This window comes from Simochromis diagramma, unplaced genomic scaffold (genome assembly GCF_900408965.1).
Source record: "Simochromis diagramma unplaced genomic scaffold, fSimDia1.1 OVJJ01000798.1, whole genome shotgun sequence".
Lineage (NCBI taxonomy): Eukaryota > Metazoa > Chordata > Actinopteri > Cichliformes > Cichlidae > Simochromis > Simochromis diagramma.
In genome coordinates, this window is record NW_024386736.1 from 1,375,118 (window position 1) to 1,516,065 (window position 140,948).

Consider the following 140,948-nt stretch of genomic DNA (forward strand, 5'->3'; position numbering starts at 1 on the left):
CACAGTTCATTTGGAATATCTGTAAACTGTAAATTATTAGCTATTGCTAGGGGAGACGTATTACCATTTTAAGCTGTCTTTGGCAAGTGTGACAGATCCACCCTCTCTTTCTGTTATTTGGAAGCATGCACTGTTCTGAATGGTGGCATTCATTATGGCAAACTAATAAACTTTCTCATAAGGCAAAAGTTTGTCCTAAGGGTTAGGGCTGGTAAGCCCACTTTTTATTTGTGATCGAAACTGTCATTTTGGTGTCTATTTTGCATCTTCCTCTGTATACTTTTGGCTAATGTCTATTGCAGTCTGCATGGTGTTACTCAGTCGTTTGCATTTGTTACACATTGTTTGTCTTATTCTTAGCCGTTGTTTAAATGTAAATGCTGCATCCCTTGCATAACGAGTGGTGATATAAGCCTTTTAAGACTCTTCAAACTAACCTCTGCTTTTGCTTAAAGCCGATGTCCTGTTGGTATCGGTTTGTGATGTATGACGTTTGTTTTTGCTGGAAACGTCTGTCTTGATGATAATGAGCTTGTTGATATGAATTTTAAACTCTCGCAAATCTCACAGCCGTATCTCTTTCTCTGTTGTGATTTTTTCTTAGCATATGATAATTCTCAATTTTGTTTCCAATGTCAAAGTTCTTAAGTTTTTCCTTAGAAATCTTTGTTTCTGTTTTTTGGTTATTTAGTTATGAGAAGCTACCTCTAGCAGACTGTCATGCTGAAGTTTATCTGCACTTAAACCTGAGATGTGTCCCTTTTGACAGGAGAAATACAACCCTGGGCACTGACTGCTTAGGCAGGAGAATTTACATGTGGCAGAGTGCTTTGCTTAAGCTCATCTAAATGCTGAAAAAGCACAGGCGTCAGTTCAAAGTGAGCATCTCGACTGGTGCCTAACTTTAGTGAACATTTTGTTAAGTTTTGTTATAAGATCATCCAAATGTGTGAAAAGAAACCCAACAGCTGTACCAGTACCATCTGGGCCCAGGGTAGTCCATCTGGTTGCCTGGAGTGTGGATCACAAAAGCCAAACCTTCCATCCTGGGCCGAAAATAATGTCAAAGATTTCTTCTGTGTTCAAGAATCTTTGGACTTTTTGTAAAGTGTAAACACAAGGGCAGAGATTTCCAGGTGTTGAGAAAGCAGATAAGAAGCAGCAGGGGCCATACTCAGACAATCTTCCTCTTCTGCAAATAGAACTACTGAAAAAAATATTTTTTTTTATTCTTTGTAAAAGTATTTTTCACGTTATTTATATTAACTGTTACATAAATCTGCTTTGAGACATGTGCTTGTTGGCATGCACAAACCAAATAACTAAAAACTCTTGTGGAACAGCATGAATACATTACCTACATTTTTTATTAGAATGGTCACCCCCTCAGAAAATTTGCTGCCCTCCCTAATGGCCCATCCTGGTAAAACTGTCTTATGTTGGTAATAATTCAAATAAACGTGAGCACAAGAGAGAGAAAGACACCCTACAATGAGTTGAAACATTAACATTAACTTATAATTATTTATTCCTGTTTAGAACACATTATTGTGGATTTCAAAATCTTATTTGCTTTTCATATGTACCTATTGTCAGTGATATCAACTTTAATAGCAACGTCTCTCTTTTTTTGCAATATTTTTCAAGCAACCAATATTTGACAACAGCATAATAAAACTGGAAATTCTGTTTTTTGTGCGCAATCCCCAGTATTTTTAGTGGTGCCTATATTGGCCACCCCTATGAAAAAAATCTGGAGGCGCCACTGATAGATAAGCGGAAGAAAATGGATGGATACTTAGGATAATACAGAGCCAGTACTTGGCACTCCCAAAGCTTTACGGACGTTTTTCCAGAATCCTGTTTCTCTTTCAACACGTTCTTCTTCCACCTGGTTCTGAGAGAGTTTTATGCGTGAGAAACGAAGAAGACGGACCATCTTTAAAGAAATAAACCTCGTTTTAAACAAACCGGATTGGTTACCAAGGTAACACAGTTGGGCACGTGCGCGCACACCTGCCGCAGTTTGAGTTTAATTAAACTCTCTTTGCCCGTCTCCTCAGTTCAAACCAAACCACTGACTCCGGTGTGCTGTCGCTGGGATGGCTGAACCCCGGAGAGTTCAGCTGTTTACTCTCAGCAGTGATGCGCCCTCTTCTAACTCGCCTTCGACCCACAGGTGTCCGTCAGGGGTTCCGCAGATGGAAGAATCCCGCTCAGATCGACCCGCTGACACTGAAACAGTCCGGCTCGTCCTCACATTATTTGAGCCCGACGAGCGGAGCTTCCCGGAGTTCAGCTACAGGCAGCTTGTTGATGACAAGGTGGGATTAAGTCACGACCTCCACCCTCCTAACCTGTAACCAGTTAAGATACAAACAGACCCGTGACTGTAGTTAGTCTGGGTTAAGTAGGCTAAATATTTTTTAGGCTTTTGGCTAACCACATGAAATTGTAAACCATTCAAGGTATTACACACATAAAAAGCAGTTCAGTTTTAATTCAGTTTGAACTGCATTGCTAATTCAGTAGCAGCCTTTGCTTAGTTTCAAAAGTGGGTTAAAAAACTAACTTTTTAAAGCCAGAGCTGGGTTTAAAAGTTAGATAATAGTCAAAGTGGGACAAAGATCTGCTTTAACACTCAGTGGGAGTAAATTGCTATTCTGAATGACTTGATTTGTTAATCTCATGAAAAACTAATAAACATGCTGGTTGCATTGGAGCCAGACATGTGTTCAGTTTCCTGTAAAACAATGGCTGGCATGGCATTTGATGGGTTTCAGATAAGTCAGTCAAAAATTGAAGGACCACTGAGCAGACTAGAGGAGGAAGAAAAGAGGGAGAACGATGAAGTCGCTGCCATTGCAAGGAAGTTGGAAGAAAAATATGTGAGTAGCCTTTTACTCTTGTAAACATGTAAACAGATTTTGTTTGGGGGGGGGTTTGGTGTTTTTTGTGAGGGTTGATGGGTGCTTGTCTACGGCTGGGTGGCCCAGAGGTCAGCCTGGACGTGATAACCTGAGAATCTCTTTTGATTAAGTTTTCTGAAACTCTTGTGAACACAAGGTTTGTTTAAATAGGCACTTGACAAATAACAGGCAATAATGACTGTTTGGTCATCTATACTGTTCAGAAACTGCAGGTAAGAATACAATGTGATAAAGAGAACGTTCATATATTAAGGCTTAATAAATTATGTTCACTTGTGGTGACACAGGTTGTGCCTCCGAAAGCAGCCTGTTACTCCTTTTGTTTTTTTTTTTAAAAACAATTACCTTATTAACCTATAAGATTAAACTGATGTGTGAACAGAAGGTGGCGATCACTATGATAAATATTTGTAAATGGTGCAGTAATGTTATGCTTCCTCTCAATACAGGGTGCCAAACCTAAGAAAAAAAAGGACCGCATCCAGGACTTGATCGACATCGGATTTGGTTATGATGACGAGGATTCTTTCATTGACAACTCTGAGGCTGTGAGTCGGTCTTAGAACACCTTTTGAAATTTCTCACAGCTGGTATAAACTCGTACTTGCCTGCTGTGCTGCACAAAAAGACGATTTGATTTATAGATTATGACAATGACCTCACTCACCACTGAGTAAATGTTCTTTCTGCTTAAGCATTAGCTCGCTGCTGCACGTGAAAGCTCTCAACAGCCATCATGTGTACTGCTTGTGGTTATACAGTCCCTCAGTAGTTTCTGTAATTGTATTACATACTGCTTTTAGTATGACGAGTTTGTGCCATGCTCCATCACCACCAAATTTGGTGGGTTCTATGTGAATTCGGGCGTGCTGCAGTTCCGCCAGGCCTCTGACACCGAAGAAGATGACCTCACAGCCGAAGAGGAAACGATTGAGATGACAAAAGCAGTAAGAGTACATGACTGGCTGCGCTGAATATTTTGGCAAATCTGCTAAATAGATTTAAAAGGAAATTTTGCACCAACATTTTGGTTCTTTATAACGTTTTTGAGTTGTTTAACATGCCTTCGAACAATTTCCCAGAAACGTAAACTGAATAATGATCAGGAGAAGCCAGGGAAGAAGCTGTGCAGAGCAGATGGAGAGATAAAAAGCAACATGGATCATAAGTTAAGGTGAGGCTGACCAAAGTTAGATACTGATGTTGTAAAGCTGACTTAACAACACTAAATTATTCCCTTGTAATTTTCTTGTTTTGTAGCTCTATGTCTGAAATTAGGCAGACTGATGAGATGGAGATCAAAAAGAAGAAAAAGGCTGTTAGGACTCTGAGCGTCACCAGCATGCTGAAAAAGTTTCAAAAAGAAAAGGAGAGAGAGAGACAGAAGAGAGCGAGGGACAAGGCAGCTGCAAATCTGGGTGCAACAGCAACCCCTCTGTTTCCTGCAGATGCAGGTGGGGGTGGAGGCATGGGGCTAACTGACCCTCTTCTCAGTTTAATTGGTTCAACCAATGACCACGCTCTGATTCAAGCAGCCAGCACAGTAGATTTTGATATTGATCTGGACTCTCTGTTAGAAGTCAGTGAAGAGATCTCATCGCCTAAATCACTTCCTCAACCAGCATTAGAGATGCAGCTGATCCAAAGCAAAACGGATGATCCCGTGCAGCTCGACACCTTTTCTGATCCCAAAACCCGAACTTCAACTTCAAAGAATAATTTTCTGGAGAAATGTGAACCAGAGCAAACCCAGCTTGTGTCAGATTCCAGTTCTACACCGCAGAGCGCCCCGCTGCCAGAGGGACTTCCCCCAGCGCTGAAAGACAGCATTAGAAACCTCACAGTGGTGAGATGTTATGTATTTTTGCTGAAAGGAAATGCCCGTGCACACTGTATAGGATGACAAACTGATTGCAGTTTAATGAGCAATGTTTACACTGATTTTTAGGCAGCCAAGATATCAGAGGGAGAGTCAAAACTCAAGTTCTTCAGTCCAGATATCAACTCAATCCTGCTAGAGTGAGTTCTCCCAAGTGAACATATTCAAATGTAAAACCATTAACAGTGAACAGAACATATTTCTCTTTGCAAGTTTAAGCGAAAGTCCTTCAGCACAGGCATGCACAGCATACAAACTGCTGCTATTATTATTATTATTATTATTATTATTATTATTATTATCATTATTTTAAAGAATGATGCTGAATTTAAGGGCAAAGAATTAAAAACAAAAAGAAATGAGGAATAAAAAATCTTGTCATGGAGATGGTGCGTCTATATAAGGCCAGGCTGAGTGTGTGTATGTATGTAGATATAGTGATAGATATACCTCAATGACTCATTCTTTCAGAAACTACTAGGAAGTGGTATTTATTTATATTAGGTGATCACGTTTTGTGGAACTTGAATGCTCGTGTAAGAAAAAGTTGGACAGTGCCTGCTTCAAGTTCAGGTATTGACCTGCAAACCTTGATCTTGACCTTAAATTTGCTACACACATGATTATCTGATCAAAAATCTTGTTATACCTATACTCATGCCTACGATTTCAAATAATCTCCTTCGCAAATTTTAACCGGTTTACACACTAAACTAATATTGTGAACACACAGATTAGCATGGCATACAAAGATAGTAGCTATGTAGGTGCAGCGTCACAAAGCCGCTTTTATGGCTGCATGCTCAAAGGTATACAAAGCAGTATATAACTCACTAACCCTTTAACTAAATGTGTACCTGTTCCACCTGAGATATTGAGTGTGGTGTTTAAATGCATGTTTCTGCTCTTGGTGTTTCGGCACAGCATTGAGTTACAGTGTCGGGAGCAGAGTGGGTCACTGCGCTCCAAGGTGTACACACACCTGTCGTCTTTCCTGCCCTGTAGCAGAGATACGCTTCTCAAACGTGTAAAGAAACTGCTAATCGCACAAGTGGTGAGTGTGCTCATGTGTTCAGCTGCATTTCTATTACAGAGTTGTAAATTATTTATACTTGTGTGACCTGCTTTTTATGTGCTCTTGATAAGGGGGAGCCTCCTGGGGTGGAAAATCCCATGCAGAAACTTAAAGATGCCATTGGAAGATCTATGCCTGAGCAGATTTCATGTTTCAATGAAGAATGTCAGGCATATGAACAAGTCAAAACTTCAAAGTAAGTTCATTTATTCTTGGAAAATGGAGGTGAGACTATCAGCTACTAGTGTCTATAATTTTATTTAACAAAATAAAATCTCCTTTCCTACTTACCACGTTGTCTCATCTCCCATTCTTTGCCACAGTTGTGGCTGTATTTAAATATTACAATCTTTTCTTATGGCTGACACAACCAAATTGTACAATTTCAAAAAGGCAGATGTGACATGAGCATTACTCTACAGCATGTACATGCAACTGCTAGGCTGGGATCAGCATTTACTCAGCTTTAACAGCACTCTGGCTTCTAGGCTAGCTTAGCATTAGCATGTTGGCTGTGCAGGTGCTTGCAAAGAGAATTGGACTACTGGGAACCATCCCTAGCCCTCTGTGACAATGGCATTTTCTGTTTATCTAAAGAGCAACAGAGGACAATGATGAGGAGAAAACTGGGAGAAAAGCAGGTCCTAAGAAAGTGTTCAAGTGGAATGAGGAGATCAGGTAAGCTGTAAAGATCAATCACGTGTTAACATGTTTTATTTCAGTAAGATCTTTTAAAACTGTGCTTTAGTCCATGAAAACGGACACTTTGACCTGTTCTGTCATTTAGAGAGTGTTTGGGCCAAGTGCTGAAAGCAAAAGCAGACAATTATAAAAAGGAAAGGAAGGGGGAACAGGAGGTTGAAGAGCATCTCAAGATCTTTCTTGACAATGAGGTCAAACCGCTTTGGCCAAAAGGGTGGATGCAATCGAGGTAAACTATAATGGTGCAGTTTCAGTCCTGAAACTTTATTTTCATACTTTTAACTATACACATGTTACGACTTAAATGTCTTTTTTCTCTCTCAGGGTTCTGATGAAGGAGAGCAGGAAATTGTTACATCTCTCGTCATTACTGTGAGTGCAGTGATGGGCGGAATTAAATGCTGTTACTTGTATGAATTTCTACATAAAATGTTTAAAGTTATTTACCAAAAATGCAAGCATTGTTTCACATGTTTAGAACGAAGAAGGCCAAGTGTGAGAAGAAGCAGTCATGTTCATTCTCAGATGACTGTAATGACGATCGGGGAAATTCACCACTGACAGAAATGTCCAGAGGAGCAGCTTCTGCCTTCACCGAAGGCTCCGATAGACTCAGTTCTGTTGTTCACGAGGGTGCTGCCACGAAGAAGGGCGAGGTCAAAAAAGTGGAAATGAATGTCAGAGCCACCTCAAATGCAGAGTCGGAGAAATCTCAAGTTGATGAGACACCCACTCCCACTCATTCCCTCCTGGATCTCCTTGCTGAACAAGCCCTGGCTCAGGAGCAACACCTCCCAGGGCTCCAGGAGCTCCTAGCAGAAGTTGCAAAAACCAAGTGTTTTGTTCATCACTGGAGTAGGGGAGAACTCTCGGAGACACAGAGTTCTCCTCTACTCCCTCCTCCTCCTCAGTCCAGCCCAGTTGGTTTCCCAGCACAGAGTACATGTGGTGACATTTTGCCTCAGATGCTTCAGGTTGGAGGCACCAAACATGCAGATGCTGTTCAGGTGCACAGAGTCTCTGAAGGTGATGGTGCTACAAAATGACAACCTTCAACAAAGACATGCAGTAAGTTGTATATTTTCTTTTTACTCTAACATTACAACAACTCTGAATTTAGAGTAGTGCTCCTCATGTTCAGTTTTCTTTCTGTCTTAATAAAAGGGGACGAAAAGGGGACACTCCAATGATTTAGGGAATTAATTGGATAGCGGTTTTATAGAACTGAACTAAAATGATCAGAAATGCTCAAAAGGACAAAAATCAACAACCGAAGGGACATGTTTGTACTTGAAACAAAATTAATTTCAAATTCAAAAATTCAAATCTCATATTTAGACAAAATAAAAGATGGCTGTAGCTCCAAGGTTCAAAATTGGCTCCAAAATCCTGAAACCTGCATTCTGTCTTCTAAGAGTGAGAGGATTATCCAGGATGTGTGTTAGCTAATGGTTTCTAAACGACAATGGCAGCAAAAACTTTATTGTGGGACCAAACCAGTGTGTGACATCATGGTTTAGTAGTTTAAGTTTTTATCAAACGCAACACATCAATTGCTACAAGATGCTTTATGTATTCCAATAAGTTTCAATGTCAAAATAAAAGCTTTATAATCAACATTTTGTCAAGTAGATAAAATGTTTTTCTTTTTAGATGGAGCAGAATCGTTGAAGATGAACTGGGCACATGATGAGGTTCTAATGGAGTAGTTCTTATACTAAAATCAACAAAGTTAATGTCTTAAACTACACACTTTCACTTAATACATAATAAAGAGAGCATGTCATAGCTGTTTATTTGGTGCTTTATTTTCTTAACATTTTGTACAGCAACTGAAGGTTTTAGTAATGATTCATGTTACCAACTTGACTGAGGCTAGTAACAAATGACTCAAAACAAAGTTCAACTGCCTAGTCAGCTTATTTAAGCTGAAATTCATTGTGCAATGAAAGTATTGCAAGGAGTAATGCAGGAGCTGTGAATAAGGATGTAAAAATAAAATGTCTCAATGAGCCTAAAGGACGATGAGGAAGTCTAAAGTTACCCAACTAAAGAGCAGGCTGTTAGCCTCTTGTACCATTTGGGTGCAGCTTTTGCTTTGACAGCTAACCCAGACAGTTTCCAAAAGGGGGTGGAGCAGGACACTTGGACAGTGGGTTGACACATACATTATGCCCAATGATTTATTTGAATTTTTTTTACCCTCACCCACTTCAACACATTGATCCAGTTTTCCAAATCCAAAGAAAATCCTTCCAAAAACTCTTGGATTCTTTACATGGCAGGATGGGGGCGTAACTCAGCATTTCTTCAGATATCAAATAGTAATGAAACACCATTGTGATGTTCAAAAGAAAATAAGACAACAAGATATCTTTCCGGATGCCTTTGCTGGACTGTCTCGCCTTATTTCCAGTCTCAGCTCTTTAAAAGTAAATTGTTTTTAACTAAATCATACTGCTTTCACATACCCATGAACACTGAGTGATTAAGGACTAAAATGTGAATTTCTTTCTAGAGAAGCTTTCAGTCTGGAAGATGTGAACTTTGCCTTTTGGGCAGATAACAAAGACAGCTTAGTTACATAAGAACATGTACCTGGACAGAAGTTCAGCAACAAAACGATTAAAAAGAACAACTAGAGAGCATCATCTGCTTTTAGTGAGACTCCACTGTCTTTGAAATGCACATAAAGACATTCAAAGCTGAGCCTTGAGGACACAAGGAATGACACAGCAATGAACATTTCTCTGCATTTTCTACAGCAGGAGCACTTTTATCCAAGTAACATGGAAAGAGGAACTTTTAAGGTTTTACACGTGAGTTATCATCTGGTTAAGAAGAACAAGCAGCAAGAAATGTCCACAACAGCTGTTTGCAGTTCCTGGAAAGCAGAAGAAACAGTTTTCAGCACAAGATTACTCCAAACCTTCAGTTTAGGATTCTTCTCATGAATTTACATGATCATATATCAGAACAAAAGCTTTCTCAAACTCCAGGAAAGGTGATTTGGAACAATGAAAGTAGAAATGTTAACAGGGAGCATTAATTGTGTTCAGTAGTAATGCAGACAACCCTACCTCTGGCAGGAAGGATTTTCACTTCCACTGTGAAGTTTTTTGAAAATAATCCTTTAGCTTGGATTGTGTAATTTCCAGCATCCTTTTTATTTAAATGAGAGGGTGGGGCAACTATCTGCCCATTTCTGAACCAGGTCACTGATGGCTGAGGGTTTCCTGTCACCTCACATGGGAATCTCTCGCCCTCTGTCACCTTAAGTTTTACAGGACAGCTAAGCTGTGGTGCAACTGAAACAAGAAGGAAAAACAATCAGTGGAAGAAAAGACACCTAATACATTTTATCTAACGAAGGAAGCTCTGTTTCTTCACTTTTCTAGTAAGAAGAAAAATATGGTTTAAGCAGTTCTATGTAACAGTTTACAGCTGACAGGTATATGACTGGAGAACAAAGAGTGCAGTTTCATTTGAAGTAGTTTGAATATGTGATTCTTGAAATTGCAGAAGGAAACATTACACAACAGCTTTATATTGCCTCATTAAAATGCCTCTTGAGTGATAAACCGGTTCGTAGAGCAGAAAGTCTTCAGTCATATGTTATTAACAGTGCATATATTGTGACTATGGCAGAAGCTCTGGTGGTCATTTTCCACAGTCAATAAGTAAATAAATATTAGGATTATCCACACCTGAACTGTGATATGTTCTTTGCTGTGTTTTCTGCAAGGTTGTCACTCCCATGTAAAAAAAAGCAATTTTGGAAATGCTGTTGTGGCTTTACCATAATATTGCATCCTGCGCACTGAGCAGATCAGGTTATACTTACAGAGCTGTTATGCTGTTTTAAGCTTTGATAACCATATGCACATTAAATGTAGCCTGGGTAAGTAGTTGTTCAGTGATGCTGGGAAAGCTCCAAGTGGCACAACTGGAGCTCAAAATGTACGTGTTTTAAATGGATGCTGCAGTGTTTGAAGCAAATAGCTTGCATCTACCCTTTTGGCCTTACAGAAAAAGCAAAGAGGGATCCTAAAGATGTGGAGAGGGGGGAAAAGAACTAAAGGGGAAATTAAAAAACAGAATCCACATAAATTCCAAAAACTCGTAGCGCAGATCACTGGTTTCACTTACAGAGTCTTTGTGACGCCATCACTGGAAGGTGCTGTGGTCCTTCAGGTCCCAGCTCAAGTTTGGCTTCACACCAGTACTGAGCTTCAGTGTCTTCTTTACTGGATATGATGTTCAGAGTGAAGCTCTGAGTCACTGGTTTCTTCTCACTGGATGTATTAGAGTGCATCTGAGCCAGCATTTTCTCCCCTCTGTAGAAGGTCACGAGGACGTTTTCAGCAGGCGCAACCTCTGTAACGTGGCACTGTAGAGTATACTGATCACCCTCAAACAGTGACTCACTGTGATTTAGAAATGTGATGGATACTCTGTCTGGAGGCTCTGTGGAGAGAGGTTGGCATATCAGCCATGTAAAGTGCTTCATGCATGTCAGAAGGATAATGCTGTTGACTTACTGTAGACTATTAGGGTGAGTTTACTGTAACACTGTCCTCTGTGATCAGATAGGGCAAAACACACAGGCTTGATGGTCCAGTCAGTCATCTTCTCAACACTCCAGACCAGAAAACCTTGTGATGTAAAGTTAGGACGGTTCTGGAGTGGCAAAGGGTAACAAATCACAAAGCTATTCAGATTTTTCTTTTCTTTTTTCCTCAAGTGAAGGCAATGAACAATAAAAAGTGTGTGTGTGTGTGTGTGTGTGTGTGTGTGTGTGTGTGTGTGTGTGTGTGTGTTCATCACACTCAAATGTGTCAGCCCATTAAACTAATTTTAATATTAACAAGTAAACAAAATGCTGTTTCTAAATGGTGTTTATTATTAAGGGGAAATTAACTGTGGTGTATCACGTCTTTGAAAAGCGGAGTTCAAAGTCTGTAGCCATACACAGGTCTGATTACTGCCACACCTGTGCTCAATCAAATCTCTTAAATAGGACCTGCCTGACAAAGTAGAGTAGACCAAAAAGTCCTCAAAAACTAGAAATCATGCTGCGATCGAAGGAAATTCGGGTACAAGTGAGAAACGATGTAACTCAGATCTCAGTCTGGATAAGGTTATAAAGCCATTTCTAAAGCTATGGGACTCCAGCGAGCCACAGTGAAAGACATTATCCACAAATGGCGAAAACATGGAACAGTGGTGAACTTTCACTGGCTGAACAAAGTTACCCCAGGACCTCAGCAACGACTCATCCACCCCGGAACAAAGAACGGTAGGCCTCTCTTGCTTCAGTTCAGTGTTCATGACTTCACCATAAGGTAGAGACTGGGCAAAAATGTCCCCAAATGTTTCCAAGATGAAAACCACTGCTGAGCAAAAGGAACATAAAGGCTTAGTTCAGTTTTCCAGAAAACATCGTGATGATCCCCAAGCCTTGAAAAATGGTCAGACTGGGTGTGTCCCATTACTTGTGGCATAAAAGTAACTCAGCATTTCAGAAAAGGAACGACATACCAACAGTAAAACATGGCAGTAATGTGATGGTCCAGTGCTGCTTTGTTGCCTAGGGATCTGGGAGACTTGCTCTGGTAAATGGAACCATGGATCTACCAAAACATCTTGAAGGAGAATATCCAGCCATCTGTTTGTGCCCTCAAGCTGAAGAGCACTTGGGTTTTTGCAGAAAGACAGTGATCCAAAACACTCCAAGTCCACCTCTAACTTAAGAAAAAGAGCAGGACTGCTTTGGAGTCCTGACCTGAATCAGATTAAGATGCTGTGGCATGACCTTAAAAAGGTAATTCATGCTTGAAAACCCTCGATTTTGGCTGAATTACAACAATGCAAAGACAAGTGGTCCAAAATTCCTCCACAGTGCTGTAAAAGACTCATTGCCAGTGATCACAAATGTTTGATTGCAGTTGTTGCTGCTTAGGGTTGCCCAACCAGTTATTAGGTTTAGGGGGCAATCACTTTTTTACAAAGAACAATGTAGGTGGACCTCCAAAACTAGTTCATGCATTTATTACATCTAGGCTCGATGACGGTAATTCATTATTATAAGGATGCCTTAAAAACTCCCTGAAATGCCTTTACTTGAGGTGAAATGCTGCAGCAAGAATACTGACATAGATTAGTAAGAGAGTACATATTTCTTGAATATTGTCTTCTCTTCATTGGCTCCCTGTTAAATCCAGAATCAGATTCAAAATCATCATTCCAAAATACGTCTTTTAAGAATTTCTAGTACTGTATCACCCCATCCGATCACTTCACAGTCAGACTGAGTTCACTTGTGGTTCCTAGAGTATTAAAAAGTAGAATGGGAGACAGTCTCCAGCTTTCGGGCTCCTCTTTGGTGGAACCAGTTCCTAGTTTGAATTTAGGAGACAGTTTCCCGCTTTACTTTTAAGTTTACTCTTAAGACTTTCCTTATTGACAATTATGCTGAAATTATGCTCTCTTCCACAGTGTCTTTTTTTCCTGTGTCCTTCTCTTCACCCCCAACCAATCTCAACAATTGCCTGCCCCTCCCTGGGCACGGTTCTTCCACGGGTTTCTTCTCGTTAAAAAGTTTTTCCTATATAAATAATATTGAATTGAATTTACCTTCACCACTTCTGCTGCTTCCATGGTAACCTTTTCATCTGTCTTCCTCTGATTTACACATCTATCCTGTTTTGGTTGTACTTTCATTCCTCTTCTCCTCTGAGCATACCTCCACGTCTCCAGGTTCTTTTCCACCTACTCCATACTCTCACTACTGATCACAATTTCATTAGTGAGCATCATAGTCCATGCAGACTCCAGCCTCGCCTCATCTGTCAGACTGTCGATCACTACTGTCAACAAGAAGTGGCTCACAGCCGATCCCTGATGTACTCACACCTCACCAATGTCTCGCTGTCCTCAGACATGTCTGGCACCATCCTTGCATCTTCTGCCATTCCTGACTTCTTCAGGCAGTACCCCAGTTCCTATCTTGGCACCCTATCATGTCCTTTAGATCCACAAACACAGTGCAACTCCTGACCTCCTCAATACTTCTCAGTCAACGCCCTCAAAGCAAATACTGCATCTGCAGTGCTCTTTATTTCCCAGTACACTTCACACTTATCATAACTCACTTTGCATTGGATATGAAGTTGTGAAGACTGTGTGATGAAAATATACAGCTCTCTTATATAAAACTACAAAGTGAGGATATAAGCCTTATATTTAGTTTAGTTAGTGGGTGTTGTTTGGTTCTCAACATATAAAACACTGTGTATAATCAAACACTGATTAACCTACCAGTGGGACTTCCCAACCAATGCCAAAATACCCCATTCTTTGTAAGGAGCAGTTAGCTTTGACTGGATCTCCAAACCTGTAAAAGGAGATACACAATTAATTCCCTCAGACACACAGATGATTCTGTTAATTTGGTGACATTTTCTTGACGTTGCCTCTTACATTTCAATACAAGTCATGACAGCAACTGAAATATTTAATAGTTGGAAATTGATCCAAGATAAAAATCAGAGTGCTGATCTTTGCACCATAGATTTCAGAAGCTCAACATAACAGGACTGCAAGGTCAAAACCTCGTGAACCTTTCTGAACAATGAAATACCACAAGGTCACCATGTCTGAGTGACACCAAGCTATCGTTTTACTGTCCAAAAAGGCTTTAAACTGCACAGATGAGTGAACAGCAAGTTAGTGCACACAGACTCTTATCACTGACCACCTACGTCAGCCTGAAATAATCACTCACTCTTTTTGCCATACCTGACCACCACAGTGGAGGGTGATATCTTTAGAGGGCAGAGGACACTTTGTGTTGATTCTCCAGGTGTGATGGGAGAAGCGACAAGGCTGACATTTGAAAAGGGAAGTGCGATTTCTGGTGGAAGAGATGGTGTGTTAGTGAAAACAGGGTATGAAGTACCTGAGGTTAAGGGAGTGGGAGAAAGAGCAAGATATAATAAGTCATGAAAGTAAACACTGTGTACTGTATCTTTAAGGTCTGTGCAAAATCATTTTGCACTTTTATTTTTATCAGAAATCCACACAACATGTTTTAACTAAGAAATAAAAAATATCTAATTTTCCTCGCTTTACTATAATAATCCAAGTCTTTAGTTGCTAAAGCTTTCCTTACGAATGTCAGCTTATGCAACTTTAGACTGCATGTTGTACCTTTCTGTCTAAGTTCAATCTGTGGGGCAGCAATACTGTAAAACCTTGTGTTACGTGTACTTTTTTTTTTAATAAACTGGAAGAAAACCTCAAAATACTATAAAATGTTTCATGCAGGCTCAATCATCCAGGTAAGGAAATCCCAAAATGTTGATTCTGTTCATCTGGATGTAGAGTTTTCAGTGGGAGAAACACTAGCAACTTCTTCAGTTGAGACTGAATGAGGGACAAACATTTCTCCCACTGAAAACGCTACATCCAGATGAACAGAATCAACTTTTTGGGGTTCATCCATTGTGCTTGTTTAAAAAAAAAAAAAAAAAAAAAAAACCTGTTAAAAATTCATTGTGAGCTTTCTGAAAATGAAAGTAGCTACAAAAACACTGCAGACAGTGACTTTTTAAATGTACTTTAAAAAAAAAAAAGTTTATTTATTTATTATTTTGCCTCTGTACACCACCACAATGGATTTTTAAATGTATTTAAATAAACTGTTCTTAATACTTGGAGGAAAATCCTTTAATCACTCCCTGGATTTTCGAACCCATGGACAATTACTGTGTTCCCTCCCTTGAGATGCTTTGCCAGGCCGTTTCTGCAACCACTCGCACCCCATTTGTGCGTCTCTCTGCATTCAGTTTTATCTTCAGTCACTGAAAAGCTGCTCTGCTGGGAGTTGCGGTATGCTTTGGGTCATTATCTATTTACGCTGTGAAGCACTGTCTTATAAAATTTGGCTGAACTTGGGCAGAGAGCCCTTTACGCTTCAGGATTCATCCTGCTGCTTTTATCAGCAGTCACTTAGCGGTATGGATCCTTATACTGGATCCATACTGTGCCATAACAGTAAACGGCTTATGAAATGAAACACATTACATCATCTGTAAAACATGGTGGAGAGAATGCCATAAGATGGAAAAACAGAACATTAAGGAGGATACTGTACATGTAGACCTAACACACTGAATACCTGTGATGTTAAACCCAATACTATAAATAAAAACATGAATAAAAGGATGGGTCTCCTCCTATGTTTGTCCTGGCACTGTAACTCACATGATCTCATGAGTATTTTTTTTTTCTCAGTCTTAACACAATACATGCAAGGGTCAATTAAATTTTGCCATGTCATGAAATAATACTCATTTTAGCTGATCTATTGTGAACTATTGTTTCATAGCATGCTGAATACACCCAGTGTGTTCCTCTGAGGAAGGAAGGACACCCTTCCCAAATCATAAGAACTCGCTCCTCTTTTCAATTGACCATTGTTCCATCGAGTCCTGGGGTTGTTCTCCTGCCTATCAGATGATCTCACTGGCAGTAGGCGTGCCGGCTGTCAAAATTTATAGTTGTGTTTCCCATGTGCCACTCTGCAACGTGAACAATGCAGTACAACTGCCAGCTGGGTCAGCTTACAGAGAGCGTAGTCTCCAGACCAAACCAGGATCACAAGTCTCAAAACCTGAAGGATCAATGACGTCTTTTTTTTCCTGATTTGCAGATCTTTGGGGATGGAAGCATCCCCAAAGATGGGATGGAAATCTTTAAGGAAAAGCCTGCGTTCAAAATGTGAATGGGAAGTACTGTCAGCTAAGTCTGTCTAAGAATCACAAATTCAAATTTCTTCTGATGCAGAATGGAGCTTTACATGTGTAGATAATGTTTTGTGTTATGTTTTCAAATGTCTCATGTTTGATATGATCATGTGTAACCGCTTTGAATCCTCTCTAACAACATATTACGTTTTTTTAAAGTTAAATAGTTTCCTACAATTTTGGAAAAACCTGAGCTGAAACGCTTGGATTAGGTTAGTAGAGTAAAAAAAAAGTAACTTTACCCTCAGAAAAGTGATCACATGTCATTTTTAACTACAAATCAATTTGCCTCAGGGGTTCTTACAAGCGCAGCCACCACACTCTGCCCAGTCATCTTCAGTCCCAGTTATCTCTCTTGTCACACTCTTTAACCTTACTTTTTAACCTTATCTGCTTCTATTGCCCTTCTAATTGGCTTCTACACTGAACAGGTTCTTCTCATCAGAGCTGCCCACTGCACCCACTCAGCCATCAGTTCACTCACCTGAGTGGAAGAGCTGAAACAGCATGAGCGCGACGGCCCATCCAGGAGAAGCCATCCTTCTTCTATGTCACGTTAACAGCTGATCGATGCTGACGGTGCCACAGCCTGAGACTTATGAGGTAGCAGTGGGTTCTTTTAGTTTATGTGGAACTGTGGGGTGTGTGAGTGTGTGTGTGTGTGTGTGTGTGTGTGTGTGTGTGTGAGTGAGTGAGTGCACATGTGGGTGTGGGGTGTGTGTATTTGCTTTGCTTCTGTGTGTCTGAAGTTGATGACGAGGGAGTTCCTTTGCTCTGGCCTCTGAAACCCACCATGGGCGTTCTCTGTTGGTATATGAAGAGAGGAAGGAAGGGAGGGTCAAGAAAAATGAAGTGTAGTGTTGCAACGTGGAGGGCAAGAATGTGTGTGTGTGTCTGTGTGTGTGTGTGTGCGTGTGTGTGTCTATGAGAGAGAAAGAGAGAGTAGTTACATAGCAATACACTGATACAGAGCTTTTGAGAATAAAAATAATCATCCCATTGGTGTGTTATACTGGGGGGAAAAGCAGTAAAAACTCAGCTTCAATCAGCTAACAACATCTGATTGGTTTTTTCTCTTTTTTTTTTCCTTCCACCATATAATCTATATATGACTCCTATTTATGTCTTAATGTCAATAATAGCGCCTCTCTTTCACTCATAAGCACAGCTTTTATGCTGAAGCATATCGTTAGTATAGGAAATTCCACAAAACTTGTCACTGACTCAACAGTTTTTTGTTTTGGGGTCTTTGAGCTCGTTGTTTTTGTTTTTATAGTCTGCATTACAGGCTTCATTGTCTCGGTTCCACTGATTCATACACTGACCAGAATTACACACGGCTCTAAACATGCAGGGTGAAACCGGGGCAGAGCCAATTATGCACTCCTTCTGATAACATTTCCCCCACTGATTACAGCTAAACCGACGCAAGATTATCAAACCCGCATCAGTTACAAAACAAAGCATTCTTTCACAGCGTTAAATTTAGTATAATTTGCAGGAAATTGCATGCCGGTAAATCAAGTTTGTGTGGTTCATTTAAATATGCTCCTCCCAGGAGCGTGTTTGAGAGAGAAACCGTGGGGTAGACCGGGGTTGGGTATCACACTTTTTACTCTTTGATGAACTGCTGTTCATTCATTCATCTATGACACTCTGAAATTTTGACCCCATAGCTGGGTTAGCTGTCAGAAGGAATGGGGTTGATTGTCCCTATAGCTAACAATGGAGTTTTAGTAGAAAACAGTGATTTTAAAGTGGGGGACAAGTTAACTGGAAACACTAAATTGCCCATAGGTGTGAATGTGGGAGTGAATGTGAGTGTGATTGGATGTCTCTGTCTATGTTAGCCCTGTGACAGACTGGCGACCTGTCCAGGGTGTACTCTGCCTCTCGCCCTAAGACAGCTGGGATAGGCTCCATCAACCCCTGCAACCCTGAAAAGGAGAAGAGGAAGTGGATGGATGGATGGATGGATGGATGGATGGACAGTGATTTTAAAAAGTATAACATTTAATTTTTTTCAAGATAAAGACACAAACATACAACATACAACACAAACAACTGAGAACATTTCCACGTTCCATGACTGTGACCAGATGCTCCCTACATCTTTTAAAAGGCAAACACTCCCTTTGTGCAAGATTTTCCAACAGGTAACCTGGGCAATAGTAAGCAAGTCAGTGTAAACATGTGATAACAGAAACGAACTCCATTAATATTGAACTGACTCTGAACTGCTCTCCATTTTAAGTCTTATTGCATTCTGGATCATCTGGGTTCAGGGCTGGACTGACACTGGCATATTTTGGTAATGGTGGCCCACTGTGTTTATTTATATGATATGTGAAAGTGCATAACATACTAGAGGATATATGTTCATGTGGTGTGATTTCAAAAATTAAAATAAAACACAGCAGCCTACAAGGAAGAGAGTAACATGTTAAACAACTGATATGCTCTTTCACTGCTCAGGGATTCATCCTGGGAGAGATGGCAACAGTATCACAAAAAGAGCTCCTCATCAAAGTGGCAGTTTTATTTTTATTCTATTTTTTTACTACTTTGGGGGAAAATTTTAGACATTACTTATACATTTTCATAAGTTCTGTTAAAACCTGTTGTAATCCTGTGTTGATTTCTTTTAAAAGGCTTAACATCACTAAAGTACTTTTAAGCCACACAACTGTGTTCGTCTGGCTTCTCTGCCATTCATGTACCAGAGCTCCAAGAGTCGTTCTTAATCTTCTGATACTAGCCCAAATTACTCATTACCTTGGTAATTATCCATCGGCACTGTATATATACCTCCACGTAAGTGCTACAAGAGGTAGTAGTAAGCTTTATGATCATTCAGGTGGATGTCAGCAACAACACAAAATAACAGTAAACACAAATCACAAATGTGAAGAATGCCTGTTAAATCCACACCAATGAAAGGTACATCCCTGGAACATCAATGGGGGAAAAGGTACCTTAAGGAGAGAGAGTCTGGCAGACACAACACTTGTATTATAACAGATTTAATGACTAAAATAAATAGAGGTTTTTACACAAATAACACATAACGCTATAGGCTAATATTATTATGCATGTTTTAAGTCTGACTGAAGAAAAAAAAGTCTTGTGATAATTTCTTATGTAGAGTATTTGCACACTTTGACCCAGATACAGTTTATTGAAGATGTGTCTCTAATCATATTTTGTCATTCTTTTATATTTTCTGTTTTAATTCATTATTATTATTATAATTATTATAATTATTATTATTGTGTGATCTTTTTATGCAACAACAACACGCCCGATCCATGAAAATGATAAAATACTTTGTGCGTGTTCCACAAACTGACCACTGCAAAATGAGCAGACTGTGACGTGACCTGCCCTCTGTGGCAGTGACAGACAATGTACTAGTGATGGGATTTCCGGCTCTTTTTAGAGAACCGGCTCTTTCGGCTCGGCTCACTAAAAAAGAGCCGGCTCTTTTGGCTCCGAACCGGCTCTTCAGGTTGTTTTGTTGCTTTAATTAATTTATTATTAACAATAATATAAAATTATGCACAAAAGGAATTACTAATGTAAAAAAAAAAGTGGTTTTATTTATATATGTTTATATATAAATATATGCGGTGGCCCCTAGAGACAAAGCATGTACAAACTCCAAAACACATTTCTAGCGTTAACTGAACTTCCAAAACACAGCTACCTACAGTAGCGGTTTTTGATACGGGCGACACAGGCGGTTGCCTGGGGCGGCATTGTGGTGGGGGGCGGCATCACGGGCATTGGCAAAAAAAAATAAAAATAAAAATTGCTCGTACTCATGCTGCCCCGACATCAGCCAGCGCATATTGGGAATGGCATAAGCACCGATCGGTTTTCTATCGCCCATTTGCTGGGAGTAAGAGCGCCCTCCGTTTGCCAGGTGCGCCTGCTGCTTGCGGCACAGGGAGGAGAGGGCGGGGCGACGGGGGATTCACTGACTGGCTGGAGCAGCATCTAATAACCAACTCGCAAAATAAAACAAAATAAAAACAAAACAACAAACACGAAAACACCAGACGTTATGATACAGACTTATAATTTGCATCGATGTTTTTTCGAAATTCTACACGCGAAAAATGAGCGCGAGAGCCCTCGGTGCGCCTTCTTGCTGCTGAAGTCAAAGTAAACTTTATTGTCATCTCCGCTACATACAGTCCAGCATATAGAGAGACGAGACGACGAGGCTCCAGTTACAGCAGTGCAAGTAAACAAACAATAGAGTAAGAAAATAAATATACACTTTAGGACTCGGGGTAAAGGGATCAATAACAATTTACAATTTATAATTTACAGTTTGATGATTTAAAGTCTCACACACAACCCATCGCCAAACAGGCTAGGACTGCCACTGGTTACCTAGATCACTTAAATTACACAATTGAAAGCATATGTGTATTGTTTGTGCACTCCTATATATATATTCAAATAATTTAAAACAATGTTCATTTACCTGTTATTACCACACACCAAATCCGGTTGTTGGTACTTGCTGGCTTGTGTAGCCACTAGGTAACAAAAGCTCAACACTGCGCCCAGCATCCTGGAGCACTTCTGTTGTGTTTTGTACGTGTTTTGAGTGTTTACGTGTTTTGGAGTTTTTACGTGTTTTGGAGTTTTTACATGCTTTGTCTGTAGGGGCCACCATAAATATACTTTTATTTATTCACGCCACATAAAATATAATAAATAAATCATATAATACAAAAATCAACTATTCACATTTCAACTTTTAACTATTTAAATTTTCAGCTTTTTCCTTTTACAAATTTAAAGTGAAAACAACACAAAACACTGCAAACCACAACACAATTAAATGTAAATTATAATATGAAAACAAAAAGAAGATGCATATTCTCTGTCATATGGGCCTGCATGAATAAACTTTCTGAATCCTTTATCATCTGCAACTGAAAATAGTTGTGGATGATTACTATACCTTTCTAATGTGACCTTGTTGTCCCTGGCTGTCTTTCTGTGTCTGTTCCTGTGCCACTGAGTGTGTAACTACCGCCCCTCCCCCCTCTTCCCAGCGCAAAGCACAAGGCTCATGCGGAGTGAAGCGGGAAAAAAGTGGGAGAGAGAGGGCGAGAGAAAGAAAAAAAGAACCCAGGGCTTGTGATAAGAGCCGGCTCGCGATAAGGAGCCGGCTCGCGTCGTTCACATCAAAGACCCGGCTCTAAGAGCCATTTCGTTCGCGACCGACACATCACTACAATGTACCAGCCAACCCCTCAGTCGCTCAGGCACATCTGTACAGCAGCTGTTTTTTACCGGCAGAATCACAAGGAGGACAAAATGTTCCGTTTATGTGACTATAGACATAAGACGTATAAACACAACGGGATTATATATAAACTAGTTGTATCTTGACCAAGTACGGCTATGCACACATTATCTCATAAGTCATAATACGTTCACTACGTGTTGAGTAGTCACTCCTGACGTAGTCCTGTAGGTTTCGCAGAACTTTCCCGGTAGAGGGTTTGAAACCGAAAGCACTCGTTTGCGCCATTTTCTTTACATCCTTTGCTTGGTGCTATATCGGCGGGTCAGTGACGAGGTGAGTTCTTTGATTCATAAAGTTCCCCAAAGTTAAAATGCACATCTTTGGAGGTTTAATAACGTCTGTGCGCTGCGATACAAAAGGAAACAGGAGGAGCTAGAAAGGATGACGGAGACTTGAACTTGACTTTCTTGTTGTTTACTTTCGCTCTGTCTGTGTGCAGCTTTACATCGGATGTGAACGAACGTAGACATTGAGAGCATATGTGACCGATGTATGATCCAGATCCAGATGTAGTTCATTAGCAGGTTTTAGAAGTTGTATTAGCACTGCTATTAATTCACTGACGTGGTGACGCTGATTTACTTCCTCGTTGTCTGCGATCCCACTAAACACAGCGACGAAAAATGAAACTACTGCACGACTAGCTTCAGTGTTTTAAACTAGTCCTTCAGGTTTATTACATTCATTTGAGCCCATGTTCAGGGAGGGGAAGTCACTGATGCAACTGGTTGGCGGGAGGAAGAGAGGACAGGAGACACTGGAAGAGAGCCAGAGGGTTTGGGGCTAGCATATAGCATACATATAAAAATGTGATCACACTGTTGAGTACAAATTTGGTTCCTCGTAGACTTTTTCAAAACATCCTTTGAATAAAAGCAGAAAGTAAAAACCATATTTAAAAACAACAACATAATAAATAAATGTTTTATTCCATGCACACATCAGATTTGCAAAGGATTTTCTTGGTGGACTTATTGTAGTAGTCTCTGTTGTGTTCACAGAACCTTAAAAATACAGAAGATTTACACCAGAAAAGTTACACTCACATGTTTTTTCTTTATAATATTTAAAAGTTCAATATTCTAAGCTAAGCAAGCATTAACCGAGGAGTTAACTGCACAACACTTTTAAGTATTCCTATTATTTTTATGATAATGGGGGCAGTGACACTTAAATGCCTTATTGTTGTTTTATAGATCATCTTGAGCAAACTGAATGTGGTGTAATATACTTTAAAATAGACAGATAGTTACAGACATGAATTTTCTGATCAACTAAGCCCATAAAGGAATGAAAGAAGTATTTATTTAAAAGAAACAGAGCTCATTTTCTCTCTCTCTCGTTTGTTCAGTGAGCAGACATGCTGGTCCCAGAGCTGCTCTTAGAAAAACTGCAAGACCTGACTAATGATGAGTATAAACATTTTAAGTGGTACCTCGCCATGAAGATCGTGGACAGCTGCAAACCAATTCCAAAGAGCAAACTCGAGGGCCAAGACCGTATGGACACTGTGAGTTGTATGATAGACAGCTACGGTGAAGCGACGGCTGTGAAAGTCTCTGTCGCGATCCTGAGGAAAATGAATGTCAACAACATCGCAGACGACTTAGAGGGCAAGTTTGAAGGTGCGGTGAATGCAGAGTTTCTTAAACTCACCTGTAACTGACAATCTGTTTGTGGTCTGCCTCTGTGCAGATATTACCACTGATTCTCTGCTTCTTTGTCCTTTCAGCTGTAGAGGGCAGAGCAGCTGCATCCTCTGGATACTCTACTTTAAATCCTACCGCTGGAGCCACGATGTTGGCTCAGCAGGGAGGAGTGGTTTTCGCCCCCACGGTCACCGGTAGCAGCACCGCACCTATGAATATAAACTTCTACCAAAAATAATCTCAATGGAGATTAAAGCGGAGGGCACAATATAGTTTGTAATTATTTCTTTCCTTTACATGAAATGAAATTAATGTTAACTGGTGATTCTGAATAAGGCCGAGTTATGAGCTGTGTCAGCCCTGTGATAGATGGGGATCTTCTCATGCAGTCCATCTGCTGGATGTTTTCATGTGGCTTACACGGTGCAATCACATGTTCCTTTCAACACAGAAATGCCCGGCATATCTAAGGTCTTCTAATGATGCCAGTAATTGTTACAACTACATATGATGCCATGTAAAGAATATACTCCAGAACCACGAATGTACTCTGTTTACAATTTGCAGTCATTAAAGTCTTATTAAAAAAAGAAAAAAAAGTAAATCCCGGGAGGGAGTAACAAAGAGAGACACTTACACTTACGGGCATATTCATGTTTTTTTGCTACCAACAGGCTACTTTTACAGCAGACATATTGCTTGACATAATTGTTCGGGCAACAGTAACAACTAATTACCGATGGTAATACAGTCGACCCCCGTCAGGTATTCGTGAACACTCTTACAGTTGTAGGAGTGTTCACGCGTAGCTGTAAGCCAAATATTTTAAGGGCAATATTGTAAGATGACTTTGAAATCATATAAAGTGTTTTAGCTTAAGATATATTTGGTGTTTGAACTATTAAAATAGGCAGTTATAAGCGTTTTTAGAGGGGTTCTCAAGTATTCGCGGCAGTTGTGGTCCCAAATCACCACGACTACCGGGAGTCGACTGTATAACAAACACACAGGGTCATTTAGGGTTCTTTATCCTCCTTTATCATGAAACAGCATGAGTTATATCCCAGAACCCTGAAAATAAAGCCTGAATGGTATTGAGCCACTATTCATTTTAATCTTTATTCCTGTGATTTATCTGTTGTAACACGTACAAATGTCCACCTGTGCTTTGCTGTTTCAACAAACTCTGAAATGTTCAGATTAAATCAGGCCTGTTAAGCTGTTTATGTAAACGTGTCAGGAGTTGCTCGTACTTTCATCTGAGGTCAGCGGGTGAAGCTGTGTTTTTGATGTTTCTGTGTCATCCACTTCTTGATATTGTACTCATAAACATACATAGTGGTTACATCTTCCAACAAACTGATGCACTCACATGAACTTACAATCAATCTATTAAAAATACATAAGTTTGTGCGCCGGTTTGTGGAAGCCGGGATGTTTCCTTTGTATATGGTGGCCGAGACGGACATCTTCCTTCTGACTAGTCGGATTTCATCTGTAGCTGAAGACCGGATACATATGTTGCACCCCAAAGGTGGAGAAGAAGAGAAGTTGTGCCATTTAAATTCATGTCTGTGCCATTGGACTCAAGATATGAAGGATCATACCTTTGTTTTATTGCAAGACGAGGAGTTCCCCAAGGAAATAAAAAGCGACAACACCACCGGCGTCATAATAAAATATCATCCTCTTCCTCCTCACCTCAAACCTTGGTTGCCATGGGTTACAGTGTAAATGTAATGTTTTTAATTACTCTTGGCTGACTAAGACATGTTTGTCCTATATAATCACTAAGGCTACGATTAGGTACTTGAATTGAAAATAAATCTGTTGACCACAATCCCCAATCTACTGACATCAATTGAATCAATAGAAAATCCCATGCATCATTCTTGTGGGAAGTTTCACTCTGTGGTCAGCACATGTGCTTTATCGTAATTTTGTGTATTTTCATAAGTGTGATTGTTACAGAAATAGGAATATCAAATATTACCCTTACTTCTCCCAGAGGAATTAAGACTGTGATAATCAGCAAGTCTCTATCGAGCATCTCTATAAATTTGCTGATCTCTCCTGTTCACATATCACCATCCAGGAAATGGTTTTCTTTCTCTTTGGCCTCCACACACTTCATCAAGCTGTCTGACTGCAGCAAACCTCTCACCACAGACTGCTGACTGGTGTGTGTGTGCACATGTTGCTGTGTGCAGAGCAGCACTTGGACAAGACATAAACAGTAGATCAAGAAAAACTGGTGTAAATGGCTGTAAAAAAATGTATTTTTAATTAAAGTTGGTCAAATTATTTTAAAAGATAATCAAATTACAATGTAAAAAGAATTGAATAATATGCAATCAGTTATCTATATTACTGAACCATTATACCTGCTCAGGCCCAAGCACCAGAATGACACGGATAGCAAAGAGCCAATGAGCACCGAGCTGCTAAAGAGCCAGATGTGTACCTCAGGAGTTGGTGTAGACCAGGGGTGGGGAACTCAAGGCCCAGTGTCCTGCAGGTTTTAGATATCACTCTGGGTTAACACATCTGAATCAAATGATTAGTTCATTACCAGGCCTCTGGAGAACTTCAAGATATATTGAGGAGGTAATTTAGCCATTTAAATCAGCTGTTTGGATCAAGGACACATCTAAAACCTGCAGGACACCGGCTCTCAAGGCCTGGAGTCCCCCCACCAGGGGGGAGTCTACACCAGGGGTGTAGACTCCAGCCAAACAACAGCAACAACTAAAAGCAAGAGTCACATACAAGTTCAGCTATAATGGTGATAATACATCAGTTGTTTAGTCAGTTGTTGTAGATTTACTGTTGTGTGAAAAAGAAATTACACCCGCATTCATTTTCACAATTTTAAATATCAGGATATATTAAAAATACATCTGGACATCTTAGCAGCCTCTATCCATCAATCTTTAAAGGGTTATTAGTTATTTCCAAATAATTTGAAACTCATCATATTACAGTGAGAAAGTTTATTCCAAGGTGAAAAAAATATTCAAGACAGCTGCAAAGCTTCTCATGACTGGAAGTCCCAGAAAATCCCCCAACAGTCAGACTAAGACAGAGGGTATACTTTCTTTCCACAATAACTTGTTGCCAACTTGTTCTTTGTCGCTATATTTAGCGAGTTTTAAGACCCCCTTAGTGACCTTTTTTTTCTCGTGGCCACAAATAAGTATTTCGTGGGCACGTTATACTATTTCGACGGCACGAAGTAGTATTTTGTGGCCACAATTTATTTATTTTTTGGACCATGTCATCAGAGGGGCTATAAAAGTGATCTTGTTTGAACAATAATCGCTATTTGTGGACAATACAAATAACGTGTACAGAGAATATAGAGCATTTGTTGAGTGAGACAACAAAACGTAAACTCGTAGTTTGAATGTCTGAAACAATAAAAGCTCCACGTGTCAAAAGTTCATCTCCGCAACGTAACAACACAGAGAGACTGTATCCGACGTGGAGGGTCATTCTAATCACGTGAACTCCTTTTAGCCGGAAGCTTAGTGTCAGGGCTGAACCACGTGATCAAAATCTAGGACAACTCATATAAGGTGTAGTCAGATCCTTGAATAACATTTAACGTTTTCTGACACAAAATTAGTACAGAAAAGCGGGTTGTACGGGTGGGCAGTTTTAAAGCCTACATTGCTCCGGTTGCTTGCGCAGAGTGTTGTCTATATCTCGGCTGTGGCACTGTAGCGGGTGTTAGTCCGCAGCAGCTGACGCTCTTGTCCGCACCTTAATCAACGTTTTGTTCTTGACACCAGACCAGGAAGTCAGATCGTGACGCCTACAAGCTAGCTGTTACCTTAAGCGATGACAGCAGAAAGGAATTCGAAAACAAGATACATGGTTGTAGTTTGATAGTAAACGACGCCGTTTAAGAGCCGGAAAGCTAAGCTGAAAGATTCAAACTCTCGCATTTGACCTGGTTTACATTCAAGTCTGCTATCTAGCCTGTTATTTAGCCACCTGGAAGGATTGACGCTCCCTAGTATTAGCAGCTAGTTACCGCTAGCGAGTCAGTGATGGCGGTGGCGCACAGAGTCTGCTTTGTGGCTGGATTTTTATTCATATTACTTCTGCCTGGGTGCGAAGCAAGAATACACAAGCTTACATTGACGGTAAGGCGACAAATTATGACAGCGCTAGCTCGGGAGCTAATGGTGTGTTGTTTTCCTCTGCTCCCGTCGAGCGTCTTACTACTCAATTCGTATGTTGTAATTAATTCTAATGGCAGAGGACGGTCCAAACATAATGTCGCGTTGGGTTTTGTTATGGGCGCACGAGAAAAGCTACCAAAGCTTCTTAAATCTGAGTCTTAGGAGACATGTTTACTGACTGAACCACAACAGCTGAGCTCTACTTGTTTGTTCTTACAACCAGAATGAAATTCGCCACACCATCGACCTCAACGACTTTGGCTTCTACGCTAACGGAACTCTGGATGTCCACCTGCATTCACTGCGAGTCCCGGAGACTCAAGTGGACTTCAGCAAGTACCCAGTAAGTCCGGTGTGTGTGTTTGGTTATATGCGGTGGTTCATTTACCTTTCTTTTCAACAGGTGGCATTGTGTTCTTCAAAACGATAGAATTGAATTACAAAAAGAAAGAAACTAATAATAATAATAATAATAATAATAATAATAATAATAATAATAATAAAGCAGGAACAAATTCAAGCTAGAGGTAATGTTGTACCAGGCAGTACCGTTAGATGTACGGTTTTATATATTAATATGAAATGGCACATCTATTACAGATGTGCCATTCCATTTCTATTCATCATTTGTTTGCATAAAACCTTTAAATCTGAGGCTACATTTGAATACAACTATGTCAAAATGTTCTCCAGCCTCTCCATAAATGTAAATCCACATCTGTAATTCCGGACAGGTGCATCAACAGTTGTTTGACTTTGAATATGAAAAAAATAATAAAAACAACTAGCAGTCCTGTAAAGACCCATGAAACTTATCATATACGGTCAAACTAAAACAAAAGTTGAATGAAAAGAACATTTTCTTCATCTTTGTTACTAAGAATTTCACTCAAAATATGCCTTTTGGACAGAGACTCAAAATTAATGCGTGATTGGAAATGAAGGCTCTGAGTTTGCATTACTTTATCTGTGGAATTTTTCAGTTTTTGTTAATAATTGTACAGCCTCTTGGGTTTTAATAAACAGGTTCACTGTAGCAGATCTATAATCAAACCCACAGTCGCTGTCCATTTTGTGTAAATGGACAGCAAATTATAATCATCAACAGATTTAATTAATTAATTTTTTTTTTTAACACTGAGGCTTTGAAGGGAAAAAATGTAACTATATGTTTGTTAACTGCTTGTTAAAGAATTAATATCTTGACTCGATTAGGCTGCAGACAGAGTTAATGAAGTATTTTTGGCCCAGCTAACATATTTGTGTTGTTATTTTGTGGATTCTCTATGTAATGTGGCAATATTTTCTTCTATTTTTGTATATTTTATACAGTGTGTAAAGTGTTTTTTAGGTTTACCTAAAAGATTAATTCTGTTCATCTGGATGTAGCGTTTTCACTGAGAAAACTGTTTCGTCACTCATCCAAGTGACTTCTTCAGTGTCAGCTGACTCCAGGTTTCCCAACTTTATAAACAGTACATTTGCACAATGACTGAAACTAGCACCACTCATGAAGGCCAAAGATCAGTGGTTATGAGAATTTGCATATTCATTATCAGGAGACTGACCTCACAGCCCAGAACATCTTTTTAGCAAAGATTTCTATTTATCTTGGTACAGAAGCAAAAATTACGGAGCCCCCCAGGGGACATGGGAGAAAAAAAAATTACGGAGGAAAAAAAAAAAAATTAGGGAGGAAAAAAAAAATTGAGACGGACTTTTGCGAGATCTCGCAAAAGTATTGCGAGATCTCGCAAAAGTATTGCGAGCGCTCGCAAAAGTATTGCGAGCGCTTGCAAAAGTTTTAGCCGCATTCTTCGGAGGCTGCCAGCTCGAAGCCAACCGGGAGGTCGAGGCACGATGTGCCGGGAAAGCGGTGTTCCTCCCGGCTGTAGTAGGTCTCGACCTCCCGTTAGCTTCGAGCTAGTGGGTGTCAGATCTCCAAAAACGTCGGAGCACTTTTGCAAATATGTGATGTCTTGTAAACCGAGCAGGTATCTGACGTTTACACAACTACATTCACGCCTCAAAATATCTTAAAAGTGTATTTTGTGACCCAGAAAGAGTAATATTACAACTAAGTAGCTGCCGCCATTGTTGGAGTTTTGCGAGATCTCGCAATACTTTTGCGAGATCTCGCAATACTTTTGCGAGCGCTCGCAATACTTTTGCGAGATCTCGCAATACTTTTGCGAGCGCTCGCAATACTTTTGCGAGCGCTCGCAATACTTTTGCGAGCGCTCGCAAATACTTTGCGAGCGCTCGCAATACTTTTGCGAGCGCTCGCAATACTTTTGCGAGCGCTCGCAATACTTTTGCGAGCGCTCGCAATACTTTTGCGATCTCGCAATACTTTTGCGAGCGCTCGCAAAAGTCCGTCTTAATTTTTTTTTTCCTCCCTAATTTTTTTTTTTTCCTCCCTAATTTTTTTTTCTCCCATGTCCCCTGGGGGGCTCCGTAAAAAATAATGAATAGAAACAAAATAAACAGACAACAAAATTGGTCTCAGAACCAGTTATCAGGCTAATAGTTCATTTAAAACAAAAGGATTCAATCTGACCTTTTTTCAAATTTTATTTATTTATTTTGCAAGTGGAACATTATCAGGAAAATCTGCAGATTTTACCTAATAGTATGAACAAGGTGTTTGCTTTTATTTGTTTGTTTTTTTAAGTTCTTTCTTCCCCAATAATTCATCAGACTGAAGGACTAATGAGCTAAAACATAAATGAAATCCATCCAGTTATTCACATTTCATTAGAACGGCCACTTCTCCTACAGTACTAATCAGGATTTAATCAAACCATCACGCAACGATCATCTAATGGGTCTTCACCTGAATTACTCAGCTGCAAGGTCTCAACAAAATGTGCTGTTTTGTGGGGAACAGCCTGTTAATTGTGACTATTCATGGGTCAGATGAGCTACTACGTCACTGACATTTTTTGTTGTTTTTGTTTTTGTTGTTTTGTTTGTTTTGGGTTGTTTTTTTTTTTTTAAATATAGGGAAAAAACATCCAATGAAAGTATGCATGAACATTGCCTTTAATAAGCCTCTCTTCCTAGACAGTTGTTGTTAAACATTCGAGTGCACTGTAAGCAGTGTGACCGCTGAAGTAATGTAGTGGAGTGCTCGAAACAACAGTGAGTCGGGCTAACCTGACACAAAAGTCATGAAGCAGCAGCAGTGAGCTCATCAACCTTTGGTCTTGTGTTTGCGATGGTGTCAAGTGTCATGTTTTAAGAGCTGATTTGACAGTAAAAACTTGCAGATTGAGTTAGTGTGATAAAATATGTGTTATAAAATAAATAGAGATTTGAATCAGCTGCTTTTAACCCTACTGATTAACGTAATCCCACTTTCTTAAGGTTGGGTTCAGCCTGTCCAGATCGCGTGTTAATGGAGTCTTGTCCTACACAGTAAGTACATCATCATAAATATTTCTGTCAGCATTGTACATCATTATTTTCAGACCTTTCAAAATCAGTTGTGCAATCATGTAGGACAAGGACGGCCTTTTGTTGAAATGCACTTATGAAACTTTTGTTATTATGAATACAGGTGTTGAGTGAGTGTTTGTGTGACGTTTCCCCCCTCTAGGCAGAGGATTTGAAGACATGTCTGCTCGCTCCAAATGAGAAAACTAATGAGAGTAACGATCCTCTCATTAGTTTTCTCATTAATATCAAGAACCAAAGGTGTGGATGTTTCAGCACTAATATTCAGAAATGTTTGTTACAGTGCCGTCGGCAGCTCAGTGTGTGGAGGCTAACTGTATAATTTGTGTTTGTGTAGCGTCAGTGTGAATGCTGTGGGTAAACAAGACAACATACTGATTGCGAAGGAAAAGGTTGAAGCAGATAAAGGTTAGTGTTGGCCACACAAATACCAAAATTTGGATTTTGCTTCCTTCAGTGGCATCATTTAAACAAAGTACACTTTGAATTTCTATCCCACCCCAAAAACAATTCTATTTAAAGTGTTCTATTAAAGGCTTGTCTTTATTTATTTATTTTGATAAAGAGAAGAGTAACTCAGATGTATTCATCAAGGTTCTTCTGTTTTTGTGATAAAGGAGCAGGTCTTAAGAAGTGTTTGTTTATGGTATTTACATAATATGTCAAATGTAAGATAATTTCATAGTCTCTGATATATTTTACACAGTGTAAGGATTTTCATCAAATGCACTTGTAGCTCTTTCCCACTAGTACTTACTCTGCTCGACTCGACTCTGTTTTGGTCATTTGCCATCACAGTCGAGTGTCAACCAATGTGCGTGGGATCTTCATAACAACATGGCTGAAAGTGCTGTTACGTCATTTATATGTGGAACAAACGGCACAACAATGGCGGGCGTCGAAGCGATTTGTATAGCTGCTGTTCAGCGTGTGGCTTTTTGTCACAGTCTGGGACCACAGTGTTGATTTTTGTGAACAAGACGCTCTCACGACTCAAACACTGACATCACTGACTAACCAATCGGTGTTATGCAGTCTGTTAACATCATTTTTGAATCACCTCTGATTTGTGTGGAACTCCGGCTGAGTAGGCACTAAAAAAAGTACCTGGTACTACAAGCCTAAGCCGAGTCAAGTAGGTACTAGTGGAAAGAGGCTTTGCTATTATACTGTCCTTTGTTTTCATTCGACTTTGCCTTTGTTTTTGTTTTCTTGATATGAAAGCATCCACCTGTGTATAGAATGCTCGGAATAAACTAAATTTCTATCTTTGTGCCTGGCATCTGCACTTGTGCTCTGTAGATCAGGAGAAAGTCAAACGTGATTCAGAACAACAATCAAAAAATCAGGATAAGTCAGCGGAGCACCAAGAAAAAGCGGTCAAACGGAGCGATGACAAGAAACCAGAGCAGGCTGTGCAGAACCCAAAAGCTGAAGCTGTTAACGTGACAGGGACATTCAATGTAGGTTTTTCTTGTTTTTTGTTATTTTGGTCTATTTTTAGTTTGATTTTAATCCCAAAATTAATTTCTACGCTGTATTTCATTTTAGCTAAGCAGTCGCCACCATGTGACTTTAGATTTGGAAAAAAACGGCAGCATCTACAGCTTCAGTGTAAGAAAATCCTCCTTATCCAGTATGCTCAGGCATGTTTAAGGGCAGGATTGTCTCTGACAGGAAGTGTTTTCTCTTTCTCTCAACAGTTCCGCATACGGTTTGGCTCAGAGGCGGAGGGCCTGTACAGCTTGAAGTTCCACTACTGTCGAAACAGCGAGCCGGGATTTAACGAGCCCTACTCGTTTGCAGTGAGTTGAGTATTTTTGAGTTTATAAAATGCACACTCACGTGCGTGTGTCTGCTTACCATGTTGCGTGCATCACAGGTTGAAGTGACGGAGAAGAATCCCCATGGCTACCTCTCTGCAGCGGAAATCCCTCTGCCTCGCCTTTATCTTTATATGGCTGGAGTTTTCTTCATTGCTGCTCTGGTCTGGGTGTACAATCTCATGAAGCACAGGTACACGGGCACAATGAAGTAATAGTGAACCACACTGTTTTGCAGGATTGGAAATTTAAAAAAAAAAAAAAAAATCACTTGCATTAATCTGGGAAGCTCTTGCTACAAAGTGTATGATGGAAGAATACGGTTAGGGCCACTGGCTCATATGACCCCATACTAAAGTGAACACAGTTTGTAGTGTTTATTGTTATAATCACTCTAACATGAAGCATGACAATATTTGCTAATTGACACTAATTAGATCATTAAGCATAGGATCCTGTTCACACCTCAGCGGAAGACTGTGGCACAGTCACTGTTTTACAGTGGGTGTTGAGTAACTTCAAGTACTTCACACTCACTACAAGGAACTTTTAGTTTATAAAGTTTAAAAAAAAAAAGACTTTGGCTTCTTTGACACATCATACTTGACAACGCAGCCCAAATACATTTTTAAGAAGATATCTGAAGTATTTGCTCCAATCATGACAGTGAAAGAGCACTAGCTACCACTGGCCTTCCTCTAGATCCCACTAGTGCCCCGCAGGACTCTACAGATATGCCCATAGATGCTGCAGCCTTCCCACTAAAGGAACATAAAGCAGGTTTACAGTGAGTGATTTACTAAAACGTGTTGTCCTTTAGCCAACTTGGCAGCTATAGCTCTGACACAGTGTTCTGCTGTGGCTTACTGTTGCTCTGGAAGTGCTCATAGCCCAGAAAATACGGAAGAAAGAAGGAAAATTGAGTTACAGAATAAAAATATGCGATCCCATGAACTGCTGGATTTATTAAAGATGGCTGAAACGCTTTCTGTGCTGACATGGCTCGAGCTTAGCTAACAGGTTTGCATTCCCAAAAAAAAAAGACAGACTAACAAAACTGAGCTGCAGAGGTCACACCCCAAAGCATTTGCCCAACATTTTCAATTGCTTGACTAAAATTTACATCATAACTAATTATTTGGATGAACCTTAAGCAGTAGGAATAAAAGCATTTCCTGCAGTGTTTAAACATCTCTCTTCTGTGCTTGTTTGCAGTTACAGTGTGTTCAAGATCCACTGGCTGATGGCAGCGCTAGCCTTCACAAAGTCCATGTCACTGGTTTTCCACAGTGTAAGTGCATCACCACCACAGCACAGTCTGAGTTTGAATCCTCTCATAAAAAGAGACTCACTGAATTCTGCCTCTGTCCCCGTCTCTCTCAGATCAACTATTACTTCATCAACACTGAGGGGCATCCTATTGAGGGCTGGGCCATCATGTATTATATAACACACCTGTAAGCAGAACTTCAGCAGAATCGGCGTCTTAGCCTAGGTTGTATTTGATTTGTATTACACACAAAAAATGTTTGTATCCTTCCCAGGCTAAAGGGGGCGCTCCTGTTCATCACACTGGCGCTGATTGGTACCGGCTGGGCTTTCGTGAAATACATCCTGTCCGACAAGGAGAAGAAGATCTTCATGATCGTCATTCCTCTGCAGGTGAGCAGCAAATCAAATGGTGTTTGAGTGATTTTTATGTGTATTTGCTTTGATGGCTCACCGGTCGTGCTGCAGGTCCTGGCGAACGTCGCATACATCATCATCGAGTCTACAGAGGAGGGCTCCAGCGAGTACTACGTGTGGAAGGAGATCCTCTTTCTGGTGGACCTTATCTGCTGTGGAGCCATCCTTTTCCCTGTTGTGTGGTCAGTGTGATATCTGTTATTGAATTACATTTTAGTCCCAAATTAGTTTTGGGGGCTAGTGTTTAAAGTTACTAAGATTTCTGGGATAAGAGGATCAGTATGGGAAAGTGGAGCATGTTTGATAGAGTAGAACGCCCAGAATAATTCAACTTCATGAAAAAAATGAGAGGGGACCAAAAGCATTGCCGTCCAGCCCTGCCTACTTGATGAAACAGTCATGAAAATTTTCAGTTTGAAGTTATGAAACAAGAGATAAGTAGTTTCTTGTAATTCAAAATGAACTTTGTGTTACGTGGTGTATGCATGCAAGTTTGCCCCAAATAGCAGATTCATTGTATAACACGTCTCTGTCTTTAAAGGTCAATCCGTCACTTACAAGAGGCTTCTAGCACCGATGGCAAAGGTGAGTCCTGCTGCAACTACAGGGCTTTAATAGGTGGAGAGGTTTTGTTCTGTGTTTAACTTGGTGCATGTTTCTTTCAGCTGCCATGAATTTGGAGAAGCTCAAGCTCTTCCGCCATTATTATGTGATGGTAAGAAGGCCAGTATTTTGCTGTTGTTCTGTGACCCTCCATTCATCTGAACAATCGGACCAGTAATAGATTTACCAGTTACACTGAAAACTTGCCTCTGACAATGTTTTTTAGCAAAGCAAAATTAATCCTGAGGAAAAGGAAGATTTTAGTGTGATTGATATATATATATATTTTTTTTTTTTTTTGTTTAACCGTGCAAATTTAAAGAGTTCTTACTGAAATGTTTTCTGTCATTTTAGATCGTGTGTTACATCTACTTTACAAGGATCATAGCCATTCTGCTCAAATTCACTATGCCTTTCCAGTGGCAGTGGTGCTATGAGGTAAGACGATGACGGTGCAGCTACAGCAGTTGTTTGTAAAAAGTCGAGGACGGTCTGTGCTCTCTGAATCAACAATGACTGGCAATACTTGCCTGATGTGAGCTGGTATAAATCTGCCAGCACATTACTTATTTAAAGCCCTTTATTAAAGAGCACTGTATTCCCCTCTGAGGCCTGATGGGATATTAGTGTTGCTTGAAGAATGTGAAACAGCGCATATGTTAAAAAGGCTCTGTGCTACTTATTTGTTTGCAAAGAGATTTTCCGGATGTTGTGGACAGTGTTAAGACACTTTCTCCTGTCTGTTATTAAACGCACGGTTTCTTCTTCAGTTTCTGGTGGAGGTGTCGACTCTCATCTTCTTTGTGTTGACGGGCTACAAGTTTCGCCCAGCATCCAATAACCCCTATCTCCAGCTTCCCCAGGACGAGGACGACGTCGAGAATGATGAAGTGTAAGCGTGACACGTCTGTATGAGCCCACACCTGGCATTTAAATAACTTATCCTGTTACTGAGTTCTTACTCTACCTGATTAATTTATACTTGGAGAAGTTATAGAAAGTAGCATGTCTTCAAAGTATGGTTGAAGTAGCCAAATCTCAGTATGAGTCTTTTATTGAGATTTGGTTTTTTGTCCTCATTAACACAAAGTGAAAACACTATGATATAGCATAGCATGTGTGTGGTGTGATCATAAATGAATATTGAAGGAAATAGGTAAAAGAAAACATTACTTTATGAGTGATAGTAGTTGATTTGTTGAGCTGAAACTATTCTAGTGGTGCTGACTGTCTATTTAGTCCCATCACATAAGGAGGAGGCTTGTGTGGGTAATGTGTGGCTAAGCGTTTGTTTTTCTGTGATTTCCATAAGATTTAATAATTCCGACTGAACTAAGATGAAGGTTGAGAAAGTGTTTGCCATTAAAAGTGCTGCTGCTCTTCTGTTTGTGTCCAGAGTGACTGAGTCAGGTGCACTCGAGGGCATTTCCAAAGTCAAGAAGACGTCCAACGGACGCGATCGCCAGAAAGAGTCCACCTTGTGAGCAGGAAGCTGCATCTTTGGGAGCGGCCAACTAAACATCCCGAGGCCAGCTGACAGAAAGGGGTACACACACACACACGGACCAAGGCTCCCCCACTTCCAGTGACAGCTCTCCTATTGAAACTCTTTCTGTGGTTGCAGTGGTTGTGCCCACTGTCTGGCTATGCAAAAGAAAAGAAAAAAGAAACGGACTAACTTATTGGACGCTCTCTGTTTCCCTTAAATGCTCCACCTAAAAACTGAGAGGTTTCGGGGAGATATAACCACATGGACGGGTGGAGATATGGAAAGGAGCTCTGATGTTCTGTATGTTTCATTTCTCTCTCCCCCTCCAAAGATAATTTTTTAGACACTTGCTTTTGAGTGTGTTTATAGCAGCTATTTAAAACGGTACTTCTGCGAGCCTCTTAGCTGTAACTATTCCTGTGCAGAGTTTGTTTTGTGTGTGAGTGAAAGTGAGACGACACAGGACCCCCGCCTCCCCACCCCAGTGACAATAGCCCATACTCAGGTGAAAGGCTAATCAGTATATTTCAAATTTAAGCATCCGTCTCGTGTTTGATTCCCATTGTTCACGGGTCAGAAAAATCCCACTTTATCACCACACAGTACCGTATGTTGTTTTTTTTTTTTTTTCCTCTTACATGTATGATTTGTATATTGAAATATATGGTTAACAAGAAGTTGTATATTTCAATATAGATTGACTTATTACATATTGAAATGTTATATTTCAGTATTATTGTTGATGTTGGAGACTTAAGCGTTCCTCCCAGCCCGTCACTCGGACTGCTGCTGTAATTTAGTGCTTTAGTGGTTTGAGGACAACTCCAGTACACCTCTGTGAATACAGCCAATATGGTGACATGTGAAGATTTAGGCAGATGAACAGTTTTTTTTTTTTTCTCTAAAATAAGCAGAGAAGTTTGCCCTCTGCGTTTTCAATGACGGCCTTGTTCTTTACAACCCCTCCCCCCATCTCTCGTTTGGCATTGCTGTGCCAACTGGGCAGAGAAGTGACCTAACTGATCATTTTTGAATTTGCCTGCTTTTGGTTTTACCTTTTTGCTCTTGATGTGAAGCTTATTTTATGAATTATTGGTTTGATATTAGGTTTTGAAAAGATCAGCAATGTGTGTGCAGCCAAACCGGGTGGATGGCCATTTGTAAATAAGACTGCTGACACAAAAGGAGGCACATAACACTTTGCTGAGCAGTGCAGAGAGGCTTTGTGGAGGGCTTTAGACAGTTCGGGTTCAATCAGATTTTTTTTTTTTCCTCTTTTTGGATAGACAAACAGGTGTGGCGATGAGGAAAGACTACTGACATTTTACACCAATCACTTGGTGCAGGGATGACCCCAGTACCTTGGAGGGAAGGATTTAGCAGTGGGTGAAGTTCACTTTAGTTTCAGTGAAAACATTTTTTTAATTGTTACAGAGAGCTGTTTGGTGTCTGTATCAGCTGTCACAATAAAGTTCTGCAAAGTTCTCCGATTACACTGTTATGTATATGTCATTTTTGTGGTTTTAAACTGCATAGCTTGCACTAAAATAATCAAGATGGGAAAAGAATTGTGCTCCAGGCATGAAGAAAAGTGGGGAACCTGCAGAAGGAGTCACATTTGCCCCGAGCTTTGGCTCCTCCTGTGCCTGGTAAAGGGGCACAGACTTGACGGAGCTCCTTCAGAGGCCCACACATTCAGCTGCTGTCTGCACACACACAGTAGTACTCTGCATGAGTCAGCTGATTGTGATGCTTACAACATGTTGAGGGTCTGACCTGCTGTTTCTTCATTTACATGATATGTAAAGTAACTACTGAGCAGGTTTTGCATGACAGCCGCCAAACCTTTCCTGCCCATCTGTTTATTTAAATTACATCTGCCTCAACTTTAAAGGTGATTTATGGTACTCTCGTGCTTCACATCATGTAGTTCTTTAAATACAGTGACTTCATGTTCAAGAAAAAAGTTTGAGATTATCTGAGCTTTGTGACGTTTTGTATTATCCTGCTGGAAACAGCAATCAGAAGATGCATACCATCTGGTCAGAAAGGTATTGACCTGGTCAGCAACAGTACTCAGGTAGGCTGTGGTGTTTAACTGATGCTCAGTTGCCACCAAGGGGTCCAAAGAGTTCAATGCTTTGTTGGACTTTCAGCAGGTCATCTTGACGATGCTTTCATGCCTAAATGCACCTAAATGCTTGAAAATGTAAGGGAACACTTTGAAAACACATTAGATCTCAATGAAGGCGAAAAATCAATGCAAGTTAGGAATACCTTCTTTTTCTTAACTTAGTAACATTTTTGCCCTTAAGAGCAAAATTAGATAGAACTAAACACTTGTTAAACACCAGACCCTGCTCTCTGACTTCCTCCTGAGGTTCATTCGAAGAGTTCCTGCAGTGGGAAATTACCTAAGTTAAGCAGATTTCTTGGGCAAAGTTGCAAAAATGAACCCATCCATGTAAAACAAACTAGTTAATAATGTAAATGTAAACTAGTACGCTATTTTATAAATGAAGCAACCCAAGGAATTATATCACCTTCAGCTTAGTATGCACACACAATTACATTTTTTTTTTTTTTTTTTTTTTTTTTTTTTCTTAGCAGCAACATTTTGTGCAGCAAGAATGGCAGTCATTTAATGTGGAGCACACTGGGAGCAGTGGGCCGGACCAGTCAAACACACTTTCTGTCAGTGTAAAGATGTCCTGTTTATTTATTTATTTTTTTGTTACTGTTGGCCTAATGTTTAAAAATATATAGTGTAAATTGAAAAAAACAAACACTATAAGCACTGTTTCCTGTCATTGTCAATGGGGGATGTGTCCATCTGTAGGCAAAGCTGTAAAGCTAATGTGAATAAAGTTAAAAGTACAAAATCTAGCATGCCAGTGTGTATATATTTTCCAAAAGCCGAGTGGGCCGGATTGGAGTCTTTGCCGGAAGATTCTGGGCCCCGGGCCTTAAGTTTGTCACCCTTGCTGTAGAGCAGTATACATGTGGGATCTCCATCCTCACTTTAACCCTTGCTTGCACAGCAGGCAGTGATTCATTACTAATGGAAAATTTCGAAGCGGAAAAAAAAACCAGAAACGGGAGGGGCGGGGTTTCCTCTGTCCGGTATTGGATACAGTTGGCAGTCTCGAGGCTGCTCCGCCCCTCCGTTCTGCTCACTGCAGGCAGACGCCGGTGCTCACTGCAGTCACTCCGCAGTGCATCCAGCAGCAGACTGCAGTCTCCTCACACCGCGCCTCCCTGCGCTCCCCTGGCAGGTGGACACTTATAGAAGCACGCGGGGTCGCGACCATGTAAGTATCATCTCGAGTATCTTCTAGTTTAAGAAACCGTTCGGTGATGGTGATGTTTGTGATAGTAGTTGACTGTTATTTTGCAGGAGTTTTTGCGGCGTTGCGCACAGGTGAAGTTGATTTGTTTGCGTCATCGTTTATCGGCTGCAGGAAAATGCATTTTCAAGCTGCTCTAAAGATCAGTGTTAATAATAATAATAATAATAATAATAAAAAACAACAATGAAGATCACCGATGAGCTCATTTGGACACAGTCCGCCCCGTTACTACATCACCTGTATCTGTGAAACGCCCTTCCTCTTTAACGCCTTTTTTGTAAAGTTGGAATAAAATTAGGATCTGAACAGGTTGTGATCACAGCGGGATGCGATGAGCTGCCGATCCCGGTTCTTCCTTGACCTCGAAATGCCTTTGGATTGTTTTAGAAAAGACCCAGCCTGATGATGCAGCAGATTCCTTCGCTCTCTCCCTGTTTGCGTCGCACTGAGGCAGGAAAACGTGTCCTGTTTCACCTCCGCAGTGCAAACACGCCGGGATGCAGCACAGCAGGCAAACTCCGATTTCTGCAGTCTAGCACCTTTAAAAAAAAAAAAAAAAAAAAAAAAAAAAAAAAATCTGTCGTTATCATTGTCTTTCATTTTAGAACAGCAGTCCTTTGATTATTTAGAGAAACTGTAGAGTTATTCTACCCACACAACATCCTTTCACTACAAAATCATTAATGCTGTTTGTCTTTCTTCATCACTCTTTTAACTTGTACACAGACAGTTCTCTTAGTTGTTTCCCATCAAATGATTCTTTGATACTCATGAGACTTTTTCCTCTTTGTTATGTAAATCATTTGCAAACATCATTGCCTTGTGTGTCCTCCCACAGGGCTTTCATCTCAATCTTTGCTATCCTGGCCCTTGTGGTCTCAGCTGAAGGCAGTGTTGGGTAGGTGGAACGCTTCATGCAGATGGCATTACAAACCTATGATGGCACTGAAATGTTCCGGTTTCAGTTCCACGCTATGGTTTTCAAACATGGCTTTAAAGTGGAGGTTTGTGTCCTCTCAAGGAGGAAACTTTATTCTTTTATCAGTTATTTACAAGTTTCTGACCACTTATAAAATGTGTTCAATGTGCTGCCCATTGTGTTGGATTGTCAATGCAACCCTCTTCTCCCACTCTTCACACACTGATAGCAACACCGCAGGAGAAATGCCAGCACAGGCATCCAGTATCTGTAGTTTCAGGTGCTGCACATCTCGTATCTTCACACCATAGACAATTGCCTTCAGATGACCCCAAATATAAAAGTCTAAGGGGGTCCATCCAATGTGGGTTAGTGTCAGACCAATAGCGGTGGTTTTGTTTGTTAACTTCACCATTCACATAAAAGTTTGCCTCATCACTGAACAAAATCTTCTGCATGAACTGAGGGTCCTGCTCCAATTTTTGTTTTGCCCATTCTGCAAATTCTGTGCGCCGATCTGGGTCATCCTCGTTGAGATGCTGCAGTAGCTGGAGTTTGTAAGGGTGCCATTTGTGAGTAGCTAATATCCGCCGAAGGGATGTTCAACTAATGCCACTCTCCAGTGACATGCGGCGAGTGCTATGCTGTGGGCTCTTGCTGAATGACGCTAGGACAGCCACTGATGTTTCTTCATTAGTGACAGTTTTCTTGCGTCCACATTTTGGCAAATGCGACACTGAACCAGTTTCATGAAACTTAGCAAGCAGTTTGCTAACTGTAGCATGGGAGATGGGTGGTCTCGTAGGGTGTCTTGCATTGAAATCTGCTGCAATGACCCGGTTACTGCGTTCACCAGATATCAACACAATTTCGATCCGCTCCTCACGTGTTAACCTCTTCGACATGTCAATGGCTGTGAACAAAGAGAAACTTGTAAATAACTCATGAAAGAATAAAGTTACGTTGAAACCAAACACACCATTGTTTTTCTTGTGACATTACCAATAAGTTTGATGTGACACATGGCCCTCTTCCTATTGAAAAAACAAAAGTTGTATCCAAGGTGGCCGACTTCCAAATGGCAACCATGGTCACCACCCATCCTGAGGAGTTTGCCCCCTCACATATACTAATGTGCCACAAACAGGGCTTTAATATCACCAACCATTCCAATGTTATTATGGTGTATCCATATAAATGGCCCACCCTGTACATTGAATGTTTATGGAGCTTCATAGTAGGCACAAGGCAGCTGAATTCATCCCCAGTTTCTTTATGAACCTGACTTTTTCTGACCACGTAGCGCTGCTGGACAATTAATGTAATTTATCAGTCTTCTTGTTGCAGACCCAGTACCAACAGCAGCTACTGCACAGAGTCAAAGGAATGTCTGGAATATGAGCTGATCTGCAAAACGGATGAATATGAAGTGAGTGAAAGCTCTCGTCAGCCAGCAGTGCAACACGCGTTTCCGACTCGTCAAGCTCGTATTTCTCACATACCGTGTGCTTGTGCGCGTTCGTGTCCAGGTGCGGCACTACAGCCCCACTCGCTGGGTGTCAACAGATGCTGAAGCCTATTTCATGGGAGTGGGTGCGGCCATGGCTTTCAGGAGACTCTTCCAGTATATTACCGGAAGCAACGAAGGAGGTAAGAAGTCGATATACAGGAGGTCAAATTGAGCTTTGATGAAGTGCATCAGTGTTTGGAATGATGATGACGGTGGTCATTCAGGTGTCCAGATGGACATGACCGCTCCTGTCCTGGTCAAGATCCCAGAGAAGACCAAGATGTGGGAGCCTGCTATCTACACGCTCAACTTCCCACTGCCGTCAGCCTATCAGGACAACCCTCCAGCACCCACTAATGACAAGGTGAGCCCTCGAATTGCCCTTGCCTCTACTGAGGTCAAACGCTGTTCATCCTGCCGGTAACTGTGTAATTCAATCAGTGATTTTCAGCTTTCAGATCAATAGAGATCATTGACGAGTGCGCGGTACTTAGTGCGGCTGGCCCTGCTGCTGCTCTCGCTCAGCAGAATAGAAATGCATAGTGCTGAGTCAGCAAGGCGCCAGTGCTCTCTGTGTTTTCTGATTCTTAACAGACGAATCAGCCAATCACATGGCAGGAACTCATGCGTGTAAGCATGTAGAGATGGCATCCGAATTTAAGTGAGCCAGACTACTTCAAGCTGACAGGAAGGCAACAGTAACTTAAATAACCGCTTGTTACAATCAAGGTTTTCAGAAGAGCATCTCTGAATGTACGTCACACTGAATCTTGAAGCAGATGCGCTATAGCAACACAAGACCACACCTGAAGTGCCATTCCTGTCAGCTAACAAATGGACACTGATCTGATCTCTGATCTGATGAGTCTCCATTTCTGCTGTAACATTCAGATGTTTGTTGTAAAAAACACGAACACATGGATCCATCCCCCCCTGTGTCAGTGGTTTAGGGTGGTGGTTATGTGTGGGGGATACTTCTGTGCCGGACAGAATTGGGGCGCAGTATAAGCAAGGTGTACCTACTAAGGCTTCCAGGTAGTGTGTGTGTATAACGTTACAATGATCAACACACTTGTTTCAAGCAGTTTATTTTTAAACTATCGACTCTGTGTGCTGTCAGTGACAGCAGATGGTCGTCTTAGTTCCACAGCTCTTGAGGACACGGGAGGCTTTTTAAGGCCCAGTGTAACAATTATTTTGAACAGTGTATCATGCAAAATTTCTCTAGTTGATCCCACAAATAAAAAGATCAAATTGTATATAAGTGTAAGAGTTTCTATTATATATCTATATCTAAAGCTACTCTGCTGCCCTTCCACTTTGTTTTCCACATGTATTTCACTGGATTCTTCTCTGCATCCATCGCACAGCTGTATTTCACTGAGATGCCAGAGATGGACGTGTACGTGAGGAGTTACGGAGGCTGGATGCTGTCGGTCACCTCCAGGCTTCACGCCCACCTGCTGACCAAAGAGCTAACCAGAGTTCGAGCTTCGTACAACCACAGCTATCACTACGGAGTCGGCTACGACAGGTGCTACGCATGTCTCATTTCTAATTTTCTTTGAGGGAATCACTCATGACTGTGTCATCATGACTGTTCTTTTTGCTCTAGTCCATGTTGTGCACTCATTAAACAGTATTATCTGGACTTGTACTGCTGCACAAGGCATCGTCGCCTACTTCCAACTCTTATGTTCATGTCTTTTCTTCGTTTCTTGTGCGTAGCCCCTTGAAGCTGTTGAACAGGCACAACGAGGTGTGGTACGTGGCCGAGGGCGAGCCAGTTTGCTCAGATCCACACGAGCCGACACCTGCGCACACACCCCGTCCGACTCCCACCAACTCGCCCACAGACTTCCCCTTCGAGCCTCTCCCAGACAGCCTCTCTGATTCCCCCTCACTCACTCCCTCCGACCTGTCCTCAAACACCACGTCCAACTCCACCTCACAGATGCCCTCTGACACACCCACTCTGTCCCCATCAAACACTCCACCCAGTTCTCCATCTGATCTGCCTGCTCAAGCTGCATTCAGCAATCCCCAAACGTCCACCCAGATCCTGCTGGAACCGACATCCAACTCCTCCGATCCCACCTCTGTGAGCCCGTCGCTGGAGCCCCAGTCTGGCACCACTCTGTCGAACAGCGTGGCTACCAGCCCCGAGGAGACACCGGCCGACACTGAGCCTGTGGTCGAGCCAAACGATGCTCATTAGCAGCAGTCAGATGTGATTCAAGCAGCTTTTCCAGATATATTTCTATGTAATCTAAACAGAAAGCAAACAGTGGAGGTGCTTGAGTCTGCGTGTGACAGACGGACCTGCTGTTTCTCTCCTTTTCCTCCTTTTCTCACTATACCCCTACTTATGGCACCGAGTGTTTAACTGTGTGTTCTATCGCAGCTTTGCACCTGCAGCTTCTCGAATCACTGATCACGTGCACTTCCACTTTGTCATTCCGATCTTATCCCACCGCTCCAGCGTAGATTTAAGTGAAATCTATGTATTAGTTAGAAGGTTAGTAATCTGAGTTATTGTGCTGGTTGATAGATGAAATGCTGGAACGAATTAATAGGCCAGACTTAATTATCTCAATGCTCAGTTTCACACTGAAGTTCTTAATATTTACTGCCTGGGTGCAACTTTCTAAAAGTTCATGCGTTCAACTTCTTCATCACTTTCGTGATGTATGTGGCAACATATTCATTTTGCATTTTCATTGGGATCTTTCTTGCAATCTTAGACACTAACTAATAATACAAACAGCTCCCAGATTATGACTTTGTATTTCACTTTTCTTTCCAGTATGTTGGCCCAGAAGAACCCCCAAAACTGCAGCCATATGATTTGTCAGCTCCAAACTTAGATATGTGCAATTAAATATTTACCAAAAATACCTTTCCTTTGCAATACATTTAACCAGTATGTTATGGGAATTAATAGAGTAATCAAATTTCAACATTTATACCAGAACAGTATGATTGTTGAAAGTAAAACTGGACTCCTTGGCTCTGGCCTTTAGTTTTTCGATTAATGTTTCAAAACCTTTAAAATTACTTTCCCTGCTAAACTTGACCAAAAATAAAAAATGTTTTGTATGTTCTGTTACTTTAAAGTGGTCAGAAGTGTTTCTCACCACTAGGGGTTGCTGTAGAGCAGTGCTACGGCTCAAACTCTCTGAGCAATCTTGGTTCTGACAAGGTGGAACTACTGAAGTGGCCAGTTAGTGTATTTCTGGTAGTCTCTATACATGTCCATATAGTACATGGTACTGTAAGCAAGGGTGATACAACAAGAGTGGTAATGGCTAATAATAATAATATGCCACATCTTTATCAGTAAAGAAGAAAGTCACTATCATTATGTTAACGTAAGCAGCTATTTAGCTTTGTGTGTGTTTTAGGGAGTAGGAGATCAGTGTTTCAGCCATCAAGGATGTAAACGTCTTGGTAAGAAATACTGAAAGTTAAAACTGTGTTTATCTGTAAAGGAAATTGTTATATTTAATGTAATTTAGCACTGTGTAGAAATTAAGAAGTTCAGTCTGCCCTCATGTAAAATCTTGATTAGTCATATTTTCTCTAGAAAATCACTCCACAACCACGTTTGCTGTAGCCATGTCTGTGTGGGTTCTCGCCGTTTAGCTTTTAGCCCAGCAGTGGCACTGCTTTGCAAACCGTCTGCTTATGTGTGACCTACAGTTTCAACCAACTGCAGTAAGACTGCTCCAAAGATCTCAAAGAATCCCAGTTGATCAAGCCAACGCAATAAAATTGACATGTTAATGAATTACATCCTCTATTGATGCATCTCCGAGCTACATGCTGTATATATACACAATATATATACATTCTGTTTCTGATGAAGATGCAATAAAATAAACATGAACTCATGTTGGACTCATTTTGTTCCTGATGGTCTGGACTCCACTGACTAAAATGTTCAATTTTCCTTTTATTCATTTGTCAGTGAGCACAACTGAAGGGGAATCGACCCAAATGGTCTCCCACGTGTATTCTGGTTCTATTCACATGGAACGGCATCTCCCTTGCAACCAGGAGAAATGGATCAAAACCTATATAAAAGCAAGGCTGGAGCGCACCTGCAGCCCTGTAGCAACTTTGTCAATATTTGTGGAGGAAAATAAGCAGTGAATGAGAATTTTGTGAATGAATGAGAATAGTATTATATCGTTAGCAATGTATTGTGATAATATCATATCATGGGGTGTTTGGTGATTCCCACGTCAAAGCCTAGCACTGAGGTTGGCAACCTGCAGCTCACGAGCCACTGTACCGTAACCATAAACCTATTTATACATTTACTATATGTCATTAATACATGTACATTAATCTATCCTGTCCTAATTACATGTAACATCCTTGTTACCCGAGATTGCTGCTCTTTTTCTCCCTTCATTTGGAAGGAGCCACAACAGCGCTTTTGAAGCTGAAGGTTGCTAATGCCTGGCCTAGCCAATAGCGAGGCTCTACAAGAGCCAATAAGAGACTTTAGGTCAGTTATATAAAATGATCTTGTCTTCTCAGTAAGATGAGGTCACATGCTGTAAGTGTGAGAAACGACAACAATGAAAAGTTTGATCAGTGGAGTTTAATCCAGTTTGTTATTTCATACATGTATGCTGGTTTGAAAGAGACCAGTTTCACTGTGTGCACTCAACCAAGAGCAGAGAACCGTTTCAGTAACATTCAGTCCAATCTGACTTCACCTTAACAAATGCTTTTGAATCCCTAATGAATCTTTTTAGGTGTTTTGGTGCTTAAACATACTGCCTTGTAACATTCATCAACTGTATAGAGATTTTCCTTTTTTGCTGCAATGGGAAGTTTCTACTGCAGAAGGTGTGTCATTATAATGAAATGACTGCTGGCCATCTTTGAATATGACAGACCACGTGTGGTGTAAAACCAGCAAAAGGTAATTCACTTTCCTTCTCAGGTCATAAAACAAGACACGAGTTCCTTCTTTAATATTATGAACAGCAGGTAAATATTTAAAGCAACGGTGTCATCTTGCAAATAGTGCGTTTCACTGTTGTTTCTTTGCTATGTAGCAAAATTGGTCTGCTATGTTCATTCTCGCAGTGTTCAATCGTTTCCCTGAGTCACTGACCAGGTTTCTGTCTTCTAATGTCCATGTAATTGTGTTAACTATGGAGGGACAAGGAAAATGAAGTGTGGTGTGGTCTGGCCACTGGCCTTACACTTGTTTTTAATTGGTGATTTACTTGTAACTCCCCATATACAATATCTCTATCCGGTGTACATACGTGTGTATATATGTATATATATATATATATATATATATATATATATATATATACACACACACACACACACACACACACACACACACACACACACACACGGTTTTTCCAAAAACTTAAAACGTTCCATGCAATGATCCAAATTAAAATTATTTAAACCTTATATTTTATTAAACATCAAATATTTAAAATGGGGTTTAAAAAAATGTTTATTTTTAAATTGATACTGGGAAATTTTTGTTGTGTCCCATTTCTTTTGTTAAAAAAAAACATCTGTGTGGGCTCCATTAAAGCTGAATGATATATACAGACCTTTTCCCCATTTTCAAGAAAGACCTTAGAGTTTCTCAGTCAAAGAGTGGTCCGATTGCATTAATAAAGCATGGCTCCACGGTAGAAGTTCAGGTGGCTTAGCTGGCCTGCCTGCAGTCCTGGCCTGCCACATTATGAAACAAAAAATAAAGAAAGAATAGAATAGAATAGAAAAGAACAGAAAATATGACAGAGGCTCTGAACTGTTGAGAAGTTCAAGGTCTCCATCAACCTAGAAAATATTTTGCTTCCAACACAGTTCAAAGAGCATAATTTATAGATGAGCTTATGCAATGCAACCCACGATTTGTAAGCAATTTCATTTTTTTGTTATTTAGGCTTTATGCATTTCTTTATGCATTGGGTGTCGGAATGTGTGGCAGCTGATGTGATCTAGTTGCAAAATGGTCTCCAGTTTATTGTTAGTTTCACAAATGTGAAAGACTTTCTTTTTTTTAACGAAAGATTCATTAGGGAATACAAAGATGGCAACGCTTGGAACTCCAGTCTGTATCAATCTCTTCCCAAGAGCACAACAATTCAGGTAATTCTAGACATAAGCTTGTTTATGACACATCATTCTCAAGATTTGATAAGTCCAAGTATACAAAAGTTGTTTAAATTGGCATCTAATGCTCACATACCATCAATATAGTTTCATCAAAACCACAAGTTTCCACTGTGATCTTATTTTGAAATAAGCTTATACCACATACAGTAAATAACCATTCATGCTGTGGTAATCATCTCTGAGAACCGCTACACATTTACAGATGTCCAAAAGAAAAAGCTCGCCTCTGCTATATGTATCACATGGTTATGGCTATCTTTCATCTTGCAAAACAAATGTGCTTTATCCACCCACTAAGAGTTACTGGTAGAATTAACGTCATACACAACGAAGGACCCGTCAGACACTCTGACGTGAAGGCATTTTCTCTGTCGTTTGGCTTTGTGTAAAAAACTGGTGTTTTACTTAAGGGGAGGACTGGCTAGCAATCGGTAATTTCATGAAGTTTTTCAGGAAACAACTATTTTCTTTCAAAAGAAAAAAACATGTTTGTATTTTCAAACAATGAAAGTGTACGTAAGGAGACTTTTTAAAAGTAACTAATCCTTGAGTAATTACAAAACCTTCCTCTGTGTCAGTGTGCTGCTCCTGTCTCAAAGTTGTGCTGTTGACACTTTCGTGCACATGAAGGGGAGTACAAATCGCTCCAATTTCTTTTTTTCAATTTCTTGTAAAATCTGAGGCCAACAGAGGTAAGGTGTTTTTTACAGGCCTGTCAGTGTGCACGTATGTTTTTCGTGTTTCACTTCAGTTTGACTGTAATTACAGTGTATTTAGAGTGTTTTCATCATCCATGTGCCACTGTGTGTACTGGATCTCACTTGGAAGTGACAGCCTTCTTAGTAACACTTGCTCTCCTGCTTCCTCCACCTCCCGCTCCTCCTCCTTGCCAGAGATGGCTGGGGATGGTGAAGGCGTCCACGCTCATGCCCATCGTTTTAGAGGGGATGGCACTAAACTGCTTCCTGTCTGAGCTGTATTTGTAGATGGACTCCACCTGAATGGAGCTAACCGTCCGTGGGCCCACCCCAGCCAATCGCGCAAGCTCCTGGGTGTCAGGGTTCATGGTGTAAACGCCTCGAAACTGGCAGCTGGAATCGCGGAAGAGGATGAGGAAGTGGTTGGCAGGACTCTTCTCCATTTCCTGAAGTTGGAAAAACATGAATAAAAGATGCAGTAAGCATATGTTGCATCTGTGAGTATGGTCTACACCAGGCATGTCTAAAGTCTGGCCTGGGGGCTGATCACAGACATCGGTCAGATTTTACATGGCCCTCGCTCCTACCTTTAAAATGCATTATTTATGGCCTGCCACCAATAACAGAATTAATAAAGTGTCATTTATTCTCACCTCAGTGTAGCAACACCAGTAAGTCACTGAGCTACTGATATTCAGCTTCAGGAGATAATTCTGTTATTCTACTCTCTATATGTGAATGAAAAGCAGATTTATTTTGTTAAGGCTTCAAAACCAGATCACCATAATGAAAATGTTTGTGTTAGTAAAGTAAAATGTAAAAAACAGCACAATGTTTATGCTTCAAAAAAGGACGTGAAGGATTATTGGTCCCTGGGTGATTTTAATAAATATGGTGCCTACAGTTACAGAAATAGCAGAATTCACAATGAGCTTGATTAAAAGTGAAGTAAAATGAGTCCTCTACCTCAACAATCTTCTTTTTTTGAGACTCGTTGACCTTCCCTGCGAGGCAGCAGCGAGAGAGCGCGTTGTGAATGATGAATTTATTGGACTTGAAACTTGGTTCCTTGAAGAGTTTTGGACCTGAAATGTAAAAAAACAAAACAGACACGCTGGTTTTTGCAGACCAACTACAGCTGAAAGCATTTGGCTATTGCTTACAAGTACAAAGGAACCGAGTGATCACGTTGGACTTGCTTAACGTTGTACCTGAGTATTCTGGGGCAGGTGAAGTTCCATTTGAACCACTCTCCGAGTCCTTCTCTCCATTTGTCAGTCTGCTTGGTGTTACACAACCTGAAGGTGAATCAGGGCGGGTGCTGCAGAGAAACCAAGAGTGCCCTGGTCGCATTATGACATCATAATAGACAGCAGAGGTAGGCAGATTGATCCAAATATCGTTAATATCAATATGAATATTGGTACTGTATTTAAAATCTCGCTGTGTTGATAAACTGCCCTATAAGACGCTCGTGAAAAAACAACAAATTGTTGCATTATTGATGTCAACAGATTTGCCAGCATCAGGAAGTACAGGTAGTATATTTTCTAGCATGCCGGCTACTTTCTGATGAATTGGAGCAATGTATTGAACATAGAGGATAGAAACAAACTAAATTATTGAAAAACTATAAATAAATCTGCAATCCACAACCAGAATTTTCTTTTCTGAAAATTTTGAGTTATTAAGTTAAATTTTGGGGAAAATAACTCAAAGGTAGGTATCAATATTTAAGTTAATAAGAACAAAAACAAATCCTATTTTTTCTGACTTTCTAACTTTACCAATGGAATTTCTGATATTTCACTCGGATGCAAACACCTGGCCAACTAACCAATGCTGCAATTTCTTAAGCTATGCTTGTGCTGCTGCGACCTGACAATGCAGCAGTGTACCTGCGGAGTCTCTTTGTGGGGTCACCACCATTGTTTCCTGGTTCGTCTGTGGCTGCCAGGTTGAGTGAGGAGTGAGAATAGACTCTGGTCAACTTAGTACCTGGGGAAGCAAATGGTAGAACATAAAAATATTGCAGTCATTCAAATAATGTAGAAATACTTTTTTCGAAACTATTTTGGCTTTACCAGTCGCTCCCTTGGCGGGACTCAGAGATAGCTGCGTTTCCTCTCTGGTCATGCTGCGAGGCCGGGAGCGGCTTTTCTTAGTGGAAGTTCGTCCTTGGTTAGTCGATTTTTGCTTAAGAACTTTGTCCAGGTCCTCCATGAGTCTGAGTTGTTGCCGCCGTGCGTACTCCCCCCGTGTAAAATCTCCACGGCGAGCTGGAGTAGCCGGAGGTGTAGGAGAAGGTGAGGTCGTGGCTGCAGGAGGTGTGCTGGAAGGTGATGCCGCTTTTTTTTCTGAGGATGCTAGTCTAAACCCAACCAAACAAATTTAGGTTAATTTTACACACGTGCAGCTCGAATTTGGACTTGTTAATCAACAAATTCAAGAAATCTGTGGGGATTTACTTTGTATAGTTGCTTTCACAAATTTATAGAAATACTACCTGATTTCCTTTTCTTGCTCATTCCACTGTCTCCTCTTCTTTAGTTCCTCTGTTCTCTTCTGCTGTCGTTCTAACAGTACCGCTCTACGTTGAGCCATCTCCCCTTCACTGTGAACCTCGTCCTACAAACAAAGAAGCATATAATTCATGTGAATCCAAAATACACTTTTCCTTCTCCATTCTCTTTTGCAAGAACTCACCTTGAAAAAAAATCCAATTCCTCCTTTGGCTCCCACTTCGTTCTGCTCTTCACCTGGTTCTAACATCTCCGCCTCTCTTGCATGTCCGCCTTTCGATCCAATTTGTTCTTTTGGCACATCGCTGTCTTCTATTGCCAAATTTAGTCGCTCTATTGGATCCAAAGGTTCGGCAGGGAGTCGTTCTGCAGGTTCCACAGCGGATTCTGTGTGGTCGCTCATGGAATCGGAGGAGAACTCCTGCCCCTCATCAGTTGGTTCATCGCTTCCCCCCTCTGGTCCCCCAAGAGATGATAATGATACTTCAATCAGGCTGCATTGCTTTCCCGCACCCGCGGCTCTTCCTCCTTCACCTCCTGTGCTGTACGCAGCAGACATGGACAAAGTCTCACTTTCAAATGAGCACTCAGAAGGAGCACCAGAGCTGCTCCCTCCAGCAGCTCTTAGACGATCTTGCCTGGGTTGCGGCAACCCTCCAATGACCCCTGTGTCTTCCTGCTCCAACTCCAGGCTAAACTGGGTGGGTGTTTCACTTGAGCCTGTGTCCGAGGTGCTCTCAGCGGCCTGTGGCTGCTGGGTAGCCTGGGGAGACTCCTGGGGAGTCCGGGGTCCACCGATACGGAAGGAAGAAGAGGTCTGTACCTGACACTTGCTGGGCGACACTCGCCGCAGGTGTGGGAGTGTGTCCACAGTTTGGGTCGGTGTCAAGACACGATTGAGCGGAGGGAATTTAAGTTCGGAAGGCCGTGGGTGAGGCTGGTGTTGGATACGTGGATGGTGTTTGGGGCTGCGGGGAGTGGACTGACTCTTAGTGCGAGAAGCTGGGCAGGAGGAAGATATAATAGTTTTTGGTGATGTGGAAGAGGAAAGAAGATGAGACCGGCGTGATGGGGAAGAAGCAGATGGAGCATTGGGATCAGCAGGAATCACCCAAGCTTTACTGGTAGTCCTGGTTGGGGGTTTTGTCGGAGTTCTTGGTGGTGTTTTTGTTGGAGTGTGAGGAGGGGTTTTGGGTGGTGTTTTGGTATTACTTCTAGTTGTTGATTTTGGAGTTGTTCTGAGCATATTTTTGGGTCTTTGGTTGCTCATGAGTTGCTGTTGCTGCTCGGTAAGTTTCTGCATGTCCTTCTGTAGCGACTGCAGAGCCTCACTGAGTTTCTGCACCACCTCGTTGTATTCCACTAAAACGGCTTCCCCCACTTTCTCTGTTCCTTTTTCTTTCTCTGATCCTTTCTTACTTTCAATAGAGAATGTGACCTGTTTCTCTAACCGCGGAGGATTGGAAACAGATGGCTTTTCTTTCTCCTTCTCACCATCTTTCTTTTCTTTCTCCTCCTCCTGTTTCAGTTGTTCCTCCATGCGAGTGAGACGCTCATCAAGGGTCAGATTATCATCCGCTGCCTCACCCCCTCCTTCTCCTTGCTCTCTTTTCAGTTGAAGGAAAGCGGTTTTTCCAAGCCGCTGCCTGTGCTTGGCAAAAATAGCTTCGATACGTCTTTTTTGAGCTTCGATGCTTTTGCGTTTTTCCTCAAGACGAACTCCCAGTTCCCAGGCCTCAGAGCCAGGTTCCGGACCTCTGGGACCTGGGCTGTCCTGGCACCCTACTGCACCTGCTGGGGTGGAGGGTGTGTTTGGAGTTGCTGGGGTTGTTGGAGTCTGAGCAGAAGCAGACTCTTCCCCAGGAGCGGCAGGGTGTCTTCTTCGGTTGTCTCGTCGCTCAGCAAAGCTCGTCATGCGTGGACTGTTGCTGGTGCTGTGGTTTCCCTGACGACCGCTACTGGGTCGTATGTTACCCGGGGCGTTTCTGGGCATATCGTCCGATGCTTCCGAGGAGTCGACGCTGCCATCTCGCAGTACAGAGTCGTCATCACGTGACATATCAGAACGTCCTGACCTCTCCCGGCTTTCTCTCCTTCCTTGCCTTTCATTGCCGCCCACTTCTCCTCCAACTGGCCGGTAGAGGATTCCGGAGCGACACGGAGCAGAGCTGCTGAGCTGGGGATTATCCTCTTCAGGCGAGTGCAGAAAGAAACCTGCTGGAGCTCCTTCAGGACGTAACCTGGGCTCTGGCCTGTCTGCCAAAGCTCCTTTCCCACCTTTCTCAGGTACCCTTCCCTTCTTCTGGTCTTTGCTGCCCGGTCTATGGACGACCTGCATCGCCTCCTCAATGGTCGGCAGCTCTCCCATTTGTGCAGTGTGTGCATATGGACCCCAGGAAGAGCGCTGCGATGGGGCTGAAGCGCTGACCAGGTGGCTGAGATCCTCCGGAGGGCTGTACGGGACACGAGTCATCCCCGCTGATGTCATCGGGGACGTCATTGCCGGGATGGCGGTGGCGAGGCTGTCAGTGCTGACGGAGCGAAAGACAGAATCTATTGGGTTTCCCATGACAATGTCAACATCACTGTCCAGGCCAAATGGGATGCTGAAAGTCACTGCTGACAGAGGACGACTGCAGAGAGGTGGGTGACAACGGAATGATGGATAAATGGATGAGTTGCACCAACAAGTATGGAAAAGCAGAGTCCACGGAAGCCAAAGTAAGAAGATTAAAAAAATTAAGATAAAATATGAGAGCAACACAACACTTACGATAGAAACAACATAAAGGGTTTAAGGATATCTACCTGATTTGTTTCTTTGTCCAGCTTTTGTTTTCTGCAAAGAAAATAACTTATAAGTCTCACACAACAGCTAATTGCACGCAAATGCAAAATAGCAATAGGCATAAAAGATGCGTGCCCAGTAACTGTTACCTGGTGAAACTGGAGAGGAGATGGGTACAAATGGTTGTTTAAAGATGAAAGAAGGAGAACCGCTGAAAAGGGACAACAGTGTTACACAACACAGCCAATTTTTGTCTGTGGTCCATCTGTTTGACTCAACAAATGGCTTGATTAGGTCCTGTTTGACTGTATTCAGATTTATTTCAGTTGAGTGTTATTTCCTACCCTGTAGTAATTTGGGTTTAGTGACTGGTCTTTTTTTTTTATAATATTTCTAACCACTTTTTGTATATGTACTTGTATGTGTGGCATGCTGGTACCTGTTGCTGTTACCAGTGACAGGACTAATACAGTCAGTTAACCCTGAGACATCTGAAAGGTACAGAATGCAGTGTTACAGTCAGTGAACAAATGTGCACAAAGCCAGTAAAGCAAAGAAATTCTTATTAACGTGGTGAAGTCACAAACCTGTGAGGTCAATGGGCTGTACGGGCTGGACAAAATCAGGTTTCTTGATCTCAAACCACTCCAGCAGCTCTGCTATGAAGCTCATGATGTTAAGCTGAGGAAAAGAGTGTGTTAGCGTGACATATGGACATTATGAAGACAGCATCAGCACTGAATACATTACTTTAATGTCACGCCTCAAATTCAAGATAACTATATTACTATAACTATAAGATAGACCTTTCAGACATAACATTATGACCACCTGCCCAGTATGGTGTTGTTCCGCTTTGCTGCCAAAACAGCCCTGACTTGTTGAGGCACGGACTCTACTAGGCCCCTGAAGCCGTGGTATCTGCACCAAGATGTTAGCAACCGATCCTTTTACTCATGTAAGTTGCAATGTGCCTCCATGGATCAGACTTGTTTGTCCAGCACATCCCACAGGAGCTTGATTGGACTGAGATCTGGGGAATTTGGAGGCCAAGTCAACACCTCAAACTCACTGCTGTGTGCCTCCAGCCATTCCTGAATCATTTTTGTGGCAGGCCATCAGGTAATGTCATGCTACAATGCTTAGGTACCTGGTACGAGTCAAAGTAACATCCACATGGATGTCAGGACCAAAGGTTTCCCAGCAGAACGTTGCTCAAAGCATCACGTTGCCTCTGCCGGCTTGGCTTCTTCCCTCACACACCATCATCCACTTGATATAAAAGAAAACGTGATTCATCAGACCAAGCCATATTCTACCATTGCTCCATGGTCCAGTTCTGATGTTCATGTGTTCATTGTTGGTGCTCTCAGTGGTGGACAGCGACCCTGACTGGTCTGCAGCTATGCAGCCGCATACACAACAAACTGTGATGAAGTCTGTACTCTGACACCTTTCTATCAGGGTGATCATGGCTTAAGAGTTGGGAGTTCGCCTTGTAATCGGAAGGTTGCTGGTTCGAGCCCCGGCTTGGACAGTCTCAGTCGTTTTGTCCTTGGGCAAGACACTTCACCCGTTGCCTACTGGTGGTGGTCAGAGGGCCCGGTGGCGCCAGTGTCCGGCAGCCTCGCCTCTGTCAGTGCGCCCCAGGGTGGCTGTGGCTACAAAGTAGCTTGCCATCACCTGTGTGTGAATGAGTGGATGACTGGATATGTAAAGCGCTTTGGGGTCCTTAGGGCCTAGAAAAGCGCTATATAAATACAGGCCATTTTACCATCAGAACCAGCAGAAAGTTATTTGGCAATTTCGTAATGGACTGGTTCTTATACAGTGCTTTTCTACTCTATCTGATATTTGGCATGCAGACTGTAGCAGATCGAACCAACAACCTTCCAGTTAGTAGGTGATCCACTCTACCACCTGACCTACAATAGTTCGTCTGTTGGATCAGACCACACAGACCAGCCTTCACTCTTCACTTGGCCGCCCATGACCCTGTTGCTGGTTCACCGCTTTTCGTCCCTTGGACCACATTTTGACAGATACTGATCACTGCAGACGAGGAACACCCAACACGAATTTAGATGCTTTTTAAACCCTTTTTAAAGTTTAGCAGACGCTATGGCCCAATCATGCAGCCATCACAATATAGCCCTTCGCTCAAATCTGTACCCTTGCCCATTTTTCTCTTGCTAACCCATTAACTTTGAAGCCAAAGTCTTTACTTCCTCTCTAGTATATCCCACCAACTCACGCCATGATGAAGAGACGATCAGTTTAATTCACTTCATCTGTCAGTGGTCATAATGTTATACCTTTTCGCTCTAAAAGCTGGCTTCTGTTGCCCTCTAGTGGTTTAAATTGAAACCAACTGGTTTACATTCAGACCACAAACATTTTTCAGCCTATAGAAAGGATTAAGTTAGGAGTAAACACCCATACAAAGTTTCTCTGTTAACTAACAACAGTTTAATGTCAGAGACCGTGATGCTTACATGCAGAGTCAGTGGCGCGTAGAGCATATCCTCCACAGCAAGGGGGCAGCAGCTCTGCAAGCTGCTCTCACAGAACTCTTTGATCAGCTGCAGGTTGTAGAGAGAGTCAGCTACTGACATGGTATCCTTCAGACACACATCTGGAAGGAGTAAACAATGAAAAACAATGGAACAATGCTGCTTCCAGATGTTTGTAAAAGAGAACTTTAAATATATTTGCTTCAAATCAAGATAAGAGATGCTTTTTAAACCCTTTTTAAAAGCAAAATCTAAATAGAGAACATGAGAGGCACTATTGCGTTTTGTGACTATACTGATGTACTAAAAGTTACACGAAATGCATTAACAAGCAACATTTACAGGAAATTGTATTTTAAATTACAGCCCTATCACTTAAGCTGTTGAGTATTTTGAAGCGCACATTAACTAAATATAAATATTTCATCATCCTATCTGTACGTCTATGCACATCTATGCATGTGTGTTAGTGTCTGAGTTAACGTGTACCCTCTAGAGGCAGCAAGCTGGGGCAGTAATAGTGCAGCACAGCAGCTATTGCGCAGCCGTTAGACAGATCTTTGACCGCAGAAACCAGAGGGAAAGTGGGAGTCAACTTAGACTGCACTTTGTCCTTCCTATAGCGAATCTGGATAAGAAAAGAGAGGGAAGGAGAAGAAAATTGACATAGGGGGGAAAAAGAACGTTTTGCAAAAAAAATAAATAAGTGAGACTAAGAGTATACAGGCAGGGAAACGGGCTGTTTTTAAAGGGATTCAGAGAGCGACTCAGAAGTAGCAAAGGAAATATAAAATCAGCCAGCGTTGTGTTTCCGTCAGACAAGAAACAAAAGCATTGACTTAAAGTGTGAAGCCAGCCAAACGCCAGGAAAAACTGCAAAGAGAAGAAAAGCCCATAGAAACAAAGCACAAGACCAATGATGCCTCAAGTTTGTACACATATAGACACAGCAACCAGAAGGTGCAGTGCAACAGTTAAAAAGGGGCATTGCAAACAAAGAAAAAAGACTGAAAGAAAGACGTGAAAAGGAGGATGTTTGTTTTTCGGTGTCCATGCAGTGGTAATGGGCACTGATGACACTGTGAGCCTTTGCTTCTAATTGGCATTGATTAAATGAAAAAAGTAAAAAAAGAAAAAGAAAAGGTGAGTCTCGCAGCTCAGACGCCGCATCAGTCTTTGACGTCCACATGAGATAAACAAACCCAAAAACAAGGCATCTGTAACGTAAGCTGACTGTTCCACAGCCTTGTTGGAGCAGGACAAAGAAGGCGCGTTCAGCTTCAAAGGGTAGCACACAGTGGCGCCGTGCCTCCTATAACAAGGCTCTGTAACACACAACGATAACTATGGAGAAGTTGTGTTAAAGGCTAATGAGTTTTAAAGTGATCCATCCAGCCTCGAGGTTGGAGTGGTGGTTAGCTCGCAGTCAGCTGTACGGTCAGTCACTGGTCGACAGCGTGGTAGGTGAGGTGTGGCGATTGGTCGGTTTGTCGGTCAGTCAAGTGCAATGGTACGGGAAGCGGGGGTGGGGGGAGAGGGTGAGAGAAGAGCGAGGTGTTATACGTTACCACTGGCGGCTTATTCCCCGACTCCTTCAAACAAAAAGCGATAGCATGCTGGATGGGGGATGGCAGAGAGAGGGAAACAAGCATAAATGACAAGGGGGCCGCTCATCATGGGAACCGCCACACCAAAAAACGTCTGCTCAGGGGGGAGAGGACAGAGCGATGGAGGAGGAGGAGAGGAAGGGGACAAACCAAGGGAGCACAGATGTCTTTTAATAACCACTTAATAAAGGTCACTTCACCTCTGTCGCCTCCTTCTTCAACAACTCCTCCTCCACCTCGCCTCTAAAAATCTGGCTCATTTTGAAATGAAACTGATGACTGAATGTAACAACGTCAGAAACACCCAGTGTCCAAAACAGCATCAGTTGACAATAATAAGGAGTTTCGGGACATAATGGGGCAACAGATCGGTCAGCTGGTATTAAGATAAGTCTACTGGACACTTTTTATGAGGAGACAGGTAAAAGGTATGTGTGGGCATTTCCAGCAGGCACAATAATGTCAGCCGTAGCAGATGGACAGACAAAGAGGACAACAGAGAAGAGAAGAGTACACTTACGGGGACTAGTTTCCAGTACCACCGGGTGGACTGACACTGCCAGAGATCAAGGAGTGACACAGACAAACCGAGGGGAGAAAACAGAAGAAGGGCAAGGTCAATGTTTGAAGCTGCAGCAACATAGCAATGAGGCACATACATGCTTTATTACATGTGTTTGTTGGCAGTATTTTACCGAGTCCTGAACAGGCTGCAAGTCTGTGCAATTCTGTGACTTAGGCGGCTCTTCTTCTTCTGTGCTTTCTCTTAGCTTCTGGTTCAACTGCAAATGTAAGACAAACACTATTACAGTAGAACTCACATGATTTCAAAGTTACAATGTTTTATCACAAGAAATAAAATGTTTCTTAGCCAATGCTAGCTAACGTGCTAGCATTAGCTGATAATGAAATTATAATGATAATTTCTTTAGCTTAATTAGCAAGTTTCACTATCCCAGCTGTCATGGCGTGAGAGATGGGGGACATCATGGACTGTAAACAAGTCTGCCCATTTTACAAGATTCGTTCATTCCACGAGTCAGAAACAACAATTATCCAAGATACGTTCACAGGCTAACAACATGTGATTGACACGTCGTAATCCAATAAATGTATGGTTTCACAGTCAGATCCTCTCCTCTCTTTTCACACCCAGAATCAAAACACCATTCTGTGATTGTGGAAATACTGATGCTTTAAACCAGTAGAAACCAGTGGTTGTCATCATAGTAGTTATGTCCGTCTCTTGACAGCATCCATCTGAGGATGAAATGGTCATGTAAATCTGCATAACTTTGAATCTCAATACAATTTCATCTAGTGAGGTTTTTTTATGTCTTCTCTGCTACAAAGACCAACGCTTCTTTGTATCAGGTTGTAAACGTGTTTATTTTTGTTGTAAAGCTGGACATTTTAACAGTCGGTGTGGATTGATTCGCTTTTGGAGCTAACCTCAGGTTGCCACTGGAGACAATGCAGAGTCTGTGGTATTTCAGCATTCAGATTCTCATGACTAGTCCTGTCAGTGATGTTGTGTTATGTGTGATAACTTAATCTAAGGCTTTAAACCAATAAAAACCATGAACTGGGACAGAAGTTGAATCTGCTGAGACCAGCAGAAATCACCGATGTTGTGTTCTCACCCTGTTGACCCAGAAGAGCAGTCCATTCTCCCACGGCGCTCCAACACCCATCTGCTCTGCCTCCACCGCCATTTTCACCTGACCCACCGTCTCTTTGGTAGCCAGTGACATCAGCGAGTCAATAAGGGCGAGGTGGGCTTTCTGCACCAATCAGGGAGAAGAAGGACCATTTAAGCACCTGAGTAGCTGGTATGACTGAGACTGAAATGTTGGCACAGTTGGAAAGGCCAGTCTGAAGATCGTGGTAAAGCACTTCTATTTTCCTTCCTGTAAATGATCCAATCTTACATTGGAAACCTCCTATAAAAATGTTTTCAAATTGTATTTAAGTGACTATTCAAATGCTACCTGAGATGCTGAAAGCATTCAACCACTTGCAGGTTGAATTTAAAGTAGAAAATACGCCATCATACAAATACACAACACACACCGTTTTAATAGGGCTACTGCTAAGGTCCTCCTCTGTGACATCGGCATCCTGGACCTTCGGAGCGAAACCTTTCTTAATGAGGAACTGCAGGAGGGCAGAGTTATCAGCTGGAGACCCCTGCGATGCTGGCTGAGAGACCCCGTGTGCCTGGGCAAGCAGTGCCTGAGCTCTGCAGTAGATCTCCGGGGAGAGAAGCAGCTTGGAGACAGCCGGCTTGAGGTGCTCTTGTTCATACTGGTCCTTATAGAGCGGATCGCGCAACTCCACCGGAACGTTCTCTGAAAAGAAAAGGACATTCTCACTTTGGTTTTTGGAAGAAGAGTCCATATTAGCAAATATTAGCAGCCAACAGGTCTTCTCCTGTCGGCTGCTCTCTTTAGGGGTCACCACAGTGGATCACCTGCCTCGCTCTCATTCACATGGTGGTCAGAGCTCACTTCACAGGCCAGATTTACTAACACACTGTTCCATCACAAACTGGGTTTTTGTTGGAATTTACTAAGAGAGCACAGTGACAAGAGGTGGGAACGTAGAGCTTTTTGCAACTGACCCTGTCGCATTTGTGATTCTGGAAGTTACTCTTTCAAGGCACAAAATATAGAGAAGGGACTATTTAAATCAAGCAGATTATTCTTAATTGTACAGATATTTAACACTGAATCACACCTATTACAAGGTAGCTGTAGCTAAGGAGGTAGAGCAGGTCATCTGCTGATTGGAAGGTTGGTAGTTTGATCCCTGGCTCCCTTCAGTCTGCATGCCAAATATCCTTGGGCAAGATACTAACCCGAAGTTCTTTGCTGATACATCCAATGGAGTATGAAAGCTAGTTAAAAAGCATAGAAAAAAACTTATTTGAGATTTGACTTCCACGCTATTTTGACCTGTTCAGTAAATCTGACCTTAAATCTTCTTACAATTAGCATATTAGCTTAATGGATGTTGCTAGCATGCAAAGGTAAAGAGAAAAATTCTTTATGAAATATTTTTAACTGCCAGTTTGACCAGTAGCAGCTTTTGAAAAAGAGGTTTGAGATTAAAGCACCAACTTCTAGCTCCTCTTTACACACCGATCAGGCGTTACATCATGACCACGTGTCCAATAAGGTGTTGTTCCCCTTTTGCTGGAAAAACAGCCCCGACCTTTTGAGGCATGGACCACTGAAGGTGTGCTGTGGTATCTGGCACCATGTTGTTGTCAACAGATCCTTTATCCTGCTGAAAGAGGCCACAGCCAACAGGGAATACCGTTTCCATGAAAGGGTGTACCTGATCTGCAACAATGCTTATGCTTAAAGAAACGATGCTAGATGCAAAAGATACAACTGTGTTTAGAAATTCAAAGGACGGTCACTGAATGGTGCAAGCTGTACACTCATCTATTATCTCCAAGCCGAGATCATTGAGAATAAGAACTTGTCCACTTTATACAAGAGCTACATCTCTTAGGTGCATGTGAGCCGATATATATGAGGAGAAAACACTGAGCTTTCCTGTGCTGTGCTCTGGGAACGGTAAAAACTGCCAGATGGAATTCTGATGCAGAGAAAGGCTTTATGAAAACACTGCCCAATGTAAAATAAAGGCTGCAGCAGTCACACAGGCTGTTTGCAGCCAGCCTTGTCACATAAACTGTGGAAAAATATAAATAACTTATGGAACACACTGAAGACGTATTCCCACAATGGAAATCTGTGACGGAAAGCTACAGAATCTGACTGCAGGAGGCAATAATGTCATCATCTTCATGTACAGCTCAGCTAGGTTACCCAGACAAGAGAGTGTGTGTTTGTGAACATGTCCAGTCCGCTAGGAGTTGGTCAGTTCATAGACACATACACACTGTGAGCACAAAAACACACAATTCCCTGACTGACCCATATTCCAACTTGGCATGATCTGGAAGACTGGAGTAGATTTGAAGGAACTCTCAGAGCTCGCATGACTTCCGTTCACTCTGCAGTCAGTCCCTGATCTCTTTAAGTCTCTGCCATTATTTTCTACCCCCTCACTTCTTCATCCATCCACACACATTTTCAGAGTGACCCGCAATGAGCGCCACAACTACTCTCCACTGTCGTAAGGCTTACTTATGTAACTGAAACTCCTCCTTCCTATGCTGTGGCCCATTTCTCTGAGGAGAGGAGACAAAAGATTTGACGAGCACATCGATTACACTGAGCACACACTGCAGTGCAGTGTGAAACACGCGCACTGTTTTTGGGGTTGGACCCCTTTGCCTTTCAGACTCTGTAAAGAGAGCTGGGAGGAAACAGGACTGCGGTCACTATGGGAACGATGAAAATGGAAAGTGGCCATTTGTCCCAATCCCAGCTGAGGCAATGAGACTGGACTGCAGAGTAGGGAACATTACAAACAGGACTGTGGAGCTATCCATTTAAATCTTTCTACCACAGTGCAAACACGTGTTTAGGGAAGCAGATATGGATTATTTTCTCCATGGATTGACGTGCTAATCATTCTAAAAACAATGAACAATGTCCAGGATAGATTTCCAGAGCCAATCTCAGACTCTTCAGACTCTTCAGATTGTTTCCTTGTGCATCCATTATCCCAGAACATGAAAAACATCCTGTTCTATCAAAGAAAAGCAGAATATTCCACAAGTTAAAATGGGAATTTGTAACATATAAGCTTGAAAACTGAGAGAAGGTACTAATGTGCTTGAATTCAAATGGTTCCTCTGTTTAGACGAATTTAAATTCATGTTGAGTTAAAGTCCACTCATCATTTCAGGGTTACATGTGCTGAAATTGATGATTTCCTTACTACCAGGGAAACCTATGAATGTCTTTCAGGACATAAATTTAAGTCAACATTATTTTGGGTTGCATCTGAAAAAGTTGAATGGTTGCTAAATCCCCAGCACTCACAGAAGGTGGTTCGGTTCTAGTTGGTGTAGACCAAAAACAGAGCTAAAACTGATGTGAACACATACGCATGTGGTGACTCTCGGTTTGTCACTTCTCGTGAGTTAGAAATATTTTATTGATGATGCGTGACTCCTGCTCAGACAGGACAATCCTGCCAAAGAGGATTGACTCTCAGTGAGGCCATTTCCTGGTTAAATAAAGGTCACAGAGTCTTTACTAGAAGACTATTACCTAACTTGACTTGGAAACCACATGATACCAAGAAAAAAAATACAACTGGTTTCATAATGTCTCTGTTTGTTTTAAAGTGACACAATCATTAGATAACAGCTCTCTGCGGTCCTGTCCACTGTTTGGGTGGAATAATAAACCTCGTCAGTGTGAGGACAGTGTGCATGAATCTCATGTGCGGCTTTATTAGTGCCATTTTCTTCGGGGATTCCATTAAAAACTCGACAAGACACCCCAGTGGACATTTTCCAGTTGACGGATAACAATGAAGCCTCCCTGCTGAGAGGCTTACAGCTCATCTCTCCTCCTCTCTGCTGTCCTGCGCTGACGGGGAGGCCAGACACAAATGTGATATGAAATTCTGTCTAAAGCCATTACTGCAGCAGATAACCTGGATTATTACATGCGCAGGTTTACTACTGCTTAGTTAGCCTGCTGTGTGACATCACTGCATTAGCCAGCACAGTCTGAACCTTCCCACATGCACATTATGTGAGATTGGGTCATGTCACATTTGTCATGCTAACAGGAGGCCGGAGGTAGCCACAACACTAACCAGAGCAATAGCAGCTGGCAGGATACTGAACTGCTTCAAAATCAAATACGGTTTTGTTTTGGTCGGTTGGTCTGATCAAATGACAAAACTGCTGATTGCAGACCCAGCCACGCAGCATGATGTCACCCGATACAGAGCAGGCATAAAGTGCACAAAGACCAAAGCTGACCTAACATTTCTTTCACAGTGTAACCAAAATCTAAACAACGTGGTCTTCATGAGAGGTGGTTTAACGCAGCAGGATGCTGCACCTACACCTGCTTGCAGCATTCAGAAACCCTCTGCATTCTTTGGCCTGTTAATGCAGGGAGGAGGTGGCACTTGTGCCGGGTTTATTCAGAACTTCTTCAGGGAATGAATGCGTGTGGTGCAAGAAAGCCATCCATTGTCTTAGCAGCCCCACTGTGTCACCTTCACCACACCGTGCGTGCGTAACAGTGACACAAATATTATGCGGTCTTGACCCATTTAGAGCAGGCCCACGCATGAGCTATACATACACATTTTCCAAATCCACAAAAAAACCCAACAAATAAATTTGCCCGTCGTTACAAATCTCTCCACAGGCCTGACTGAGCCCGGCTCTGACAAAGGCTTTGTTGTCCGGTTCCTCCACGCATCACGCACCACTGAGGAGATTCCTTCTGACAAGCCTCGTGCTCACGTCAAATAATTGGCTAATATGATAACCTGCACGCGCTGTGGAAACTGCACACCCGATAGAGGGGGGGAGACGCTGGCGCAGGTTGACCACGAGCATCGTCGGGGCTGAGGATGATAATGATGGATGACGCGGAGAAGGGCTTTCCTTTGAAGGCAGATAGCGGGGTTAGACGGACTCGGAGCTGCATATGGAGCGGGATACAGCGGGATAAATTATTAAGCGCCCCACCCAAGATGCGCCTCAGCTGTGGGTAGAGGCTGGAGGGTACCTGCAGAGCCGTAGGATTTCGACAGCAGCCACCGAACGCTGGCGCAGATCTTGGCTCGATTGAAGTCGTACTGGTCCAGCGGTTTGATCTCCGGCACCGAGAAGGTCTTCTTCATCGCGCTGGGAGAGTCCACCATGGCTGCGGTGTACCGCACCGAAGACACGGAGGCAGCAGCAGCAGCACCGGGGAAATGTGAGGAGGAGGGATGGAGAAGGAGGCGGGGGAGGAGGGGAAACGGAGGAGGGCTCTGCGATTTAGACTGAAGACAAACAAATGAATGATAATAAATCAGTTATCACAAACAGAGGGTTGATAATAGAAACGTGGTCTGCTGACAGATTTGTTTCTTTTAAAAAATAAATGTCACACTGGTGCCACCAAGCCGGCTCCACGCCCCCCTAAACGTCACAAATCAGCCAATGAGGATGTTTCTCAGATCGGCGATGCTCTCCGCAGCAGCACAAACAGCACTAACAAACCTCCGCTCCGGTTCACAAGAGCACATTGATGGAATTACCCGACGCCACTTTTCAGCCTGTAGACTCGGCATAAACGCGAGTAACAGCCTCCTTCCTCCACACGGCGGCGCCCTTGAGCAAGGCATCAACTCGATCGCTCACACGATCACTCACTACATCTGGAAAGTATTCACAGCGCTTCGTTTGTTCCACATTGTGTCATGTTACAGCCTTATTCACGTTCATTTTCACACCGTATTCTAACGCAGTAACCTCAAAGAGAAAGTGAAAAGTTTGCGTGAAATTCTTGCAAATTTTACCCAAGCGTCACACAAATGAGTAGCTTTACTATAGCCTACCGAACCAAACTACAGAAACAAACAAAAGATTTTATGATAAAAGCAAACTGAAGCACTCTGACACCCCCATGAACCTGTGAACCGAGGGCTAGACCTTACATAGATTTGTCACCCTAAGACCCTTACATGGTCTTGTTATTGATAAGTTTTTCCTCCCATGTGATAGTTAACCTAAAAACCAGTCTGATGCTCTTATCTGGTTGGGCCCTTGGAGGTTGAAGGTTTGCATGACCACAAATTATGAAACAGCTGCCTGCAGACAGAAGAAAATGCTGAAATTCATTCAGTGCTGAAACTGCCAGCTCGGCACCCTATGAATTTAGACAACCAAAACATTGTAGCGAATATAACCAGTGTTAGGTGTTACAAACTCAGGAAACAGGAAACCACCCTGACAATCAAAACATCAGCAATGTGCTGCTAAAAAAGCCATGCTGCAGCACAGCTTAAGTCTTAACACACAAAATCTCAAAGAATCTTCGTTTTATGGAAGCATTTCTCTTGTGGCATCCAGGAAACACAAGAAAACCGTTTAAGCTTGAATGTTTTAGAAAGCTTTTGCACTGTGTAAGAAACTGCAGGAGCTGGATCTCGTGTGAGCAAATATCATGCCCAGAAACCTGCAAACTGCATCAGGAATCTGGTTGAAATGAAACTGGGTGACTCTGAGATTTCTGAGCAGAGAGTATAAAGCCGAACGAGAGAGTGAGAATGTGAATGATTTATCTTCTGGATCAGCGAGCTTCCGTTTTATTTCAGTTCAAACCTTCTGTGACAAAGGACCCAGGGTGAGGCAGTGCTTGACATTGTGCTCAGTTGTTGTTGAAGTTCATCCAAAACGAAAAAAAAACCCAAACAGAAAAGCACAAAGTTCAACATTGATCCACAGGGCACTCCGGTTAAATGTAAATGGACAGTTGTGTAAGTGCAAAACTGTAATCAGCAAACATACATGTCATATTCATAAGTGTCCATAATGGATTTTTAAGAGGGAGACATGCCTCTTTGACATAGCAGAAACACAAGCAGAGTCAGCTCTGGAGAATGTCACAGAACAGGTTGGTTCTTCCAGGTTTTTCTGTCTGTGTTTGGTGCATGATCACATGAAAAAAGCCCAGTCTTTGTCACAGAGTCAGGAGGACAGCAGTGTTATCTGATGTTGATTCTTAAGAGACTTTCCATAAGGGTAAGTGTTGTGTAAATGTTCGTTATAAGCAGTCTCTGGTTTAAACTTGGCACAGACGACACAGAAAGTCATCCAAAACATTTGTTTGGTCTGACTGTGGAGAGCACTCGCGGTACGTAGACTTCATTACCCGGGCTTTCTGCCTGGAGGTTTTAGTATCAGATAATATAGTATGAAGAGGAACTGATCTTTGTTATACTTCTTTTACCTTTTGAAATATAAAAGTTGTCAGGTTTGATAACTCTTTCTGTTGTACTTATACTACCAAAGCTACTTATTGTGACAGTCATTGTTGCAAATAGCAGAGACTGAAGTGATAGTCCAGAGTGGAGTAACATTAGTTTGAACAGTGATACTATTTATATGTGCATTTTGAGTGAAACCTTAAACCCTAACCCTAAGTAAATGTGACAGGAAAGTGTAATCAACACATCTTCAATGTGTGGTTTCTGGTCTGTGAATAGTATGGTAATTTCCATATATGGCTTGTGAAATTACCATACTATTCATATAAATCACCAAACTAGAAATTTAAAAGCACACTATATTTCTGTATATCTACACCAGATGCTCCCCCCAGCTGGATCAGGGCATCACTTAGCTCCTGGACAGTCTGAGGTTCCACCTGGCTCCAATGGTGGAGCTGCCACTTCTGGTATTTTATGGTAACTGCCAATCAGCTGTCACAGTGCTGGGCAGGAGCCCACTAGAGGATGTTGAGCCTTGTTGGGCGTCTTTACCTTAGATCACCATCATTAATTAACTTTCTCCTTGACTGAGAACTAAACTCTGTAATATAATCAAATTAACCAGATGAGTAGGTAATAATCAAATACAGCCTTTTTCTAAGACCTAACACTGAAATACATTTAACCACCATCAGCTTGGAATGACCCTGCTGACGTTTTCAGTTTTCAAATTTTGCTTATCCCAAAACTCCAAATATAGTTACACATTCTTACCTGGATGACTGCGCATGCATCAAGACACAGTTACACGTTAGGAGTTTTTATTTAAACAATCTTAAAATCTAGCTTTCAAATTGTTTAGGTATTATGTATGAGGTATATTTATAGCTGTGTTAAACTGTTGTAAAAAGCTGCCAGGACAACTTGTGCGTTTGTGCTGATCACATTTTACTTCTTCCTGCAGGTCAGCAATGGGTGGCTCCTCCTCAAAAACAACCATCTTTTGGCCGAAGAAGAAGAAGAAATCACCTCTGAAAAAGACCTGGAGTCAACTGAAGAGGGTGCTGCCTCATAAGAAACGCAAGAAGAACGCTCTGTCGCTGGACAAACTGAGTGTGAAAAAGTCAAGGAAGGACAAGCATTCCAAGAAGAAACAGTCACTGACAGCAAACAAGAAAGTGCCGACATTGCTGAAAGGACTCTCGATGGATTACACAAAGAAAGAGACGAGTCAAACTGGTTCACCGGGAAGGAAGGAGAAGGACAAAGGGGGGCTGGAAAGAGTTGGAGAGCAAATAAAAAAGAAACTTTCCAAGGATGAGAAGAAAGACATTACCAGTCAGACAGACACTGTTCCTCGATCTAAGGAAAATAAGGCAAATGATCCAACAAGTGAGGCAAAGGTGCCTAAAAAGAAACTCAATGAGATCATACGATCCATTCGTCCAGCTGCAAACAGATAACAACCGCCTCTGGCAGGAAGACATGACAACTCTGTAAACAGGCCACAGGACAGTCAGGAAGATACACGTTTTTAATGGCATCACTCAGAGAGCAGATTATAATGGCAGAAAACGTGTTACAACCATCAATGGTTCTTTTAAACATGTCAGTTTCTCCCAAAATCAATATTAATCAGCTGCAATATTTTACTCAAAAGCTTTACTCACTTTACTCCGCAATAAAAACATTTGTGGATTATCATCCTGCTGACAAATGATGGGCTTCATCCCCCGGAAATTACTACTGAATACTGTTACAATATCAACCATTACAATGTCATTGCAAATTTAAGTTGTATATTTCTATGACAAACATTGTAAGTGAACATTGTTTCCACTGAGCAGAGACAATTTACATTATGCAAACACAAGCAGCATGCAGCGAGTGGAAAAAAAACTATAAATAAAAACAACAACTTGCATCTCATTCTTATATCACACTGGCTGTATATTAAGAAACGCAACATTTGTAACCACATTTTTCACTGGCTGTAGATTTACAAGGGACGGCGCTCATTTTGACGAATAAAAGAAAACGAAAACTGTGCGTCATAACAGGCACGTATACCTTGAGGGATTTAAAAACAACAACAATCCATATAACATTTGTGACAGGAACACCATCTACAAATGTTAGCAAGAAAAAAAAAAAAAAAAAAAAAAAAAAAAAGGTGCTGCTGATTGGACAAAAAGTGTAAGAAACCCACTAAAATAGTTTTAAATCTTTGAACTAGTTTAAAAATATCAAACCTGATTAATCTATAACTTTAATGTTACTAAAATACTTATTAATGCCCTTAGAGTGGCCATTGGGCCCCTGTCTGAAACTATATCTGCATACACAACAGCTGACTGTTTACTCAAAATAACACAGGCCAATAAAATCCATCCTCCAGGACTTTACTGTTTACTTTTTAAATCAATCCACGTTATAAAAGTCATGTTTCTAGTATTTTATTCACACACACACACACACACACACACGCTCTATATCACAAAAAGCTTTCTGGTCATGCAATTAAATAAACACCCCGAAATTTATTAAGGAGGACTTACTGCACTAGTGGTAACAACTTGGATCACATTAACTTAAGCTAAGAGTAGCCAGCAAACTACTCTTGTGTGGCTCATAACTAAAGCACAGAGCGCATTCTTTACGATTGCACATTTTCACACATTTATTCCACGGTCTGCTGTGTAGCTTTCCAGGTGTTGCTCTTCCATCACTGTTGTCACTGAGGGGAAAAAGGAAAAAAAAAAAAAACCAACAAAAAACTGCCGAGTCACTCATGTCTCAACAGGAAACTCTCACGTGTGTCTCCCATGTTGTCCAAGTGATCCCAACAATGTGTACGCGTCTGTGCAGGGGAGGTGTTGATGGCGGGCTTGTGTTTAAATGAGAAGATCAAGCTGCTGTTATGAAGCTTCCAGCCAAAGAGTGTATCTCTTCTACCAGTAGCTGCAGAAACTGTAAACCCACAGCAGAGGTAAAACCCTTATAAAAGAAAAAAGAAAAAAAAAAAATCTACATAATCCTTGAAGAACCAGCTCAAGGCTCATTTTTGTGTACATACACAGATAAGTTCACTTAGATATGTATGTGTGCATGCCTCGAAATTTCTCAGCTGGTCTCAGTTAATCGGACTTGCAGGGATGTCCTCTGAGCTGGCACGGATGAGAGGCGCCCCGTTGCTCCTCTCTTTCGCCTTGGGGATACGAGACTTACCATTCTAGAGACAAAGGTGGAGAAACAGACAAGAGTGTGAGAAACTGAAAATGAGGTCAAAGAACCAGGAGGGTGAAGGGTTTAAAAATTATTAACAAAAAAAAAATCATGACAATGATAAGAAATGGGGATTAGATGCAACGGGGAGAATGTGAAAAATAGAGAGGGGGGAGGTGGGTGGGTTAGTCATATGAAAACTAGCAAAAAATAAAAAATAAAACCCACAAACAAACAAGCAGTTAGAAAGAGATGAATTTCATGTTCATACCCAAAGGAGCGTTTCCACACGACCTGCCATGTTTCTAAATTGCAAATTTCAGCAGTTACCGCAAAGCAACAGACACACACGACCAAACAAATTGCAGACGTACACAGATGGTGCATTTATTCTTATTAGTCGTAACAATGTACAACATTTAAAACAAAACAAAAAAAGCCCAAAAATCACGTAAAAAAACTTCCTGAATCGCTGGAACAACACCAAGGAAAAAACAAAAACAAAAAAGTACGCCTATAATATAACAATCGGTTAAAACTTTGATTTAATTAAAATCTAAATGACAAGAGGTATAATTAGGATATATATGTATAAACAGACACAATGCTGTGCTCTTTGAGAGCGCTTACAGTTAACGCGCTCTATTAAAGATGCAACTTCCTTTCAGTGGCCCAAATGCCTCTTTGATCTTTATGTCCCCCCCCCCCCCCCCCCCAAAAAAAAACAAAGACAATGTTTCTGTGAATTATTTCTCACTCAAGTATGCATGTGCACACTAACAAGATAACACACTCCTTGCAGCACTTCCTCTGTACCGAGAATGTATTCTTTGAACACACATGCCAGAGTAACGAGTCAGAGGAAATGTGGCAAGAAGCATGACACGCTAACCACCAACACACATCTGGACTGGTTTAAACACTACCACAACATGAGCGTACACAAGCTACAAAACACATGGATTAATGAAGTGCACACAGGACACAGAAATGTTACGGTCAGCATAAACTAGAGTAATAGTTGCATCAGGCAACAGGATAATTCCAGGCATTTGGGTAATTACCAAATCTGTTTATAGCATAAGGCAGAGAGGTGATTTAACCTCACTGATTGGGATTTTGAGGAGCTATGTGAAGGTCACTCCTTGACCTTCGGTTAAAAAGTTGGCCTGGAAAATTTGGTGGCTGGATAAAAGTGCATATGCATGGAATTATATTTGTGGCCTTTATTCTGCATGAATGATGGGACACAGTGTGAACACAGATGTTTTGCGCATACACAACCAAATTTTGAACAGGTTAAGACAGAACTGAAGGTTCAAACCGTAATTCTAAGCTCTGAAGTTTGAGATATCGAGCTTAAATATTAACGACGGCAAATCAGAAACCTAAATGGGAGGGTTAGGGTTAGGAGTTTCTTACTAAGCAACAAACTTTGCGACGCAAAAATAAAGTCAGTGCCGAAGTGCCAAAGACTGCAGTTCTTCAAATGGACACTTGACGCCAATTCCAAGACAGTAAGTCCGCAAAGACTCCAAATTTAAATTAAAAAAAAAAAAAAAAAAAAAAAAAAGTTGTGTTGGTGGACTTTTGAATGGAATAATCTAACAACTAGCATGACTTGCTGTGCAGTTAATTGCACCAATAGCCTGAAAGTCTGTCTAAAATCATCGTAGCAACTTAAAATCTATCAGAATACATGTTTGCCTGTTTTATTTTTCAATTTTGTTTTAGTGTCCATGTTTAACAGACGTTGAGACAGAATTTCAGCATGATCAACAATTATTAATATAATTTCAGGCACTCCTATAAGACATCCAGTCAAAGACGCTTATTTCAGCACTACTGACACACAGGAAAGCTTATACAGTAATGTCCCTACTGGTGGCAGTTAATTAGCATGCTAAGTGGCTAATAAAGTGGCTATTTACAAAATACTTTATTTTATTTTATTTTTTTTCACTGAATGATTGATTTATTTTGAACATGACTATGTTGACTATAACAACAAAATGCACTTTAAACAATAATGAGACAAAGAAAGGGTTGGTACAGACTTAAAGGTAAACTCATTTGATCCTACCCTCAATATGCAATATACATGTATAATTACATACAATTATATAAGTCTACAAACAGATATCACGCATAAAAATCCTAATAATGATGAAGCTAAACGTTGGGTTTAATTGTGCCTGTCTGTAGAACAAATGAAATGTTTTGAATTAAAAAAAAAAAAAAAAAAAAAAAAAAGGGTCAACTCATATCTCAAATCAGGCAACAAAGTATGTACCTCATTTACAGTGACAGAGTTTTTTTTCCTTTTTTTTTCCCCTTCACAAAATACTTTAAGTGTCAATTTGTGAATTATGTTTGCGTCTTAATTTTTGAATTTTGTTTTTACACAGAAAAACTGCCTACAGCACTGTGTAGCTATTTAGGTAAATCTTTAGTTTTCCCAACATTTTGTAGAGTCAACTGAACAATGAACAAACTCAACATAACATTTTTGCAGCCCTGTTGTTTCTGTCTTTAGCTCGCATTCCAACACTTTCATCGCTCTTTGGCTGTGTGCCTCTTTCTTCCCAGCTTCCACCCACTTGTCAACTCTTCAGCTCTTGACCTCCTCCATCAACAGCATCACACAGCAGTGTGTACTCTCTCAACACGTGCGGTACACGTTCGAGCATGGGTTTAGATGTCGCACGTTTTCAGATTTAATACCAAAGTTAGCAAAGTCGGCTTACATTTGACAGTGAAACGGAAGGTAAATGCAAAGCAGTCGCAAACAAGACACCACATAAATCATAGTTTAGTCTGATTTGGCCAGGTGCAACGCGCACACACAAAAGAAGTGGGAGATTTCTGAGTGATGGTGACGAGTCTGCAGCTGTGAGCTGAACAGAAACAGGAAGGCCATTTGCTTTACCAGTTTCCACATTACTGACTGACACAGTCTGCCACAAATCCACACAGAGAATTTAGTGGCAGGATTAAAGTGTGAGAAACAAGAACTGAAAGAAGGAAGCACACAACCAACAGATCCTAGATTAAAAAATAATAATAATAAAAAAAAAAGAAACATTGTAGAATATCAAAGTTTAAGTTATGGAACATTTGACACAAAGTCACTGTGTTGAATGAGTTCTGTGTTTTGGACCTCTGTTGGAGGTTTTCTCTGCATGTGTTTTTTCACACATCCTTACTAAAAGAAATTCTACAAGTGCAGTGTTTGTTTACGCCTCAATAAATGCTGTGATGTGACCAATCGCCATGAACTAAACCATCTCTTGGACCAGTCAACACTGATACTGCAGCGCAACAAAAAAAGCACATTTGTTTACAATCGCTCAGACAGACAAGAAGAACACAATAACTCACAAGTATGCAAGGTGCACATTAACGTCGTGCTTGCGGCTTCTGGTGCACTTCTAAAGACTAATACAATTTTCACATAATACAACCATAGACAAGCTCTCAGCTGAATATATGAAAAAAGAAAGAAAAAAACAGCACAAAGGCTTTGACTGGGGAAGTGAGCACTACAGTGAAGATACGTGGTTTTTCCTAATAGAAACTTCCTCAAAATATGCACACCAAAAAAAAAAAAAAAAAAAGGAAAAAAAAAAAAAAAAAAAAAAAAAGGAAAAAGTAAGCCACAACAACAATAATACTAATAATAATTAAAAAGTTATCTTTCCGCAACCCAAGTTCTCAGTATAACTGAGTGGAGACAGTAATGTGAAGCACTTTACAGACTGTCCCTGCACGCTGCATTTACAGTTTTATGCAGCTGGCTCTGATCAAACTGCTTCTAACCTGTTGTTCAATTTTAACTGGAGGGAGATGTTGAGAGGTTCTGTAACATTTTACATATAAGTAATTAATTAACGAGTCTTTTCAGCTCTTTGCAGTAAGAAGCACTGAAGTGACAATAAGAATAAAAACAAACAAAAACATCGGACACCTAACTGATCAGCCTGCCTGTGCAAAGACTAGCCGTGTCTGCTCTTCCCTGATTTGTGTCGCATGTTGCAGATTTGCCAGGTCTCACTGACAGATGAATGAAACTACTGGATGCAGTGTGTAAACTGTGTGTATATAGACTGAAAACCTGGCACAAACTGGACTTTTTGCAGGCATGACATTCAGGAAATTAAACAACAAATATCTATCTATATGGATATTAGGGGTGCAACGATACTCGTATCGATATTGAACCGTTCGATACAGTGCTTTCGGTTCGGTACGCATATGTATCGAACAATACAAAATTTTTAATTTATTTTATCAACTTTTCTTCTTACGATGCTGTCTGTGTTGAGAGCTCAGTGGATCTGCGTTCAACTACTCCGCCTAGGCTGCACTGTCGAGCGCAGATCCACTGAGCGCAGCGCAAGCTAGCAAGACAGAAGCTAAGCTCGTTGCAACATGGCAAATTGAACCTCCCCCACCCTCATTCAGATCTGGCCTTTGGAACTATTTTGGTTTTCATGTGAAGTATGACCCTGAAGGTAAGCGAGTCATGGACAAAAGTAAAACAGTATGTCGGATGTGCCACGCAATGCTCAATTACATGGGTGGGAACTACTGCGTTAGCGCAGTTTGCGCCAGCCCCACACACGGGGCGATCCACGGTAGCTCGTTAACGGAGATTTGCCGTGTTGTGGCGTTAACGTCATTCCAGTTCCCACTAGTGTTGACAGCACTAGTGGGAACAAAATGAATATGACCGCACATTTACGTCGACATCATCCTAGTGCAAAGACAAGTGGAAGCAGACAAAAACAACAAGCACGCATGCTACAAACTTTACCCGAGTCATTTAGACAGCCGTTAGCACATGATTCTCCTTGTGGGGACCTGATATGTTTAATATGCTGCTGAGAGTATAGCCCAGAAGAAACGTATAGTATAGCTTTTATTTTGGAAAGAGCCATTTCTCTGTAATAAACTCTTTTTCCAAAGATGAGTGATTTCTCGATCAGATAGATTTATTATTTTATCCCTTTGTTGTTTCAGCAACATTAAATTTAAAAACTGTACATTTGAGTTAAAATATATATATATTTATAATTTTAATAAATGACAAATTAAAAAAGCATGAACATTTTTTTGTATCGAAAAAGTATCGAACCGAACCGTGAATTTTGTGTATCGTTGCACCCCTAATGGATATATAGATAAAAAACAAAACAAAAAAAACAACAACAACGAGCCACATTCAGTTACGCTGCTGTCGCACATCTCTCTCAAAATATTTAGATGGACAGATCATCTGACTACAGTCAGCATGATACCAAGTGGCCTAAAATCATAAACAGTCCTTAGAGCATGTGCTTGTTTTGATTGTGATTGCTGTCATCGATTCCATTGCTCTCGGACAGTACCTCTTGCTCCACGGTGTGAAATTTAACTTCAGAGAAGCCTCTGTTCTTGTGCCTCTGAGACCAGTTGCAGCACAGGATCTCCTTGAAGGTCCTCCTCATGTCTTGGTCCCTGAAGCAGTAGATGATGGGGTTGACGAAGGAGTTGCACTCTGCCAGCACCAGACAGTATTTCTCGGGGCCTAGCACCAAACTCCTGTCACAGTTCAGACCATCGAGCAGCAGCACAACCAGTGCGGGTGTCCAGCAGACCACAAAGCAGCCTACAGAGTCAGGGGGGAGAAAGAAATTCTTTACAACTCTGTTAATTTCTAAGGGTAGGGGGAAGCATATGAGGGAACACACACACCACACAGATTAGCCAGTTCAGTAGTCTGTTCTGTATAATATCTGCAGACTTTGGTAGCATGCTCAGCACTAATATATGCAAAACTACCAGCTGCAAAAACAGTTAAAGGATGTGAGACCACACACTCAGGTGCATAGTGGCTTTATGTGTCTCTCAGAATGATAAAATGAGGAAATGTCCTCACTGTCTTGACGATGTTGCTCGCAGGTACAAATTGTCAGCAGTGTCATGCAGGCAGAAACGAGCAGTTTTCTGTCATGCTAACAAAACTATGCAGCTCCCTGTCAGGACATGCTCTGGCTTTTCCTCAACTTCCTTACATGCCAGAGCAACTGAATCCTGGCTGCTGAGTGACGGGACAAACACTTGTGGGGTTTTTTTGGGGTTTTTTTTTTTTTTTTTTTTTTTTTTTTTGGGGGGGGGGGGGGTAAAATTTGGAGGAATTTAATTGAAATCAAAATAAATCAGAATGAGACAGTGAAAGTAGAGCAGCAAAGGAGAAAGACTAGATTAGAAAATAAGAAGAAATCAGTACCAGGAAGAGAGGAGGTAATGTGTGTGTAAAGCCCATTTTTACAGGAACAGACAAGAAAAGAGACGAGCTTGCACGGGCCGAGAAGGCTGGCTGTGTTTGATCAAGATAAACGTTTCCCGGGAAACTTTATCCTCTGCAACTTTCTCCAACTAAACTTTCAGTAGAATTCAGTAGATGGCAATGGTTTGCACTGCGATCACTTAGTCACTTAAATTATGTACACTTAGTGTTCATAATTTTTATCATCAATAGAATTTCCAGGCACAGCCATGGTTGTCTCAGGATCTCATCTCTGCCTTTCACAGATGCTGTTCTGTTGGCCATCAGGTGGTGACCTTCAGCTTGCACTGTGATAGTTTGCAGTTGATTGCAAAGTGATCAGGATGAGATTCTACACCTCCAAATCTGAAGCCGTGGTTCTCATCCAGAAATAGTTTGAATGCTCACTCCAAGTTGCTACTTCAAGTATGTCAGTGTGTTGAGTGAAGCAGAGGACAGACTGGTGTCTACACTGTGACAGAGTTAAGCGTGAAAACAAACTGAACTGATTTACAGGTCAGTGATTTTCAGCCTCGTCCCTCACAGTCACCTTCAAGGTGTTTCATTTCATATTGTAAGGTAGACACTCTACAATATATATTACGGTAATTACTTGCCAGAGAGCAGTCTAAAACTTGTTATTATTTTCATGTTAGTCCATAATGCATTCTCATAATTACCAGTTAACAATACAAACCTTAGGCTACAGTGCAATGCACTGACACAAATCCCTGTCCTAATGAGCACACATGTAAGAGCTTTCTTTTAGTGTTTTCACAAAATAAGCAACACAAAGAAAATCTGAAAACCAGTTCAAAGACATTTTAAAGTGATCTCCATGGTGATTCTACTGTAGAAACATGAACAGGTAGAAATGGAGGATGCAGCCCGACTGCTCATCACTGCTTTTTTTACCTGTTCAAAAGCAGTGAACAGGTAACAGGAACCGGCCTGGCTGCCGTGCTGAGGTCGGCACACGCTTTATCATCATTTTGGGTTCTTCAAAAGCTTTTCTGTTAGCGTGATGTTTTTAAATGAAGCTAAAAACGCAAAGTTATCTCCCAAACATAACTATTTGACTTGATATGTATTGTGTGCACTCCCTTACCCAGGATCATGGAGACTGTCTTCATCAGGTTCATCATGGTTTCTCTCTGTCTTGTCGTTGAAGTGTGCTGTGACATCTGCCTGCCCTTGTGCCTCACATAGAGAAAGATCCGGGTATATACGGCCACCATGATGGAGAAGGTCATCAAGTTAAGAACGGCCCAGAATATCAGGAAGCTGCGGTGGTACAGCGGTGCCATGGTGGAGCATTCACTTAGATGGCACGTGCAGTTCCAACCCATTTGGGGAACGAGGCCCATGATTATTGCCACCAGCCAAATTAACAGCATGACTATGAAAACACGCCGAGTGCTCATGCTGCTGTGTAGCTGGACGTTGAAGATAGTCTGATGGCGCTCCACAGCCACGAATAGGAGGTTGAGGACAGAGGCTGTCAGGCTGGTATTTATCAACCCCTGACGAGTAAACCACTGGTTCGGTGATAGCTTTATAGTCCAGGGACCAGTATGAAACATCATGTGGAGATACGCAAAACCTAGGAGGAGGAAAGTGAGGAGATCTTTTAAACAGAGGTAAACTATTTACACTGTTACATTCTGAGTCGAGTCTATCGTTGTTACCAGAGCAGGACAATGAACAATCTTTACATGATATATGAGGATGTCAGAGACTCATCGCGGTAACATGCTATCAATGTGATCAGTACAAACTTAGTTGAAATAGTCATAGTACTATTAAATCAAACTCAAAAGGTTGCTTGACTGTCCATGAATGCCCAACTTGGCATTCATGGTTTGCGTTTAAGAGATCACTGTTGCTTTTCAATGGAAACAACTGTGAGAATGTGTTTCTATTTTGCTCTACTTTCTCTTTGTGAAGGGTTTTCTGTGAACTTAAGTTATTTCACAAATGGTTTTACAAAAATAAATGGAAAAAAATTTACCTGCAAAAAGGTCTGCCAAAGCCATATTACCCAACAAGTAGTAGATGGGAAAGTGAAACCGTCTGTTTTTGAAAATGGCCGCTACTACCAAAAAGTTGGAAAAAATAACAATGAAGCAAACAATCAAGCCCAGCGTGACAATAAGAACGTCACGCTTTTTCCATTGAGTATTAATGGCTTTTCCACTGTTGTTGTAGAAAAAGTCGATGGTCTCATTGTCATGGCAGGTACCGGTTATGTTACCCATCCTGAGGCGTGAGCGGGGTGTGGGATGAGAAAAACGTTGATGAGTAGAAAGAGTAGGGTGGTGTTGCAGACGCAGAGTAGGAGGAGGAGGATTAGGGCACCACTGACACTCGCCACATTTGGAGGTTTGGAGATCGGCATGCCATTAGCTGTGCAGGTGAGGACTGGAGTTATCCAGACGTCTGAAAGCCTGGGGACTTCTCTGGATGCACATCTACATTCTGGAGAAAAAGTAGTAAGTTTGAGCAAACATTAAATTATGCATAACAGTTCAAAATCAGTGATAAGCATTTATTAACAAACTACAGAAACTGGTCATAGTGAAATGATATCCAACATAGACATAGAAAATATTTAACTTAAAATTTTTAGCATTTAGAGAATAAACATTTAAAATAATATAGTTTGACAAGATTAAGGTAAAAAGGAAGTAAAGCAATATTTGGATGACAAAATAACCAAGTATTTACCAGGTCTAAAGATGAGGTAAATACTAAGTAGACCTTATAACTTAAAGTCATGATTTGCCATTTTACTTTATTAGTCTCTCACATCACAGTGTAGGAATTTCTTTACATGGTTGTTTCAGTTCATTGCAGCTTGCAGGCAGTCATTTCTGCTCTCTTTAAGTCCCGGTCAGGTTGAGGTCTGGACTTTGACTGAACCATTGCGACACCTCGATTCTTTTTTCCTTTTCCAACAAAAGTAACCGGCTGTGCTTGGGATCATTGTGCTGTTGCATCACTCAGTGCTGGCTGTCATATGACCTCACATTTGACTCTAGAATACTTTGGTATACTGATGAGTACGTGGTCAACTCAGGAACTGCAAGGTGTCCACATCTAAAAAAAAAATAAAAAATCAACACAACTCCACCACCACGTTTGAGCAAATACATGTTTGGTTTTTATCCAAATGTGGTTCTGCTCATTATGGCCAAACTACTTTACTTTGGTCTGCTCTGCACAAAGGACATAATTATAGATGTACTAAATCACCGATTTTAACAGGGGCATTTTACTATGGCTATAAATCAGACTATTACTGGAAAACAGTGACAAATATAATGTTTATCATGCAAAATAGCTGTGGCTTTTGTCCCTTGTAGCTTATCCCGGTGCTGCTGTCCATCACAGGTCAAGCTCAAATTACATCAGAACATCTATGCATTTGCGCTGTCTTAACAGAGTCAAACACCAGTGCGAACAAACCATTTCTAGACACCCTTGTACAGAGATATACAGCACTATAGCGGTAAAAGCACTGGGTTTCCTCCCCCCCCTAGGTTGGGGTTAAATCACCAGAAAAGCTTTTTGTATCTAGTGGCCAAACAAAATGTGATACCTAATATGGAATGGAAATTGTAAGGTATCAATAAATAATTCATTAAAATCACCTAAATAAACTAAACACTCCTACTGAGCGTTTAAAGAAAAGAAAACATCCGGTTTTTTACAGTTATATTCTTTCACAGTGAAAAGGTAGGGCAGCAAGTTCAAACTGACTTTGCACCAATACAAACGAGCACTTTATTAACGCCACTAACCTTCATCAAATCTATGTACTGAAGGCAGCATCTAAATAGATTGTCCTGACATGTGACTTTCCAATATTATCAAAAATACAGAGGCTCTTCTTCCTGTTAAACTAATGCAGACATGCTGACATGACTTATCACAATGCACTACAAAGCATGCACTCAGAGGGCAGTTTCCGAACACACACTTATTTTATAATCCTAGAAAGATAACGCTGTTCCCAAACAGGGCTAAGCTGCGATAATAAAGTTGACCCAGCCAACAAAGATAAAGCAGTATGCAAGATTTGCCCCCACGCAAGCTGTGGATAAACAGGTCACCTCCCCTTTCAGTCCTCTGATGCTTCAGTGTCGTGCTGCAGAAAATTAGTTTGCGTGCACAGCAACTATTTTCCTGTTCAATTAAACTGAAATCAATTTACATTATCAGAGAAGTAATTGCTGGAAGCGAGTCGCATCATTTTTTTGTTGTTGTTGTTCAGAACATCTCAGACTACGTGCACATCTAATCAGCTTTGTTGAAATACGTGAGTGGCATTTCTTGCATTAACTATCTGATTAATCAACTTATCTAACGCATCCTTAGCTACTGAGCCGTCTCCAGCAGGTAAGCTTTAAGGTTAAGGTTTGAAGCCCCAACGAAAAGGTTGTTAGCTTTTTTTGGCAAAAAATAGAAATAAGGATCTATACATTTACCACAGAATCACATCGTAAGTAACTTTGCCCTGTACAAGCCAGAAAACCTTGATTTGTAAGAAAAGCAACGTTATACACTACGTTCATATACTACGACTGAGTAACTCCTATCTGACATGTCACAACAAGAACAGGCAAGGCTTTAAATGATTGTAACTGAAACCAAACACAGCCCAGATCAAAACGCAGCCAACAACTGACTTTAATCCCCTATTTATGGTAAACCTGCACAGTGTGCTCTTATTGTTGAGTCAGCAGCACAACCTCGCACAGTCTCCACTCTCCTGTGAAACGCAGCCCTGCACGACAACACCGCAGTGCCGTCAGTTCCAAGTTCAACTCTCCCAACAATGGAAACAGCAGAGCTGCTCCCTGCAGAAGAGACACACCTCACAATTACACAATCCAGCTATGTAACTCAATCTTAATCCAAACACACACACACACACACACACACACACACACACGTTCTCCTACCAAGGATGTGTGGAAAGAAATGCCAAATTAAAAATGTGAGAAATGCAGCAGGAGTGCAAACTTCACAGGTTGGAAATGAAGTGATGGATGAGACCACTGCAGGAAAGAGGGTTCAATTTTTGATCGAGGCAACAAATTAAAACAGGTGAGGAAATTAAAAAAAGAAAAAAGCCTTTCCACATTCTATCCCTGTGGTGACAGAATGTGGAAGGATCCAAATGGTTAAAAGTAGTGAAACAGTGGCGTGCATGGGAATGTGTCTGAAACTCCCCGAACAACATCAAATTTGTGGCGAGCAACAGGAAGGTGAGAAGGATGCTATTCCCCTTATGAAAGCAATACTACCTCGACTACATACGACCAGCAGCTGCAGCTTTAAAAAAAAAAAAAAAAAAAAAAAGTTCTCGTTGTTGGATTTGTGTTTTAAAGTCATACTTTAATTTTACCCATTGTACTAAGTGGACAAGTCCACTCCTTATTTTAAATGCATAATCACATTGGCCAACTCTGTTTGTAAAAGCCCAACATTAGTCTGCAATTGACATCGAAATGTTTACATGTGCATTGAGCCAAAGATATGAATAAAAAGATGAGCTCTTAAGTCATAATTAGATGTCCAACTGCCATTTAAGTTTCACCTGCAAACATACCTTGATTTCAGAAGGCACCTTCAGCACTACGGCTGACAGTTCTGCGAATTTGTATTTTCCCCATTTCAAAATGGCACAAAACCACAACGCTTGGACTTCCGGTGGCTCGTAGCACCGCATGGCCGCATAGAGAGTGACCTCCGGCACCAACCGTGTGTTTCCCCGGACTCGAGAGCTGTATTAAGGCTACATTGCCATTTTTCGACTCAAGAATGAGTGGGGATAAATCTAAAAAGGGAGGATACGGGCTACGAAACATTCTTGACTGTGAAATGGAGAAGGACGCCGCGGCTAGTGAGGCAAGCCTCGCATCGGGACAAGATGGCGACCGAGGTGAAGGTCTGGGTTGGCTTCGGGATGCTGTGAGTAGCGTACTGGTGGCCGAGATGGCTACATTGCGAACCGAATTGAAGAGTGACTTCAAAGCACTCGGTACGGAATTTCGGGAGGATGTAAAGAAGCAAATGGCCGAACTCTCTAAGGAATTGAATCAAAGATTACACGAGATGGCGGATCAGGTGGAGGAGATGACCGGTCGGCTAAAGCACGTCGAGGACAACATGGCTGACTCGGAACGCTGGGACATTGGTGTTAGGGATACACTTGTGCAGCTGTTGGAAAATCAACGGGCGCTTCAGGAAAAGGTGTCCGATATGGAGGGCCGCGCTAGGCGCAAGAACATCCGGATCTACGGCGTACCGGAAAACTCGGAGGGCTCGTCGGTGACTACCTTTGTTGAAAATCTGATCAAAGAACACCTAGGCGAAGATTTCGGCCCGGACCGTGCTCTCGGCATTGAGCGCGCACACCGCGCGTTGGGACCGAAACCACCCCCGAACGCCCCACCACGCTCAATAATAGTGCGCTTCCTCCGGTTCTCTGTTAAAGAAGAGATTCTCCGCACGGCGTGGAACAAAGGGGTACATATCCAAAACAAACGGGTGTATTTCGATCATGACTACTCTCTGGAAGTGCAGAAAAGGAGACGGGAATATATCCCAGTTAAGAAGGCTTTGAAGGACAACGGGATCCGTTTCCAGACACCACTAAGTAAGATGCGAGTGTTTTATGCGTCAGGCAATGTCCTATATAATACCGCGAGCCAAGCTGCCGAGGATTTAAGAAAGCGGGGAATAGCCGTGGGTAAGATCACCTTGGGGAACCAAACCAACAGGATGACAGAGGACACGATAAAGCAGCTACTTCCTTGGGAAACGCAGACAGCACACTGCGGGGGCGGCTTCCAGCAGCACGTGCGGGAAAAACTCCAAGCATTCCGGAGGGAGCAAGAAAAAGTGTCAGCAGACGAGTGAACAGCTGATGGCGGGACGACGGTGAGATAGCTGGCGGTAGAGTTTTGATAATCTAACCGCAGGAACACTGACTTTCGTATCCTTCAGAATTCATATTTCTTTAGGTTGGTGCCTACGGACATGGTTAGAGAACCACCACGTTATGTCTAGTAGCGATAAGAGACTGTTTCGTTTATTTTTTGCCCTTTTTTGGCTTTTTTGTCGGTCACTCCCCTCTTGTCGGATGAGGGGCCCCACCCTGTGGCCAGTCCCCTCAATGTCAAAGGATGCTGTTATATCCTTTGTATTGGAAGATCCTGTTGATGTTTTGTGTGTTTGCTGTTCAGTGAGTTCTGGTTGTGATGTTCTGAGGTCTGGGTTGATTATGTTGTATTCCACATATCCACTTGATGGCTTATAATTTCTATAAAATGCTGTCACTAAATGTAAATGGCCTGAATAGCCCTATTAAAAGAAGCAAATTAATTGCCAAATTGAAAAAGGAGACAGTAGACTTGGCATATTGGCAAGAAACTCATCTAGATAATGCAGAACATGAGAAATTAAAAAAGATGGGTTTCAGACATACATTTTATTCATCGTATAGGGCCGGGAAAAAACGAGGAGTAGCTATCCTTATCTCAAATAAAATAAAATTTGAACATATATCTACTATAAGTGATAAGGAAGGTCGGTTTGTTTTAGTAAAAGGTAGAATAGAGAATAAGACGGTCACACTATTAAATGTCTATGCACCCCCAGGAAGCAACGCAAGCTTCTTTAAGAAGATATTGATTTGATCTCTAAGGAAACGGTGGGAACTCTTATTTGTGCAGTAGATTTTAATTTACTGTTAAATCCCAGATTAGACTCAAATAATAGGGACAGGAAAAGCACGTCTGGAGGGAAACGGGTTAAAGGAATGTTAACGGAATTAGGGCTTATGGACGTGTGGCGATCTATCCATGGGTCAGCGTCAGGATTCACTTTTTACTCTGCTCGACACTCAGTGTATTCGAGGATAGATTACTGTTTTATGTTTAATAGGGATTTACACAGGATAAAAGATTGCAGAATAGGTCCAAGAGATGTCTCTGACCACAATGGAATTTATATAACGTTACATTTAGACGGGACACGGAAGACAACTTTGTGGAGACTAAATACCGGTATGTTAAATGACCCCGCTTTTGTGAAACAAATGACAGCCGATCTTAACTTGTACCTGCAGGACAATGATAATGGAGAGACAAATCACAGTATTTTATGGGATGCAGCCAAAGCTGTCCTCAGAGGTAAAATAATTGCGTGGTCGACCATGATTAAAAAGAAAAAGTCACAAGAATTGTTACAACTGCAGAATAGATTAATGGCCTTGGAACAGTCAGGTCTAAAGGATAAAAATACTACAGTAACCCACCAGATCAGACAGATTAAGCAGGAGATAGATAAGATATTGAGCGAAGAAGTAGAGAAAAACATAAGGTTCATGAAACAGAGGTATTATGAGGCGGGGCCTAAGGCGGCGAAGCAGTTGGCGTGGCGGATTAGAAAACAGCAAGCTGAAAATAATATTTATAAGATTAGAGACCCGGTTGGTAACAATGTTGTAACTGACCTGGATAAAATTCAAAAAGCGTTTGAAAAGTATTACAAATCCTTATATAGTCAATCTACTCAGGGTGATGTAAATAAGATGACTGACTTTTTGAATTCCTTAGACCTGCCTACGATTGGTCGAGAAGCAAATAGTAAGTTAACGTCCTTAATATCTCGGGAAGAAATAATTAAAGCTATCTCCAGCCTTAAATCCAATAAATCACCAGGTACCGACGGGCTCCCTGCCGAATGGTACAAAACCATGAGGGAAAGCCTTCTTCCCCTGTTGGAAACTAGTTTTAACTACATTTTGAAAGGAGGTCTGGTACCTCCCTCTTGGAAGGAGGCCTTCATATCGGTTTTGCCAAAGGGGGGACAGGATAGACTAAACTGCAAATCTTATAGGCCGATAAGTGTCCTGAACTCAGACTATAAACTATACACAACTATTTTGGTGCGAAGAATGGATGCTGTAATGCCTTCTTTGATTGATGAAGACCAAACGGGTTTCTTGAAAAATAGACAAACCCACGATAATATTAGACGAGCTTTACACATCATCGAACACATTAATAATAAGAAAAAAAGCTCAATTATTCTTAGCTTAGATGCTGAAAAAGCATATGATTCAGTGAATTGGGACTTCCTCTTCCTAGTGATGGAAAGATTTGGTTTCTGTAGCGAGTTTATAAGATGTTTCCAAGCTCTTTATTCTCTCCCTACTGCCAGAATAAAAATTAACGGTAGCCTCTCCGATACTATTTTTTTAGAACGAGGATGTAGACAGGGGTGTCCAGCAAGCCCCTACCTCTTCAACTTGTTTATCGAACCTCTAGCCCAGGCTATACGTCAGGAAACATCGTTGAAAGGGATTGTAATAGGAGGGGACGAGTACAAGGTGTGTTTATACGCAGATGATGTCTTGGTGACAATCATGGATCCCAGCTCAGGTATACCAATGTTAATGGGGATGTTGGAAACATATGGCCTGTATTCAGGGTATGTCCTTAATGTCAAAAAAACTCAAGTTCTGTCATTTAATTTTTCTCCGGACCAGACACTACTGGCAAAATTCAAGTTTAATTGGGAGGCAACTGCTATCAAATATTTGGGAGTGTTTCTGCCTAGAGATCTGACACAACTGTACGATATTAATTACAGTCGTATTAATAGAGAAATATATAGCGATCTCAACATTTGGGCCTTGCTCCCTCTCGACCTTGGCAACAGGATACAGATAATTAAAATGAATATTCTCCCCAAACTACTCTCTTTTTCTTGCTTTACCTATTCAAATTCCAGAGAAGCAATTCAGGGAATGGAATAAGCAGATTTCGAGATTCATTTGGCTTAACAAAAGACCAAGGGTGAAGTTCTCTACTTTGCAGTTGCCGAAAGACAAAGGGGGCTTGGCTCTACCTTCATTAAGGAATTACTACTTATCTGCTCAGCTGAGGTCCTTGGTGTGTTGGTGTAATCCATCTTTTTGTGCGAGGTGGAAGACTATTGAGATGTCTCTCTCAGACACGCCAATCCAGTCTAGACTTGGCCACGCGGCTTCTGATTTGGACGATACCTTGACGCCCAGCCACTGGGTCACTTTTACATTAAAAATATGGAGGGGAGTGGTCAAGCAGGCGCAACTCCAGGAAGAGATAAAACTTCTGAGGTGGCCAGCGTATGACCCTGATTTTCTACCTGCTTCCCACGATAGTAGATTTAAACAATGGGTGTGGCATGGAATCACTGCTGGGTGTTTGGTTATTGTAAAATCTAAAATTATGGCTTTTGATACCCTATGCAAGACTTACGATCTTGGGAAACAAGACTTTTTTCGATACTTGCAACTCCGTGACTATATTGGCAAAAGACTGAAGAGCTGTGTCCGTGGAGACTTCGATTGTTAATATTTTCATTGATGCTTATGACTCTGGGAGTAACAGAGCCTTGATAAGTAAACTGTATAAATGTCTGACTAAGCTCAAAGGGCACTCAACGATTTACATAAAGCAGAAATGGGAAAAAGAAATGGACATTGTGATTACAGAAGATGGCTGGGCACGGATCTGGGAGACACAGTTTACCACGACTAACTCCAACATGTGGCGGGACTTCTGCTGGAAGAACATTATACGCTATTTCATAACGCCTAAACAGAAGTCTAAATTCAGTGCTACACCTGCGTTTTGCTGGAGGAATTGTGGGGAAGTCATGGCTGATTACGGTCATATATTCTGGTCCTGCCCACTCATACGACCCTTCTGGACGGAAGTTATAAAGATAATTACAGAGGTGTTGGGATTCCACGTGTCTTGTACATTTACCTCATTGTATCTGGGATATTTTACAGACGATTTAGTTGCAGATGATGTTTACCTTCTGAAAGTTCTCTTGGCTTCTGCGAAGAAGGCCATAACAAAACGCTGGCTCTGTAGAGATCCTCCCACTGTAACACTTTTTACCTCTATAGTGGAAGACGTCAAATTGATGGAATGTATGACTTTCACTCTGCGACTGCAGGGAGATTTGGGAAGGAGACGGTGGAGAAAATGGCTGGACTTTACAGCTTGTGGCAGCACCCTTTGATGCATAGAATTAGCAATGCAGACTTGTTGACGTATGTATGTGTGGATGTGCAGATGTATGTACAGGTGTATGTTATCTTCCCATGACCTCATACTGTTTCTGTTTTTTCTTTTTTCTTTTATCTTGTTGCATAAAAATGTTCCTAAACAAATAAAAAGTGTCAAAAAAAAAAACCCACAACGCTTCAGTGCAAAGTGCATCTTAAGCTGCATTAAGCAGCTGCTGTCACATGATGTGCCACAACTGAAGTGCTCATCGCATTTTCTGCACCGTTTTAGGCACAACAGACATGCTGCTATGTGACCAAGGTTATACAGAGGACACACAAAGTAAGTGACTAGTCAGTGAGAAGTTACTGAATAGTCTGCCTCAAGTTGGCGAGAGTGAATATCTGGTAGACAAATAATAAAAATAAAAACTTGCTGCCTAAAAGGAAACTGACAGCATTTTCAGAATTAGGTAACTGTTAAAAGAAAATACCACTAAGTTGATATAACTTCTGTACTGTAAAAGTGAAGCTAAAGGCACACTGCTAATGCTCACCAACAAATCGTGTTGTCTCATCTGATGTAAAGTGTAAAAATAAGATTTAACACTTTTTTGTATGTAGGACAGTTTAATGGCCAGACTTTTTGTGTCATTTCCCAAAATATCAAACTGATGCACTAATAAGAGCTTGCTACTCACACAAATTGAGAAATAATAGTAAATCTGTTGCAGCAACTCTGGTCTAGGTTGTAGACGGGTACATAAAGGTTAGCTCAACACAATGTTAGCTGGCTCAGCAAAGTCTAAAACCCTGGATGGAGATAACATGCAACGGCGGATATCAACTTCATCTTATAAGCTGGGCTTTCCTCTTCAGACTGTCTGCATGTTCAAATTAAAAAAAAAAAAAAAAAAAAAAAAAAGTTATCAGATGATGATGGGAAAATGGTGATAATAGAAATGGTGAAATTTACCAGAAACTGCAACACTGTCATATCTTGTAAGACAGGAAGTTAATGCTGCAAAATATTACTTAGATTTGTTAAAAATATAAACATTTTAAAACTGGTCATTTTACTGTAGCATGAATGCTCAGTGCTGGTTGTTTCAAAAGCTGCTGACTGCACATTAGAGCGCTGAAACATCAAACAGAATACATTTAAACAGTAAGTGTTACTATCCCGCAGTCTAATAACGGACATGTGACAATGGCTTTAGCGTGGTTGGCCGATCAAAGTGAAATTTATTTATTAATTCAACAGATATTCTTGCCGTTTTCTTTGGTTTAATAGCTCCAATTCCAGCAGCACTTAACAGACTTGGCAGTAGAGTGAAGGATAAAAACTTTTAGACACCTTTTGCATCACCAGCTGAATACATGCAAATCCCATTGACAACAGGATGCGCAGTTTTCGCTTTTGTAACTTTACAGCTGGGCTTTATTTGTGACGGTAACAGCTTAACACCATACAGATATAAAATGTATTCTCCGAGCAAAGGATCTATATTCAACTATAAAATAAGGAGTGAAAGCGTGGCGCTTCCAGACAATTTCAACTGAAACTCTGGACATAACCTGTTTGGAAGTATGCGTGATTTAGGCAGATAAAGAGAGTGTCACGTTCATGACACAAAACTGACCTTAAGTTCAACATAGGTGGCGGGGTGGCTGTAGCTCAGGTGGCAGAGCAGGTCAGCCACTAATCAGAAGGTCGGTGGTTCGATCCCAGGCTGCATCCTGGCTGCATGCCAAATATCCTTGGGCAAGATACTAACCCCGTGTTTGCCTACTGGTGGTGGTCAGAGGGCCCGGTGGCGCCAGTGTCCGGCAGCCTCGCCTCTGTCAGTGCGCCCCAGGGCAGCTGTGGCTACAATGTAGCTTGCTATCGCCAGTGTGTGAATGGGTGAGTGACTGAATGTAGTGTAAAGCGCTTTGGGGTCCTATGGACTAGAAAAGCGCTATACAAATGCAGGCCATTTACCATTTATTTATATAGCTCAGTAACTCAAACTCGCGTCATATTTTTCTATGTTTTTCCTAAATAGTTGATTCAAATGACAGTCGGCATAATTTTTGAGTCATCAACCATTAGAGTATAATTCAAATATTACTCAACAAAACTGCCAATGAAAACAGTACATTTTTCAAAAATAAAAAACTTAAAATGCACTGTTCCAAATTATTACGCACACAGAGTTTTGAAACATTTTATAGGTTGTAGAGAACTGAAAATGGTCATTTGTTGAAGTTGCAGCATTAGTAGATCAATTTTACTGAAATCAAAAGCTATTTCAATCAAAAACATCTTAAGAGGTCAAGTTATATATTAACATAGGACCCCTTATTTGATAGCAGTTTTACAATTCTTGCATCCATGGAACTTGTAAGTTTTTGGAAATTTCTACTTGAATGTCTTTGCAGGATGTCAGAATAGCCTCCCAGAGCTGCTGTTTGGATGTGAACTGCCTCCCACACTCAATTTTTTTGTTTGAGGATGCTCTAAAGGTTCTCAATAGGGTTGAGTTCAGGGAACACAATTTGCATTATAATTTGGAACGTGGTGTAAAGGTGAACACTGCAATCGGCTAACGATCAAAGCAATAACAAGAAGGTTCTTGTTCCTAGTGTTAGCCAGCAACCTCCAGCAACTACTTGGCAACCGGTCAGGGAATACATATTTTCCCATGTGGTCATTAAGACTTTAAAAAAAAAAAAAAAACATTTTAAAATATATACTCAGTAATGGTACTCATTCACACATGACTACTTTTGTCCTTTTATGTCAAACTTCTGGACGAATGTTCAAGAATGTAAAAATTAGGGGTGGGAATTTAATGCGTTAATTGTGATTCATTTGAAAAAACATTGTGTGAAAAAAATTAACATATTTAATCGCACTTTGCATTTCAAGCAAAGGGGAACTTTTGTTAATGCATGATTTCCTGGTATACCGATTACAGTGACGCAGGCCAAACTTGATGAAATGACTGGCTTCAGGACCAAAATTACTAAGTCAACATCAGACAAACTTACAAATTCTCTTGACTGTAGACTAGTATCAGTGGTAGAAGACAGGTGTTAGAAAGTGTGCTACTGATTCAGATGAGCCCTGTGTTCCAGTCGAGCAGGGACCTACCCACAGATGTCTGTCCTGGTCTGCAAGTATTTGGTTAGTCCTGCCACTTCTGTCCCATGTGAGAGACTGTTCTCACTTGCAAAATACATAGTAACAAAAAAGAGAGATCTGCCTTGAGCTCTGAAAATGTGAACAGGCTAGTTTGTCTAAATAACTGGCTGAAAGAGACAGACAATAAATAGGCATGGAGGTATTGTGAGTCCAATGAGTTTGTTTTTTGCACTAAAGTGTTTGATGATCACTGTTTTAGCTTAATTTACAAAAGAATGCTGGCTAAGGTTACTCGGAGTTTAAAGGTGAAGCTGGTCAAATAACCTTTTGTTTCTGCCTTTTTTAAGAAAATAAAAATGCACTTTATGTTGAAATTTTTATTATTATTATTATTATTATTATTATTACATAAAGATAATACAATTATCTGATAAACACTACAAAAATAAAGTATTATTACAGGCTCAATCTAAAGACCAAAAGTAAAACTTGGTCAGCTTAAGTCGAGCTTAAGCTGTAATAGCAGCTACAGTTCTGAACACACACCGAAAATCGTTAGGCATACGAGTACGTATGCTAAACAAATACTTGACATGTGAAAAGGAGAAAGAAGCTGATGTTAGGAAGTTGTGGGTTACAGTCTCATACCCTCCCCCTCCATTCATACATACATTTAGCAGTTTCCCCTTCCCACATTTTCTGTTGTCTTAGTGGGTTTACAACTGATACTTGTGACCTGAACACACAAGTTCACGACAACAAACCAGCTTGCATCAGAACAAAGACCAACCATCTGTCACCACCGGCTAACATTCAATTACAGCATTTCCTGCACGCCTAATTAAGACTTTTGCGCATTCCTCTAAACTTGACCACTGTGTGTGTGTGTGTGCGCGCGCTCTCTCTACCAGACGGCATGCATGTATGCAGCCTGTGAGTTTTCATGCATCGTGTGTCTGTGTTTGTGCGTGAAAGGACTCGACGGGATCAGTAAACACCGGTTTGAATGGAAACTGGTCATTACCAGGGGAGCCACACCCAAGGCCTTTTCTCCCTCCTCCCCCTCAGTGTTGCTCTCTTTCTCCCTAAAGAAAGAGTCTTAGCTTATTGACTTCAGCCAGCCTTTCTTTAGAATAGGAAACAGTACTAGGAAATGCATGCACCCCCACAATAGCTGAAACCAATACGACGGTGTAGGCAGACACAATTGATTGTGTTTGTGACCTCTGATTCCAGGTAAAACTGAGATTGTACTTCTCTCCACAGGACCCCCTCTCTTCTACTGTGAAGTATTGACACCACTCACCATGTGTCACCTATATGGAGATTACCTTTAGCACTTTAATCACCCAGACACACGCACAGACAGCTGCTTGTTTCTCCTGATATGACTGATCCAGTCTTTGTTTCACTTTTAAAACTTAAGCTGTTTTTTTAACCCCCCCCCCCTCCTTAACCCTTGTTTTTCTTTAAATCTTCATTCCCATAATTAGCATTTCCTGTAATCTTATTTTTGTTTGTTTTTAAAGCCCAAGTGAATATCTTGTAATAAAGACAGAGGACATGCACTGCTGATATGCATAAATAGTGAAATCAGTAACCCTGGAGACTGGATCAGGAATGTCATTTAACATGTATATATAAGTTTGAGGTGGTGTGTGTTTACTGCATGTTTAAGACTCGGATTCAATAGGTTTGTTTCTTTTGGTGTTTTTTTTTTTTTAACTTGTGAAAAACATGCTTTCGATGCAGTGATCATTAGCATTTCATGTCAATTCAAACCTCAGCTGACAGGCCAGGTGTAATAAAGCGCTTAGAGTGCTTGAGTAGAGTAGAAAAGCACTATACAAGAACCAGTCCATTTAACATTCACAAAATAAGGTTTGTCCTGTCACATCTTTCATATGAACACTGACACAGCCGTTCAAACTCAGTACAAAAGCAAATCAGTGCTTTTTCTATACCTCTGAATTGAATAATGTGAACAGCCCTCCCTCCAAAATAACTTAGTCAAACTAAACAGGGAAAAAAAAAAGAAAGGTTTAATACTTTTTGACATCTTGTTAGAGTGTACAAATGAGCGATGGATCAGAAAATAAGCAGACCAGAGATGTTAACTTTATGGTGGTTTATGAAGAGGCACAGATACAGTTTTACTTTGTCTCAATACTCTGGTCCTAAAGTGAACTACACTGAGCTAAAGAAAATGCGTGGAAGCAACAATAACATTTGTCACAAGTGGCATTAGTCTTATTATTTTTCCCCCGTATAAAAATCTGCATGTTCAAGCTTTTCATATGCAGATTTGCTGCTTTCGCTTTTTGGGACTTACTGTAAACTCAACACTAACTCTGTGAAGTGAACACGCCGTAACACTGCGTCCACAGACGGAACAGTTTTAACTTTATTGCAGGGCTGTTTTCCTGTAGGCGACACCTGTGCTGTAAATGTGCGTTTGGCGTTTTCTTTCCTTTTCTATTTGCATATGCAGTGTGCTGTGTAGACATCCGGGAAAATAAAGGCAGAGGGAAGAAAAACGGTTGTTTTACTTTGGAAGAAAGTTAACACTGCCCTCGTAGTAAGGGTGGCAAAACTGCTTAGCTGCATTAAAAAGAAAAAAGGGAACGGCTGCTTCTCCGTAAGGTAATGAGCTCCAGACTCCTTCCGCGCAGATACCTTCGCACGCTCACGGGAGTCGCGACCTCCGCACGGAGGAAACAATGAAGCACCGTACAAACATTTCTCTTCTCCCCGGGCGCGCATTTCAAACTCGTCGCCCTCCGCTGATTTTTTTTCTTTTTTAATACAGAAGAAGTGTGAATGTGGAGCGGGAGACGAGTTTGAACTCACCTTTAGTCGTCTGTGAACGCCTCCAGCAGGTATAGTTATCCAGGTTAGATCTTTGCTTGTCTTCGCACCTGAGAACTCCTCCCCAGCTCACAAAGCAAAAGTGAAAAAAAAGGAAAAACCCCACAAAAACAGAGGGCCGAAAAAACTAATATGATATGTTTTTTTTCCTGTTTCTATCGAGGCTCAAGTCCACCTTTTACTTTTGAGTCCCACAAAGTTAAATACGCTCGGTCTTCTGCGTCACCTTTACTCGAACTTTTGTTTCGCTTCCGGTGGGCTTAGCACTTGTTACCTGTGCGCAGTAACTCTGTCCCAGGAGGCGTACACAGGGCGCGGCAGCCGCTCCCTCGTTTGTTCCAACTCGTTCTACTAAACGAGCAGCTTGGAGCTTTTTGGTCGTTCCTTCTGCCAACCTGCGCGTTTTTGGTATCCACCCTGTTTGGCTGGCGGTGGGGCATGTCAGCCAATGAGAGCGGAGCGTCAGAGTGATTGACAGAGTGGGCAAGGACGCTACTCAGGCGGGAGATAAAAACCAGGGATGTGGAGCTAATTTTACATCATAATACCCGAGATATCTTCATGTAAGAAAAACAACTGCAATGTGTAAAATTACACAAGTTCAGGTAGCTTGTTCATAATGTTTTTTCTATAGTGGAACATTTGCAGAAACGTTTCTGGCATAATTTATCAATAGAAAAACCTGTGAAACGTACGACAGAAACAGTTAAAAGTTTAAATTCTATGCCCTCTTTCACATTAATAATAATAATAATAATAATAAAAGCAAAGCTTTTCAGTGGGCTACATTGTAGTCTCTGCTGAGCTGATTTTGGCACCTGGGCCTTATGTTTGACACCCCTGATATAAACTAAAGTAGCAGGTGAACTGTAAATGATCACGTGGTTTGTAGTGAGCTTTAAGGCTGGATGTGTCTGTCACATCTGATGTATTGTAGTAGTAAAGGCTCAAAGTAATTAAAGCTGTGTAAACCTCAATCAATCTTTGCAACCAAGACAGCCGAGTTCCTCTGATTTTTTTTCTTCCTTTGTGAATTAGTTTATTATTTTTGATCTTTCTCAATTGCTTTGTTGATCAGTTTCAATTCAGTTTTTTTTTTCATTTGTTCCAACAGGACAAAATGCACACTGTGAAAGAGAGCCAGAGATTAATAATAACTAATGATTACACGCTTAATGATTAACTAATGATATTATATGTATATAATTTTAGAATGTTTAAGCATGTTATAAGAATAAAGTTGTATAATGTATGTTCCTAGCTTGATTTATATGCTATGTTTGTTTTAGATATCAAATAAAGATTCTCAGTTGTTATATGTGAATGTGTTTTCTTTGACTGAAATATATGAAGGGTAAAATATACTTTTGAAAGATTTTTAATTAATTTTCAATTGTATTTTGAAATATATTTTGAAATGTATTTCAAAATATATTTCAAAATATATTTTGTTACCGTATGGGAAGTCATATGCATGTTGTATATTTACTGAGTCTCAAATCTATAACTGCAAATTAGGCCAAAGTGGAAGTGGCAAAAAAAAACTGCAGTTCCTCTGATGACCACTTGAGGCTGGCTCCAAAAGAACACCCCAAAAAGGCCCCCAAAGTATTTGGTGCTAATTTTTACTTCGTAAAAACCATACAGGATGGGATTTTTTTTAAAAGCTCACCTTTTTAATGCTTACCAAGGCTTAACATTTGCGTGCTGGCCACTTTGATTGACTACTTTGACTTGCAGTGTCTGCTAGGCCTCACCTTTATAATTGAGCTGGAACTCTCGCTTGTGTTTGTGATATTGGTCCAGGAAGTTGGTGCTTTAGTTTTGGTGAGTGAAATTCCAGGAATTGCTGTTAGTTAACACTAATTAGCAGGTGTGTGTTGCAGTGTGTGTGTGTCGCACCCATACAATATATGGATGTCGACCGCTACATCCATATATTGCTAGTGTTACATGCTAGGGTTAGCTAAAAACTTAGCACTCAAACTCTTTGAAAGTAGAAGTTTTGAAATTTCTGGTTTTTGAAACCCTTCAAAATATGGAGTGCAAAACCACTGGATGATGTCACAGGGTCTACGTTCATGTTTCATATCTGCAAAACCTTGAGGCCTCAAAATGAGGCCTTTAGTAGCGCTTTTTTATACAGTCTGTGGATTAGCATCCCGCCTTAAACTTTGCATGAGCACATTGGGCGCAGATCATACTTCCTTTGACCTCTCAGTTCATCTAATAAAAAAGTATTCAAGTAAAAAAATGGTACCTTGGATTACCTCAAGCCTCTGTTTTGTACAGTTATAATGAGCACAGAAACCTCCACGTACACTAGTGGGCTAACAGGTTAAGTGTATGTTTCTGGCTTAATGCCCGAAACTGACTAAAGAGTGTCAGAATGTCTTCTGCTGTTTAGGAGTAGACTAGGCGAACGTATAGCTGAAGATCAATTGTTTGCACTTAGGATCACTGCATTAATTTTTTTGGTGCTCCAGAGGGACTATCAAAAGTACAAACAATCTTATAATGAAAATAAGATGAGAATAAAGAAGGGAAACGATAAGGAGGAACTAAAAGAAAGACTGCACAGAGACAGAAGACACATGGCAAATTGAATACCCCTTCCTGTTTACACCAGTGACCCACTTTGTGGTTGGTTAGGATGTGAGAAATGGTTCAGACATGTTTCTTCAGCATGTTCAATCTGCTTTCCTTATTAGGCGGGTTGCATTTCACAATGTGTGTCCAGTGTGTGGTTGTTCCAGCACTCACAGTTTCCAGTTAGCTGTATTGGGCTCCTCCATTTCCTTATTTCCTCCCAGTGTCAGAGGCAGCTGGCCGGAGGCTGGGTATGCCGTAGTCATAGAGAAAAGGATGCCGATTGCCGTCTGTTTCTTCCGCACCTGTTTGACAGTGTGCAAACTCTAACAAATCTCTAATATTAGGGTGTAACACAGAGCAGGCCAAGGTTACCAGCAGGCCAGAGCAGTATGATATTAAATTTAATGGTTGAAATTTTGTGTTATTGCACTATGAGTTATGTTTTACAGCAGATTTCCTGGTAAGTGGACATTAAACAGTGGCAAGAAAACAGGGCTTGTCTCACAAATTCAGCAATAAGATTCATTCACAGCTGATTGAAATTTTGGGAAAATGTGATTATCGCACATATCCTGTAAGATCTCTTGGCTCTTCAGCTTTGCAGTGATAATAGCAATTCTGTGCCGGTAACCAATAAAAAGCAACCAATCTCAGAGTGGTAATCTTTTAGGATATGGAGAGCTGGGGAATCCAGAGGGAGGGCGAGCTGATTGGATGTTTTGTGCTTTTCATACAGTTTTTGATGAGGTATAAACTGTTTTGCAGATAAAGTGTGGATTTCAGCCACAGTATTGTGTTTATTATAGTCTAAACTGGGGCTGTTTAACTAATTTTGTATTTTGGGGCCGTAACAGTGAAACTCCTCTTTCACACAGTGTAAAGAAATGTAACCATGCATTTAACCCCTGCAATATCTTAACATAAGAAAAAGAGGTTTCAACAGTATGTTTTTATACAGTAAAAACGCTGCTGGAGTTAATGAAAGAAATCTGTCACTGTGACTTTTTGGAGTTTAAACAGGACGTTTTTGTGAATTCACAGAAAGTTTCCTGTGGAAATTTCATACTGTGGACACATTGGGGGGAAAAGAGAACTTTCTGTAGAGTATAGTGAAAAATAGAACTTCTGTACTTTAATTGTTTAGAAATCGCTTTAATGTAGGATGAATGCTCATGGTGGAAGTCTTTATCTGGAGGTTCACCATTGGCATCCTGTGCTTTTCACCCCTGTGACAGGTGTGAAAGAGTCTGGAGACACCATGGAGAACATTTTATTGCCTAACATCGTTCAGGACGACCAGTTTGACCAGTTTGTAATTGATTGTCTGGGGAAACATATCCATTGAGGGACACGTAGACTAAGTAACAGCACTCCTGCCATTACGTATTGGGATGAAACCCTTGGACCCTTGGTCCCAGAGCATCTCTGGGACATTATGCTTTGTTTTATCCGAGGCACCTCAGACTGTCCTGGAGCTTATTGGCGCTCTTATCCAGATCTGGGCGGAGCTCCCCCAGGACACCATCCGTTGTCTAATTAGGAACATGCGCTGATGTGGTTCAGCCTTCTGTAACTTGATGATTTTCATTTCTATCAAACAACCCAACATTCTTTTGTGCCTAACACATTACCATATCAATATAGATATCCTGGTATCCATTAAAATGATATGCATAACCATGTGTCTGGTGGTAACGTGGCACTGAATTAATTCACCAAATATTCCTAAAACTTTCAAGAGGACAGCACGAAAGAGGACTTCATGTGAAATCATGAGTGGTTGTCAGCTGTTTAACTTTTGATTTAGTGCATTGAAATCACCGTCACTCATGTTCTTGTCACAAGCTGGTCATGTGCACTTTACAGATAGGGGAAATTTTTAATCTCAGTGGGCTGCATGTGAATGAAGTTGTTTGAGACATGAGACCAACCCTTGTTTATGTTTACAAGGCAAGTAGCAGAACTAGTACAAGGTTTTACCTTCCACCACCGATAGATTTTTACTAGATTATGGGAACTTTATACAATTTGGGAGTGATAACATGAACACATCGGGGCACTGGTTTAGGTCAGCATGTTGAGTGGGGGCCCACATGGCTGAGAGCGGCCGGCCCGGGTTCAAATCCGACCCGCGGCCCTGCACAACAGATACATCAGAATACTAAATATATATTAATGTGGTCATCTTGTCTGAAAATCTACATTTCCTAAGAATAAAGTGGAAACTGAGGGCAGAGCAGTATTACTTGCTCTGCCTGTTTCTTTAGTACGGACCTCATCACCAGACATCCCCAAAATATTCCATATTCCAGCGGTTAGCCTCCTGATCCCCACATTGCCTCCAACATTTAGAGTCTCCTCCTGAAAAATAGGCTTTCTGTTTCTGTATAATGAAGGAAGAAATTCAAACATTTCTATCAAAAACTTTGCTATATTTGAGAGTGTGTACATTTCCATTGGAATTTACATACATCCAAAAAGTTCCAACTACTGTTTTTTGCTCTTACTGCTTTGTTTCTCCTCCTTTAAACATTTTTTGTTGGTTTTCTAGCCCTGGCACTGGTGTTCAGGGTATCATCGTGTGGTTTTGATTGGTGATACTTATAAAATGAATGATCCTAAATCTTTTGTGCAGATGTTTGGTGTTGCCTCACTGTTGTGTCCTTTTTGTACGGAAAACGCCAAGCTGTAATTACTTTTTCAAAGACAAGGCTAGAGAAATATGAAATATGAACTTTGGTTTGGCTTTTCTGGGCTACATGCCAGTGCCGTTTAGGTATCATCAGGTAATGCAAAAGCAAGGCCAAAAGGTTACTTGAAAACGAGCCCTGTGTTGCTAAAAATATCCAAGCAGGAAAAAAAAGAAAGAAAAGAGGAGCTCTATTTAGAACAGGATGGAGGAAGAGGCGGAAAAAGGAAAGGTTGTGTCGATCCCAAGACAACAACCTGGCAAAGACAGCAGACATGCTTGAGAGAGATTTATCGAGGAGGGTGTAGACCTTTTCAGCCAGTGTGTGTGTGTGTGTGTGTGTGTGTGTGTGTGTGTGTGTGTGTGTGTGTGTGTGTGTGTGTGTGTGTGCTGAAACAGCAGATCACCTCCCACAAGCAAACCATGTGCAACACAAAGCAGAGCATGAGAACTAGTTGCGTGTAAGCAGGAGAATGCATTAGCGAGTGTGTCTGTGTGTTTTTGACAGAACCATGTGGGGTCTTGTGCAATGTGTTCAGCTCTGGATCGTGGCTGAGTGTTTGCGTGTCCGTAAATCTCATATGGACTTGTTTATTGTCATCTGGCATCAATTTTGGTAGAACCTTGATGTCCCAATGACTTCCCTTGTAATTGATTTCCAAGCCTGAGCTCTTTTAATATCATTAACGGGAAGACCGAGGCAGTTCTTACTCAATCTGGGTGTGGGGGAGGAAACCATACATGTAGGGTAGAAGTTGTGTGCTGAATATTTGTAAATCCCCACTCCCGCGCTAGGACACACATGCCCCTTACATGCAAATGGAGCATATTTCCTCTAAAAACACGACAGGTGTTTTGTGAAAACTTTGCGATTAACGTACAGACTTTGAACAGCTTTGAACAATCAACAGCTTTGACACAAGTATTACATTAATTGTTTTGGAATTACAGGCCCCAAACTAATTGGATAAACTGAAGTCACTAAAAATGGGGAAATCTGCAAGTTTGGAAACCCCAAACTTCACCAGAAGTCTCCCTCGAGATGTCTTGCAAGGCCTTTACTGTGGCTGCCTTCAGTAGACATTTGTTTGTGGGTCTCTGCTTTTACATTTTCTTCTTCATGTGAAAGCACTGTTAGCTGGACTGAGGTCAGGTCAATGAAATGAATCTGTCTGTTTTGCAGCACTGGACTGAATCGAAGCTGTACACCCTTCTGAATTCATGCTGCTGCTTCTATCTGCAACCACATCGTTAGTAACCACTGCGGACTCAGTTCTACCGTCAGCCATCAAGCTATTACGCATCTTCAACCGTGTTTGGGAAAGGATGTGGTGTGCTTTAGATAGTCATCTCCTCTTTTACATCTTAACACTCTTCATCGTTCTAAATATGACGTCTGATCTGAACCTGGTGTTCTCAAGTTTCAACTTTGCTCTCAACTTTAGGACAACCCTGTGTGTTTAAATTAAGTCTTTTGTTTGTAGGCTTTGTTCCTGACTTTGCTAAATGTTGTGAAGTGCTTTTTCCTTGTAATGGAAACAATTCTGTGATCATCAGCTTTAGTCATATCCTTCAAACCTTTGATGTTGAGTTCACTCTCTACTGTTTGCTGTTTTCAGTGAGTGACGGCTCTCTGGGTGAAAATGCCTTGCTGATTTCAGACAGAAAATTTTGGTAAGAGCAGCACGGTGGAGCAGTGGTTAGCATGGTTGCCTCACAGCAAGAAGAAGGTCAATTTCACCATCAGGCCAAGGTCTTTCTGTAAAGAGTTTGCATGTTCTCCCCGTGTTTGCATGGTTTCTATCCAGGTATGCTGACCCAAGGCTACAATTCATATAAGTTCACCAAAACTGGACATGGAAGACTGTAAAAAGGTTTCCTGGTCTGATGAGTCTCAGTTTCTGAAATATGAAACATGGATGGTGTAGGGGATATTTTCTTGGCACGCTTTGGGCCCAATAGTATCAACTGAGCATCGTTTAAATGCTGACCATTTCCCTTGCTTAATGACCACAAACTAGGCATCTTCTTAATGGCTGCTCACAGCGGGATAATGCACGGTGTCACAAAGCTCAGATCATCTAAACTTCTGATAGAGCACCTTTGGAATGTGGTGGAACGAAAGATTAGCATCGTGAATGTACAGCTAAGAAGCCTGCAGCAGATGTGTATGAGTATTGTCTCAATATGGACCAAACCTCTGTGGAATCTTTCCAGCACATTGTTGAATCTGTGCCATGAAAAATGAATTGTTCCGAAGGCAGAACCACCGACCTTCCAATTGGTAGATGACCCGCTCTACCACCCGAGTCACAGTCGGTGAGTGTACATATAATCAGTTACAAGTGCTTGGCAGTACAAAGGGCCCTGTATTACTGGGCCAAGGGAAAGTTTGGGGAAACACTTCTTTCAAGATGCCTTAAGAATATCTTGCAAAGGTTTCACAAAACAGCACTAAATCAAATGTAAAAGTAAACTTGTGCCTCAACATGCTGAGTAAACGTGTTTCATCTTTTGCAGAAGACATAAAAATGTGCACATGAGCAGAAGAGACAAAAATGCAAAGGGCTGTGCTCCTCTGGTTCATAAGTGGATCACATGACTTGTCTGCGACAACATGCAGCTTGCCTGACTGACTCAGGTTCTTAGAATGTGTTGCCACATGTAGTAGAAAAGAGCTCTTGCCGTTCCACTTTAATTAATTTATTTACACAAAAACACTCCAAGACTGTCCTTTCAAGATCCCCACTTTCACTCCTGCTTATCTGGAGGTGCACGCAGTTTGTCCTGGGCATCCCTTATTTTTATGCTAACTTCTTGTCATCCTCTCACAGGTATGACTTGTCACAGGTATGACTTGTGTAAATGCAGGAAAACTTGTCAGTTTTCCTGCATTTACACACACTGCCCTCTCTTCCAAGTGGAGTATTTGGAAATGCGTTGGTTTCTGTCCCGCCCTGAATTTAATTCAAACCATTTAAAAGCTATGCAACACAACGATTTGAAAGTCAAATATGCAGAGGACAGGAAAAGCCTTCTCCCTGCTCAGTATGATAAAGAAACAAAGCAGATCCTTGCAGCAGCAGGTTTATCAGCTGCTCAAGGCCATGGGAGACTAGATTTAGGATACAGTTTAAATAAAACTGTCCACGTTATTTTATCCACACAAAGGCTTCAGATGTGTAGTACTGGAGGGCCGGGGCTTGATTCAAACTGTAGAGCAGAAGTGTTTGAATGCTGGCTCTGTCGCTGACATAGCTGTTACCTTTAAGAGGTGTGAATCACAAGTTGTTGTGTTATAAAAACTAATTCAGACTCATTTAACACCTTCAGTTTACAGTTGTGTCGTACTGCCATAGAGTAGTGGTTAAGGGTCGAACTAAAGGATGTTGTATCAGGAAGAGCAGCTACCTGCTGCAGTGACCCTTGTTCCAAGAGAACAACTAAAAGTAGCACAGTTTGTATCTGCGGTCTACACTACGAACAGCCATGTGCATTTGTGAGGTCAGACAGTGATGCTGGATGAGAAGGCCTGGCTTGCAGTCTCTGCTGTAATTCATCCCAAAGGTATTCTACGGGTTAAGGTCAGGACTCTGTGCTAGCCAGTTCTTCCACACCAACCTCGCTCATCCATGTCTTTGTGCACTGGTGTGCAGTCGTGTTGCAACATGGATCCTCTGTGGAGGTCATCAAGAGCACCAAATTCCTTGGTGTTCTGGGAGAGAACCTCACCTGGACCCTCAACACCAGCTCCATAAGTAAGAAAGCGTCTCTACCTCACACGGGACCTGAGAAAAGCCCATCTCCCAACATTCTCACCACCATCTGCAGAGGGACTATCGAGAGCATCCTGAGCAGCTGCATCACTGTGCATGGTAACTGCATCGTATTGGATCACAATACCCTACAACGGATAGTGTGAACAGCTGAGAAGTTCATTGGAGCATGTCTTCCCTCCATCACAGACACCTATCGCACCCGCTGCATCCACAAAGCCACCAGCGTTGTGCACTTCTCACACACACTCTTCACCCTGCTGCCTTCTGGCAAGAGGTACCGGAGCATCCGTGCCCTCACTGCCAGACTGCAAAACAGTTTCTTCCCCCAAGCCATCAGACTCCTGAACACTCAGTGACTGGACAGACACACATGCATACCCTCATACATGTCACTACCTCAAGCACTTATCTGCACAATCTCATACACACACATGCACATCTTCATACACGAAGTTACTTTTTGCACAATGCTCAGTCTTTTTGCATAACCCACTGTCATTGTTGCACTTTTCTATTGCACTGTTGTGTCTGCATCGTTCTGTTCTGTCTGGTGTTTTTGTTTTTTGCACACTTGCACTTTATGGAGGCCTGTGTTGATTGTCCCTTATATGTAGCACCATGATCTTGGAGGAGCGTTGTCTTGCTTCACTGCGTACTGTACCACTGCACATGGCTGAAATGAGTTGGGAGCATGTTCCTTTCACTGGTGCTAAGGGGCAGAGCCAAACTCCGCTCGGCCATAGAAACCCATTCCATGAAGCTCTCTACGCACTGAAAGTCTTTAGTGATGTTGGCAACCTCTGTGTACTATGTGTCTCTGACTTTATGTAACCTATCACTTCCACATTGTTAAAATACCACTGACAGTTGACTGTGGAATATTTAGAAATTTCATGACTGGACTTGCTGCGATCCTATCACGGTACCATGCTGGAATTCACTGAGCTCCTGAGAGCGACCATTCTTTCCCAGATGTTTGCAGAACTAGTCTGCATGCCTAGGTGATTTTTACATTTACTTGATTTTTTTTTTTTACACCTGTGGTCGTCAAAGCGATTAGAAGATGTGAATTCAGTGATTTGGATTGGTGAGTAAATACTTTTTCTTGGCAATAAAGTTTCTCTGGCTTTCACATTCACAGAACTAAAACTGCAAAAATGTATTATTGCTTGATTTTTAAACAGTTGAGACAGGATGGCTGCTAAGGTTTTCACTTGTGTTTCTGTGTATTTGTGCAAGTGATCATAGCAAAATGTGTTGTCACCTTGCGTCACAGCAACCTCCACAAATGCATTTTTGAGTACTTGACAGGTTTTAACATGTATGTGGAAAGACTTCACCAGTTTTGTTGAGTCACGTGTAATGTTGAAATAAAATTGAAGGCCAACTTCTACACAATGGTTGTGGTCTGAACCATGAGTGCTGAGGAAGAGGTGACCGTAGATGGCAAAATTAGCCACAGTCATTCTCTTCGTTTGTACATAAGTGTGACTGTGCCCACTTAAAGGTTCTGGTCTGTTTATTATTTAAATGTCACTATGCAATTTTCAACAACCGCCAGCATTAGGCTAATATAAACATTCAGTTTCAGACAGTTCTCTTTCAAACCCTCTTTTCAGTGTCTCACTGTTGGGAACACTCTGTTAACGCTGCACTAAGCACCTGCAGGTTGATCACTACACTGATTTGAGCCTCAAGTGGAGTCTTTCATTATGAAATACAAATGCATTTATATTTTGGTATTATAAATGGATTTATAATAGCAAAAAAGAAATGCAGCATCATTCACATTCCTCCTCTCTCCTGAATGGTAATGCAAGTGTTCTCTTAGCAGATGCTAGCATGGGTTGTGTCTGCACTGCTTAGTCTCTACCGAATATTCAGGTTGAGCGAGCTCCAGACAAACCTTGCCTTTTTGCAATAGTAAAGAACATAGCTGTGATGACTGGCAGCTGTGATGCTTGTGTCAGGGCGGAGCTGAGTCTTGTAACAGGTGTTATGTTTATCATCATCAGACAATACCTGATTGGGACCTTTTTAGTCAGGCTATATTTAAAAAAAAAAAAAAAAAAAAAAGATTTTTTTTTTTTTTTTTTAAAGAATTGCTAGAACTGCTACAGGTTGATGTGAACACAACAGTCTATCTGCGTTGGCTTTGCGACCTGCCCAGAGGGGAACCTTTCCCCCACCCCAGCCCGATAAGAGGTCAAACAGACATTTGGAATGAGATAACTGGGCCAAAGTGTGAAGTCTGCATAGGACATAAAGCACATGTACCATCCAGGATGTGCACAGAGTGGAGCTGTACTGTAACAATGACTCTTCAGTGAGCAAAATGATGGAACAGCCCCCCCCCTTGGCAGACAGTGGATAACTAAAGTTCACTTGTTTGTAGACTCAACCCATAAAACAAAAAACCATGAACACCCAAATATTTTTTTAAATATTATTTTAATACTTTTCTTTAAAAAAACAAACAAACAAAAAAAAAAAAAAAAGATGTTGTACTCCATAATCTGAACAAGATGAATCTATTGACCTCAATGCCTCACTCACCAACATACCAACACATTGTTCTGGGTAAAAGGAGAAAAAAAAAAAAAAAAAAAAAACATAGCAAAGGGAAAAGAAACTTAAAAACAGTTAAATATGAAAACGGAAAGGAAGTAGAACATTAAAAAAAGGAGAAAAAGAAGACGTGATTATAGAGTCAGAAACACTCACGGATCAGTGGGCCAACCTACAGACAGTCGGGGGGGAGGGGAAAGAAAAAAAAAAAAAAAAAAAAAAAAGCAGCTCAGTTTCCAAACACAATGGCATACAACATCCCAAAACTGTTACCGTGGATGATAAAAACATCTCAGAAATAAGAGCTAAAAACAACAGAATCAGAACCTATTATACAGACTGCAGAAGCTGGGAACGAGATAGTGGAAGATGAGACGGCAAAGAGACTAAAAACATGAACATGATGAATAAAAATAACAAATCCATAAAAGAACACAAGTAATCAATGAGTCAAGAGCGGATTCATCGGACAACTGGAGCATGATGGGAGGGGGCTACTAAAGTAGTCGCATAAGATGATTGGTGGAACCGCTTCAAACTAGTACAGAGCAAACTACTGCATGGTTTAAAAAAAAAAAAAAAAAAAAAAAGGGGGGGGGGGGGGAGGGAGGAACAGGAAAATTAAATAGCAGTAAAAACAAAACCTTTCATATAAAGTGAAAAGAAGTACACGTAAAAAAAAAAAGAAGAAAGAAAGTGAATGACGTTTCAGCACTCGATAGATTGGTTTTGGCATAGAGTTAAGAAAAACAAAACCAGAGGAGAGAGAAAAAAGGTGTGTGTGAGAGAACACATCTTTTCAATAGAATCATAAAAAAGTTTTTCTTCTTCTTTACAGTAATTTCTACAAAATCAAAACCAGAGCTCAGAGATGAACACCGAGACGAGCTTTGCTCCCCGCAATCCATATCCTTCTCATCTTCCTTTTTCCTGTTGACTTTTCATCGTATAGAATATATATATTTATATATCTATATTTATACGTATTTGTTTCTATTTATATATATAATATGTATAATTTGTGGGGTGCAATCATTAGTTTACAGGCCGGAGCACTAAGGCGAAGGACACGTTGAAATTTTTTTGTTTAAATGTGGTGACTGGCTCTTTCCTTGCTGCTCTCTTCAACCTCTTCTGTTGGTAACTGGAGAAAGAGAGAAGCTGAAGGATGTAAAGGTCTTAGAAAAAGTGTTTGAATGGAGCCATGGCGGGGGGTTTCCCCCATCCCCACGGTGCCTTAAGAAGAAACAACAGATGACCGCTCAACCTGGCAAACGTGAGCACCCCGGCCCGACCCTCCCAGTTAAAAAAAAAAAAAAAAAAAAATCCAACTTAAAAATAAAATAAGAGACAAGATCCAGAGAGAAAACTAAAAGCATTATTATTCATTCATCTGTGTGTTTTAACCCCATCTTTTCATACATGCTTTTTACTGTTTTTTTTTTTTTCTCTTTAAATATAGACGCTCAGTCCCCTCCTTTTCATCATATCCTCATATGGGGTGGGGGGCAACCATTTGGACCTGTTGGCCATGGTGATCAAGAACCTACAACCAGAGACACCAAGCCAGGGAAGGGGGGGACAAACAAAAACAAAAACAAAAAACAAACAAACAAAAGGGGGGCTTGTTATTTTAATTTCACTTCCCCTCATCTCTCATTCACGACACAAACCAGCTGTTTCAACTGCTGAGAGAAAGGGACAGTTAGTACTGAGTCTGTGTATGCAGATGTGTGCATTTGTGTAAGCAGCGACCGTGTGCGTCATAGCACGGGTGTTTGGAAGCGATCTGCAAATCTGCTTCTTGTGAGTCTACGGGGTCCTGCTCTCGTGCCTTCCTCTCAGAACAGATTCTCTTCAAAAATTGCCATCAGGTCACTCTGGAAATTGATGTCAATGGTGTCTGCCATCTGCGGAGGAACCAGAGGACGAGAAGCAGCATGAAAGATAGATTCTAAAAAGAAATTCATAAAATAATTCCCTCCCCCTTTCCCCCCCCCTTTTCTCTCCCATACCGCCTCTCTCCTGCGCCTCTCCTGTGCCTCACGCCGTGCCGTCGCCCTGTCCTGGTTGAGCGTGTTCTGTGAAGCGGAGGTGGGTGGGGGGGCTTGTGATTGTGTAGGTGGGGCCTGCGGAGAGTGAGTGGGAGGAGTCGAAGCTGGAGGAACTGGAGCGTGCGGCGACTGCTGATTTGGGCGACGGCGGTCGTCATCTGGCACTCGGCGAAACGGCTCCGCCGTGTCCTTGTCGTCACGGCTGCGACAACAAGCAAACAAAAAGTGAGACAGCTGGCAGTCAGCACTGCATGATGCCCATAAATGATTCCCATCAAGGTCACACTCAAATACAACCTAACCAACAGCAGATTCTTTAGTCCAGTTAACTTGAACCTCGTTTTGCATCGAGGGTCACATACAACCCACTTTGATCTTAAGTGAGTGAAACTCGACTTTCTGTCAGTTTAACTACACGTTCAATCCCTGCAATGTCTTAAGACAAGATGAAGCAGTGCAATGTACACTGTCCCATGTTAATAAAAAAATATTTTTTTATTGATTTTTATTTTTCTCCTTGTACCTTTCGTGCAGCTCATGCTTTGTAGTCGTTTCAGTATTCTGGGAAAACCAAACCAAAATGTAGCAGCTGATTCACAACCGGAGCAACCCACTTTCAAGGTTTCACATCAAAGTGTGACAGTTCACACTTACTCACAGTTGACTTATAAGTTTGGCGGAAATGTCTGACATTTACATCAGCTGGCAGGATACTAAGCTGTGTGATACTAAACCATTAAATGAGCAAAAGCAATAAAGTGGTGATGAGCACGATATTTATGACTGTTTAAGTCAAGCTAAATTCTAATAGGATTACAGCTTCTGACGCGTTTCCCTGGTCACACATTACCTGCTAACCTCCCACTCACCGTAGCTTCTCTTGCTCCCTCCTGGCCTGTTCAGCCTGTGCTTTCAGCTGTCTCTCTCTCTCCTCCTTCTCTCTCGCGACCTGCTTGTATCTTTCAAAGCTGTCGCTTGAAGAGCGCACCGAGAACGCCGGTGTGGACTGGGACTTTTGAGCCAGGCTGGCCCAAGAACCCATGTTCTTTATCTTGACCTCCTATAAAAAGAAAAGAAACAAACAGAAAAACCAGGTCAAGTTTTTAAAAAAGGCCAAAATGAAGGACAGAAAAAAGAAACCAGGAAGGACAGTCTGGTTTAATGTGGCTTATGAAATTATTCTCTCATCTCAGGCTTCTACACACCTGTGCCTTCTTGGGAGCGATGGGAGTTTTGGGTTCTTGCTTGATTTTGTTGTCCTGCTGGGAGCAGGGTGGTGCAGGAGAGTCTGCCAAATGCGAAATGGGACGAGAGCCATCCATCGGCTTTATATCTAACCCTGTGAGAGACAAAGAAAGAGTAACTCTATATACTACACACTTTAAGCCACGTCGACACTAATTTCCATTTTAAAATCCAACAACCTTTGCGAGCTTTAGCTGGGAAAGTTTTTATTTGGAATCTCCAGGATTAGTTTGTGGTTTTGGTGGGAAAATTGAAGATTTTGGAAATGACAGAAACCCACCTTTGTCTGTCTGACTGCTCACGTCTCGAACAAATGACAGGCGTTGCTGACTATGTAATATTATAATGCTACTACCTCCATGTGCATGTTGCACACGCTGAATAGTGGTGTTATTTTCTGGTGTGTTCGTTTGGACAGACATTAGTTCTGAACAGCTGTTAAAATACTTTGCAATGAAAACAACACTTGACTCAATGCTGCTTCCATAAGCTGGCTATAGGGAACTGTGGGAGAATGCATACAAAAGCCTTCTGGATTCGATATATACAGTGGTCCCTTGCTATAATGCGGTTCACCTTTCGTGGCCTTGCTGTTTGCGGATTTATTTATTTTTTGTTTGCAATTTTGCTGTTAACCATGTCAAATTCACATAAATCTTCGATGGCTAGTAGTGGTGCAACGGATCACGGTTCATCCGTAATCCGAACCGATCCCACTCCACGGTTTGGTACGCACGTGATCCGAAGATTCGAAAAAGAAGAAAAAAAAAAAAAAAAAAAAAAAAGTATGTGTATGGTGCGCATGGTGGGTCTGTCAAGCGATAGTTATGGCCAGCGCTAGCGATCCAAGTGGAGGAGCAGAGGGGTTTGCAGCATTTAAGCAACCCTTTGCTGCCCAATCCGACCGGGCTAAAGCTATTACAAAAACTATTGGGAGGTTTAGCTGCAGACGGGACGCCGTATGCCATTGTGCAAAACAAGGGGTTTAAACTATGATCAACGTGCTTGAGCCACGCTATGATATCCCGCTCGCGTCCACTTTAGTGGCAAGATCGTTCCAAGCATGTATGAGCGGGAAAAGATTTAGGTTGTGGCTGAACTGTCCCAGGCATCTTCTGTTGCCCTAACTACTACAAATGGGTGGACCTCCACGGCAACGGAAAGCTACGTGACTGTGACAGCTCATTATATCACAGCGGAGTGCGATATAATGAGCGTTATGTATTATTGTAGGGTCTACCTTACAATATAAAGCGCCTTGAGGCGACTGTTATTGTGATTTGGCGCTTTATAAATAAAATTGAATTGAATTGAGTGGTAGATACAAAGACTGTACTGCCCTATTTTGTACCATAATTTCTTTTTAATAATTGCGTGGGATGAGTCTTGAGTGGAATGTTTTTAACAGGCAAAAAATACTTCAATAAGTAAATGTTAAATTTTTGTCTTTTTTCTTTTTTTTGCTGATCTGAAAATTGATCCGATCCGTGACTTAAAACCGTGATCCGATCCGAACCGTGAGATTTTTGATCCGTTGCACCACTAATGGCTAGCAGTGTCAGTACAAGTGCTGTACTGTATGTTTGTAGGTTTTCTACCCAACAAACACAACTATGTTGACGAAACGTTTTGCACCATCACAGGTACCTGCAGTAGCACCCAAAAGGCAGAGGAAGATGCTAACCATCGCACAAAAAGTAGGACTTCTGGTAGAAGTTACCGTATGCTTCGGACCATAAGGCACACTGGATTATAAGGTGCATTAAGCAAAACAAAACAGTCAGATAAGTCAAACTTTACTCAACTCATTGTTTTTGCTTCCTCTACCTCTGTACTACTGACTCACTAATGTTGAATTCTCTTGCAGCTGCTCTATTCCCGTGTTCTGGAACTGAAAACAGGGTTTGATCTTTGGTTTCATTCTATAATACTAAACTTGTTTTTCTACGAAAGTTTGAACTTTGAGATTGTTTAAACAAGAGAGAAAAGTGTGAAAATGTTCATGCCTGTCTGAAAAAAAGTGTATAAAGTGTGTAGTGAGGGGTTTTACAGCCTTAACACATCTATAATAATTGCAAAAAATAAAGCTGGCTACTTCGCGATTTCACCTTTCGTGGGTTATTTTTAGAATGTAACTCGATAAACGAGGGACCACTGACCAATGAGGTTTGAGCACAACAAAAAAAAAATGCAAAAAGTTACCTGCAGCTAAATGTATGATTCTTTTTATTCACATACGACTGGATTGTAAAACAGACACATACACACTTTTGCACTCACTGTGTTTGTTGTCTGGTTTGTGTGCATCCTGACGAACGCCTGGGCTGAAGGGCGAGGGTGGCAGCACTGGTGATTGGGAAAGCTTCTCTTCTTTGATCCCCATGTTTGACCTCTGCTCCTACACAGGATGAACAACCACTTTTGTCAAATTGCTTCTTTTTAACATTTGAACTGATTATTGTACTTGTTTGTACTCACTCGTTCAAAATACACATTTAAACATAAGATGAGGAGAGGCATTAGCTTCCAATCCAGACAGACAAACAGTACAAAGTCAATGCTAAATCACTTACATGCTTCTTGGTCTGTGGAGGCGACTGTTGTCCCATTGAATGGAACGCAGGCATCGGAGGAGAGTGCATCATCAGCGGAGAGGGGCAACCTGCAAAAACATCGGTGTCCCATCATTTAATTAAATGCCTCATTTAATGTGTGCCTACAGTGATTATGTCTAATCGGTACCAAGCATTAGGGTCGACACAACGTGCAGTGATTTGTAACTTTCAAGTATTGTTTTACTGTGCTGTTATGCAACAGGAGCAGCCTCATGTTTTCAGCTGTGACCACAGGTCACATGACAGACGCCTTGCAACATGTAGCAATGTTTTAAAAGACAGAGATTTTGCTCCACACTATGGCCAAGTGCAGATATGACACAATACTTGGTACAGTTCACTGACAAAGACTGCGAATGAGCTGTGGTGAGATCTGTGGTCTAGGTCTGTTTGTGATCTGCTCAGTCTGTCGACAGCAGTGGAGGGAAATTGACTGGAAAGAAGCAGCTGTCAGCAGAGCAGCTATCTGAATGTGTGTGACCATGAGGCATTAAGACACCTTACCTGTTGTGAAAGGCTCCACTTTGCTTTGTGGCGATGGCTGCTGTTGGTGCTGTTGCAGCTGCTGTACCTTCTGCTGCAGCACCCCGCCCTTCTGCTGCTGCTGCGGTGTTGACGTGTGCGTATGCGGGAACGACTGCTGCATGTGCGCTTGGCCTGAGCCGTGTCTCTGCGTCAGAACGGGGGCGGCTGTTGTCATGACCTGCGCATGCAGTGGCGGCCCCAGCTGCACGGGAGAATGCGTGTGCAGCGTTTGCGTGGGGGCTCTGGGCTGAAGTGACTGCAGGAGGCTGTGGACCTGGCTGAGCGGTGGGGTCTCAGAGCTGGTGGGCGTTGGCTCCTCGTCGTCCTCCAGCAGGGCTTGGGGAGGCTGCGCCGAGAGGGTGCCCAGGATGCCGTGGGATGGCGGTGACGGGACGCGAGGGCGGGGGACAGGCTGTGGGGGGAGGGTGAGAGGAAGCGAGGGCTGAAGCTGAGGTGAGGAAGCTGGAGGCATTGAAGGGAGGGAGGATGGAGGAGGCTGTGCAGGTTTGGGTGGAAGTGGCGCTGCACGGTTGCTAGGTCTTGATGGTTGCTGGGGAAGAGCATTATGGATTGCTGTAAACATAGGAGAGAAGAATGGGAAAGGCATGAATGTAAAGAACACAGGAAACAGGAGGATGTGTATATCATGAAAGCTCCAGCTCTTCAAGCTTCACCTCTCATTAGACTGAAATATTTCACCATTTCCCTACATATAGATTACAGATATATTTAAAAAAAACAACACACAACAACCTTGCAAATGTAATTATCTGCTCTTCCTTCCTTGCCTTACTCAAACACTTTAAACTACTAGACACTACGCAATGGCAGCATGTCACTTTGGAATAATTCAGCCATTTATTGTTTTAAAAGAAGCGATACTGGAGGAGAAGGTAGAGAAGAGGAAACTGCATTAAACAGAGCTGCTGCTGAAGGAGCAGAACTCCAAGAGAAAGAAGAAGAAAGTCCAGATTAGCAAGCGTTGATGTGTGTTTTGAGTAGCTGATGTGAGCCTCCAGCTTGAAAACATTTACAGTTAATAGTGTTGCTCAATACAGATAAAACCAAAAATACTGCTGCCCCCACTCCTCATTCTCAGAGTAGATGATAGTAGATACATTTAAAAATCCATGGTGATTTTCAGAAAAGTGGACCTCCTTGACCTTGACCTTGAGGTCACTGAGGTTCGAACTTGTCTAAGATTTTTAGCAGCTGTACCTATGATATCAATTTGAAAATCGTACGTCACCTCATTCTTGAATTATTGTATTCACAAGAGAAGAAAAACACTATGGACAGTTCCAGGAGTTTAGAATCTAAATTTTTATAGCAGTGATTTTACTTACTTTATTTTGACTGACGAAGCAAGCAGTCTGAACAATTAACAATTAACTGTTAAGTTGTAACAGAAGACGGCAGCTGTCTTCTGAATAAATGGAACAGTCATTTTTTGGTGATAAACATATAATTATCTCCAGCTATTAAAAGATGTACTGTCACAATAAAGGAGGCCTATTATGCACACTTCAAGCTATACGCTTTAATTCTTAGAGACTTAAAGAATAACTGGTATAAAATGATCCTCATTTAGTCCACCCTCTGAAACATCCCAATATAATTCCCTTTGCTCTCTCTTTAAGGAAGCTTTGCTCTGATTGGCTGCCCACTGATAACAAAGAGTAGTTGGGTGTGACCTCTTGCTCCACTCTCAGTAACATCAGAGCTGAGAGTAAGGGAGAAAAAAGGGCCTTAAACAAATTATTTGAACAGCCTGACAGTCTGAAGCTTTTAGCACGCATGTAGTTCTTGGACAGACACTGAACTCATTACTCCAGAGTTGTGTTTGAGGATGCATCAGTGTAACAGTACATAGATGGCCAAAAATACGGGAAAGCATAAAAATCCACCTTTTATTGGCTCTTGATGAAGTGAATACAGAGTTGTTAGCAGAGTCCTGTTCTGGTGGACGTACCTGGAGAAGGGATGATGGGATGTTGGTTTAGGAAAGGGTGCGTCTCAGAAGGCGTCTGGTTGGTGGGCGCGTTGGTATTGAGGAGGCCAGAGGCAACAGGAGCACTGGCAGTAGTAATGGTTGCATTAGGCTCTGTGTTGGACTGCGTCAGGTGAGAATTCATGAAGTGGGCCAGAGGGTCAAATCCTGAGGCCAATAGCTGGGAGGAATCCAGAGAGGGGACAGGGACAGGGAGGGAAATAGTTGGAGCTGGGATATATGGTGGTTTGGACTGGACCACCTGAGGCTGTGTCTGAGGTTGAAGCTGAGGCTGAAGCTGAAGCTGTGTCTGAAGCTGTGTCTGAAGCTGTGTCTGAAGCTGTGTCTGAAGCTGTGTCTGAAGCTGTGTCTGAAGCTGTGACTGAGGCTGAAGCTGAGGCTGTTGTGGCTGAGAAGTGACTGGGCCCACTCCACTACCGATGGACTGGTGCTGCGGTCTCTTGGTGTCCTTGTTAGTTGAAGTCTTCTTCGGTTGCTTGGGAACCAGCCCTGTACAGACAGCACAATATGAAATGAAGAAATATACCATGTTGTAGACAAAACCTAGGACTCTGCTGGTGCAGACTGCCGAGTGTATATTACCACTGTCAGAGTCTTCACTATCTGAGGAGTCACTGCTGCCTGAAGATGAGGATCCCGTCTTCATCTTTGTCACATTTGGCATTTCCAGAGGCTTCTCTGCTGCATTCAGAGATTAAACAGAATATTGTTCACATAATCCAATATAACAGAAGCAGCGACACATCTTCCAAAAGAAACTATCAATATGTGAAAGTAAGATTGCACCCAGATAACGTTAAATGGAAAGCATGGGGAACAAAGACTTAAAAACAAGAGCTCGCATGAGAATCTTTGGAATTACGAACCTTATGTGAAAGTGTTTTAAAAAAGGTTTTAAATGTGCAAAAAGCCTACCTGATGGTTTTTTCTTCTTCCTGAGGCAGCTTGAGACATACTTCTCTAGCTCTCTCAGCGTGGAGGGCTTCAGCGTCTCAAAGTCAATCTCAATCTCATCCGGATTGGAGTTTTTCAGCGACGGCTCACGGGTTTGGATTATGTGCACGACACGGCCCAGCTTGTCTCCGGGCAACTTATTGATATCCAGGCTCAGCTGGCGCTTCTCCTCATACGACATTGGCTTGCACCTGTCAGCAGACATGTCTGGAGGAGGACGCATTACAATAGGTTTACAATAGTCCCAGGCATGCATATCAACAAAACTCAATCATATGTTCTTTAATTAACGTACCGATGTCAACATCTTCAAGAGAAGCCGAAGGGACGAGAGGGGTCGGCCCAGGCTGAGGGGGCACAGCAGGCCGGGGATTTTTAACTCCTTCTTTTTTACTGTAAATGAGAAGTTCTTAGATGAGCTCCATGCAGTGCAGGTACAATAACCTGAGTTTTACATCTGGAAAACCTACCTGGGCTTTTTCCTGTCTTTCTTTGCATTGATAGGTTCTTTACTACTTTTGCTTTTCTTAGATGCCTGAAGCATTGCAAGCGGGAGAGTCTCCAAAGGTTCCTCTGCTCCCACTTTTTTCTTGTGCTTTTCTTTCTTCTTTTCCTTCTTCTCCCTCTCTTTCTTCTTGGGCTTGCTGACCTGTGGCTGGGAGAGCGCTGCCAGCTGCTCATGGACAGCTTTAAGCTGAAACACACACACACACACACACACACACACACACACACACACACACACACACACACACACACACACACACACACACACGTACACACACGTGTGTTAAAGAGATGATAAGCCTCTGCACATTTGATTCTCCAGCATTCAGCCGTGTTTTACTCAGACCATTCTACACGGCCAACCCAACTCTTGTGTCTAATTAGCCAACCTCCCCATCTAACCTGTTCCTGTAACTCAGCTAATCGCTGTTTCCTTTCTTGTTCCGAGTCTCCTCCTGAAGACTCTGATTCTGAGGAGCTCGAGCTCTCATCTTCCGAGGCGGCAGAAGGAGGTGGGACTTGTCGAGTGGAGGGGGCAGGGTGGAGAGCTGATGACGGGGTGGGAACAGGGACTGGCTCCTCTGGGTCATCGGGCATTTTGGCGAAACGCATCTCAAACACGTCCTGTAAGATTGAAGGACAGCAAGAAAAGCTGTCAGCTCGAGTGGAGCAACAGACACATTCAGATACTGTGCTATTTGGTGAACTGGCCCTTTACGGGTTCAAATCTCTATTTTAGAAGCTCTTCTAAAACTGTTAAATCACACTAGCTTTTTATGCTGTACACCATAGACTTTTTTTTTTTAACCCTCTATGTGAATTTCCTCCATTTCTTTGTCACAGAAGGTCAGCAGCTCAAACACAAGGCAAGCTTTATCAGATATGTAACTGCAATAGAGGATGCAACATGTAATATGTAAGCAGCCTATGAATAAGAGAAAAGCTGACTGCTGGAAGTCATCGAGGTTGTACTCGAGTTTGTGCTGCTTAATTAACTGCTGTGCATGCTAGGGCTGTTCGATATAACGATATATATATATATATCGGATGACGATATAAAAAAGTCTATCGTTTCATTTTACGCTATCGTTTGTTTCGTGGTGTCGCAAAATAAACTGTTTACAGCAATCTTTTTTCATCGTTTTGATGTCACTGTAGTGGCTATATTAATTTCTTAAAGTTCTCTCTTTCTCTTATACTTAATATAACCACACTACGGACAGACAAGCGCCTGTTTTTATGCGTTGTGGTTAGCAACAACAACGGTAAAACCATCGCGTGTCCGCTTGTTTATGTTCCACATAAACCTTTCACAATAAAGCTCAAGATCCTGTTGAGACTTAATAAAATAAACTGAATCACGTGAAAAAGTATGCAGAGTGTTTACGGATGAGAAGTAAAAAAGAGCCGCCAGGTGTTAAAAAAAATAAACCTTAGACTCAAACGTTAGAACAGGCTTTCCCCGCAGCACGCCGTGTAATAAATACTCACAAAGAAAACGGCGGCCGTTACAACTTATGTCTAAAAATGTGTAGTTTCATGCATCGGTTAAAACACTCGACTCCAGGTACACGACGCCCAGCTGGAAACACTTCAGCTACCCGAGATTCACAGAATTTACAGAAAATGTTAAATTTTTGTGATTTATATCGTTATTGGGTAGATGTTTAATATCGGGATATGAGATTTTGGTCATATCGCACAGCCCTAGTGCATGCTCTTTTTCTCTCACTTTACTTTGGTGCTGACTTAAAAGTTTTCTACATAAGAAAAACTACTCTGTAACCTACAGCAGTCATCAATCAACACCAGCTTGATAGATGCTGCAAAGGTGTACTGCTTTACAAAGAAAACAATCCTGCAATCATCCACTTGGGTTCTGCAATGATCTTCAGGCCTGAATTTAGCCAATCCCAAAATCTCTGCTGTCTCACTGATAGGTCATCTCTGACTTTCTTTTTTCCAGCTTAATGTTTATGCTTTAACTTAAAAGTCTTTTACTTACACCAAAACCTCTTTGTTACACATATCAAGACTTCAGATCAGCAGCTACAAAATGCAAATCAAACACATGGAATAAACAATAAGACGTTAAAACTCATTAAGATGTCATGATATAACGAGGAAATTGTCCACATCCACACACTGCAAAGCATGTCACCTAACAATCAAACCTTTGTACAATAAGATCAAAATTGTGTGGGCACAGAAGGTTATGAACTTTATGTGATTGTTCAAAACTTTTCTATGAGATTTTGGTAAGAGCTTTTTTTCAAATTTAGAGGGCGGTCTAAAGACTTTTGCACATATAGGTTATATAATGTTGGTTACGGTTTGCAGTGTGTGAAATGTGTGGTTTACCTGTAATTTGCGCGCCATGGCAACCACATCGTGGTCTGGAGGGTTGTATTTGTAACAGTTCGAGAACATCAACCTGACGTCTGCTGCAAATTCTTGAGCATCTCTGTACTGTCTGTTGTCCAGCTTTTTCTGGAGGGGATTAAAAAAAAACAAAACAAAACAGTAGCGATCAAAATTCTGCAAATTTAAAGACACACGAGACATGCACGTTGGCAATTTAAAAGTTGACTTATTAAGCTGAAGCTTAGCTATTTATTTGGTATTACCTAGTTTACATCCTCTTGATTATTATTCACTGTCTGATGTTTGTGTGGCTCATTAGTTGTTTAAATGTTTGTGGTAAAAAGATTAAATAAAAGCAAACTAAACAAAGAAATCCAGCAAAATGTCAAAAAGCTTTGGTATCAAGAGCAAATTTTATCACAGGCAGATTCAGGCTGAAACCTTCCTAACTATAAAAACAGGTTTGTACATGTTGTAATAAAATCACCTTGATGGTGCTGAGATCCATGGGGTGCTTGATGATTTCATGGTAGTCGTGGAGACCGAGAGCTTTTGCATCAACAGGTTTGTAAAAAGGCCAGGCATATGCCACGTGTTTCTTAGACAGCATCTCTCTGACGAGGCGTGCACACCAACGTAACTGCTCCTGGCGCTTCGGTGTTCCTGACCCTCCCATCTCCAAGACTCCTCCAAGTTGATGCTGAGAGTCTGGCTGTGATGCTTCTCTTTTGGGCTGCTTTGATGGGCGGCTGCTGTCTCTGCGCGGCCGGGTCTCGGCAGAAATGGGAGACGATTCGCTGAGCTGATCGTTGGCGGTGGGTGTCGTGGTATCAGCTTTCCTCTTCTGGCTCTTCTTCTGCTGTTGGAACAGAAGAGTTTAGAGGTCACAGTCTGAAGAAAAAAAAAACCCCCACATCAGCAAGTGTCTTTGTAACAATAGATGTTGTCTTACCTTGATGAGAGCAGGGGAACTTTGCAGTATGGGGGCAGTAGTATGGAGGCCTGGGTGAGTCACAGTCGGAGGTGGAACTGAAGTCATTCCCTGGGCCAGGACGTCTGAAGTGGTGAGGGAGAATGGAGGCCCCAGATGGGGCGCATGGTTTGTAGTTGTTGGAGGCACACGGGGAAGCTGAGGTTGGGCTAGACTCTGGGCCAGAGTCTGGACCAGAGGCTGGGCCAAGGGCTGAGCCAGGGGCTGGACCAGAGGCTGGACCAGAGGTTGGACCAGAGGTTGGACCAGAGGTTGGACCAGAGGCTGGACCAGAGGCTGGACCAGCACCTGGTCCAACCTCAGGGGTAAGGCAGGAGAACCTTGGGGGGCGGGTGCAGCACGGGTATGTGGAGTGGTTGAAGGGGACGAAAAGCCTCGTGTATGCGGGGTGGTAGAGGGGGATGATGAGTCATGTCCTGAATCTGATTTTGAAATCAGACCTAGAAGGAAGAACACGAGAGCAGCACAAAGACAAAACTTTAGCATAGCTAAACATTAGGTCAACAGGTTTAAAGCAGATCACCAACAGGCATGACATAACCAAAACCTGATTTCCCAATAAAAGTTCCATATGAGGTGTGGCTGATTTAGTGGGTGGAGGAGAGCAGACAACAATGAAACCAAACATACCAGCTGAGCTGGCTAGATTAGCAGCATTTGCATATCACTGCTGGTGATGCATGGAAACTCTTCCATGAAGTCTTAAGTGTACACCAGGAAGTAGAATCACATCCTCTGGCATAAAGTTGGAGTACCAATTCTACTGAGGGAAAGCAGCAAGAAGAATTCTTCTGCTTCACAGAAAAACAAATGAACGATGCTAAAATAATACCTGTGTCCTGCCTGCCTCCTCTGCGTCCCTTTGTAACCACAGCAATCTCAGTCTCCTCCTGCGGCATCTCTGTAATCTTCTGGAGAAAGAGCTTTTCCAAGGCTTCTGCCATTAGGACAATATCATCCCCGGGCTAAACACACAAACAGATGAAAACCGCAGAGCACATTAGCCACAATCCACGTCTCTTAATGTCGCTGAGCAGCGCAGTCGCATGTGTGCAGAACTTCTAATGTGACTGACCTTGTTGTAGATGTAGCAGTTTGTGAACATGGTGTTAAAGTCTTGGATACACTCCTGGGCATTCCAGTAGTAGTTGTTCTCCAGGCGTTTTTTAATCGTGCCCATGTCCATAGGATTCTTTATGATCTTATAATAGTCCTTAAAGAAGAGCAAGGAAACGAGTATTAGTATTTTAGCTAGACAGAAGAATAATTAAGAGAGTTGAAAGAAAACATTAGAATTAAAAGCTCATCCAGTTCCTCAAGGGAATGACATTCATAAGAAAACTGGCTATTCCCTGCACAAGTTTAAATACTATGCTAATAGGATCCTAAAGAATTATATTTACCATGTAAAGTAACTCAGGAAAGCTGCTCAGGATTATAGACTGAACTCAGTTTATGGGTTACTGAATAGACAAAAGGCTAGTGAAATTCCATTCTCAAGCCCGGCGCTCAGCATTTTCCTTGTCACCATCTTTGTGTTTTGAATTTGGATAATCCTCCTTTCCGACTCTCATAATGACTATTTACTGAATGAATGTGAAACTAGTGAAATAGCCCACAAAATTATCAGAGATCAAAGATTAAGGGAGCCGAGCACCATTTTCCAAATACATTTTTAGAGACTTTGGAATCCTTTTTGCATTCATTTTAATGGACATTAAAGAAACTCTAGGTTTAAAGCACTTCTGTTTTCATACATAGAAGACATCCATTTATTTTCTTTGAATATTCCTCCAAAAATTACCTCCCATCTTTTTTTTTTTCCTTTCTCCAAATCAATTTTCCTTGATTTCAATGGGAAATATCTTGAGTTCAGGGAAAGGTTTTCAGGAAAACTAATATGAACTTACTGCCATATTAAAACTACAACATTCAGAAGATGGACTAAAAAATTGTTACAATAATCTGAATTATCCTGTTGCAGGTCATGTAAACCTCACTGAGCTTCACTGAGTGAATGGGTAAATGCAGAGAGGAATTTCCCCACGGGGATCAATAAAGTATACGTTATTATTATTATAAACAACAACAACAACAGATGAAAAATATCACTTCATTACAAAAGTCTCAATTTTTAAGAAAAAAAAAGGAACGCAGGTCAGAGCGGAGCCCTACATAAACCTGCTTCTCAGTAATACCACTGTTACTGAGGACAACTGAACTTCTCTCTGCTTGGATCTGTTACAAACTAATATCTATCAATATACAACTACTTATGAAACAGTGAATGTGTTTTTAAACATACTGTGTCTAACTGCACTTACTGTGAAGTATCACAACAAAACAAAATAACCCAGACTGATGTGTGCTTTTAGGTATGTGGCACAGTAACAGTGTCTTAATTAAGAAATCAGAGGCTCAAGATTTGGAGGTAAATAAAGTTTTGTGGTCTTCTGCACATGGCACGGGTCAGCTGTTACTCACAGATTTCACGTTTATATTGTGAAATAGTTCATAATGACATGGAGGCTTGATCCAGCTCTCCTCTGGATCAATCCTGCACTCCACCTGAGTCTCAGTCACAATGTCACACAGTCCTGACAGTTTCTATCAGCTACCCTTGGATCAAAAACAGAACGATCCTCCTTCGGCTGCCTGGGCTGCCTGTCATTGATCTGAACAGAGCTGTGCTTACCCTGTAATACGCTTCTCATTAGTACATTACTCAGTCCTTCATGGTGTCTGCTGCTTCTTGAGCCTCTAATTTGTGCTTTTCTTGACAGAATTTTGGTTGCTATTGAAATAAACTGGCTGCTTCTTTGTATCTAAATCACTGCACTGTTAGTAGATCACCCTCCAATCACAGCACATAATTTAACAACAACAAAAACAGCAGTCACAGCCCTAGATGCATCCTTAACATCCTCCCTCTGAAAAACCAACACCTGCAGCAAAAAGTCAGTGCCAAGACTAAAGGTACTACCTTGTGTGTCTCCTTGGTAACCATAACTAGAAGACCACAGAAGACTGCAGGAGAGTTTTTTCCCCTACTTAACTGAAATACTCAATGTGACGTGTCGCAAAGTGTCAAATGAGGAAATGCAGAAAAGAAAAACACACTTTCTGAAAAGCAGAAAAGGCAGCGACATGTTTTACTGCAGGGTGCCACCATCACCGGGTCCTACTGTGTGAAACTTTGCATATGGAATTCATTTACTAGTTGTTACAGAGCTATCTTTGTGCTCAACTCTTATTGCACACACACTGAAACAAACACACACACGTGACTCACAGGCAAATTGAGTTTGATGGCATCTACAGGAGCCTGGAAGGGCCAGGCAAAATTGTGTTTCCATAATGTCTTCAATACCACTTTTTGCAAGTACTGAAAAAGAGCAAAAACAAAAAAATAATTATACACACATTAAATAAGTGAAACTGACATTTCACTAGCAGACATGGTTCACAAATCAACGTCCTACTACCTGCAGCTGATTGGTCTGTCGTTTGGGTCTGGAGGGGTTCCATGTTTCGGGGGGTGGAGGGTTGAAGGGGATAGGCGGTGGGGCGGAGGGAGGGTTCTGGCTGCTGCCTGCCTCCAGTCCGTCCCCCATCGCAGAGGTGGGCTGCAGTGGCTGAGCAGACACTTTAGGCAGATTGGACCTGGCAGGGGCAGGTGGGACCGGGGGGAACCCCTTCAGGCCATTCCACTCCTCACGTGACTCTCTGAAAGAACCACAGAGGAAAACATTATCTCTGCAGCCGTTATGAGAATTTTGACATGACTTTCTCAGAATGTATCTCACATTTAGCATTACTGCCACACGTTGAATCTGAACTCCTATCACCCCACTATCTAGATCAGACCACTTTTTACACGTTCTGTCTCAATTATCTGTCTCATGACTAGGGATGGGTACCGGTAATGGCACCGGTTCTGACATAAACGGTAGTAACCAGACCAAAAAGCAGCGCACATGTCGGTGCTTTTTTTCCTGAGATGTCATACACTTTAGATTCTAGCCAATCATTTGGCGTACCTGGGCCCGCCTTTCAGAGGATAGTAGGCGGGCCCAGGTACGTACGTTCTTTTAGAGCAGAGCTACAGAATAAAAAGTCTGGCTGTACTTCACAGCAAAAGATGCAAACTCAGCAGCCTGCAACAAGTGCTTTAAGGTGATACTGTGCAGGAGGTAACTCCTCGAATCTGATGAAACACCTGGCGACGTATAGCATTTTGTTAAAAGCCGAGAAATGCACCGTATTTGATAGCTTGCTGCGAGACCTCACACCGTGCACATCTACTGCAGGAGTGGTGCCTGTTATCAGACCCGGAGTTAGCAACATCCCCCAAAAACCCGAAGAATAGAGTCATGGCCCCTAGCCCTGCCAGTGTAGCAGAAATGATGACGGATGATGATGCAGCAGCAGCCGTTCTTCTCTGGGTCAGTAGCTTAATGTTGTTCGTGTGTAATTTACGTTGAGTAGGCTAACCACGTTATTACATTAATGCATGTAAGGTGAACTAGCAAACACCGTCATAGTTACATGCGGCTGTCTTCTTGTTTGATGGCAGATACTCCCTTCACCCTGGCAAAAAGGCTAAAATGACCAAAGAAAAAGTGGGAAACAGCTAAACATGAGAGGTTTTTAGACAAAATTGGTGTTTTTTCCATTGATTGAGCACTGCTTCCAGCCAAGAGTGATACCATATATGCTCTATAGCTGCAGAAAAGGCTAACATTGTTATCTTTTTACAAAAAAAACCAGCTGAACATGAGAGGTTTTTGGACAAAGTGTGTGTTCTCCATTCTTTAAGCACCGGTTCGAGCACTGTTTAAGCACCGGCACCGTTTCAAAAGTACCGGTTTGGTACTGGTATCGGATAAAACCTAAACGATACCCATCCCTACTCACGACCACAACCCAGTGTGAGCATTTTCTTCTACAGTACATCGCCAAAGGTCTCTGCGTGAGAAAGAGAGGCAACTTGGCAAAGGGTCAATCTTTTTCACCCCGCTCAAGAAAACAAAGATCTCATCTTTGACACATTCACTGCTCTTTAAGCTGTGACTCAAACTCAGTATCTGATTTTGTCATCACGTGCTTGAAACTACTGCGCGAAAACTGGGATCAAGCACTGAGGACTCAACGTGTGTTTATGTGCCCAAACAAAAAGCATGCATTCCACATCAACATCAAACTCTTAGTTTAAAGCATCTGGGAATAAATATTGAATCATTGCTTAAGATCAAATACCGTTATGACTGTTAACCTGCAAAGTTTCTGATCCATCAAATGGAAGCAGAAAGTGTAAACACATTACATGCTTCACCAGCTATAAAATATCCACAAACAATGCAGAGCATTTACTTGTCCTAAAAGCACAAAGACTACAAAACAAATCCATAGCTTGGAGTATTTTTTTTTTTTTAAATCAATCATGCATTTGTAATTTAGGCAAAACAACAAAAATGCACTAATACTTACAGAAGGAATTGACTGAACAGCTCAACAGGATGAGGCAGAACTTCAAATGCATACCTTATCTAAGACTCAGGTTTTGTTAGTAATATCAGAAATTTTGTAATATTAATAATAACTATACACAAGGCAAGATAAAACTGGGGTTCAGGTTTAAGAATGCCTTGGTAAAGTCTGATTGATGGAAAAGTTTTATGATAATGGCGACTTTTTAAAAGCTGAAAATACAATGCAAGTGTATTTACTTTCTAATCACAGATGAAAAACAAACAAACAAACTGGTAATTATCTTGCAGAAAAAACTCATCATTAAACTCTCTCAACTCAAAGGCCAATTATTTTTGGTGGACTTACATGTTTGTAGCTGTGCAGCTGTGGTCTAAAGCAGTTGTGTGATCATATCTCAGTTGGGGAGGTGGCAACTTCCCAGGGTGATGTGGGATGTTTGTTAGTGACACGCTGCGGCAGCACAAAAACCACAACACACAGAGAGTCTAGTGTCACACCTGTGAGAGACCGAGATAACAAATTGAATTAGAGTCAATTTATGTAGTTTGTTGGATTTTGTTCGTGCAAACTGCCCTTTTTCAAAGTTGAAACTGTCACAATAGAAAACAACACTTCCACATCACAAAACACAGAATTGAAAGCCCTCATCTGGATGATACAGGCACATTACTCTTCTTTATCCCAGTCAACATCTAGTACATGGAGCAGTTTGCAACAATAACTCAGGATTTCGGGGAGGGGGGCGTCCTATATATATGCATGTTTTCATACGTCTTTTGTGCTACTGTTTATGTACAGCAAACTTAGAACAAATTAGGTGACAGGAGCTAATATGGTACTCTTTTGCATTAAAACTGAACTCTGCCTGACCTACAACCTTGGCATGCTTCAGATGACCTTTGGTACCCCCTGAGATCAAAGGTCAAAGGAATTTCTGAGTGAGACAAAATGAATGAATCAGAGACAACAGCTAACATTTAGTTTGTTATCACCCTGACAGTTTCTTCTACTAAAGACCAAAAGCTTTATTTACATCTCTTTCTATGCCTGTTACCCGTTACAGATCCATATTCCAGCTACAGATCCGTCATTAGTTAAAAAAACAAAAACAAACAAACATTAAATAAGTGAATAATTGTTCCCTACATTTACCAGTTAAGTGGATTGCATGTTGATAACTACCTTATCAATGAATATAGACGTGTAATATATGCATAATAATTCTAACTGGGCAGCAGTTAGCACTGCAGCGAGTGCTTGAGACAAAATAAATAAATATTGCGGGAAAATACACGAAAGACCAAGTCATTCTCCAAACTACGTAACTGCATAGAACTACACACAACATACACAGCACGTTAAGAACGCAGCAGTGTCGCAGGTAATCTGATCAACAACAAATCAAATATTCTATCGATAAAGCCACTAGACGTAACGATACTGCGAAATGTATCACATACTGCTACTACTTAGTATCTACCGGTAACCGGATCATAAAAACGACCCAATTTGTTGCAAAACAACTTTACTCCTCAGCTTTTCCTTTGCTAACCTTCCATGTCGGCGCATCGCCATTTCCACTATGCTCAAGTGACAGCTGCGCACGTAAACTGCGTTTCAGAATACAACTTTGACGGGATTGATATTCTCGAAATGACGTACGTCACATTTCACATGAGCTTCTGCGCCATAGCGCCTTTACTACGCTACCAAGAGAACGTAACTTGTGTCACGAATACGGCCTACGGGGCTACAAACAAACAGCCTAGCAGCTAGCTCGCTAGCATGTTAGCGACATGTAGCTAACGTGCACACTGACAACAGACAGCGCCCGCTGCTACAAAAACGACCTTTACGCGAGCGTTAAAAGGAGAAAGACACAACGCAGAATATGTACAACAACACCAAGTCGCTCGCGCCTAAAAGCTAAAAAAATGAGCTATATCGCGTGCCCGAACCGGTGCAAGGCCTTGCGAAGACAGCTCATGCTCCGCTTCCCGAAGCGCTCACTGAGCGCGCGGGAAATATGCCACCGATGCCCGCTGTAAGCGTTTTATCTGATCCCCGGGGTCGTAAGCTTTCGTTTGATGTACGAACGTAAGCCACACGAAGGCGAAAAATGATATTTTTACCTTCTTCAGTCGGTTGTCAGCGTTCACAGACCTTCCTCGCCCCAAATCCAGAACAAACAGTCCCGTTTCACGTCAATGACGTCAGACGCACGGGGGGCAGGCCAACAAATGTCACCTACAACTCCTCCCCTCTCTCCTGGGTTAACATCACGCAATAGCTTGTAATCATTTCAGTCAGGAGACAGGTCGGTGTTCACTTTACTAAACGAGTGGGTCTAAATATATAACCGAGTAAAAAGTGCGCGTACACTAAAACGTGTTTTTATTTAGTAGAAAACAAGCTGGCAGCTTAAATGTGCACGGCACGGACGGCACGTAGGCCACCGAGCTGCCATCTGTTTCCTCTGTAAATACGTTTTCTACAAACTATAGAGAACACAACGGAAGTTAAAAGCATTTCTAAAACTTGACAATTTGTTATACGGCTTATCGACCTACTGCAAATAACCTTTTATTGCCCGATTTGATCTCAGGCCCGTGTGCGCACGGTTGTTGTGCGTAATTAGATGTTTAGATCTTGATGGGAGCGGGGTCTTCCAGATGTAATGCTGTGTGAGTGGCATGAGGGCTCATTCTACTGTTTGGTAAGTGTGAAAGTCATGAAGATGTCAATCCAGCTGAATACTGATGGAGATATTGGCGGTAAATTGTGCTTTTCTGCCTTTTCCTGTGTCCTAGAAGATATTATACCACTCATGTTTATGAAAACTGTTATCAGTGCTTTGGTAGGAGGGAGTAGGTACACCACCTAGTGGTTGGGATGGTGTTAAATTAAAGAACAGTATCAAAACAACCTCTGCCACAGGTTATCAGAATTGTTGTCAACAGTCTGCATCAAAATGTGCAAAATTAGCAGTGAATATGTACACATCACAAATGTGATAAGTCTGGTTGCTAGATGATTTGCTTTTGATACCCTGCTCAGTTTACGTTAAAGGTCTACACATGCAGTCCTTCTCCAATTCAAACTTACTGGCCACTTCATTAAGTATGTTTGTTCACCAGCTTGTTAACACAAATATCTCATCAACTAACCATATGGCAATATCTCAGTGCATTTGGGCATGTAGACATGGCCAAGACGACCTGCTGAAATCCAGACTTCAGTGACTTTAAACGTGGAAGGGTTGTTAATGCTAGACGGGCATTGCTGATGGTCTGGATTTTCCCGCACAGCCATCTCGAGAGTTTACAAAGGATGCTCTGAAACAGAAAATATCCAGCGAGTGGCAGCTCTCTGTGAAAAACTGCCTTGTTGAGGTTAGATGTTTACGGCATGTGCAGAAGAGCATCTCTGAATGTGCAACATGTTAAATGTTGAACTACACTAGCAGCACTAACTTGTACATATCTTTCTTGTGTAAATGCTTGTGTTATTATGTATTACACACAACGGAGAGATCGCAAACTGTGTTTCATTGTTCTTATAATAAAGACGTGTAGAAAAAGACAGAGCGATTCTTTTCTATTCAGAAGACCACAGCAGATGCAACTCCTGTCAACTAAGAACAGGAAACTGAGGTCGCAGTTTGCACAGGATAAATCAACAAGACTGGAAAAATATTGTTGGTCTGATGAGCGGATTGCTGCTGTGATATTTCGACAGGCTCGGAGTTTGGTGTAAACCACATGAAAGCACAGATCCATCCTGCCTTCTCTCGATGCTTCAGGAGGCTGGTGGCATTATAGTGTTAGGGTAATTTTTTTGGCACTTTCTCAAACATAATAATGAGCTCTCTGTACTCAAATCACCTCAACAGTCACCATATCTCAATCCAATAGAGCACCTTAGGGCTGTGATGTAACAGGAGATTCAGCTGCCATCATCATTATGAATCAAAAATCCATGAGCAGCGTTTCCAGCACCTCGTTGAATCGATGCCACAAAGTAGTAAAGGCACCTTTTAAGCAGCCACTGAGTTAATTTCACTTGTATTTAGGAATTAACACAAAGAAACTGATTTAGTCAACGAGTTTATTTCTTTCCCAGACCGAGATGAAACTAAAATGACTGAAAATATTCCGAATGATATTCAAAATGTTTCACGCTTATCCTACAAACAGTCCCCTCAATCATCTCAGGCAGCCCCACCTGCAGAGTTAAAAAGCCCTCCTCCTAATAGATTTATCCAAAAGCTTGGAAAACAGTCATTCATCAATACTGGGAAAGGCCTGAAAGCCATAACAATGTGTAAACTCTGGACCCCCCCCCAAAAAAAGGACACAATATATCTCAATGTTACAATAGCCGCAATTTCTTAATTCTAAACAACTTACATTTTAACAAAAAGGCACAACAACAACAAAAAAAAAAAAAAATTACTTTGACGTTTTCATAAATATGCTCATGTGTCTTCTTGCCAATGTTGAAATGAAAAGTCCAACAATGCCTCTCATGTCTGCACCGAGTACAAAGCTATTCCTGGGAACAGATTAGTTCAGCATTGAGACTGAGGAAGGGTAAACCACACGTCCGGTCTACTCTCATATTTAAAAAGAAGTCTACCCCTAACTTTGTATGCATGCAGAAGACAAGAGTTACTATTTTTGACATTTGCTTTCATGTAAATCTCTGCAAGAAAGTGAAGAAGAAGAGCAGTAGACAAAATGTGCAACTGCTTTTTATCAAACTCAAACAACAAGCTCAGACTGACAGTGAAACATGACGGGAGCAGGTATATGTAATCCACAATACATGTGGCAGTCAAACTGGACAGTACAGGTCATAGACTGGTCCAAACAGATGTTCAGATGGAAAGGTTACTCTCTCACTCTCTCTCTCACACAGAGCAGAAATCATTCATGATCATTGGCATCTTCCTCTTCGTGCACTGCTGCCTCCAATCCTTCATCTCCCAAGTCACCATGTAATCCCTCTTCACCAATCTCATCATGAACCACATATCCCTCATCCTCTTCCTCCCCAATTTCAAAACCTTCCTCTTCATCCTGGTTCTCCTCATTCTGGTTCCCCTGCTCCTCCTCCATCTTTTGCTCCTCCTCCATCTTTTGCTCCTCCTCTTCTTCCGTGCCTGCTGCTGCTACTGCTGCTTCTTCTGATGCTGCTGCTGCTGCTGCTTCTGATGCTGCTGCTGCTTCAGCAGTCTCTCCTGCTTCTCCTTCGACCACCTCTTTGCTAATCTCCCCCTCAGGAGCAGGCTCATCTTTGGCAGGTTCTCCTTCCGCCTGGCTCTCTGCCGCTTCGCCTGTGACCTCCAACTCCGATACGTCCATTGCCATGCTGTCTTCTGGATCCTGTTCATCTTGGTTACCAGTGAACGGGTTCTCACCCTGACAAAATAAAAGAATTGAGAAAAATAATGACATTTTGACCCACTGCACTCATGGTCAGTTATGTATGTTTGCATCAGACAGTTTCTGCACACTACAACCCATACAGCTGATGCAAACCTCCAAAGTGTTATATTATTAATCAGATTTTTTCCAAGTATAAGTTCCCTTTTTTCTTAACAGTGCATTTTACTGACACGACTGGTCTTTTGTTCTTTGTGTACATACATACATACATACATACATACATACATACATACATGTATGTAGTTGGGTGCATATTTATAATCACATTTATTTCTGATGCAAGCCCACACAGACTGTGCATACCTTGAGGTAGCTCTCCAGCTTCTTGCCAATGAGTTTGTGGTTAAGGATGCTTCGAGCAACCGACAGACTGGCCCGCTTGGACTGCTCCATCATACCCTTCAAATAAACAACATTTCCATTTCAGAACAAAACATCGTAAACAATAGCCTCAGCTCTGTGGCACCATTTGTAGCATTAGTGCAGGACTTCGCAGAGTTACTGCATTTAAAAAAAAAAAAAAAAAAAAAAAAAAAAAAAAGGCACTGCACAAACGGAGTGGATGGGACAAACTGTTACCCCATCCTCTGACAGTCTGAAGTTGTAAATGTTTTCTGATAAGGCAGAATCAATATTAGCCAACTTCTGGCCTTCAGTGCTTCAGTGAAAAGGTCAGCAGCAATGTCTCTACAGAAATCAGGACCCAGTTTCACGCAGCCTACAAACATTGCTGTGTAAGCAGCTTCATATACAAATCATTTTCTTCTACTGTCTACATCTGCCAATTAAATGAAACACATTCTGCAGAATGACAGGACGGTGTAGTTGGAAGAAAACAGTTACTACATGAAACTGGTCACAACAACATTTGTGGACTTTCTCAATTATGCTGAAATTATTATTATTTTTGGATGCACTACGTGCTATTTAGATCCATTTATACCGCTGATATCTCCAGAACCAGACAAGCCACACCAAAATAATAACGATGATCATCTAAACCAGTACCCGAAGGACGGCAATAAACATAAAAGGGCACTGATTTGAATGTAGTATTGTCCTTTTAAACATACAGTGGGGCAGTCCATTTGCAGAAGACCTGCTGTACCTTGCGGTTGTAGTTGTGGTCAGGAGACTTGATGTGTTTCTGTATCAGGTGGGGCTGCATGGGAATGAAAAGGTCACATGCTGCACAGTGAGCAGCTTCCACCTTCCTCATAAAGTGCTCCATTCCAAGCTCTGTACAAGCGTGAGAGAAATATCTGTAGTGAGCAATCCATGCGCATCTTCAGTTCAACACACAGCAGGAGTTTCTGCTTACCCCTGGTGAGGTCCTGCTCTTTGTACACCTGGCAGATTGCAGCACTGTGGTTCTCCAGCTGGCTCACCCTCTCCTCTGTCTTCTTAAACTTATTCTGCAAATACTCCTACAAAGGAAAGTTTTTTTTTTTTTCAGTTTACAGTTCATGAAACGTTTACCTCGCCCAATATCTTTACTCTTGCATACATGTATAAATCACGCGTCGGCTCTGGAAGATCACTGCATAAATATTTCAGCAGATTCAACCTGAAGTGTTTTTCCATTTAACCACACTCCAAATTGTTTTAGTATATTTACAACAAGCACTTCCCTGAAATTTGGCTCAGAAATGTAACATTTCTAAAAGCCTATGATTGGCAAGTTTCTTCAGTTTCGGTTCTTCATTAATCATAAATATGACTTCCAATAAATTTGAGTTACCTGCAAAAAGTCTGTAGTGGGCTTGGACAACTGGCTGGAAAGGAACTTAAAGTGGTCCTTGTGGAAGCGACTCTCAAGATGAGCCTCCATTTCTTCTTTGTAGAACGAACGGAACTTGCACACAGAACATGCAAACATCACCCTGGAAAAATATTTAACGTCTTAGTGAAAAAAGCCCATCAGAAAGAGCCACAGGTGAGATTGAAAACAAAAACAGCAAATGAGAGTTGAAAGAACTTTCTAGGAGTTTGTAAATTCACCTTTCCAGGAATCCTCGTCTCTTCCTCATTTTTGGGTGTCTGTCCTGACCCTGGGCCGGTGTCTGTTTGCCCTGTGGCTTTTTCTTCTCTTCCAGTTTGGATGCAGCTAATCAGGAGCAAAAGTGCAGAAGACACGTATATGAACAACCCCAATCAAAAACAAACAAACAAACAAAAAAAAAAAAAAAAAAAAAAAAACCCCACAAAAAAAACAAAACCCCAAAACAAACAAAAACAGAGAGTGTAAATTGTAAATAAATTATTTAACTGTATAGAAATAATTAAAGAAATAATGAAACACAATATCAAAAGATTCAGAGAATCTGGAGAAACCTCTGTACGCAAAGAAAAATCCCAAAAACTAATGCTGGGTTTCCACAATCTTCAGTTAACCCAAAATAAAAAAAAAAAAAAAAAAGAATATCAGTGAGGAGTCACTGGAGTTAAGCTTACCTTTATCACCTTCTTCAGCAGGTTTTGTCTCCTGCAAAGAAAAATATTCATTACTCAAAGAAATTAAAAAAAAGTCAAAAATAGCTCCATCATCTGAACTTAACAGATGTGTATTGCTGGATGTAGTCATGCTGTCATAAATATTTGCAACACATATTCAACTGAAATCTGTGACACTGGTTGATCATGAAGGAAAAAAAGAACATCGCGTTTAGCCTTTTTGTCTGTTTTGTAAAACCTCCTCATTTGCATTTACATTTAAATTATTATTTCCATCTGAAACTGTACACCGGTTGCTTAAAGCAAGTTCCTGGGACAAGTTAATTAGATCCTAAAGTAATACAATAAACCTTTAAAATGCCACTGTTGACAAAAGGCTGATCCACTAACCGCAGCAGCTGTTGTCTTTGGCTCACCACCATCGCCGTTTTTCTCTGGTTGCTCTAAGAACACGGAGCACACACATAAGACCAAGAAAGACACCAAAATATCTGCCAAGTAATGAGGTCTTTTGAGAATAGCACACAGTCGACAAAAACAGTACCTTGCGTAGCCTCTGACTCGGCACTGTCCGTCTTGTTCATCTTCGACTCTGGCTCATCACCTGATGTCGGGGTCTGCTTTCTTTTCTTCTGAATATCCCGCTGTGGCTTCACCTGCTACAGTACACAGAAATCAGTTTGCACACAAATGCATTTAGTGATAATAAAAATAAATACAAACCTGGACAATACACCTTCAACTTAGAATTAAACACTAATAGATGCTAGACTTAATGTTTGGCAATGTTCATATTCTCCTCGTGGCATTTCCACATCAATAGTGTTAGCCTCATCTTAAGACAAGCCAGAATTGGGGCAAAGGAAAGAAAAGGGAAAAATCTATCTAAGCTACTTAATGGAGAGAGAAAAAAAAAAAAAAAAAAAAAAAAAAAAAATCAACATCCGGACAGTTATCAGGGCAATGAATTGTGTGGGGAGATGTGGGATTTGTCGTTACTGTGGATGCAGGGCAGTTACTTTCTTCTGGAACTAGAAGGGCAAGTGATACTGTAAATATGTGTTGGGCACTATCTGTGACAAACTGCTTTAGGTAGCAAATAGCAGGCACAGGCAGTTTAGCAAGACTTGCCAGTTGACTGAGAATACAAAAGGAGGGAATTAGAAAGGGCTTAACTTTTTCCAGGTATCTGAGGAGGTCTTATTTGGCTGGAGGTACTTACTTTGTTAAGGGGTCTCTTGCGGCCTCGCTGCCGGCCAGCCCGTGGGCCCCCTCCAAAATGCCTCCCAGGAAAGTCGTGAGGCCCTTGAGTAGAACCCTGGAAGCCCCCACTCTCAGGGTACATGCGGTTGGACAGGAGGGAAGGGAGCTTTCCTCTACCACCTCCTGGAGAGTGGCCACGGTGGGACTGGCCACCGCTACCACTTCCCCGCAAACCTCCGCTTAATGGAGTGGGGTCTGACCTGCGGTTTCCAAACCCTCCAGTAGCTCCTCGACCCCCGGCGCTTCCACCCCTTCTGGGGGAACGTCGGCCTGCTCCAGCCCATCCTCCACCTCCAGAACCTCCTCCTTGGGGACTGGTGAAGGACTCCCTCATATTCTGTCGCATTTTAGCGACTCCATAGGAAGAGGAGGGGCTGTCAAAGCCTCCTCCTCCTCCTAGCCCAAGTCCCCCTCCGAAGCCCTGGCCTCCTCGCTGACTCAACAGCATGCTGTCCTCCCGGCCATCACCAAAACCATAGCTACCGCCGCCAGATCTGTAGAGATCTCGGGAGGAGGCAAAAGCGGAGGAGCGCGAGTCGAATGACTCGTACTGGTCAAACCTGCAGGAGGGAGGAAGAGGGTTGGTAGAGAAGAGCAGAGAGCAAGGGAGGCAGAGGGGCAGCCAGGTTTGGATTTCTCCACCTGCTATTCCTTCTCCTCTGTGGTCTCGCTTTCTCCATGTTTTCTTGTCACTCCCAGCTTCATTTCAGAAAACAAATTAGATCAAAAATTAATGATCCACAACAACTTAAACACTGTGCTTGTGGTACATTGAAAGGTTATTCCTTTTGTTTTTAAAATCTCAAGTCTACTGCAGATTAGGGAAATGCAGTTAATTTTTAAGCCTCCCTCCTTTTTAAAGGATGGGCTGTAAAACCCTGAACAGACATGAACATGGTCCATCAGAATCCACAAGAAGTAAAGTGTCCTGGGAACTGACTCAATTACAATAAATACTGATGAAAAGGGGTTTATATACAAAAAAAACAAAACATATATACTGGGCATTTTTCAAGGGGAGATTGTGTTTCTGTAAATACATTGAGCATCCTTCAATAAACATTTCAGCTTAACAAGGCATTATCAGGGCACCTGTAAACCCATCTCTCTTCAGTAACCTAAAGCCAGAAGACAGGGTTAGGTCACACAGAGGATGAGAGAAACAACGTGTGTAAACACAAACACAAAGCCGGGACAAAAGCAATGCTCAGAGTTTTAAATAAAGATGGATTGGCTTTATATGCAACAATGTCAGTTTGTAACAAATGGAAAAGCTGGTCTGTAACTGCACCTCCAACAGGGGACCATGCATTTCACAATGTCTTTGGTTTAAAGGATCACATCATCATTTTCTTCTCAATAAATGAGGGATACTGCAGCATAGCAAATGGGAGCAAACAATGCATCCTCAGATGCTGAGGCATTCAAATGCAGCCTGGACGATACGATCTTCTCATCAAGCGGGAATTGAGGCAACTTGTTTCCAACAAGGATTGAGTGCAAACACTAATGCCGTAACAAAGACTAAAACAGCACAATTTACTGGTGCAACCTCAACAATTTCCAAAGGATATCAACTCTCCAAGTCTCTGCAAACAGTGGTATACCTTTGTTTGTTTTACCCCCAACCACTGTGAATAACTGTTCTTCAGAATCAGTGGAGAATCGCAAGCTAGGAGGGCAGCCAGGTGTGAATTGGTCCTAATGCTGGACTTTAAAATTAGAACGGCTATTAGAAGGCCTAAGCATTTACTGAGACAACTGTAGAACAAAGTGGTAACTTGACATCAGCCAGACATGACGTGACACTAAGAGACGATGCGCTCAAGCAACCAGAGGGCCAAATTTGTTATGCAAATTTGGCACACATTCAGGTGCATGGATGTGTGGGAATGATACCCTACTAAGAAAGATGGTATGAAGCATAAAAAGGAAAGTACTGTTACCTGTCACTCCGACCCCCTTTAAACCCCCCCTCCAACTGAGTGAGCATGTCCAAGCGCTGGTTAATCTTAGCAATGACTGCATCTGCATGGGTGCCTGTCGATGAGAGCAGAGATGCTCCCGAGAGCCCTCTTTTCATGTGGCTGCTGCCACCTCCATAGCCTCCGAGTCCAGACATGGAATCCTTATAACCTCCCCCGTGCATATCGAAACCACCAGAACCTAGTAAAGGGGGTGGGGCAAAAAGAACAACACACTCCCTGTGAGGAAACAAATTAATTAAACAGAATAAACATGCACTACTTACTTGCTTCATGAATAGCAGTAATTCAGGGCTGAGTGTACCAACTTACCTCTGCTTCCAGAACCGCCACCTCCCCAACTGGAGTAACCTACAAAAGGAGAGAATATGGACTGATAACACAAACGCACTGGGAATTTTATACTAACAGATCCACAAGCATGTGCGGATTTATTACAAGGAGCTGTTCAATAGCGCAAATCGTTCAAAAGCATAGGAAGGTGGAATCCACTGCTATAACTATAACCATTTGACAATTGATTTGCAAGCTTTCTGTCTTAATAGAATTGTGCAGTTCAGAAAGGAACAGCAATTAAATCCAAAGACTTAGAGGCATCTTCTCAGAGGCGGCCATTTTATCAGCTAGCCTTTAAACTATTCCGACATTGACTCCATTTTAAAAGAATAAGCTAACGAACTTTGGCAGAGCAAGTGACAAACCGCCAAAGGCCCATAAAGTCGTCTGCGTTAGCATCGCTAGCAAACAATCTGCCCGACAGCGAGATGGGCCGCGTAGCTAGCAGTGTTTCATTAATCGTGGCCGATGGGCCTAGTGTAACGCTGACGATTTTTTTTTAAATTTTCGCTAAAACAAACCTACTGGTACTTGGTAGATTTTGTAATAACTGGTAAGAAAATACAACACGACTACTGTTTAGCTAGGTATTTGTTTCAGGCTGCAACCGGCTAAAGGCTGGCTCTTATGCTGGGGAGTTTTTTTTTTTTTTTTTTTTTTTTTTTTTAAACGGCATTAGCTTAGCTAACGGCTAACAAACTGGTCATGTTTCAGGGGAACAAAGCATGTGGCTAACTGGGTAACTATCAATATCTATAGCCAAATGTGAAACAAAAACTAAACAGATTATATTTACCAGAGCCGTAACCCCTGCCTTCCATGATATTTTGTGCGCTGTTTGGACGAAACAAGCAACACGAGCGGCTACAGATCCAAGAAAAGAGTAGCTGCTTGTAGCAAAATGTATCGAGCCAAGTCCGACACGTCAAAACCACGTGACCGACAAGGCCTCGTTACGTCACTGGTATGCCTATAATAGAATATGAAGGTGAATATATATTAAATATAAAATTGTTTTAAATATCAATAATAGATTTAATGAAGGCAAGAAGAATGTCACCACCGTATCCTGGTCTTGACCAAAGGCTACATGTGTAGTGTAACGCCCATACATGTAGAGATTAATATTGAATAATCAATCAATCAGTCAATCAAAGACTCAGTGTACTATATACAGAGGTATACAGTTTGCCCTGAATTGAAACATCTTAACTATGTACATACACAAAACATGTTAAACAGAGTATTTGCTTCTGTAAATATAAATATTGCCAGTAAATCTTCATCAGCTGTCATTTGAGGTGCACAATAAAATGTCTAATATGTGTATATCTTCCGACAGAAGACGAGACTGTTATCACACACATTTAAGATCAGGAAATCTTAAATATTTCATCTCTTCAAAGCACAAAGACCAGTGTTGAATTAACTCCCATAGAACAATTTTCAACACTTTTTCAGGGTTTACACAGTCCACACTCTTTAGTCCTTTGGAGATTTGGGCCACCTGAAGAACTGTCTGTCAACCTATTAGGTGGTGTTGAAGATCCACGCCGAATCTGTCTTTGGACAGTTTTCATACGCCAAGAAATGTATCCTGCACCCCTTGCTGCTCCTGGATAAGTGAAAACACAACATATTTTGTCAGATTTAGCTCATAACAAAAATATCAGATAATTTTTATGTCCATCATTAAATAATTTTGTGTTGTATAAATATTGACTTTTACATAGGCTTTGTCTGCATATGGATCCTTGAGCGAGGGGATCGGCATCACAATGCCCAAAGCATACTCCTCTCTGATTGCTTTTGGGGGAAGGTGCCCGAGAGGAGATTTTCAGTTTTTTAAATTTAGACAATTAGTATGCATTTATTTGGCACAAGTATAAAGAACACAACATACACTGAATACATATCAATCATGTGAGCCACAAGTATTAACCATTTGTCATCTTGTGGCATCCTTCATGGTGTTTGTTGCTTGGTATTCCTGTATTACTTTGTCACCACCAGACTTGCTTCTTAAGACAGTCTCAATTAACTATTAAAAATGAAAAACAAACAAAAAGAGAAAAATGAACATTGAGAAAAACCTGGCAATAAGGAATCTTTCTAGAAACTTGAGAGGGAAAAAACAAAGCACAAGTGTGAAGCTTTGTAGCAACCTGTTTAGCAGATACTGCAGCAGTATTGTTAATTCTTTGTCTCTTGCATGAGACCTCATCTAAGATTATAGTTGAGGCACATGAGCTGAAGCTTGAGTTGGAGTCAGACAACTCAGAAGCAGAAGACAGGTGCGAAAATACTAAAGAAAAAGAAAACATCAAATAATTTGTTCAATTGAATGTAAAGTGCTCGATTATACTTTTTAGTGTGTAGCCTCACCATCATCGGAGAACACTGTTAACAGCACGTTGCCTTGTCCAACAAGGTCACTGCATCAACCTCTGTCCCTGTTGCATCCTTGTAAGTAATGTTTGCATCAGGTAGCAGGCAAAATCTCTCGATGACTGTGAAAAATGGTACAAAGAAACTCATTGTGCTTCTGGTGTTAGCACTGCTTCTTACTTATGTCTTGTTGTATATGGTGCTTAACAATTTGTTAATACAAACAACACCTTTGCTAAAAACACAAATCTGAATCTACATCAATGTAAGAAGCTCCTACAATATGTATTAAAATATTATTGTGAACATATTCTTTATCCAAGATAAAGTAGCAATAACCTACACAGCTTTTACATTAAATTGCAGAAAGTCGTACTGTCCTTCATCATTATTTAGCTTCACATACTTTAGTTGTTGATTATACTTAACCTGGACCAACATTTTTCTGAAAAATGCAAGACTGAAATTTTAAGAGGACAAAATAAAACCTGCCCTGAGTCAGTCACGCACTATATAAAACAGTGCATGTTTGAAGACTTTTTTTGTAGTTCTTTTGATGTTAAACTACATGTCAGAAATTCCACAAAAAAATCAAACAATAGAGGGGCATTAATGCCAGCCTGAGCAGTTTGCTTTGGGTTTTTTCCATCACTAACAGCTTGAATGTGATCTGTAATACTGATATAGTTAGAGGCTATTAACAGTTTGCATTAACTCTTTATTGCTAGCGCCAAAAGCTAGCATGTTTTCTTCGTTTAAATTGTTAAAATGCACAAAATACATTTTATAGCACAAGTTTCTAACTAAGTAAGTCTGACATAATTCTACTTACCCTGTAGTTCTACAGTACTGTTCTACCCGCACTGGGGGTGTCTGGGAGGGCTGGGCTTAACTTCAGTTCAAAATGAACTCTATACAGAGTTAAAGCTATTAAGTTAACTAATGACAGAGTTAACATTTTTAACCAACCTCTGTGCAGAGTTACAGTATTTAGAATTTTCTCTTTTAAGAGTTAAATCAACACTGATGGAATACATTTTGTCAAATAACTCCAACACAGAGTACAATTTAAACCAGAAAGTGTTTAAATCACACTTTGAGGGTTAAAATCAACTCTGAGACATTTACTCCAGCACATTTTAACTCTCCAATTTTTGCTGTGTTTGATTCCACATATCATCACAGCACTTTAAAAGGCATTCTACTGAGAACTTTGTTTTAACGTTACACTGAAGGGGAGATCATGTCGTCATAAAGTATTTATCATCTCATCACATCATCATCATCGTCATGATTTCCGTTGCAGTTCGGGGCGTATCTGCTATCAGATTGTCCGTTTTGCCATGAGTAGTGAATTGTAAATTAAGATTTGTCCTCTAAGAGAAGGCAAGAAAGCTGTCATTAAAACCTGCATCCAAAGTCTAGTAAGAAAATCTCCAGAAATAATAAAAAGAACTTTTTGATTTTTATTATTTGCACAAAAATCCTTTAAAAACAGCCAAGTCAAGATGCCATACAGAAGCCATACAGAGGCTGGGACACAGTCCTAATTAAAGATGGTCAAACTCAAGTCAAAACAAACAAGGTTAATAAACTAAAAATGATAAACATGGCAATTAAAACATGAAAAATGAAACCTGAAAAGGATTTAATCACAACATGCAAAAATGGCTATTTATTTTCTAACAGCATCACTAATGTGTGAAAGTTGGCATCACAGGAAAAGCTAGTTACACTGAATTCACCACCACCACTGCATGATATAAAGCAGGAAGATGATAAAGTTATCTGTCATTTTTGTGACCTACGGGGCTCTTAAATACAAAACAAGCTCAACATATGTTACACGTGTTAAGGTTAACATGTGTGTGTTCACATGAAAGGGGTGGTGCTGGCAGCATTTCACCAATAAAGATTATGGATTAAGTGTACTAACAGCAGAACAGCTGATTTCATACAACAACATTAAAAAATACATTATGGGAAAAATACGAAGAGGTTAAATACAAATTACAGACTCAAAGTAACACAGCTTTTGCAGAGCAATACGACTGGACAAAAATCAGCTATATTAATACAGTTTAGCTCATTTGAAGCCAGATACAGATACAGATTGTCAGTATCACAGCTCTGTTATTAAGAAACGAGGGAACTGGATGAATTATTATCACGTATTTAATTAAATTGTTATTATTTATTTTAGTATTTATTCAATCAGCTGCAGCAACAGTGGTGCTTAACTGTCTGAGAGCACGTAAAGAATGACTATAAAACTATTCAAATGTAGGATTAGTCTACTTGCAAATTTGATATATCAGGAAGTACAAATAGGTGTTCCTTATTAGGATCGCATATTCATGCTTATAGAACAGTAAAATAGTTGTAAACTTATTTGGAGTCGACAGGAAAAAGTAACAAATAATGCTGTGGCCAAGAAACTATATTTATTACTGGAGCTCACTGGGGAAACACAAAGATATTAGACACTGTT

The 140,948-nt window shown here is 41.4% G+C and overlaps 9 protein-coding genes and 1 long non-coding RNA gene across 27 annotated transcripts in view; 4 read left to right on the plus strand and 6 right to left on the minus strand.

Annotated features, from left to right (window-relative positions):
* Window positions 1–2,028: 2,028 nt before the first annotated feature.
* LOC120746072 (ubinuclein-1-like) lies at window positions 2,029–9,678 on the plus strand. Of its 3 annotated transcripts, none has more exons than XM_040051424.1 (14): window positions 2,029–2,324; window positions 2,784–2,888; window positions 3,380–3,478; window positions 3,734–3,877; window positions 4,013–4,104; window positions 4,191–4,776; window positions 4,879–4,949; window positions 5,734–5,863; window positions 5,956–6,080; window positions 6,482–6,562; window positions 6,672–6,815; window positions 6,911–6,958; window positions 7,065–7,654; window positions 9,352–9,678. In XM_040051424.1, the coding sequence occupies exons 1-13, from the start codon at window positions 2,103–2,105 to the stop codon at window positions 7,630–7,632; spliced, it is 2,415 nt and encodes an 804-aa protein (XP_039907358.1). In that variant the 5' UTR covers window positions 2,029–2,102; the 3' UTR covers window positions 7,633–7,654; window positions 9,352–9,678. The 3 variants fall into 3 exon arrangements, with proteins under 3 accessions (XP_039907358.1, XP_039907283.1, XP_039907435.1); XM_040051349.1 differs by lacking the exon at window positions 9,352–9,678 and adding an exon at window positions 8,240–8,353; XM_040051501.1 differs by lacking the exon at window positions 9,352–9,678 and adding an exon at window positions 8,240–8,353 and having other exon boundaries at window positions 3,734–3,874.
* Window positions 8,491–18,223, minus strand: LOC120746227 (hemicentin-2-like). 2 transcript variants are annotated; one of them, XM_040051622.1, is made up of 7 exons: window positions 16,880–18,223; window positions 14,387–14,546; window positions 13,907–13,982; window positions 11,128–11,266; window positions 10,736–11,053; window positions 9,667–9,894; window positions 8,491–9,470 (listed from the first exon to the last, which is right to left on the minus strand). In XM_040051622.1, exons 1-7 carry the CDS (start codon window positions 16,932–16,934, stop codon window positions 9,400–9,402), a joined length of 1,047 nt encoding a protein of 348 aa, XP_039907556.1. In that variant the 5' UTR covers window positions 16,935–18,223; the 3' UTR covers window positions 8,491–9,399. The 2 variants fall into 2 exon arrangements, with proteins under 2 accessions (XP_039907556.1, XP_039907648.1); XM_040051714.1 differs by having other exon boundaries at window positions 14,387–14,501; window positions 16,880–17,535.
* Window positions 18,224–26,938: 8,715 nt separating this feature from the next.
* LOC120746738 (protein GPR108-like) lies at window positions 26,939–38,119 on the plus strand. 2 transcript variants are annotated; one of them, XM_040052224.1, is made up of 18 exons: window positions 26,939–27,527; window positions 27,790–27,909; window positions 30,936–30,986; window positions 31,168–31,265; window positions 31,363–31,433; window positions 32,328–32,488; window positions 32,577–32,639; window positions 32,729–32,830; window positions 32,908–33,041; window positions 34,064–34,139; window positions 34,232–34,305; window positions 34,393–34,512; window positions 34,570–34,716; window positions 35,076–35,119; window positions 35,200–35,249; window positions 35,492–35,575; window positions 35,908–36,029; window positions 36,534–38,119. In XM_040052224.1, exons 1-18 carry the CDS (start codon window positions 27,432–27,434, stop codon window positions 36,619–36,621), a joined length of 1,701 nt encoding a protein of 566 aa, XP_039908158.1. In that variant the 5' UTR covers window positions 26,939–27,431; the 3' UTR covers window positions 36,622–38,119. The 2 variants fall into 2 exon arrangements, with proteins under 2 accessions (XP_039908158.1, XP_039908239.1); XM_040052305.1 differs by having other exon boundaries at window positions 26,942–27,527; window positions 34,393–34,510; window positions 34,586–34,716.
* Window positions 32,319–46,299, plus strand: soul5l (heme-binding protein soul5, like). The gene is made up of 9 exons (XM_040053002.1): window positions 32,319–32,323; window positions 34,166–34,170; window positions 39,832–39,937; window positions 40,815–40,874; window positions 42,243–42,324; window positions 42,425–42,545; window positions 42,630–42,769; window positions 43,776–43,939; window positions 44,134–46,299. Coding segments are annotated over exons 3-9 (1,059 nt in total). The 5' UTR covers window positions 32,319–32,323; window positions 34,166–34,170; window positions 39,832–39,935; the 3' UTR covers window positions 44,624–46,299.
* A 698-nt stretch (window positions 46,300–46,997) lies between these two features.
* Window positions 46,998–65,827, minus strand: LOC120746434 (calmodulin-regulated spectrin-associated protein 3-like). 5 transcript variants are annotated; one of them, XM_040052121.1, is made up of 19 exons: window positions 65,391–65,827; window positions 60,778–61,055; window positions 60,348–60,488; window positions 59,376–59,486; window positions 59,225–59,260; window positions 58,666–58,713; window positions 57,587–57,725; window positions 57,080–57,219; window positions 55,172–55,265; window positions 55,024–55,075; window positions 54,734–54,795; window positions 54,605–54,635; window positions 51,981–54,327; window positions 51,781–51,902; window positions 51,359–51,645; window positions 51,173–51,272; window positions 50,486–50,595; window positions 50,241–50,359; window positions 46,998–49,720 (listed from the first exon to the last, which is right to left on the minus strand). In XM_040052121.1, the coding sequence occupies exons 1-19, from the start codon at window positions 65,524–65,526 to the stop codon at window positions 49,394–49,396; spliced, it is 4,680 nt and encodes a 1,559-aa protein (XP_039908055.1). In that variant the 5' UTR covers window positions 65,527–65,827; the 3' UTR covers window positions 46,998–49,393. The 5 variants fall into 5 exon arrangements, with proteins under 5 accessions (XP_039908055.1, XP_039907809.1, XP_039907879.1 ...); XM_040051875.1 differs by having other exon boundaries at window positions 51,981–54,429; window positions 65,391–65,826; XM_040051945.1 differs by having other exon boundaries at window positions 51,981–54,429; window positions 59,400–59,486; window positions 65,391–65,825.
* A 1,034-nt stretch (window positions 65,828–66,861) lies between these two features.
* On the plus strand, window positions 66,862–69,753 carry LOC120747307. Its single transcript, XR_005699092.1, has 2 exons — window positions 66,862–67,393; window positions 68,546–69,753. It is a non-coding gene; the product is annotated as an uncharacterized LOC120747307 (long non-coding RNA).
* LOC120746865 (lysophosphatidic acid receptor 2-like) lies at window positions 69,102–94,576 on the minus strand. Of its 8 annotated transcripts, none has more exons than XR_005698994.1 (6): window positions 94,177–94,576; window positions 79,128–79,594; window positions 78,225–78,719; window positions 76,197–76,456; window positions 70,658–70,813; window positions 69,102–70,551 (listed from the first exon to the last, which is right to left on the minus strand). XR_005698994.1 is itself a non-coding variant. In XM_040052576.1 (6 exons), exons 2-5 carry the CDS (start codon window positions 79,372–79,374, stop codon window positions 70,715–70,717), a joined length of 1,101 nt encoding a protein of 366 aa, XP_039908510.1. In that variant the 5' UTR covers window positions 79,375–79,594; window positions 94,177–94,576; the 3' UTR covers window positions 69,102–70,551; window positions 70,694–70,714. The 8 variants fall into 8 exon arrangements, 7 of the variants coding, with proteins under 7 accessions (XP_039908510.1, XP_039908415.1, XP_039908655.1 ...); XM_040052576.1 differs by having other exon boundaries at window positions 70,694–70,813; XM_040052481.1 differs by having other exon boundaries at window positions 69,102–70,578; window positions 70,694–70,813.
* A 12,627-nt stretch (window positions 94,577–107,203) lies between these two features.
* LOC120747364 (bromodomain-containing protein 4-like) lies at window positions 107,204–128,550 on the minus strand. 3 transcript variants are annotated; one of them, XM_040053273.1, is made up of 22 exons: window positions 126,714–128,550; window positions 124,927–125,078; window positions 122,574–122,814; window positions 122,381–122,473; window positions 120,164–120,301; window positions 119,921–120,053; window positions 119,050–119,528; window positions 118,585–118,953; window positions 118,095–118,223; window positions 116,136–116,357; window positions 115,697–115,920; window positions 115,522–115,619; window positions 115,188–115,433; window positions 114,855–114,953; window positions 114,234–114,761; window positions 112,241–112,834; window positions 111,695–111,783; window positions 111,402–111,519; window positions 109,082–109,215; window positions 108,746–108,936; window positions 107,838–108,078; window positions 107,204–107,732 (listed from the first exon to the last, which is right to left on the minus strand). In XM_040053273.1, the coding sequence occupies exons 3-22, from the start codon at window positions 122,700–122,702 to the stop codon at window positions 107,664–107,666; spliced, it is 4,323 nt and encodes a 1,440-aa protein (XP_039909207.1). In that variant the 5' UTR covers window positions 122,703–122,814; window positions 124,927–125,078; window positions 126,714–128,550; the 3' UTR covers window positions 107,204–107,663. The 3 variants fall into 3 exon arrangements, with proteins under 3 accessions (XP_039909207.1, XP_039909291.1, XP_039909134.1); XM_040053357.1 differs by having other exon boundaries at window positions 114,855–114,950; window positions 118,585–118,956; XM_040053200.1 differs by having other exon boundaries at window positions 118,585–118,956.
* Window positions 128,551–128,674: 124 nt separating this feature from the next.
* On the minus strand, window positions 128,675–137,016 carry akap8l (A kinase (PRKA) anchor protein 8-like). The gene is made up of 13 exons (XM_040053481.1): window positions 136,866–137,016; window positions 136,046–136,084; window positions 135,695–135,914; window positions 133,708–134,308; window positions 133,030–133,144; window positions 132,876–132,928; window positions 132,486–132,516; window positions 132,033–132,138; window positions 131,773–131,914; window positions 131,353–131,458; window positions 131,140–131,270; window positions 130,335–130,430; window positions 128,675–130,004 (listed from the first exon to the last, which is right to left on the minus strand). Exons 1-13 carry the CDS (start codon window positions 136,888–136,890, stop codon window positions 129,510–129,512), a joined length of 2,160 nt encoding a protein of 719 aa, XP_039909415.1. The 5' UTR covers window positions 136,891–137,016; the 3' UTR covers window positions 128,675–129,509.
* A 2,884-nt stretch (window positions 137,017–139,900) lies between these two features.
* LOC120713942 (sialoadhesin-like) overlaps window positions 139,901–140,948 on the minus strand; it is a 5,747-nt gene continuing 4,699 nt past the window's right edge. The window contains exon 11 of the mRNA XM_039999930.1: window positions 139,901–140,948. This exon is cut by the window's right edge and continues 425 nt beyond it. The gene's annotated coding sequence lies outside the window, so the exon portion shown is untranslated.

Coding starts and splice junctions, on each gene's coding strand:
- LOC120746072 (XM_040051424.1), top strand. CDS start 2,103: ATGGCTGAACCCCGGAGAGTTCAGCTGTTTACTCTCAGCAGTGATGCG. Junction 4,950..5,733: donor ATCAACTCAATCCTGCTAGA/GTGAGTTCTCCC, acceptor GTTTCGGCACAG/CATTGAGTTACAGTGTCGGG. Junction 6,959..7,064: donor TTACATCTCTCGTCATTACT/GTGAGTGCAGTG, acceptor TCACATGTTTAG/AACGAAGAAGGCCAAGTGTG.
- LOC120746227 (XM_040051622.1), bottom strand. CDS start 16,934: ATGGCTTCTCCTGGATGGGCCGTCGCGCTCATGCTGTTTCAGCTCTTC. Junction 11,267..13,906: donor TTGGTTGGGAAGTCCCACTG/GTAGGTTAATCA, acceptor TTGCCACTCCAG/AACCGTCCTAACTTTACATC. Junction 9,471..9,666: donor GAAAATCCTTCCTGCCAGAG/GTAGGGTTGTCT, acceptor TCTGCTTTCCAG/GAACTGCAAACAGCTGTTGT.
- LOC120746738 (XM_040052224.1), top strand. CDS start 27,432: ATGGCGGTGGCGCACAGAGTCTGCTTTGTGGCTGGATTTTTATTCATA. Junction 33,042..34,063: donor TACAATCTCATGAAGCACAG/GTACACGGGCAC, acceptor GCTTGTTTGCAG/TTACAGTGTGTTCAAGATCC. Junction 35,250..35,491: donor TCCGCCATTATTATGTGATG/GTAAGAAGGCCA, acceptor CTGTCATTTTAG/ATCGTGTGTTACATCTACTT.
- soul5l (XM_040053002.1), top strand. Junction 40,875..42,242: donor TCAGCTGAAGGCAGTGTTGG/GTAGGTGGAACG, acceptor TTCTTGTTGCAG/ACCCAGTACCAACAGCAGCT. Junction 42,770..43,775: donor CAGCACCCACTAATGACAAG/GTGAGCCCTCGA, acceptor TCCATCGCACAG/CTGTATTTCACTGAGATGCC.
- LOC120746434 (XM_040051875.1), bottom strand. CDS start 65,526: ATGGTGGACTCTCCCAGCGCGATGAAGAAGACCTTCTCGGTGCCGGAG. Junction 59,261..59,375: donor AATACTGCCAACAAACACAT/GTAATAAAGCAT, acceptor GATCTCTGGCAG/TGTCAGTCCACCCGGTGGTA. Junction 51,646..51,780: donor GAGCAAGAAAAGGAAATCAG/GTAGTATTTCTA, acceptor GGTTGGGTTTAG/ACTAGCATCCTCAGAAAAAA.
- LOC120746865 (XM_040052576.1), bottom strand. CDS start 79,374: ATGGGTAACATAACCGGTACCTGCCATGACAATGAGACCATCGACTTT. Junction 78,720..79,127: donor TTTGGCAGACCTTTTTGCAG/GTAAATTTTTTT, acceptor TCCTCCTCCTAG/GTTTTGCGTATCTCCACATG. Junction 70,814..76,196: donor TTCACACCGTGGAGCAAGAG/GTACTGTCCGAG, acceptor CTTTGTCTCTAG/AATGGTAAGTCTCGTATCCC.
- LOC120747364 (XM_040053200.1), bottom strand. CDS start 122,702: ATGGGGGACGGACTGGAGGCAGGCAGCAGCCAGAACCCTCCCTCCGCC. Junction 115,620..115,696: donor AAAGACAGGAAAAAGCCCAG/GTAGGTTTTCCA, acceptor TCTCATTTACAG/TAAAAAAGAAGGAGTTAAAA. Junction 114,954..115,187: donor GAAGAAGAAAAAACCATCAG/GTAGGCTTTTTG, acceptor CTCTGAATGCAG/CAGAGAAGCCTCTGGAAATG.
- akap8l (XM_040053481.1), bottom strand. CDS start 136,890: ATGGAAGGCAGGGGTTACGGCTCTG. Junction 132,517..132,875: donor CAAAGACAACAGCTGCTGCG/GTTAGTGGATCA, acceptor TTTTCTTTGCAG/GAGACAAAACCTGCTGAAGA. Junction 131,915..132,032: donor AGACGAGGATTCCTGGAAAG/GTGAATTTACAA, acceptor ATATTTTTCCAG/GGTGATGTTTGCATGTTCTG.